The sequence below is a fragment of the Geotrypetes seraphini genome, chromosome 4, assembly GCF_902459505.1.
Source record: "Geotrypetes seraphini chromosome 4, aGeoSer1.1, whole genome shotgun sequence".
NCBI classification, from domain to species: Eukaryota; Metazoa; Chordata; class Amphibia; order Gymnophiona; family Dermophiidae; genus Geotrypetes; species Geotrypetes seraphini.
The window spans coordinates 283,355,158-283,499,336 of record NC_047087.1 but is presented as its reverse complement, the minus strand read 5'-3'; the positions used below and the strand labels follow the sequence as shown (position 1 = coordinate 283,499,336).

At 44.0% G+C, this 144,179-nt stretch overlaps 3 protein-coding genes and 1 long non-coding RNA gene across 5 annotated transcripts in view; 2 read left to right on the top strand and 2 right to left on the bottom strand.

The window, feature by feature from the left end:
- PI4K2A (phosphatidylinositol 4-kinase type 2 alpha) overlaps window positions 1–46,469 on the top strand; it is a 79,057-nt gene extending 32,588 nt beyond the window's left edge. The window contains exons 2-9 of the mRNA XM_033943424.1: window positions 9,301–9,501; window positions 12,334–12,465; window positions 17,761–17,914; window positions 18,148–18,209; window positions 20,512–20,611; window positions 30,623–30,756; window positions 42,166–42,225; window positions 44,373–46,469. Coding sequence (XP_033799315.1) covers window positions 9,301–9,501; window positions 12,334–12,465; window positions 17,761–17,914; window positions 18,148–18,209; window positions 20,512–20,611; window positions 30,623–30,756; window positions 42,166–42,225; window positions 44,373–44,534 — 1,005 coding nt within the window. The 3' untranslated portion in view covers window positions 44,535–46,469. The remainder of the gene's footprint in view (window positions 1–9,300; window positions 9,502–12,333; window positions 12,466–17,760; window positions 17,915–18,147; window positions 18,210–20,511; window positions 20,612–30,622; window positions 30,757–42,165; window positions 42,226–44,372) is intronic.
- Window positions 46,470–79,924: 33,455 nt separating this feature from the next.
- Window positions 79,925–96,788, bottom strand: AVPI1 (arginine vasopressin induced 1). The gene is made up of 3 exons (XM_033942099.1): window positions 96,646–96,788; window positions 83,857–84,227; window positions 79,925–80,880 (listed from the first exon to the last, which is right to left on the bottom strand). The coding sequence occupies exons 1-3, from the start codon at window positions 96,682–96,684 to the stop codon at window positions 80,715–80,717; spliced, it is 576 nt and encodes a 191-aa protein (XP_033797990.1). The 5' UTR covers window positions 96,685–96,788; the 3' UTR covers window positions 79,925–80,714.
- Window positions 96,789–99,431: 2,643 nt separating this feature from the next.
- Window positions 99,432–120,736, bottom strand: LOC117359658. 2 transcript variants are annotated; one of them, XR_004539290.1, is made up of 4 exons: window positions 120,678–120,736; window positions 113,099–113,300; window positions 112,852–112,976; window positions 99,432–100,074 (listed from the first exon to the last, which is right to left on the bottom strand). It is a non-coding gene; the product is annotated as an uncharacterized LOC117359658 (long non-coding RNA). The 2 variants fall into 2 exon arrangements; XR_004539289.1 differs by having other exon boundaries at window positions 120,638–120,698.
- Window positions 120,737–125,875: 5,139 nt separating this feature from the next.
- Window positions 125,876–138,669, top strand: MARVELD1 (MARVEL domain containing 1). The gene is made up of 2 exons (XM_033942858.1): window positions 125,876–126,932; window positions 137,615–138,669. The coding sequence occupies exon 1, from the start codon at window positions 126,217–126,219 to the stop codon at window positions 126,721–126,723; it is 507 nt and encodes a 168-aa protein (XP_033798749.1). The 5' UTR covers window positions 125,876–126,216; the 3' UTR covers window positions 126,724–126,932; window positions 137,615–138,669.
- The last annotated feature ends 5,510 nt before the right edge of the window (window positions 138,670–144,179 follow it).

Below are 144,179 nucleotides of genomic sequence, written 5' to 3'. Positions count from 1 at the left end.
AAACTGTTTTGGCATACAAAACTATATAATTGTAGCAGGCTCATACAAAAAAATAAACAATACTTAACATTATCCCCAAGATGATAAATTTACCCCTTTTACAAAACCATAGCGGTAACAGCGCCAATGCTCATAGAATTCCTATGAGTGTTAGAGCTGTTACCGCCACAGCTGCCACTAAAAACCATACTACGGTTTTGTAAAAGGGGCGGGGTGGAATCTACAAAGCATTTTCGAGCAACATAGGTTTTAAAGTTTAGAACCAGAACTTGAGAGACAGAATAGTTCAGAGCATTCCCAAACCCTATGAGAGTTCATCCTTCTCTTTTTAAAGTCTTTCAGCTTTTAGTATTTCTAAAATTTACCTCCACCGGTACCTTGAATCGCCTTCCATTTTCCCAAGAGACTTACCAAGGAAGTTATGAAAATAGGACTATTCATCTATTTCCTGGGTCTTTTCTTTGCAGAATTGTTGCATGAGTAGACATTTCCGCTGCTATGAAAATATGTACGAAGGTGAATAAAAAGTAAAGGCAATTGTTAAATTACATAAAAACCGGAACAGAGCTAGCGAAATGCAACATATGTCCACGTTTGTCCACTTACAGGGCAGCACTTAGCCTTTAGTCATGTGGCAGCCACAAGGTCAGAAACATGGACACTTCATTGCAAAGATTGCATCATTGAAGAACAATGGGCAGAGGGAGTAAAACCTGTGGACATGCACCATGAATCAACGAAAGATTTATGAGAGGGTAAAAAGGTTTAAAGCGAGAAGAAGAGGTGAAATCAACAAAGGTCGTTCTAGTCGCTCATCAATATCACGCACACAAGAGCACATTGACAGGGCGGATGCCTTGATTAGTGAAGACCGATGGATAACAGTGTCTCGGTTGGCTGCAAATTTAGATATGGCGCCTAGCAATTATCACTGTCCACTGAAGAAGACACTGCGAAGTCATAGATGCACCTCTGATGAAGTAAAGGAAGCAGTGCTCATTAGAGAATGACACGGGTAACCAGCCGGAATGGGGAAAAAATCAACTGCTTGCCATGGGTACAGGGACAAGACCATTCACCTTCCCGTGGAGTGGTGAATGGCTTTGTCCCCGCAGTAAAGGATCTGTCACAAGTTGCCTCCCTTCCCACCCCTCCAAGTCAGCAGCCATATCCATGCTAATAATGCAAGTCATATATCAATGAGATTTCCTGGAAGGTCATATTCACACTGTAGTTCCTGAAATGACTGGAGCCCTGTGATCTCCCCATGAATGAGCTATCAAAGACTTTGAAAGCTCATCAATATAGTCAGGAAGCTAATTCACAGCTTTACAGATTCCTAAAGTGGATGTCAGGGATATTGGCAAAGTTTTTCTGAACCTGGGTAAACAAAAGTATTAATTTCTTTTTTTTTTTTTTGAGCAGAGTGGTTTCGGGGATGACTGAATACTTTTCTTGTTTCAGGGTCTTTTTCAGCTTGCAAATGACTCGGTTTGTGCAGGGTGAAGTTTGGCAAGTTCCATCCTGAAGCACCATGATGTTATTTGGTCCTGCACCTCTTACCTGTAAACTATACTGCTGATGCCATAAAGCGAGAACTTAACCTACGTCTCCCTCAAGAAACTCAAGTCACCTGTGTCTTTTCAGAATAATTACAGAAAACTTTTCATCCTTGGCTAGGGAGAAGCATTTGCGCAAGCTAGAACTTTGATTGTTCAGTCCAGTAAGATACATTTTACAAGGCCTAAACTGATCATGCAAAATCAGAGCTGATTAGTCCCTCTGTTCCTAACATCCTAGCTTATATCTGAGCCTAAACGACATGTTATGTGGACAGTGCATCATTCACTTCCTGAGCATATACACACATGGGTTAAATTATAGCAGTTCTATGATTTCTGTAATGCTGCTTGGCATATGCAGAGTTGTACAGAGTTGCATAAAGAGACAGATCATGCTCCTTGGAGCTTATAGCCTAGTCAAGACAAAACAGATGCAAAACAAGAAACAAAGAGGCTTTGAGCTAAGGCAGCAAGGCCATGATGTACGAATGTAGCCATATGCCCGGAGCGTGCATTTTTCTGTGGGATGTTATTTTGCAACAGAGGCAGCCAGATGACTTAGATGGATATTTCTTCACGTTCCAGTAAATCAGTGTTTTTCAACCGCTGTTGTGCCGCGAGATGTTGCCTGGTGTGCCGTACGGTGCAGACACTGATTAGGCCTCAGGCCGGGTCCCGCACGCGCTCCCATGAGACTCCTCCGGTCCCCGCTGCAGTTCAGTTTCGATCTTCTGCTCTGACGCAACCGGAAACAGGAAGTTGCAGCAGAGCAAAAGATTGAACACTGAGCAGCCGCGCGTGCATGTCGCCGAAAAACAAAACCTACAAACTAAGGTGAGGCGAAGGGAGAGAGCTGGCTAAACAGTAGGATCGATTGGGCAGGCGAGTGGTGGCTGCGGGGACCGTGCGATCGCTCGTGTTCCCGGCTCAAATTGGAAGGAGGGAGTGAAAGGGAAAAGGATTCTGGGCCAAGGGGATGAAGACGGAAAGAAAAACCCACAGCAGGAAAGAAAGGGAAGGACAGGCAGGTGAGCCAGATGCTAGAAGCAGGGGGGGGGGAAGAAAGAGGGAAAAAAGCTAGATGGGGTTGAAAAGAAGAGACACACTGGTATGGAAGAGGAAGATAGGGAAATCTGGACACAGGAAGGTAACAGAAAGAGGGGAAATTATGTGCATGGGGCATAGGGACAGAGACATAAAGGGGACATGCCATGGGGATGGTATATGGACACAGGGGGGGGGGGCAATGACAGATACATAGGGGAGATATTAGAAATGGAGAAAATAGGAGCACAGAAGCGAGATGGTTTGTGGGGATGGGACAGGGACCGAGCTCGCAGGCTCCAGTGGCTTGCGCAAATTACATTGTAACGTGCCATGAAAATAAGAGGGAGGAAGGTAGATAGATAAGCCACGTGAGAGGAGCTGAAGGGTAGTAGAAAGGAACAGATGGTAAAGGAGGGAGGGAAGGGTGGTGGTGGAAAGGAATAGGACAGACATTGAAGGAGGGTGGAGAGGAACAGACCCCGAAGGGAAATGTGGAAGACAGAGTGGGAAGAAGACAGATGCCAGACTATGGGGGAGCGGAGGGAAGAAGATGGGTGCTAGACCAATTGGGGGGGGGGGGGGTGAAGGGAGAGGCACAGTAACAGCAAATGGAAGACGTAGAGAGAAGACACACAGTGGATGGAAGGAATTGAATGAGAAGATGTGGAAAGCAGAAACCAGACAACAAAGGTAGAAAAAAAAATTATATTTATTTATTTATTTTTTGCTTTAGGATAAAATAGTAAAAAAAAGTTTTTAGATTTGTAAACTGCTCAGACATCTGTGATGGGCGGTATATCAAGCTGTTAATAAATTTGGAAAAATTTGAAACTCGTGGAAGCTCCTTTGTGTACCTTTCTGACAGAGAGAAGAGCACCGACAGGTTTTGAAAAGGTGCTAAGTTGGATAAGCAGATGTCAAGGAGAAGTTTCATCAATGTTCTTCCCAATAATTCCAAAACATTTTTAAGTCCGTTTTCAGTGGCATGGCTATTGCTTTAAAGCTGTGCATATTTTCAGCAGCCATTATACTTACATTTAGACCTGCTATTTATCCATGGACATTTGCGCATAGAACATACGAGGGTAAAGGCAAAATACACTTAACGGCTTTAATAGAAGTAACTGAGCAATTGAGCATATCATTTTTCCACATAGTCACCACGCAAGACGACACATTTGTTTTATCGTTCAACTAGCTTTTTTGACTGCTCCTGAAATCAGGTGAGCACCGCTTCCTTTACCTCATCATCGGAGATGAATCTGCAACCTCACAGCGTCTCCTTCAGTGGACTGAAGATGTGATCATCGCTAGGCACCAGATCCAGGCTACAAGGAGGATGCGGAAGAAATTCAAACCCAAGCGGTTGCACTTTCTCTTCTTTCGCTGCAGCTGTATGAGGATGTGCATTGTCATGGACAACATTCCTTTACTTTTGCTGCAAATTGCAGGTTTAAGTTCATTTTGCAGCAATGCACAGTAATTTACACTGTTTGCTCATGCGCTTGGAATTGCACCAGAATAGGCCTATTCTGGTGCAATTCCAAGCGCATGAGCAAACAGTGTAAATTACTGTGCATTGCTGCAAAAAGAAGGTTAACGTGATTTTCGTGGAGGAGGCTAACGTTTGAGCTTCTTTTTTTGCTGGAGAATATGGATGTCCCCATTTGAGGGATTGAGGGGTACAGATAGGAGTAGAGGTAGGTTATAGGGATAGGATTAGAGGCAGTTACAAAATTAGTCAGGGACCACTGTTCAGGCAATAGGCCTGATGGGCCACCGCGGGAGCGGACCGCTGGGCAAGATGGACCTCTGGTGTGCCTCAGCGGAGGCAACTTCTTATGTTCTTCTTATTTCAAGCTTTGTCTTTTGCTCTCCGAGTCATAATGATGCACCCATGTTTCATTGCCAATGATAATTCTCTCCAGAATATTTGAATCTTCTTCATACCGTCTCAGAAACTGGTCGCAACCTCCACACGTTGTTGCTTGTGCAAGATCAGTAAGCTGTATGGGAACCCATCTTTCCTGTATCACAAGTCATCATGCATTATAGCAAATTAGGTGATATCCAAATTTGCAACCGATTGAGACATTATCTGTCTGTCTTCTCTAATCAAGGCATCCGCTCAGTCAATTGCTCTTGTGTTTGAGATGTTGATGGGCGACTAATAATAATAACAACTTTATTTTTGTATACCGCAATACCACAAACAGTTCAGAGCGGTTTACAATGCAAGAGACTGTACATACACAGCGAAGATACAATGCGAGGGAATGTACTATGCAGTTGAGAGCAGTTTACAAAGCAGGGGATTGTACATATTCAGCATGGGTGTTTTATATAGCGAAGATACAAAGCAGATTTACAATGCAAGAGTCTGTACATATACAGCGGAGATATTTATACAGTGAAAATACAGTGCGAGAGACTTATAGAACAGGATACGATGCAAGAGACTGTATAATGTGGTTGAAATGGATTACTATGCAAAGATAGTTACATTCTGGTTATTCTGGTAGAGTTTGGTTATTTGGGGGGGAGGGGTTCGAGAAATTTATCATAGAGGTAAGATTTGAGAGATTTCCTGAAGGGTGAGTAAGATGGGGCAGATGAGATGAGGGTGGTCAGGCAATCTGTCCATCTGCCAGCTTGGAATGAGAGAGTTCTATTAAAGAATCTGTTGTAGGTGCATCCCTTTGGGGATGGGTAAGCAAACAGATAGGCATTGCGCGTTCGATTGATGCCTGGGAACGCAAAGTGGTGAGACAGATATATCGGGGACAAGCCAGTTAGGGTTTTGAAGCAGAGGCAGGCGAATTTGAAGATGACTCTCGCTTCTATTGGCAACCAGTGAGGTTTTCTGTAGTAAGGGCTGATATGGTCTGACTTTTTGAGGCCATAGATTAGGCGGACGGCGGTGTTTTGAATGAGTCTCAGACGTTTGATGGTTTTCTTGTAGGAGCCCAAATATATGATATTATAGTAATCCAGGGTGCTTAAGATTAGGGATTGGACCAGCAGTCTGAAGGAGGGGAAGTCAAAGTAATGTTTGATGGTACGGAGTTTCCAGAGGGAGTTCCCGTCGTAGTCTCGAGAGACTACGGAAACTCCCAGCAGCCATTTCCTCATGGTGAACTGCACGGGGCAGGAGCGTAGGAAGTTCACTCCTGCCCCGAAAGCCCTCTAGACCACCAGGTAAGACCGGGAAGGCGGCAGGGAGGTAAAAAAATATGGGTTTTTAAAATTTTCCCCCTCCCCGTTATGTGAAATCGCGAGTGCAGAAACCGCGAATGGGGAGGGGGAAGTGTAAGTGAAGAACAATAAATAAAACATTTGCACTATAGACATCATTCTTAAACTCAATTTCCCATCAAACATTTAGAAAATCTTTGAAGACTTATCTATTTGATAAATTGGTCTAATGAAATTTTAGTCATGTATTGAATATGTTCATATATGTATTCACTTCGTTTGGCAGTTTCTCTTGATGTAAACCGTTCTGAACTGCAAGGTATTGTGGGTTATAAATAATTTTTTTAAAATTATTATTATTATCTGAATATCAACATCTTCAAATCAAAGTAGAAATGAGTATTGATTCTCAGCTGTTTTCTCTCTCGCAGCTTGAGCAGAGAAATAGGCACAAGGGATTTCTTGGTCTTCAAGTGCAGCTCCTTTAGCAAAGAGCTCTAACGTTGCCTTGAAGATTTTATACATTTTATATTGTGACAGAAAGAAAGAAGAGGCTGCGTTTGTCTGTCTTTGGGAATCCCGGCCGGACTGGCGTAACTCTTGGGGCTTGTGATGACTCCACAAATGGAACTTATTGCAACATTTAGGAAACAACCAGGGCTGTGGAGTCGGTAGATAAATCCTTCGACTCCTCAGTTTCTGGTACCCACGACTCCAACGCCAGATACCCAAAATTGTCTCCAACTCCTCGACTCCAACTCCACATCCCTGGCTGAGAGTTGGTGGATAAATCCTCCAACTCCTCGGTTTCTGGTACCCACGACTCTGACTCCAGGTACCCAAAATTGTCTCCGACTCCACAGCCCTGGAAGCAACTTTGTAGCATGTGTGCACTTCTTTAACTTTCATTTTCAGAGGTAAGGCATAGAGAGGAGGGAGGGAGGCCTGCCTAACACATCTGGAATAACAGGCTTGCATGTGATACATTGCACTTTTCTTTTTCCTGGTGTAGTATGTGGAAGACATGTACCATTCCTTCGCTGCGCCCTTCAGACTATCCTCCGTAAATGCATGACGTGAGAGAATCGGTCCTAAGGCTCCTCGAGTTCTCGTGTTCTTGCGAATTCTCCCCGAGAGGTTCAAGCCTGCCCATCAGCGTGTGATGGAAGTCACTTTGAAAATGGCATAACAGTGTTTCTGTTTGATAAGATCTCTCCCTGCAGACTCTGCCAGAACCTTCTTTTTTTTTTTTTAACCAGCTATTTCTTCCCATTCTTAAATCGGGACTGGGATCTGGCATAACAAGCCTTCATTCATACCTGTCCAGGGGCTTTCCCCCTCTCAGCTTTGCTTGGTCCAGTTAGAGCAGGGACAGTCCTGCAGCACGACTCCTAGAACCCCCCCTCCCCCCCTGCCACATGATACAGCTGTAGCCCAATGACATTAACTCATATTTCCACCTCGCGTGGCAGAACTGGGCCTATAGCAGGGCACAGTACCTGCCGCTGGACCAGCTCAAGAGCGACTCTGTCCGATTGTTACTCTTCACATTACACGGTGCTTAAACTGTACTTCTCATCTGTATTTAGGGGGCCTTTTCAGCTGAAGATCACAAGAGGTAGTTCCCACCAGCGTTTTGTTAAAAAAAGTAAATGAAGTCTTTGATTCTTTAACGACTGGACAGGTTTTGTGCATATTATTAATTTAGGAAACCGGTTCTTTCTCTTTTTTATATTTATTAAGTATTTGATATACAGTAAAACCTTGCTGTGCGAGTGTTTTACAAGTCGAGCAAAACATTTTATAAAATTTTAACTTGGTCGACATGCGTATACAAGTATGTATACGCGCGCCACATCTTCACAGCTGAGCGCAATACAAATATGCACAACGTACGCACATCGCATCACTGAGCGCAGCACAAGCATCACAACGGAGTGCAATTAAGCGTAATACAAGCATGCACATCATATGCGCAGTTTATCCACAGTACAATTGCGCACAATATACACACAGTACAGTATTTTGTATTAAAGTTTTTTAGGTTGTGGAACAAATCGTCTTGAGTTTCCGTTATTTCCTATGGGGAAATTCGCTATGATATATGAGTTCTTTGGATTACAAGCATGCTTCTGGAACAAATTATACTAGCAAACCAAGGTTTTACTGTATAGCCTTTCAGCAGGGACAATAAAAGTGGTTAACAATTAAGAGTAGGGCAGCAAGATAAGAAATTTTAATTGTGTTGTATGTTAGCGATTAATTGCAATTAATATGCAAGGTATTTTTAAAGAAAATATAGCAAACACAAAAAAATTCCTGAAATCAAGCATAAATTATTTGTTTATCTGTAGTTTTTCCTCTCTACAGTATATTTCATCTACTATCTAGTCCCCCATTTCTTTTCTTTATACTTAACCCTCTCAGCTCTGTTCTGGTCTCTCCTTTCTCTTTCCTCCATTCCAATGTGTCTCCTTTTTTTTTTCCCCACTCAGCCCTCATATCCAATATCTCCCTACCTCTGTGCATCCCGTTTCCCCTTTCTCATCCTCCATCTCCTCACCGGATCTCCCTTTCCTGAGTGCATCATCTCTGTCCCTTCTTGCTTGCCCTCTTTTTCCTCCTTCCCCTGATGCCCCCCTTGAGTTCAGTGCTGCTTTCCTCCTCTGTACCCTTCAAGCAGCACCTCACTCTCTCTTTGTCCTGAGTCCAGTGCTTCTTTCCCTCTCCTTGCCCCCCTCCCCATGTATCACCTCTTACCCTCCTCGCCCCAAGTCCAGCATTTTTATCTCTCTCTCATTGTGCTGCCCCCCCCCCAGCATCTCTCTCCCTCCTTGTTCCCACAGATTACCTTGTCTGTGTCAGGACCCGCTGCTCCTCTGGGTCTGAAAGAGGCTGAAGTGTCACCGTCAACGTGTCCATGGGGATTGGGACATATGCTGCCATTTTTTGTAGTTTTTATAACCACACTCAAAGCAGTTTACATACAGGTACTTTAAGCATTTTCCCTATCTTTCCCAGTGGTCTCACAATCTATCTAATGTACCTGAGAGAAGTTATATCAGAGCTTGATGTAACTTCCTGTTTCTGGGTCAGGCAAAGCCAGTAGCAGCACAGAAGCGCTGATACCGCAGCCTCTTTCAGACCCGGAGAAGTGGTGGATTCTGAAGCAAACAAGCATGTTAATCGCGATTAATTTTTTTAAATTGCCATTAAAAGATTTAGCCTGTTAATTGCATTGTTTATGTGCTAAATCTGCAGCCCTAATTAAGAGTAATCAGAAAGGGGAAAAGCTACAATGATAAATAGAAAAGAGACAAAGGGCAGCGAAGTGCGAGCAGGAAAGAACTGCCTTTTCTTTGGTTGTGATGTGAAAGTGGGAGAGTGGCCGAGAGCAGGAGCACAGGTAACACTTCATGAACTGTTTTACTTAGGATTTGGTCAATCACTGTAGCTAAATATTCCTTTTTTAATTTTTTTGTGTTTTTGACAACAGAAGATTATTGGTGTATTCAAACCCAAAAATGAGGAGCCCTATGGCCAGCTGAATCCCAAATGGACCAAGTGGCTACAGAAGCTGTGTTGTCCCTGCTGCTTTGGGAGGGATTGCCTAGTTCTGAATCAGGGCTACCTATCGGAGGCAGGAGCCAGCCTGGTGGACCAAAAATTGGAGCTCAATATTGTGCCTCGTACAAGGGTGAGTCTTGGAGAGAGAGAAATGGATGTGTGAAATAGTGTCGCTCAGAAATTTTACCTTGTGTTTTTTCCATTTCTGGCAGGCCCCTACCCTGTCTTCTGGCATAGCTACATGACTAAAGCTTATCATGAGCTAAATGCTAAGATTCCATTAACACACACTAAGCTTTATCAGCAGCATACCAAGCTTTTCAGATATTCAGGGCTAGATTCACTAACCTGCCTGATTGTGCCCGATCAATGGCAGGCCTACAAATTCACAAAGGGTCAGCATGTGGCGATCGGATGAACGCCCCACCACCGACCACACGGATCGCTAGTGAACGATCCTGAAGCATGCGCAGACCATCTTCTTTGTCTGTAGATGGTCTGTGCATGCTTACAGAGCTGCGAGCTACTCTTTTAAACTTTTTTTAATACTTCGCGAGCCCATGGTTTTAACCCGCGGGTTAAAACCACAGGCTCGCACTGCGGGGGAAGGGCAGGAGAGTTGGGGCGGCAAGATGAGATTCAGGGCGCAGGGCGGTGAGTCAGGGAGGAGAGTTGTGGCAGCAAGGCCGGAGAAGTTGGCAGAGAGCAGGAAAGGTCGTGAGAGACTGGTCCCTGCCAGTCGCTTTTTTTTTTTTTTGATCGGCTAGCACAGTCGTTGTTCCTGAAAAAGTTTAGTGAATCGCATCCTTCCTACTTTGCATGCCGTTTCCCCTCATTTGCATGCGTGGATCGGAATCGGATCAGCTACGAGGTTAGTGAATCAGGTCGGAATTGCAAACCGATCGGTAAGCTTATTGAATCTAGCCCTCAGGATGGAACACCCCTCCTTCTCCATGCTGTGGAAGGTGCATGGAGTAGTCACAGGGCTGTGTTCTGCATATGTGCAACCCATCAGCTCTGCCGGTCCCCTGTCCCAGAACAGGAAACAGATGTCCGAGAGGACGGGGACTGGTGGAGCCAATATCCGTGCGCATACAGACTGCACCACAACCGCTCCACGCGCTTCCCCACCACACTAGAGAACTTTAGTAAAAGGGCCTCTTAGTGAGCAAATGCGTTAGATGAGGTTCCCAACTCACTGTGCTAAAAAAAATACAATGGTACGCATGTAGATTCATGAAATGCATTTAAGGATGGTGTAGTTTGCATGAAAAATAGAAATCTTATCCATTTTATAAAAATAGTAAACATAACACCTAAGTTCTTATAATCCACAAATTTGTCTATGCAGCTCTGTGCGGGTAACAATTAAGAAGATTGGGACAATCCAGGAATTACAATTGAAAACAATGGCTAAAGATCATGATTTGTATAGTAGATGTTCCTGAAATAAGTTTAATACAGTCTGAACCAAGCCACTATGGGGATCCCTGTTTAAGTGGGTGCCCTGGTGCCATGTGTAAGAGCCTGTTCTATAATAGCATCAGGGCGCCCAGTTATACCGAATTGGAAAAGGCTCATAGAAGAGTGATCCAAATGAGAAAGGGGCTGGAACTCCTTTTGTATGGGAAAAGACTAAAGAGGTTGGGGCTCTTTGGCTTGGAAAATAGGTGGCTGATATGATTGAGGTAGTGGTATAGAACAGGTAAAAGTGAATTGATTGTTTTACACTTTCGAAAATTAGAAAGACTAGGGGACATTCAATGAAGTTACATGGAAATACTTTAAAACCAATAAGAGGAAATATTTCTTTCACTCAAAGAATAATTCAGCTCTGGAATTTGTTACCATAGGATGTGGCAGCTAGGTTTAGTTTCAAGCAGTTTTTATTGAAAACTGGCAGTAAGAGTAGCAGAAAACCATACAGCAAAGAGATAATATACCATAACAAGAGAACAATAGTTCTTGCCAAAGAACAAGCAGAATCAGCAAGCAAGTGATATGGAATCCCCCCTCTACTATTCCTCCCTTGTGATGCCCTACCATCCTCTCTCCTAGTAGTCTTACCCCTCAACTGCCGCTGCAAACCTTACCCCGAACTGGCAGACTTTTGCTGCTACGATCAGGGCATGCCCTAACCCCACTGGAACGTCAGTTAGTGCTCCTTCCCTGCCTCCCAAGCAAGAGTAGCAACTGCACCAGCACCCATGCCCCAACCCCCACTGGAATTTCAGCTAATGCTTCCTCCATTTCCAAGCAAGAGTAATGCCCACATTCCCGCCTGCGCCTCAACCCTCATCAAACCATCAGCTACTGCTCTCTCCCAGAGGAACACCCAGACCCGCACCCCCGTCTGCGTACCACTGGAACATCAGCTAGCGCTCCTTCCCTCCCTAGCAAGCGAGACTGACATCCTCCCTAGCCTACCATGATCTCCTGATGGTCTAGAAGCGTGTTGGGGCAGGACCATTCCCACTCCTGCCCATTCTTCCTCCGCAATAAAAATGGCCGCCGGGACTTCCAGCAACAGTCTCGCAAGGCTCCCAGCTTCTGAGCCTCCCATTTGTGGACCATTTTGAGTATATACGGTACCAATATAACCTGGTAACAGATGGGCCCTGAAAAGGTTAAGTGAAAATAGGTCTGGGTCTATGTCAGCATTAAAACAGTTAGGTTTTACTCAAATCTAAGTGATCTGGAAATGTGCTCCTGGAAATGAACCAGTTTGTTGTATGAAAAATACCAGTTTTTCTGTAAAAACTATGCAGTCTAACTGCAACAAGGTCACTCTGCCCAGATTCAAAGAGAATTTGGGGGAGTTTTCTGTGAGTGTGGGGATTACGTTGTTTAGACAGAACTTGTGCACTGTAAAATAATTCTGTTTAAGGCCCTAATAGTTTTTCATTGCGTGACTGCTATTGAATTTGGTACCAGAGATACATTAATGTTTGTTTCTTCCTAGGTAGTGTATCTTGCCAGTGAAACCTTTAACTACAGTGCCATTGACAGGGTGAAGGCCAGAGGGAAACGTTTGGCGATGGAGAAAGTGCCAAAAGTTGGCCAGAGATTTAACCGAATAGGACTGCCTCCTAAGGTATGGTATGATGAAATGGCAAGCAGACCACGATATTCATCATTCTAAAATCACCTCTGCACATCCCTCTTCTGAGGGACACGGTCACTGAGGGAAAATCTCAATAGCTTGCCTAAAGTTAAGCACCTGGATGTCGGCATGCTAAGCGTGGATTCTATAACAATGCACCTGCAACTGACATTTATCACTAATAATAAAACCTTAAGCGTGCATGCGCACTCCTATCTGCGTGATCCCTGCCTCCGTGGCCAGAAGAGAAAAGCGTGCGGCGCACGTGCATTCGGCAACATTCAGCGCGTGCACACGTTTGGCGTGCGGGCGTGGCAGTTTCCTCTATCCTGCGGCGATTACTGTGTGCTGGTTGCCCTTTACTGTATAAACGTGATTTTTAAAAAAAAATAGGTAGGTGGGAGAAGGGGCACGATAAACAGATGCCGGTGGGCCAAAAGAGACTAGGAAGCCCTGATGGAGAGAAGGTAGGAACGGCGGTTTAGGAGCAGGTATTAGGGAGCAGGGAAGAGGTGCTGCTGGACAGGGGGGGGAGATAAAGCGAAGGGAGAAGAGCTGCTGCTGGACAGGGGGAGCAGGGAAGGGGTGCTGCTGGACAGTGGGGAGGTAAAAGGAAGGGAGAAGGGCTACTGCTGGATAGGGGGAGCAGGCAAGGGGTGCCGGTGGACAGCTGAGGAAAGAGAGAGACAGAAAGAATGACAAGACAGACAGCGGCCAAGGAGATAAAGAGAGAGATAGAAAAAAAGAAAGAAAGACACACACATCTATTCTAGCACCCGTGAATATAATGGGCTTAAAGACTAGTAGAAGACTAACCTAAGTGCACAGTTGGGCGCATAAATTGTGAGTGTGAGCACTTATGCTACCTTAATGGCTGGGGTAAACGCTCATTCCTAATTGCACGCATAATGCTACTACAGTAAAACCTTGGATTGTGAGTAACTTGGTATGCAAGTGTTTTGCAAGAAGAGCAAAATGTTTTATTAAATTTTAACCTGATAAACGAGCGTTGTTTTGTGATACGAGTGTATACAGTATACGCGCATCACGTCACAACAGAGCCGATGGTTCCTCTCTCTGACGCTGCGGGAGTGTAGTGGCTGTTCTAAATGAGCGAGGTCTTGCAAGTGCAGGTTAATTTGTTTTACTCTCTCTCTATTTTTACTTTATACAGTACAGTATTTTGTCTTAAAGTTTTTGGGTTGTATAACGAATCGTCTGAGTTTCCATTATTTCTTTTGGGGAAATTTGCTTTGATATACGAGTGCTTTGGACTACAAGCATATTTCTGGAATGAATTATGCTCGCAAACCAAGGTTTTACTGTATTTAATAATTGCTTTCACTGATGCTGGGCACGCCTCTGACCTGCCTATACCTTTTCAAAATATGGAGTTTAATCTCAAAAATATGAGACAAAGGCAAATCAAATCCGTGAAATCACCAAATGTAAATAAATTTGCCAGAAGCAAGTCCACTTCTTGAGGGAAAGAGACCTAGAAATCTGAACTGTCGAACATTCAAAATGTTTTGAATCTCCAGTGAACACAGCAGTGAGAATGGAATAAAACTTTGGTGAAATTGGCCTCATTGGACGGTTGGACATTGGACACATTTTTCATGAAGATAAGTGCAATTTTTGCCATGGTTTGCCCCTAAATACTTTTGGTATGAAGTTTTTGCACTATTTAACTAAATGTTATGCATCAGCATATTTTTGTATAAACTGAAGACGGTTTTCTGAAACCAGTGAGTGACAAGTGGACCTTTTAGCTGGTAGATCAGAAGTTTTGAATGTTCTACAGCTTGGGTTTTTGAGGTCTCTGTGCTTCAAGAGGTGGACTTGCTTCTGCCACATCTCTACATTTGGGGACTCCCTATACCCTTCCCAGGTCCATACTCCCTTTGCAGTTGCGCACAATTTCCAGAATACCTATTAATGCTAGTTACAGGCATGGCTGATTATTGCCTCTTACTGCCAATCAATGCCAATTATATTCAATAATTGGTAGGTAACACTAGTGAACATCTAAACCTATTGTGTTACATACTCAACTGACATTGTTTGATAACTTGTGCACAGCTTTGCATGCTAAACATAAATTTGGGCATGCAGATTTAACCTTTTCCTATCGGGTGTCCCGGATGACGGGACATTCCAAAAAATGTCGTTGCCATCGTGGATAAACAGTCTGTATGGACTAATAAAGAGCCAGGAACACAAAATATTTGAATTTACAGACTTAAGACTTATTTACATTATGTTTACAATAGCCGTAAATGATAATCTATATATATAAAATCGGAGGTATGTATGTGTGTATGTATGTGTGTGTGTATGTGCCGCGATCACGCAAAAACAGCTTGACCGATTTGAACGAAACTTGGTATGCAGATCCCTCACTACCTGGGGTGATATGTTCTGGGGGTCTCGCAGCCCACCTGCACACGTGGGCGGAGCTACAAACAGAAAATCAGATTTCACCCATTCAAGTCAATGGAAAAAATGTAAAAAGCTGTGGGACCGATTTGAACGAAACTTGGTATGCAGATCCCTCACTACCTGGGGTGATATGTTCTGGGGGTCTCGCGGCCCACCTGCACATGTGGGCGGAGCTACAAACAGAAAATCAGATTTCACCCATTCAAGTCAATGGAAAAAATGTAAAAAGCTGTGGGACCGATTTGAACGAAACTTGGTATGCAGATCCCTCACTACCTGGGGTGATATGTTCTGGGGGTCTCGCGGCCCACCTGCACACGTGGGCGGAGCTACAAACAGAAAATCATATTTCACCCATTCATGTCAATGGAAAAAATGTAAAAAGCTGTGGGATCTCCAGTTATTTTACTTAGCAACCTTGACCCACCAAAACTTTGCAATGGCACAAGGCTTTGTGTAAAGAGGTTACTGGCCAATGTAATTGAAGCGACTATCTTAACCGGAAAGGGACAAGGTGAAACCGTATTTATCCCGCGGATACCACTTATTCCAACAGATCTTCCTTTTCAGTTTAAGAGATTGCAAATTCCAGTGAGACTTGCATTCTCTATCACAATCAACAAATCACAAGGACAGACTATTACATACTGTGGAGTGGATTTAAGATCCCCCTGTTTTTCCCATGGACAACTCTATGTTGCTTGCTCAAGGGTGGGTTCACCCAAGAATGTATATGTTCTTGCTCCTGGAGGTGAAACTAAAAATATTGTTTATAATCAAGTTTTGTGTTAGTTGTATTGTATTCATTTTGTCAAATATTTCACATTATAATTTGAATATTGTACTTTTTATAAAGCTGTAAAAAAATAATTTCATTCACCACTATAAAGTATCTTTATTTGAATCCATTTACAGTGTTATTGCTATAATTAAATACCCGTGCAACGCCGGGGCATCAGCCAGTGGTGAATAATACAAAACTTTGCTAAAATAATTACGATTGGAACCAGCGTAATGTAAAATTTATTACGATAGGAAAAGGTTAAAGAATTGGAGGATTGTGTCTAGGAAATACCACTGGGGAGAGAGGGGGAATTTCTGTACATACAAATTGCATTAGATTGATTAACCATTATTGACATGAGTATTAAGCAGTGTACGATGCAGAAAATGCAGCATTTACAAATATGTCTTCATATTAACAACAAATAACGAATATTTTAAATAATTTATATTCTGCATATCCAACAATTCTATATGGATTACAAATTATTCAGGTCCTCAAGCATTTTCCTTGTCTGTCCTGGTGGGCTCCTACTCTATCTAATGTACCTGGGGCAATGGAGATTAAGTGACTTGCCCAGGGTCACAAAGAGTAGTGCGGGATTCGAACCCACAACCTCAGGGTGCGGAGGCTGTAGCGCTAACCACTGCACCACAAACTCCCATCATCACTCCCATATCCAATATCATCACATTACAGCAAATAAACTACAGAATAATTCATAGGAACCAAGACCCTTTCGATGATCAGTAGAGCCATGATATTGCTGAAACAAGACCATCTTCAGTGACTTTCTAAAAATGGAATAAGACAGACCAGCACAAAACTTATCAAATAAAGAATTCAAAATGACAAATCCAATATAAGAAAAGGCTTGACTTCTAGTTGAGACAAGCTTGACATGACCAAGACCAGGTAGTAGGAATGCAAAGATTTCCATGAACAATATCTGAACACACTGGAGACTTTAAATGCCATTCTTTGAACACCATACATACCAGTTTGAACTTAATGTGTTGAACAACAGACAACCAATGCAATTTATACATAACGGGGTAATATGGTTTATCTTTTTATATCGCGATCAAAGGTCTGGCAGCTGTATTTTGAGGAGAAGGAAGGTCTCGTAGATGTTGCCCAATTCTACGAAGCTTTTAACACATCTAGAAATTGTTCATCATTCACTAAGTGCCTGGTCATCTGACCAAAGGGCTTGGCTGGCAGATCTGCCAAAAGAGAATCATTCCCGAGCAGGAGATTTTCATTATCTGCTCTATCTTTCATTTATCTCTTGTTTGTTAGCATTTTTTTATACATAGAAACACGATGGCAGGTAAAGGCCAAATTACTCATCCAGTCTCCCCATCCACAGTAGCCATTATCTCTTCCTCTCTCTAAGAGATCCCACGTACCTATGCCAGGCTTTCTTGAAATAAGACATAGTCTTTGACTCTACCACCTCTACTGGGAGACTGTTCCATGCATCTACCACCCTTTCTATAAAAAGAGAGAAGAAGCATCAGAGATATATATTAAGTGGGCGGGAAGGGCTCAGGGTCAAGAGGGGCCAGAGGCTTTAGGATGGAGAACAGGTAAGATACTGTTCGAGTTTTGCTGTTGGCACTTCTGCTGCTAATCTCATACTTTTGCGAGATCAGCCACAGGACGTACCGAGTATAAGGTTTGAACCTGCTCACTGGTGAGCAGCACAGGCAGGACAATGCATTAGGTAGGAGTTTCTTGCTCTTATGCAGGCAAGTGGGAAATGCACCCCTGAAGTGGGAGATTTGGTAAACTCTCCACTTTAAAATTCATATTGCCAGTCAGGACTAAGATGCCTTAGAAAATTAGCAAGCCAGATCAACAGAAATGGGTCTTGAAAGGTTTAAGATTAGCGATGTTCTGCTTTGTTCGCTTAAAAAAATGTTTCATTAGTTGTCCCTGGCAAGGATTTCTACTGTGCTGCTCAGGGTTGGGGAAAATCCACTGCCCAGAAGATACAGGTATGAATTTCTCAGCAATTTATTGGTTGTGATCTTTGTGGGGCTTCCTGATTCCAGGTTGGCTCCTTTCAGCTGTTTGTGGAAGGTTACAAAGATGCAGACTATTGGTTGAGACGGTTTGAGGCGGAGCCACTTCCAGAGAACACCAATCGGCAGCTGCAGTTACAGTTCGAGAGACTCGTGGTGCTAGATTATATCATAAGGAATACAGGTGAGTGGCTGGATGTGGCATCCTCTCCCTCTCTTATCTCATGACAAAGGATGATTATTGATTGCTTCACAGTACTGGTATCACTTTGCTAGAATGCATATGAGATCCATGGTAGAGCCAAGAGCAGTTTGTATCTCACTAGGGCTCAGTGTGTGCACCAGTTGGGCTCTACCTCTATCATGGGAAACAAATGTGAAAGGGGTCCTGCTTTTTTTTTTGTTCCCCCTTTGCAGATCGGGGAAATGATAACTGGCTCATCAAGTATGATTACCCAATGGACAGCACGAGTGCCCAAGTAAGTGAGCCAGAATTGATTGCTGTATTCTTTTCTAGATTATTCCTTTCTTCTTAATAACAAATGTATTGTTCCAAATCTTTTTTTTTTTTTTAAACCATGCTATTTTATAAGGTTGATGAGGAGCAGAATGTTTAAGAAACATAGAAACATAGAAAGATTACGGCAGAAAAGGGCTATGTTTCTTAAGAACATAAGAAGCGCCATCTCCTGATCAGACCTTCGGTCCATCAAGTCCGGAGGCACTGCCAGGTGTACACCTGGCGTAATTTTAGTCACCCATATCCCTCTATGCCTCTCGTAAGGAGATGTGCATCTAGTTTGCTTTTGAATCCTAGGACCTCCTCTGGGAGAGCATTCCAGGTGTCAACCACTCTCTGCGTGAAGCAGAATTTCCTGATATTTGTCCTGAACTTGTCCCCCCTTAGCTTCATTCCGTGTCCTCTTGTCCGTGTCAAATTGAACAATGTAAATAATTTTTTCTGCTCTATTTTGTTGATTCCTTTCAGTATTTTGAAGGTCTCAATCATATCCCCTCGCAGTCTCCATTTCTCAAGGGAGAACAATCCCAATCTCTTCAGTCGATCCTCGTATTCCAGTTTCTTCATACCCTTTCTAGCTTCGTTGCTCGTCTCTGCACCCTCTCCAGCAGTTTTATATCCTTCTTTAGGTTGGGAGACCAATGTTGGACGCAGTATTCCAAGTGGGGTCTGACCATTGCTCTATAAAGCGGCATTATAACTTTCTCCAATCTACTCGTGATTCCTTTCTTTATCATGCCTAACATTCTATTTGCTTTCTTTGCCGCTGCTGCGCATTGTGCTGACGGTTTCAGGGTCCTATCTATCAGTACACCCAGGTCCTTTTCTTGTTCGCTTTTACCCAGTGTTGCACCTGACATTCTATACTCGTGTTCCTTATTCTTACTGCCTAAATGCATTACTTTGCATTTCTCCACATTGAACTTCATCTGCCATTTCTCCGCCCATTTCTCTAACTGACACAAGTTGCTCTGGAGTTCCTCGCTATCCTCCTGCAATCTGATTGCCTGGCTTAGCTTTGTGTCATCTGCAAACTTGATGATGTCGCTGGATGTTCCTTCTTCCAGGTTATTGATATAAATATTAAATAGGATCGGCCCAAGTACCGATCGGCGCTAGTCACTTTCTCCCAGTTGGAGAACTTCCCATTTATGCCCACTCTCTGCTTTCTGTTCTCCAGCCATTTTCCTATCCATCTTAGTATATCTCCCTCTATTCCATGGCTTTGTAGTTTAACCTTGCTCTTTGAAACCCTGAAGTACCGTAAATAAAAAAAACTAAAACAAAACGCACTTGGAAAAAAATCCTTTCCTCTGTGCCCATTCAAAACTGTAGCTCTCTCCCCGAGCATCTTGTTGACAGACTGCATTCCAGCCCTTCCCTAAATGTTCAATAATAATAACAGTTTATATACCGCAGGACCGTGAAGTTCTATGCAGTTTACAATGATTAAAAATGCTATAAATTGAGTAGAAGTAACAAAGTTGAAAACTAGTGACTAACAGCTCTAGAGATCAGTTATTGTGGAATAAGATTGTACAAATCAGCTACCTAAGTACTTCAGGAACAGATGTGTTTTTAGGTGTTTCCTAAATTCCCCATAAGTAATAAGCATTAGCAATTGTTCCAGATCTTTACCCCGTAATGCTGCCTGATATGAGAAAAGATATTGATGATGTCTTTTAAATTTACATCCTCTAACCGGTGGAGAAACAAAATTCAAGTGAGAGCTTCTCTTATGTCTATAGGTTGAGAACGAGAAAAGGTCAGTTATGTATTTAGGGGCTAAACCGAATAGTACTTTAAAGCAAAAACATCCAAACTTAAACTTCACACGTGCCTCCATCGGCAACCAATGCAGGAGTCGGTAGGAAGGTGTTACATGATCGAACTTCTTCAACCCAAAAATCAGCCTGACCGCCGCATTTTGCACCAGTTGTAATCGCTGCATATTCTTCTGGGAAATTGCCAGATAGGCGATATTACAGTAATCAAGTTGGCTTAATATAAGGGATTGTACCAAAATTCTACATGATGAAGCATCAAAATATGCTCTAATGGACCGAAGCTTCCAGAGGGTAAAAAATCCCTTTCTAACCAAAGAGTCCACCTGGTCCTTCATGGTTAGGCCCTGGTCCAGTATTACACCCAAAACCTTCATAGTAGATTGAATAGGGTAGTTAAGTTTATTGATGCACATTTGCCTGAAAGTGTGTTGAGCTCCCATCCCTGTATGACGGTGGATATTCTTTCTTCTTTAGGATACTGGCTGGATAGTGGTAAAGGAACCAATAATCAAAATTGCGGCTATTGATAATGGATTAGCATTCCCCTTGAAGCACCCTGACTCCTGGAGAGCATGTAAGTTCATTCTGTATCTGTTCCTTTTGTGAGCCTTAATATGTTTTGTGATTTTTATGCTTTGCTGTCTCAAAGACCTCGGATATTTTTCTACAAGGTTGATGAGTCAGTAGTGTAATTTACAATTGTCATTTTTGTGTGAAACTTTTTTTGGTGGGGGAGGTTTATTGAGGGAATAGCAAAGATAAAATAACGTACAATTCAAAAAGGCAAACGACACATTATAACAATCTCCAGAAAACGAGCAGACAAATAGCCTTATGAAGATTATATTGCAAGCCAATTCCTCCAGTTTTTGATGTTTTTCAAGGTTAATCCCTCCCTCCCCCTGGAAACTGCTTTTCTGTCTGAAAAATCATAGTTTAGAGTAGATTCAAGCTTTAATGATAGGTATGTGGGAGATGAATGATGTGTGAAGACGGGTGGCTAGCTTGCTGAGGGGAAGATTCTCAAATGTTCGTGGTCCTGTAATGATTTAAAAAAGGTGGGTCATTCTTAAAAAAAAAAAGTGCATAAAAATGAGGTTCACAGAGGGTTGTTAAATTTGCATATGCTGATTGCTGGTGATGGCGATCAGCAAAAAAAGACTCCCAAAACGAAGATTGGCAGGAGGGATGCCCATTCCCTCCCTCCTACCGACGTCAAGCAAACCTCTCCCTGACACCCCCCAAGCAGAGAGAGGTATACCCACTCCCACCGCCAAGCAAAACCCCCCCCCCCAACACTCCCCCTGGCAGCGGGAGAGATTCCCATTCCCTCCTGCCACCAAGCAATCCCCCCGGCAGTGGGAGGGATGCTCATTCCCTCCCACCGCTGCAGTATCCCCGACAACCCCTCACCCACCCTTTACCTTGTTTATGAAGGCTGGCCAGAGGAATGCCTCCTACCTCTGGCCAGCAGGCCCGCCTCTTCAAAATGGCAGGCCATCCCCTCCCCGGTGTATCCTGGGATGCGCCGGGGAGGGGCCTAAAGCTCTTATTGGCCCAGTTCTTAGCTGTCAAGCCTTACTTTCCTGTCAATGCCTGAGCCAATGAACACTCGGGCACTGACCAAAAAGTAAGGCTAGGATAGCTCAGACCTGCCGGAAAATTTTGCTCGCAAGTGTAGAACTGCAAAGTTAGGAAATCACTTGGCGATAATAGAGAATTGCCTGGAGTGCTTCTTTTAAATATTAATGGCCTCGTTGTAATACATTTGCATGACAGTGTCAGAGATTGCTAGTAACCTTGGAAAAGACCAAGGTAAGCCGTTTTGATAATCCACAGCTATAATACATGAACGCTAAAGCATCTGGAACCAGTTTAGCAACCACACTAAAGTTTTGAGAATCTTCCCCCGAGTATTATAGGTTGAATTGAAAGATTGCTGTTTTTATGGTGACATCTAGTGGCCAGCTGAAGACTAGCTTTGGACATAGCAGAAGAAACACTTCATGCTGTACTCATGATTGTCAGATCTTTGCCAGTATAAAGGCATATTATGTTTAAATATATTTATTAAAGTTTTAAAAAAGTGCAAGTAAAATCACATAGCAGTGTAATCCAGACTCTTACCTGTGCACAAATCATACCCCCACCACTCCTCCGCCCACACACCCCCTCCCACAAACATCAATAGTATCAACGTCCAACAATCTGACATGTGGTGTGTGACTCCCTTCACAAATTCAGTAGTCGTCCACGAGCCTGGGATGTTAGGTCCATCCAAAGTGTTCCCAAATCTGACAGAAGCGGCGACCTGGTCCCAGGTCAAGGTCACCAGCCTGTCTCCGCTCCAAAGAAGCATGCACTGTCATCAAAGATCTCCATTGACTGTAAGTTGGTGGATCCCGGGATAACCAATTGGTCAAAATGGCTTTCTTTCCCAGGAGCACAGTTCTCGCTACAAAAGCTGTCATCCCTTTCAATTTTGGTGTAGCAATAGTGTAACCAAATAAGACTCTGGGCGTAGGAGACCAACGTCTACCCCAGAGAAATGTAATATAGTTGCCCAGACAGCGCCAGAAATGGAGAATCAGAGGACAAGTCCAAAGCTTGATAAAGGCATATTAATGTGGAAGGCAATGGAAAGTGCTGGAAGTCAAGTATTGTGTAATAAGTCGGGGGACAGGGAGTGAGGAGGGAGTTTGCAAGGTAGATTAAGAATGATCTCTTCTGGATATATATGCTTAGAATTTACATTAGGAATACAGTGTTTCCCTGCGGGTTTGCGAATCGCGGACTCATTTGCAGTCTGCTCCGACCGCCTCTTCCTGTAGTAAAGTCGGGCTACATCAATCAGGAGCTGCATGTCTTTACTACGAAGGGAAAAGAGGGAAGATAAATGTCAGACCATAGGAGAAGGAAAGAGAGGGAGGAGATGGTACATGGATGGAAGGGAAGGGGAGAGAGAGGGAGGACATGGTGCACAAGGATAAGAGGGGTGGGGAAATGAAGAGAGATGGAAGAAATGCTGTTTATGGATAGATAGGAATAGGGGAAAAGAAAGAGGGAGGAGATGGTGCACATGGATTGTGGGGAAGAGCAGAGAGAGGGAGGAGATAGTGGACATGGAGAAGTAGATAGATCTGAGAAGGAAGCAGAAAAATGTAAGAAAGATGAATGTTAAGTTAATGCCAATGATGGATATAGGGCAGAAAGTGAAGGAGAGAAAAACAGCAAAGAAGGCCCTGGAAACAGAGTTAAAAGCATAGACAGAAAGAAGTGCAACCCCCAGAGACTGGGAAAAGATGAGTAGAAAAATAAAATTGAGAAGGGGGGGCGGGCCAAGATGGTGGCATCGACCAGATGCTGAGATCGGGCTCTCTGCTTCGGGAGTATTAATCGCTAAAAAAATGCCCCATAAGAGGAAAAGGAGCATTAAAGCGCCAGCTTCCTCGATGCCGATGCCCCCAGTTCGTCAGCAGACGATTAAGCAGTTGTTACCTGGTATCTGCATCCAGCGAGGCGATGTAATTCCGGCAGTGGGAGAGAGTAGAGAAGGCTTTACCCTACACGGAAATGAGATCTCACTTTTGCCTCCTTTCACTGAACTGAACTAAACTAAACTAAATCTTGGGTTTGTATACCGCACCATCTCCATATTTGTGGAGCTCGGCACGGTTTACAGAAATTGTAATGAGAAAGGAACTCCAAGGAAGTGTTGGGTGAAGATCGGAGAGAGAAGAATGTTAGAGGGCTAGGATGTCAGAAGAGGAGGGAGAGTTAGGTTTTTGAGAAAAGCCAGGCTCCCTGTCTGGCTGACTCTTCTGCTTTGGCAGTAGGAACGGAAAGTGTTGCCGAAGTTGCACATGGAGCTCTTATGGGGGAAGCGCCCAGAGCAGATGTGCTTCTGCCGATGGTGACCAACATTGGGGAGCTTATCCCCTCCGGTGAGGTAATGCTAGCTAGAGAATGACACGGTGGCGGTTTACCCGCGGCTACTGCGTTTAGCCGCGGGTAACCCACCAAAAACGGGGAATGAAAATTAGCAGCCTCTGCGGGGACGGGGACAAGGCCATCACCGCCCCGTGGAGCGGTGAATGGTCTTGTCACCGCAGTGAGGCTTAAAGGATCGTGCGGTCCCCGCACCCCCATCCGCCCACCCGCACGCCGACTCGATCGTTTAACCAGCTTCCTCTCTCCACCTCACCTTAGTTTGCCGGCTTTCTTTTTCGGCGACCGGAACGCTTTCAAAAGAGCCGCGCACGCGCAGCTGCTCAGTATTCAATCTTCTGCTCTGACCCAACCGGAAACAGGAAGTTGCTGAAGATTGAACTTTGAGCTGCCGCGCGTGCCGGTCACCGAAAAAGAAAACCGGCAAACTAAGGAGAGTTGGAGAGCAGTAGCATACCAAGGGGGGGCGGGAGGGGCGAAAAAGGTAATGGCGCCAGGCCTTGGAGCACCGAGGCAGACCGCTTCTCCCCCCTCCCAGCCGAACCCCCGCTGACCCTCCTATCTCCCTCCCCCAAGTGAACCTTTCCGACCCTCCCAGCGAAAGCAGCAAACCTCCCTCCAGTAGCGTCGACTTTCTCCTCCCTCTGCCGCATCACTGATGATGTCATCAGTGACGCGGCAGAGGGAGGAGAAAGCCGCGAAGGAGGTTTGCTGCTCTCGCTGGGAGGGTCGGAAAGGTTCACTTGGGGGAGGGAGATAGGAGGGTCAACGGGGATTTGGCTGGGAGGGGGGAGAAGCGGTCTGCCTCGGTGCTCCATTACCTTCTTCGGGCAGCAGCAGCGTTTACAATTCGCTGCTGTTGCCGGCTTCAGGCCTTGTTCTCTGCCGGGTCCTGCCTACTTCCTGTTTTCATGAAGACAGGACCCGACAGAGAGGAAGGCCTGAAGCGGGCAACATAAGTGAATTGTGAATGCTGCTGCTGCCCGATGAAGATCAGGACATCGAGGAAGGAGCAGGGTGAAATCGGCTGCTGGCTTGGGGGTGAGGGTAGGGAAAGAATCGTGGAAGTGGAGAAATTGGCACAATGGCTTTGTGGGGGCTAGGGGGAGAGAGAAAGAAAGGCAGAAAGAAAGAGGGGGACCAAGGGGAGAGAGAAAGAAAGGCAGAAATAAAGAGGGGTTCAAGAGGGAGAGAAAGAAAGGCAGAAAGAAAGAGGGGAGCCAGGAGGAGAGAGAAAGAAAGAGGGGGGGGGCAGGAGAAGAAAGAAGAAGGATCAGAAGAAGGACCAGAGACTCATGAAATCACCAGACAAAAAGGTAGGAAAAATGATTTTATTTTCAACTTAGTGATCAAAATGTGTCCGTTTTGAGAATTTATATCTGCTGTCTATATTTTGCACTATGGCCCCCTTTTACTAAAACGCAATAACGGTTTTTAGCGCAGGGAGCCTATGAGCGTCGAGAGCAGCGTGGGGCATTCAGCGCAGCTCCCTGCGCTAAAAACCGCTATCGCAGTTTAGTAAAAAGGGAGGGGGAATATTTGTCTATTTTTGTATAGTTGTTACTGAGGTGACATTGCATAAAGTCATCTGCCTTGACCTCTTTGAAAACCCGCGGAATATTAATGATAATTAACATTTTCTCTGCGTACAGCGTGCTTTGTGTTTTTAAAATTTTATTGTTGGTAGATCATTTTGACTTGGCCACAAAGGTAAGGGGGAGGGAGGGAGGGGAGCTGCTGAAAGACATCTAATAATCCTTGCAGGCTTGACTGTGCAGGGAATTATTTTTGTAAAATCATGTTTTGTTATGTGACTGGCATTATCTAGACTTTAATTTCTATGAATGAATAGAATGAAAATGATATAAAATTACTTGCTTGCGGGGACCGCGTGTTCCGGCTCACACAAGGAAGGAGGGGGTGAAAGGGAAAAAGTTTCTCTTCCTTGGAAATAGATTCTGAAGTGACCTCATCAAAGAAGACCAGCACTAAATGTACAAGAAATCCCTTAAACAATGTCAAAAGAGCCCAAAATAGAAAACTGCTACTGCCTTGAGACTCCATTATTGAAGGAATCAACTTGAAATCACAGAAGAGACAGGAAAAGGTTAAATGCCTCATGGAATCCTCAGGTACAAAACACAAACCAAATTGTGAATGAAATCAGAGCAGACAGTAAGAATTATAAAATTGATGTCATTATCCATCTGGAATAAAAGGCGTACTAGAAATAATGCCTCAGCAATACAATTTTCAGAAGTTCTATTTGCTCATGGTAAGGGAGAAGAGAGACTGCTAGTGATGGTGGGGGGACTGATAGAAGATATGAAAGAAGGGTGGTAGAAAGGAACAGATGGTAAAGGAGGGAGGGAAGGGTGGTGGTGGAAAGGAATAGAACAGACATTGAAAGAGGGTAGAGAGGAACAGACCCTGAAAGGAAATGTGGAAGGCAGAGTGGGGAGAAGACGCTGGAAGGGAAGAAGACAGATGCCAGACTATGGGGGAGCGGAGGGAAGAAAATGGGTGCTAGACGGGGACGGTGACGGGGCGGTGAATGGGATGGCAGTGGCGGTGACGGGAACGGCGGTGACGGGGCGGTGCAGAGGATGGTGGGCCGGGGACGGTACAGTGACGGGGACATATTTTTTCCCCGTGTCATTCTCTAATGCTAGCAGCGATTTGGGGACTGCTACAGAAGATGGACTCTGAGGCAACGAAGACTTCCACAGTGGTACAAATGTTGGCTAGTAAGATGGATGATTTAACCAAGGCCTTGGAACATTCAAACACTGAGGCAAAAAATATTTTCACGGAAGTAAAAATAGAAGTGAAATCCCTTGTGGACTTTAAAAATGCTGCAATTAAAGACTCAGTGCTTTACATTGTAAACTTGATAATATAGAAAACTTTAATCGAAGGCTGAATGTTAGGATTCTGAATTTCCCCAAAGTACCCGGGATATTAGCCTATGATATGTTTAAGAAATATTTAGTGGAAATCTTAAAAAGTATTCACCGGATAATATTCCTCCTTTGAATAAAGTTTACTATTTGCCTTTCTCACCTAAAAACCAGGATACAAGGGGGGGCTGGAGAACAGACTCCACAATTGGATTTAAATAATATCTCAGCCATCTTAGAGGAATCCATTACAGATACGACACCAAGAATGACACTTTTGGCTTCTTTTATTTTCCAACAGGACATTGATTCCTTTATGAAACTTTACTTTTGTGTTTCTAAAGAACTGTTCTATAGAAAAAAGATATGGGTGTTCCTGGATGTAACTAAGGTTACCCAGGAAAGGAGGAAACTTTTACTAGCAATGCAACAGGATACTAGGGCTTTAGGGGCGTCCTTTTTGCTCGCATATCCGTGTAAATGTATTGTCAAATATGTTCAAGTCAAGTATGTCTTCTTTCAACCAGAGCAGTTAAGATCTTTTCTGGAGCTGAAGAAAATGGCGGCTGCTGCTGAATAGGTGATAATTGAATTAGAATGCAGAATGTTATGTTATGGCCTTTCATGGTATCTTTTTGCAACATGATTGATTAGTTTCTTACTTATCTGCTTAACTCCCCTTCAACAGCTTTTTGTGGTCTAAGAAAGCATATCTTTATTGCCTCTTTATTTTTATTATTGTAAAATGGGTGACGGGACTAAATTGCGCGAGACAACGGTGCGCCGACAACTGAGCGCAAGGTTGATGGCGCGCCGAAGAAAAGCACTATTTTAAAGGGCTCCGACGGGGGGTGTGGGGGGGAACCCCCCCACTTTACTTAACAGACATTGCGCTGGCGTTCTGGGGGGTTTGGGGGGTTGTAACCCCCCACATTATACTTAAAACTGAACTTTTTCCCTAAAAAACATGCAAAAAGTTTGGTTTCAAGTATAACGAGGGGGGTTACAACCCCCCAAACCCCCCACAACGCCAGCGCGATGTCTGTTAAGTAAAATAGGGGGGTTCCCCACCAACACCCCCCGTCGGAACCCTTTAAAATAGTGCTTTTCTTCGGCGCGCCGTCAACCTTGCGCTCAGTTGTCGGCGCGCCGTTGTCTCGCGCAATTTTGTCTATGAACCGTAAAATGTAATGTTGTACATTTGAACATTTATTCCTGCTGTATTCTCCTAAGCAAGATGTATTTTCTTGTAAAGGTATAAAACTATTAAATAAATTAAAAAAAAAGCAAATTGAAATGTCATCTATTTCTCTGGTGTTGTGGTGCATGTAGAGTCTGGCATCTTAAGAGTTTCATTTGGCTGTATTAAAACTTTTAGTTTATGGTCCTGTATTTGAATAGGGTTTATCTGTGTTCTGCACATGTGATCAATGCCAGGTATTCTGGTAGGAATTAGAGAATGACATGTCCCCGCAGGAACTGAATTTCCCTGTCCCGTCCCCGTGTGTTTTGTCCTTGCCCCATTCCTGTAAGCTCTGCCTTAACTGCACAAGCCTTGAGCACTCTATCCTCTATCCTGGAACTCCCCAACCCCTACTTCTCCAGATCCTCCCAAATTTTTAAACTATCCTTCCCTTCCATAAAAGGTATTTCCCATGTAGGCAAACTTGGGTCATCCTTCCCCTTTAGAATCACTGAGATCTGGAATAACCTCACCTCCCCTCTCCGAACCTCAAGCTCCCTCCAACTCTTCCGCAAACACCTAAAAACCTGGCTATTCTCAAAACTGTAACACTTCCCCCCTCTTAGGCCTCTCACCTTCCCCCTTTACACCTAACTCTTTAATCTCTCCACTGTAGTTCCTCTCTCATCTTTCTTCCTGCAAACCGTGCCAAGCTCCGCATTCGTGGAGATGGTGCGGTATATAAACCCAAGGTTTAGTTTAGTTTAGTTTTAGTTTATGATTTAAAAGTGTTTTGAGGCTTATGCAGGTAAGGATGGAGCTTACAGGGTCAGGAAAAGAACTCGTGGGTACGGGGAAAAATTGTCCCCGTGTGATTTTCTTGTTGGAATGACTGTTGTGAAGTGTTATTGGTGTCATGGCCCCAAGAAAGAAATTTGTCAGCTATCCTTCAGCTCTTTTGGACCCTAAAGGGCCCTCACTTAAAAATTATTGAAGACCACTTCAGTAGGTGGACTAAGTGTCCACATAGGGTGGCAGAATTTAGTGCATGGTGGTAGTGCAGATCCAACTTGTGTGAGATAATTAACCCCCCCCCACACACACACACACACATGGTCAGGCCTCGAGTGGAGGAGTGGCCTAGTGGTTAAAGTTGCTGCTTTAGCACCCTGAGGTTGCGGGTTTGATCCCAGTGCTGCTCGTTATGACCTTGGGCAAGTCACTCAATCCCCCATTACCTCAGGTACCATGATTAGTTTGTGAGTCTGCCGGGTCACAGAGAGAAAATACTTAGCGTACCTGATTACTATTCAATGTAAACCACTTAGGATATAAGCAGTATAAGAAAAATATAAATAAATAGTGCTGCTTTCCTACCTCCTCCTGCGTTAAGAACATAAGAATTGCCGCTGCTGGGTCAGACCAGTGATCCATCGTGCCCAGCAGTTCGTTCACGCGGCGGCCCTTAATCAAAAACCAGTGCCCTAACTGAGACTAGCCTTACCTGCGTACGTTCTGGTTCAGCAGGAACTTGTCTTACTTTGTCTTGAATCCCTGGAGGGTGTTTTCCCCTAAAATAGCCTCTGAAAGAACGTTCCACATGCCACACATCCACATGCACTTATTTCTACTGTCCTAGGTACTCCCTACACACCCCACATGTATATTTCTGCCCTACATACAAACCCCCAGCCTCGCACACATTCCTAACCTGATAGTCACCCACACCAGATACCGCTCTCCCTGCTCCTTGACTAAAGAATTGTAGGAAACCTACTTCTGGCCCCATTACCTTGGGGAAATACGGTGTTATAGGGGGCCCATCCAGTCTGGCTATACCAGTGCGCGTGCTTCATACATGGCTATGCTCAAACACACCTTAGCACATGGATTGCTACCTTCTGGCTTTCAGGGGCTCCTGATTATTTTTTTACACTCATTCTCTTTATTTAGTTTTTAATTAGTTCTGGTAGAAGAGCAGGGGCAGCTGGTTCCTTTTAGATCTTTCATAAGAGGAATATGGAGGTAATTTGCTCTTTGGCAGGTTCTGACTGTCTCTCTTCACGCTCAGCTTGTTTCCAAAGGGCAGGCACTTTCACTGCTCGTCATGGGCACCAGTGGACTGTTAAGAGCAACAGACCATTTTTGGTTAAGAAAGAAAATGACATTATGTTAAAGTCAATTTTGGTTCTTAAAATAGTGGCATAAAATTATACTGCAGACTGGGGAGAGATCTTTTCGAAACAGCAAACTTATGAGATGACTTGAAATACCTTAATATGTAAAAGGTCATATTGGAACTGATTTTCTCAGTGAAGTACATATGAATACTTTTAAAGTTTTGTCTGCCCACATGTCTTCATCTTCATTTATTTTTCAATGATTTAGGCCAAATATGCTGCTTAAACTGCTTTTCTGTTTACCTCATACACTTTTTGCTCCCTGATCTGAGGATTTCTGTAGGAGGGCTCCTATATCTATCCTCCTTTGCTGTGAACGCATAGCTATGCTATAGAAATTTTCATCTCTGACGACAATGGTTTCTCGTCCTCAGATCCATTTTACTGGGCCTGGTTACCACAAGCCAAAGTTCCCTTCTCGCAAGAAATCAAAGATCTTATCCTGCCAAAGATTTCTGACCCAAATTTTGTGAAGGATCTGGAAGAGGACCTGTATGAACTGTTTGAGGTCAGTGTCTTCACTGCTATATTTAGGTTTTCCATAAGTATATTCTTTTCAAATTAAGGGAAGTTGGAAAAAATTATGCAAAATGAGTTGAACTTCTATCCATCTGTCTTGTCTGGGGCCAAAATAACTCTCCAAAAATTTAACAGAATGGCATATGAAGCATAACATGAGGGAAAAAAAACGATAAAAAGTCACAAGTTGGAAAATGGGCCAAAGCAAAGTATGACAAAAAATGAAAAAACAATCAAATAGAATGCTCCTTAAGTCCTCTACAATATCATGAATTCAGGTACCATATAACAATGGGAAAGGAGTACCACAGCTTTAATTTTTAAGAAAGTGGAGAAAAGACCTCAGTGTCACAGTGGATTTAGTAAAAGATTCAATCCTCCAGACAGAACAGCTTCAAAAAGGATTTTGAAGATGCAGACACATCCTCGGTCTAGAAAACTCCACTCTATGCAATTGTTCCTCACTTGAGTAAAAATATTGATCATATGAATAGCATAATAACTCTAATGGCTATATAACATAAGTCCTTTCAAAACTCAAAGCAAAGAAAGAAACAGAAACTTAGCTGCAGCAGGAATTTCTTCCACAAGTTATGTGGGCAGGGTGCAGTCACAAGTTGGAAAATGGGCCAAATCAAATTTGGAGTTCCAGAGAAATAAGCCCCCTAATGCATTTCCTTCTTTTTTTAATCAATTAAGATATTTTATTAGCAAAAATAGAGCAATACAAAGAAGAGCAATAAATCCAAAACAACCCCCCCCACAGGCATGTCTACAAGTATAAAGTCCCAGCAAACCATAATACAAATGACATGCTCCACTCAAGCAAAATATGGAAAAAGAAAAACAACCTCACCTTTTCAAGGTTTTCTCCCAAAGACAAACAATTCCCTTTATTTCTCTACCACCTCCCACAATCCTCCCAATGCATTTATATGGTAAAGGGAATTCATTGAAGAGGATGAAATGTGGTAGTTGGAGAATAGAGCCAAGCAAAGTTTCCCAGTCTTCTAATCTAAACCATAGAAGTACCCATACTGCAACCTGCCCTATCTCCAAAAACCAACCTCCCATACCTGCCACATCATCCCATGTGAGTGAGCTGCTTGTTCTGTTTCCATTGTAACTAGCAGTAGAGATTGTATTTTGTTTTATAATCTTTATTCATTTTCTTTTGTTACAACAAGTGTTTCATATAAACTTATTAGATACTTAAAAATATACACTTGATATACATACTTATCATCTTCAAGTTTAACATTTTTTAGAAAATTAATTTTTTTTTACAAATTTTATAATATTATGCAGTAAATCTAGATTTATATAATTTCTTTTGAATGTAGTATTCCCCCTCCCTCCCTCCCTCCCATTCAATCAATAATATTTAAAAACAACTTTATTGTAAATTCATTCAACATTGATATAGTGTGTAAATCAGAAATAAAATCCCATCTCATTTCCCTCTAATCAATTTTTATCTTGGGAAAAGTTAATCATTCATTACAAAATTCTGTTAATGGTCTCCATATCTTTTGAAATTTATTAATATATCCTTTTTGTGTTGCTATGGTAAGTTCCATTTTATATATATGACAAACAGAATTCCACCAGAAAGTGTAATTTAATCTGTCATGATTTTTCCAATTCAATGTGATTTGTTGTATTGCTATTCCAGTTAAAATGTATAATAATTTGTTATTATTTGATGTTATTTGACTTTTTGTTCTCATTGTTGTTCCAAATAATATAGTATCATATGTCAAAGCTATTGGGTTTTCCAACATCCTATTAATTTGAGGCCAAATTGATTTCCAGAATGTTAAGATGAATGGACAAAAGAATAGAAGATGGTCTAATGTCCCAATTTCAATATGACAGTGCCAGCATCTATTAGATTTAGAGCTATCAATTCTATGTAAACGTGTAGGGGTCCATAAAGCTCTATGTAAAAGAAAAAACCAAGTTTGTCTCATAGATGCTGACATCGTACATTTTAACCTCCAAGACCAAAGTCGTGGCCATTGAGATGCACTAATTTGGTGCTTTATCTCAATGCTCCAAATATCTCTAAGACCATTTTTTGGTTTTTTATTTATATATCCGGATATTAATTTATACCACTGTGCAGCTTCATGTCCTATTGAATTTATCTGGAAACACAAGAATTCCAAGCTGTGATAATTAGTAAGATTTTTCCATTCAGGGAACCCTTCTTGAATGGATTGCTTCAATTGCAACCATCTAAAATATTGTGTTTTATTAAGATCAAATTTATGTTGCAATTGTGAAAACTCCAGCATTTTACCATTTTTTATTATGTCGTCTAGAATACGAATACCTGCTGTCATCCAGTTTTTTCCAGATTATTTTGAAACCGCCTATTTTGATCTTGGGGTTTAACCAAATTGTTTGAGTTGTTGATTTACTAATTGGAATAGGAGTTAGATTACTTATATATCTTAAAGTTTTCCATGTATCCATGAATATTTTATGTTCTTTGTATAGCCTTGGCATTTTGATACTAACTACATGACTAAGACGTAATGGAAACATAAGTCTCCATTCTAGCCAAAACCATTCTGGGATATTTATAGTGGGCTCTGGGAGGATCCAATACATACCTTGACGTAAAATATAGGCTTGATGATACCTATAGAAGTTGGGAAAATTTACCCCTCCCTCCGCAATTGGTCTTTGTAATGACACTAAAGCAATTCTGGGATTTTTCCCAAGCCAAATAAATTTTGTCAATATTTTATTTAATTTTTTATAAAAAGAATTTTGGAAGAAAATTGGTATCATTCCCATTTGGTAACAGACTACAGGTAATATCATCATTTTTACAGTTTGTATTCTTCCCCACCAAGATAAGTGTAAAGGGTTCCATTGCTCACACATCTCTGTTATTTTTTGTAATAAATTTTTTTCATTAATTTTCATTGTGTCATCTATATTCTTTGTAATCGAAATTCCAAGATATTTAATAGCATCCTCCTTCCAAACAAAAGAGAATGATTTAAATAAACCTTTTGTACAATGTATATTTAATGGAAGTACTTCTGATTTGTTCCAGTTTATCTTATATCCTGAAAATTTTCCAAATTTTTCAATCAGTTCAAGTAAATGTGGAATGGTAGATTCTGGGTTCCTCAAATATAATAATAAATCATCAGCATAAGCTGATATTTTATATTCTTTATCTGAATGAGGTATACCTTGTATCTCCTTTATTTGTTGGATTGCTAATATTAAGGGTTCTAAAACTATATCAAACAGTAAAGGAGACAAAGGACAACCTTGTCTAACTCCTCTTTGTAGATTGAATTTTTCTGAAAACATATTATTAATGTATAATCTAGCAGAAGGGGAGCTATATAGTGTTTGTATCATTTGTGTGAATCCAGGACCTATACCAAACCATTCCATTGCTTGATACATAAATGTCCATTCTATTCTATCAAAAGCCTTTTCTGCATCTAAAGATACAGCAAAAGTGGGCTCGTTCATTTTCTTTGTTAAGTATAACATATGGAATGCTAGTCTAGTGTTATGAGATGAATGTCTTTGAGCAACAAATCCTGTTTGAGACATACTTATAATATGTGGGAGAGCTTTAGCCAATCTTAACGCAAGGATTTTTGCTAATAATTTTCCATCTACATTTATTAAAGAGATTGGTCTATAGTTCGATACCAAAGTGGGATCTTTATTTGGCTTTGGCAAAACTATTGTTAATGATTCTGCCATAGTGCCATTTGTACAACCTTTATTAAGTTGATATTGAATAAGATTTAATAAATAGGGTAATAAAAAGTTTTGAAATGTTTTATAAAATTCAACTGTATAACCATCACCACCTGGAGCGGATCCAACTCTAAGGGATTTCAAAGCTGTTTCTAATTCTTTTAGTGATATTGGTTCTTCCATACTTCGTTTTATATGTTCAGGAACTTTTGGACCCTCTAATAAATTTAAGAATTCTAAACCTTCCTTTTCTTTATTTAAATAAGTCTCGGAAGAATAAAGAGATTTATAGAATTTTAGAAATTGTTTTAAGATTGGATCAATTTGTGTAAGTGTTTCGCCATTTTCATCTTTTATAGCAATTATTTTTGTTTTCTTTTTTTTTCACTTTTAGATAATTTGCCAGTATTCTTCCCGACTTATTTGAGTTTCCATAATACAGTGCCTGCTGTGCAAATAAATCTTTTCTTATCATTTTTGATGATATTTCATTGTATTTACATTTGAGTTTTAACAGTTCTTGTTGTATAGAATATTCCCATTTTTCTATTAGTTTTAATTCTAAATTTTTAATTTCTTTTTCTAAATTAGAGTATTGTTTTTTATTTTGTTTGTTAAGATAAACCGAATAAGAAATAATTTGTCCTCTTATTGATGCTTTAAATGCATCCCATAATATTTCTCTAGAGATCTCATCTTTATCATTTATTTGAAAAAAATCTTTCATTTTTATTTGAAAATTTTCACAAAATATTGGATCAGCAAGCAATGTATTATCAAACTTCCATATTGGTCTATTTGTATTTTGATCTGTGGTCTTAATTTCAATCCATACCCCACCATGATCAGATAAAATAATTGGATCAATGGCAGCTTTTGTTACTTGATGTGCTAGGTGTTTTGATATAAAAATATAATCTATTCTTGAAAAGGAATTGTGAACATGAGAACAGAATGAAAATTCCCGTCCATTAAAATGAAGTATTCGCCAAATATCTATTAAATCACAAGTTTGTATTAAATTATCTAATCCCATTGATTTCATATATCTACTTGGGTTTTTGTCCAATAGAGGATCCATAACAGCATTAAAATCCCCAGCTACTATTAGATTTGAAGTAGCCAGTGGCAATATCAGTTGTTGAAGAGTTTTAAAAAATTCATTTTGGTTCGAATTAGGGGCGTATATATTAATCAACGTCATGGTAGTATTTCCCATATTCATTTCTACAATTATCCATCTTCCATTAATATCTGTTTCCTTTAATTTGAATGTAGCAGTACATTTTTTATTTACCAGAATAGCAACACCTGCTTTTTTCCTTGTAGCTGGTGAGAAAAAACAATGTTTGACCCAACCTCCTTGTAATTTACTAGATTCAATATTTGAGAGGTGGGTCTCTTGTATAAAGCATAAATCCGCATTTTGCCTTTTTAAAAATAATAGAGCTTTTTTCCTTTTTATCATATGATTTAGACCATTAACATTTAAGGATATTATTTTAAGATCCATTTATGTATTTTTGATATATTTTCCTTAAAATTATATGAATTGTTTTTCTTAATTTTTCCCCCCAGTATTTAAAATATTTTAGAATATACACTTTTTCTTTTTTTCCCCATTTTCCATTATATTTTCCCCTTCCCTTCCCTCCCTTCCCTCCCTTCCCTCCCCATTTTAATATGACCACTTGGATACGCATTTTGAGGTTAGGTGTATATAACTCCTACAAGCTATTAAAATATATAACTTTATTTACTACCATTATTATTTGTTTTATTTTTTTTTTTTTTTTTTTTTTTATTTATATTTCTCCCTTTAGAGATGTTTTTATTTATTTTATTCTATTATAAATTCCCAATGTATAATTTTTTTTTTGAGTTTTTTATTATTATATTTTGGTTTGTATTGTATAATAAAGTAATTGTTTTCTAACAGCAAATTCTAAGTGGTGTCAAGAAATGTTTTCATTTTTAAATAATAAGTTTAAATTATATTCTTTCTCTTTTCTTTAAGGAAATTATTACATATGACAACACTGTATACCATAAATTCAGTTATATATGAATTAATTCAAAATGATAAATAATTGTAATTGAAATATTATAACTTATATTTTTAAAGCTTAGGTATATGTTTGAAGGCAGTCACAAAGGATGAACAGATTTCTCCTCAGTCTAACCTTCAGGAGATTATCTTTATCCTTTTCCCTTCAAAATAGTTATTAGTTACATTTTAGAATATCAAATCAAAGAGTAGGAAACTATTTTGTCCAGAAGAGCATTCCTTTTCTTTTCTTTTCAGAGCAAGTTGCGGTAATAACATCTCTGAGTGTCTGTTACTGTCTTGTTCGTCGTCACAAATCGTATCTTGGTTTTGTAAAAAGGGCTTAACAAACAAATGACATTCCGGTAATATCAGGAAGTTATTCTCAATTTTCACAAACCTCCTGTTTTATTTTGCGTCTCTAGTTTTTCATGTCCATTGCTATCTCAATCAATTTTCAATCTATATTCATTTCATTTCTTTGTCTTTGATCCAATCCTTCGTTTGTCTCAGGTTTGTTCTTATCTTATCTCTAATCCGCATGGCAAGACTGCATGTTGGATCCTTTTGACATGGAATCAATCTCATTGTTTAGAATATTCCTGTAGTTTAAATCACAGTTCTATGTTCTTCTATTTCCTTTCAGTTGGATTTGAAAGATCTGTTTCTGTATCGAACTTTACATTTGTATTCCATATTTAATCTTTATGTATATATAAACACAAATATATTATTCGATAATAAGTTCTTGTTTAAGAGGACATTGGTTGTTCACATTGATCGAGGAAATCTTGAAGTTTTGTAGGATCTGAAAAATTTTGAGTCTTGTTAGCAATGGTAATTTTCATTACTGCTGGATATAGAAGGCCATATCTAGCCCCTAGAGCTCGCAGTTGGGGTCTCATGTCCAGGAATTGTTTTCTTCGTAGTGCAGTCTCTTTTGCAAAGTCAGGAACAATGTGGATTCTTGCATCCTGACATTTAAGGTTTTTGTTTTCCTTTGCTAGCTGGCAGATTTCTACTGCTTGTTGGTGTCTCAAAAGCTTAAATATTAAAGTTCTTGGTCTTGATTGAAGGTTTTTATTCTGTGTTGGTATTCTGTGCGCTCTTTCTATTTCTAATGCAGATTTGAATTTTAAAGGTAGTATTTTAGGTAGAAATTGTTCCAGGAATGTTATAGGGTCATTTTTTTCTATCCCTTCCGGAATCCCGATGATCCTTAAATTATTCCTTCTTTCTCGATTTCTGCTGTCTTCCAAGTCTCTTTTAATTTCTTCAATTTCTTTCCATATTATTTTAGATTTTCTCATGTCTGTATTTAGTTGTTCTGTATTGTTTTCTAGATCATTTATTTTATTTTCAACTATATCAACTCTTTTGGTGAGAATTGCAGCATCTTCAATTGCTTTTTTTAGTTTTTTATTGCTGTCTAATACTATTTCTTTAATTTGTCTCAATTCTTCCATGACGTCGGGGCTTTCATCTGATGGCAACGGAACTTTTGAGGGTGTGTTATTTGGCTCTGGTTTTGCTCTTTTATTGCTGCTACCAATACCAGAACCACTTGCTTCTGAATCATTTTTGTTTTGTTTTTTAGATGTCATCTTCTGTTATTCTTCTTTTCTCTTTATTACAGCTTATCTTCACTGTCTCTTGGTATCAGTTTCAATATTTTGTTTCTTATCTTTTTTTTGTTTTGAATATTCAATTTATGATGAGTGGTTTTCTTTCAGGATTTGTTTCTATATTTTTTTTTTAAATTTTTCTTTTCCCAGTCCTTTTTTTTTTTTTTTTTTTTTTTTCTTTCTCCTTTCTTGATTATCTGTCCCAATCTTTTATTAGAACAGGCTCAAAACTTTTATTTCAATATTCTTAGAGCAACTGTCAGTTATTTGTCTCAAGTTCTATTGCTGTGAGTAAAAAAAAAAATGTCAGTATTCCTTCTCTCTGTTTCTCTTCCTTCAATCCCTATCTCATCCTTTATGAAGGCAATAACATTCAAATTAGCAACCTTTCTTTTCCTTAAATTTTTAGATATTGCTGTTTAATCTTTTACAGATTTATTTGTTAAATCTGTTAGTCACTTTTTATTGTTGACTCTTTGCATCAGCGCTGAAAAAATTCAGTAATCCTTTTTTTCTTGCTTTCCTCTTATGAGCCCAATCGCAGCCCTTACTGAGGAGAGCAGTGTTCTTTCCAGTATTTTTGAAATATATGTATAGTTATATGTTATCAGTTTCCAGCGCCTCTCAATTACTTTGATATTTTTTTTTCAGGTTAAAAACCGTTGGTCTTTTATTCTGTCATCTTTCTCACAGCCCAAGAAAAAACAAACAATCTTTTATATCGGACTCTTTTCAATTTCAGAAGAGGAGAGGAGATTGATATTATATTATATTATATTGCTGTTTATATTAATCATTCACAATTTTTTGGCAGCAAGGAAATAGTTTTTTTTTTTTTTTTAAAAAAAAAAACCGTTGTCAAGTAGGTTTTATAGCAAACCTTACTTCGTTTCCAGCAGAGGAGAGCTATTTTAAAACAGCTTCTCTCCACAGCACGACAGGCACAACTTCCTCATTTATTATTTATAAAGAAGAAATTTGTTGTTAGGTAGCTCACCAGCAGTTTCTCACGGTCAATCTCCTGCTTTTATTAGACTTTAAAAACGGCACTTTCACTTTTGACTTCGTCTTCAAAAAGTCTCTCCGTCTCTGTTGAGGATGTAGATTTCAATTTATATCACTATTAAGATGATGGGAAATAATTTTTTTGTAGTAAATTTCTTAAAATAAGCTTGTTTGTACGGAGCTTCGCCTTCACCCGACCGTCAACATTCGCGTCCAAGCCACGCCCCCAGTAGAGATTGTAGATAGGATCTGGCCTGTGGGAAGACAAAGGACTTGAAGGTAGCTCTAATCACAGGAAGGGACATGGTGATCTGGAAGGAGGTTGCACTGTAGAAGTGAAGTTCCTGCATGTGGTAGGGGGTGGGAGTGGAATAAACCCTCTCCCAAAAAACTGTTCTAATAGCTGCATTATACATACTCTAATTCAGTGTTTCTCAACCTGCGACATGCATACCCCAGGGGGTATGTGGGGCCACCTGTTGGGGGTATTCAGGCTGGCTGCCGCCTGGGATCTCTCCCTGCCTGCCCCCCCTGCTGAAGCCACCGCTGCCGCGATTCCTCCCTGCCCCACCCCCTAAGCCACCCCTGCCACCCGACACACTCCATTACCCCCCCCAACCCCACCACCATAGCAGCAACAATAGGGATGGGATGGGCCAGGTGCGTGCAGCAACTGCACGCGGCCAGCCCACAAGCCTCCCCCCGATGTCAATTCTGACGTTGGAGAGAAGGTTCTGGGCCAGCCAATCGCTGCCTGGCTGGCCCGGAACCTTCTCTCCAATGTCAAAATTGACATCGGGGGAAAGGCTTGTGGGCTTGGCTGCGTGAAGTTGCTGCACGTGCCTGGCCCGTCCCGTCCCTGTTGTTGCTGGGGTGGGAATGGAGCATATTGGGTGGCAGGGTCGACATCGGGGGTGGGCGAGGCGGCAGAGAGGAATCGGCGGAGGTGGCTTCAGTAGGGGGGGGGACAGGCAGGGAGAGAGGAAGAAAAAGTTGAATTCATGGAGGGACAGAGATGTTGGTTGGGGAATGGAATGAGGTCTGGAGGAGAGGAAGCATGCAGGAGGAAGAAAGAAAGAAATATTGGATGCACAGTCAGAAGGAAGTGCAACCAGAGACTCATGAAATCACCAGACAACAAAGGTAGGAAAAATGATTTTATTTTCAATTTAGTGATCAAAATGTGTCAGTTTTGAGAATTTATATATGCTGTCTATATTTTGCTCTATATTTGTCTAATTTTTTCTATAGTTGTTACTGATTACATATTTTAAAGTCATCTGCCTTGACATCTTTGAAAAAAAGAATAAAATGATAATTAACATTTTCTGTGCGTACAGTGTGCTTTGTGGTTTGTTTGTTTTTAATTTTGTGGTTACCATTATGTATTAATAGGATTATATTGTGTGTGTATATGAAAAATGGATGGAAGAAATTACATTACAATGAGTACTAGTATTATGGGGGTGGAGTCAGGGGCGCAGTTTGGATGGGCGGGGGTACTCAGTTGGTATTTGTTAGGCTTAGGGGGTACTTGGCTTGAAAAGGTTGAGAAACACTGCTCTAATTCACTGTAGTACAGTGATTAAGGAATTGCAGGCAGACTATGCAGAGGGGGATGGAAAGAATTCAATAAACAATTCTCTGCTTGCTTTCTCCACTTGTTCTAAAAGAGAGAGAATGCCTTATGCCTAGGCCTTTAGCCCTCCATGAGAATTGCCATACTGGGACAGACCAAAGGTCCATCAAGCCCAGTATCCTGTTTCCAGCAGCAGCCAACTGAGGTCCCAGGCAATTCATGGCAATACACTGAACAATATCTGAAGGTGGCATATCATTGCATTCAGTATAACCCTAGCACAGGGCCACAACCAGTAAGGTTTTCAGGATTTCCTCAATGAATATGCATGAAATCTATTTGCACCGCTTCCATTGTATGTAAATATATCGCATGCATATTCATTGTGGAAATCTTAAAACCTGACTGGGCAAGAGCTGAGGTTGGACATCTTTGCACTTGCAATTCAGAAGAATGAGACAGTGATCTGAATGCGTAAATGTGAAACCAGCTAATGGGTTGTCAAGCCGGGTTCAGGAGAATTGTTAGAGAAGGACAGGGAGGTTGAGCATGGGTAGGGTTACCCTTTTGAGGACATGTCCGGGCGGCTTTTCAAAATCCGGCACTTTGTCTGGGAAGGATGCAAAATGCTCTGGTCTGCTCATTCACAGAGCACATCATTTTGCACATAAATAAATTTCTGTTTCCAGATTCAGTGACCCATGCTGTCCAGCAGACACAGGCTGCCAATAGGAAGGGACAGCAGAATAGAAGAAAATTTATCAGCTACACAGCTATGTGTACCTGCCCACAGTCCGTGAATCTTATATTTTTAATAAAAATATATAATTGAGTGGAATGTGAAATACAAGTGCATTCAAAGTTGATCTAGAGCCAAGAAACCCTTACAGGGCCAGGTCCAGAACATTTCACCTTCTTTTCATACCTGCAGGCAATGACCTAGTGTTAAACATGGAAGACTGCAAGGGAAGAACATCCTGGCAAGATGTCTGTCCTACCAAGAGACCCCAGCACTTCTTCCAATAGAATTGTTCATCTTATCTGTTGCTGCAAAGAAATTATTTTCTTCCCTGCAGGTGGCTAGCAGCTCCCCATGCCTAGGGTTGCCAGATTTTCTCGGCTCATCCAGTTCTACCCATCCCCGCCCTGTAACGTCTCCCCCTGCTGCCTGCTCTTGTCGGATAGGAAGGGAATTCCCTGCCTGATGCAATTTGAGGAGGCTTTTCAAAATCCGGCACTTTGTCTGGGTTTTGAAAATGATGTGCTCTGTGAATAAGCAGACCAGAGCATTTTGCATCCTTCCCAAGTTAGTACATGTTTTGGGATTCCTTACTTTCCAGCGATTGTCTTCTGCAACCTTTTCCTGATTCACAGTTTAATGTGATTTGTTTCTTTCAGAAAGATCCGGGTTTTGACAGGGGACAGTTTCACAAGCAGATCGCGGTTATGAGAGGGCAGGTACGTTGTCAAGTTGTCTAAACATTTAACTTGTTGCCATAGTGCTGGCTAAGCCTGTGGTTTGATGGCAAGCAACTGATGTTATCCATGAACTAGTCTGGCAGGTGGGTGGGACCCTGCTAGATTCTCAGCTATTGCTTTTCAAGGCACTATCTGTGTTACAGAATGTCATTGTCAATGCCCCTAGTCTCTTGTCATGCTGCAGCAAGGGTCATAAAATCTAGCCCTTACAAGAAAATTGCTAGATCAGCTGCAGAATAACGAGCACAGGAAGCGGGTTGGGTCAGTGCTCTGCTCCGCTTTGCTGAGGCCCTTTCCACTCCATTCCATTGACTGGGCCTGCAAGCGAGGGAGCAGAGCAGAGCTACATTAGCATTCAGCATTTTTTCCACCCTTGCTTTTGGTTTGACTTGGGTGTTTTGAACCATGCTGGCATATGAAGTACCTGTTTCCAAATTCCAGTGCAGCTCTTCTCTGTCGCATGCAGGCCTGATGCGCGGAAGGGGCAGAGCTGCACTTCAGGACTGCAGCGGCCTTTTTCTACTGTCGAACCTTGGAGGGGATGGGAGGACAGTTGTCCTCTCTAGCCTGATGAGGACTTGGCTTTGATTTTGTTTTCTCTGCCACCCAATCTGGTGTCTGCTACACTCCAGTTCTGCTGAATGGCTGCTGTGGTTTTTTTGTCTTATGTGGGTAGGCAGGTCAAGTCAGGTCCTTGCCTAGTTCATCTCCCAGGCTAGACTCTTCTTGCTGTCCCACTAGGGCCTTGGAGGATCACAGCATGGACATCGGCTAGTGCTGCTATGTAATTCCTGCTGCTTGATCATTACCAGCAGCATAAAAACCAGCTTGTCTGTTGACAGATTTTTAATCCCTCCCAGGAGCTGGCCTGGCAATAGGAAAAATTGACCTGACAGTATAATGTGGAAAAGATTTGGGACTTTTTTGACTTTTTGATAGTAGTTCAAGTTAACTTACATTCAGATACATTAGGGGGAGATACAGAGAAGATCAAGAGAAGCAGATAACTGAACAATTAATAAATGGGAGGGAGGAGAGGACTGGATTCATAGAAGGGAAATCATCCTCTGAATCCAGGTTCTCCAACTTCTATCCTGGATTCTCTCCTACATCATCCCGCTCGATACCTCCTGTTTCTTCCCTTGGATTATATCCTTACTCTTTCTGTTTCCTTCTCAGAACCTTCCTTCTTCTTATTTCTCCTTCTATCATCGGTCCCAGACCCTTCCATCAGTACTTCTGCACTTTTCTTATCCCTTGTTCCCATTCCCGATTCTTTCTCCTCACTTATCTTTCCTATGGCTGCAAACTGTCCTAGATTAACTCCACTGGAGGAGGAAGTAACTGTTGGGTATCAGGGATGGAGGGAAGAAGATTTGGGAAGAGCAAGTGAGTGAGGGGATCATGAAGAGGAGGAAAGATAGAGTAAGATAATTTTAGTTGTGGTGGCTTGAAGGAAGGAGGAGAGAAAGCAACTGAGGGATTGTGGGGCATGGAGAGTGTGAGGGGTGAAAGTGTCCAATTTGATAGGGGAGGTTACGATGCGGACATGAAGGATCTGAAAGGGCTTGAGGGAGGGAGGGGCTGAGTGAGAGAAGGGTTCCATCTCAGAAAATGTGTAATGGTCAATTCTCCCTTCTGATTCTAGATTGTCTACTTCCTGTTCCATGATAATCCCTCATTCGTCTCGCCTCTCTATGTGAGCCTTCCTACTTCCTACTCTCTGATATCTCCCTTTCATCCCTTCCATCTATTCCTCAACCCTTTCCTTCTTTCTTCATCCTGAGATTCCCTTTTCCCTCCCTATAGACTCCATTCCCTAATCTAATTTTCTGACCCCTTTCTCTCTCCTTTCTTCCCAAAAGAGCTATTAAATAAATAATAATAATAATAATAATTTTTTATTTTGTATACCGCCATACTCAGGGAGTTCTAGGCGGTTCACAACAGATAGGTTCAACCAGACAGAGAAAATGTCAGGAAACAAACTATGTATGTGAGTTTAGAAATCTTTGGCAATCTGAAATTGCTTAGATTGTTCCGGACTTGGAGGGAAGGTTGTCATTAATGATGTACTCATGGGTCTTTGATATTCTGTTGCTTTGGTTCTCATTGTTTATGTCTAGATCCTGAACTTAACACAGGTTCTGAAGGATGGAAAGAGCCCTTTGCAGCTGGTCCAGACACCTCCGGTCATAGTAGAGACAGCACGGTCGCACCAGAGAAACTCTAGCGAGTCATACACGCAGAGCTTCCAGAGCCGTAAACCCTTCTTCTCATGGTGGTAGCAGCGTGAATTAGGAGGACGGGAGAAGCATAAGGATAGTGAAGCTTCTGATCACAGAGATCTGCAAGGATGAAAAAAATGACCTCCCAGCATCCTTAAGACTGGAGATCATTCCAGGACCATGTGTGTTCACTGATACTTCTGGTGTGTGCTTTACGGCATCCTGGCAGGAGCCTGAGAATCTGTAGCTGTGTGCTCGTGGCAATCCTTTACATTCCACTTGCTGATTATACAAATGACAGGCTCTAGGAAGAGGAATGAAAAGGAAAGGGTTGGTCAAAGCTCTAAGAAACCAGCTGTGAGCATTACATCCTTGTCTGGTTTAACAGTGCCGCTGTCTACTAAATTCAGGTGATGAAGCCCTGAAGGACATTGGAAGTTCCCAGAACTCCTGGTTTGGAATGGGCAGCTTGAGGTATGTGATGGGAAGCTTCTGTACTTGTGCACACCCTCGTTGGGGAGCAGATGAATGTTTACATAGATCTATCCATCTCTGTAGATAATGTATATGTAAAAATAACAAGCAGACATGCACCCTGATATTGCTGTGTATATGTGTGTGTATATACAGCTTCTATAAATTGTATATACGTAGGCATACTTGTGCATTTCGCTGGGCTGTGGACATACGTGTCCTGCATGCACATGTGTATGCATTGTAAATATACTGCTGTATAGAATGACAAAGAAAGCACCTGACTCACAGCCTTGGTGGAAGAGTCACTTGCCCTCAATGAGTAAGAATATAGAAACCAGGAGCATCGGTCCTATCCCACACGCTATTGGAAATATGGCGCATTAGCTGATCGTGCAGAGCACTGGTCCTTTATTTCCTGTTCCTTTATCTTTTACACTTTTTGTGAAAGAAGATTCAGGATTGAAGAATGTCTGAGGTTGAGGACATTCCAGTCGGGGTAGATTAGGAAATGCTTCCAACTGTGGCGGGCTTGGGAGTCATCTTCCGTATCTGCAGACTGGATGCTGCACTTCCCTTGTGCTTGCTGAGTAAGGAATAACTAACGCCATGGAAAAGATGGCGCTGAGGACTTCCCCCGACCTTGCAGTCTTCACGCTTACCTCATTTGGCCCTCTTATTAAATTTAATGTGTTAACTTATACCTGCCCCCATTCACAACCACATCCACCTGTCTAACCACATCGTGGTGCTTGCACAGAATCATACTGCCAGCCCAATGGAAAAAGCTGACTGTATAGTCTCAGATATCACTCCTCAGTTCACATTTAAGCTTCCTATTGGCTTTGGATAGTGATCGCTGTCACTAATTTTAGTCGTATTGTTGCATACTATTGAATGACTGACCTGTATGAATCCTGATGTTTATTTCTTGCACGATCATATTCCTAGTCCTTTCAGCTTAACGCAGTTGTTTGTAGTCTCAGTGGGGGAAGAATCCTTGCATGCAAATTTTTGGGGGCTTCCTATGTGCTGAGTGAGCGGAACTTTTACCAAACTAGTGGAGACTGTGGAAGTGACTCTGCACCAAGACCACCTTGGGCAGAGAAGCAGAAAACACCCTGCTAGCTTTAGTGGAATTTGGGATCAACTGCTGGTTCATGGAGTCTACACAGTGCCTTTGTATCTTTCAACAAGGCAGGGAAGAAAGATGCTTTAGGAATATATAAAATTAAACAGGCATAACTTGGTTATATTCTCTTGTCTAGAATCTTGAATTCTCCAGCATTTAGGTTCTTCTTAAGCAGCGTCTCGCAATCTTTCTTGAGCCGTGGCACACTAAGCCTAGTGTCCGCGGCTCGAGACACCCGGAAGTGTGCAACATTGCTGTGCGCATGACGTCATCACTTCAATGTCTTTGCACACGCAAAGGCCCTTCAAACGGGCCCTGCACCGGCAGTGGGGAGATGCCATCAAGGAAAAGGGCCAGAGAGGCACTGGCACCAGCCGGCTGACTGCCTACAGGACGTGCCTCTCACTGTGAGAGGCATGTTCTGTAGGCAGTCTGCCGGCGTCTCTCCTCCTTCCCAGTGTGTCATGGCACACAGTTTGTGATACACTGTTCTTAAGTCATCTACTTAGCACACAGCTGAGGGAGCTGAAAATTGAAAATAGGGGTGGGGTGGCTCCTCCCCCCATTGCTATTGCTTCTGAATTAGTCCCCATTCCCTTCCCCCACTGTTAATATGACCTTGTATTCTGTGTCCTTCCATACTTGGCAGGCAAGCTTTGCCCACGGACTGGGGAAATGTTCGTGGGCACCTTCACCTTGTGTTGCCTTCCTGTAGTTGAAGGGTTAGTGTGACGGTGGTGTGTGAGCTCATCCTGTGTTGGGACAGAAAGTGGTCGGTGCTCTCCTTTGTGAGAATTTTCCTCAGAATAAACTTAGCAGTTAAATGTATTTATGGAATTTGATACACTGCCATTTGTATATTCCATATATCAGTTTATAGTTAAAAGCATATAAAAACATTTAAAAGATATAAAGAACACAAAATGAGGAACGAGGGAAGGGTAATTTTACATTTCTGAAAAGTAACAGACAAAGCTCTACAAACTATTCAACAGATCAACACCAAAAGTAGAGCAAAAAAATCCCAATCTTAAATCAACACACATGTGGTATTTAAAATGTCATTAGACCTTATGTACTGGCTGTAGATTTGAACACCTGAAAAGGGAGAAAGACCTCAGCAGCGAGACATCTCTGTAATCATCGGTCTTAAAAAAAATAAAAAAACACCTCTTCATATTATATAAATATAAAAAATCAGTATAATTTCAAAATGTAAAAAACATAATTTATTTTAGAAAAATCAATGTAATCTCAAAAATAGAAAGGCCTAAGCTTGTTTAGAGGAATCCTAAGCCCAACAGGACATATTTCACCCTAGGCTTCTTCAGGGGAACAGTAAAAATAATTACATTTGAAGACTGATAGCAAAACCAGTTCTTCTTCCATCACCAACCAAATTGAAGCTTTATCTATTCTAATGGAATGGCACGGCTCAAATCTTAACATAAACGCTTAAACACCAATGTGAAAGCTCCTCAGTATAACGCCACTCATTATGGCGCCCGTCATTAGGATTTTTTGCTCTGCTTCTGGGGCTTCAGTTTACATTTCTACCGTCCTTTATTAGAGACGCTCCTATCAACAGCTGCTGTGGCTGACAGGTAAGGCCACATTTAAAACCCTGGCGAGAGCGCTTAAAGATCAAAGTGAAAAGCCACATTTTAACCCTTTAATTGTCAGATGGTGAAAACGGCTGCTTTACGTAACTTGATGTTTTAAATCTCGCTAGCAATACTTCATAGACTAAACCCTGAGGCAACGAGTTTCCAGAAGTGAAGTGCTAACACTGAGAGTGCACTGTGATGTGTCTTCCAGTCTAATCTGAATAAAAGAGGGATTTGACAGCAGTAGACATATGGTAGAATATGGAAGCAAAAGAGAAATCTGACATAAAACACTTGGTGAATGATCATAAAAATCTGTGTGTGAATTGGCAACCAGTACCGTATTTTCACGCATATAACGCGCGCATTGTACACGGTTTTTACAAACCGTGCATAACCTTGCACGTTATACGCGTGAGCGCGTTTTACAAATTTTTTTTTACATAGTTCCCCCCCCCCGACGTCCAATTCACACCCCCACAGCCTCCCGACCCCCCCCCCCCCGCTCATCATGTAGAAGCTCCTACCGGTGTCCTGCTGCTTCCTCTTGGCGGTCCCGGCCCTTCTGTGAGCCCTGCGTCTGCGCTGCTTCGTCTTCCGGCGGTCCCACCCTTTCTCTGACGTCAGAGAAATTTTTTTTTACATATATGTCGGTTTCCCACGCGCTATACCTGTGTGCGCGTTTTACACGGGTGCGCGTTATCTACGTGAAAATACGGTAGTTCTCTGTAGCATTGTCAGATCATGCACCTTGAAGTTTTACCACTCTTCTGATCAATCTAAAGATATTAGGGACAGTTCTGTAAATGGATGCTAACGTCTTGCACATAAGTGTTTAGCATTCTAGTCTATACACCTGAATATGTGCCATATTTGCAAAGGGGAGGGTGTATACACATGGGTGGGGTACAGACTTGCGTGCGTACCTTATAGACTACTATAAAGTACATGGGTATCTCTGGTATTTAGGTGCCCACGGCCTGGCCCTGGCCTATCGCTGGTATAAATGCCTAAACCTACATTGTAGGCACCTATATATTCAGTTATGCTAGTATTGTATAAAGGAAAGTAGGCTTTTATCAGGCATCCTGTTATAGTCTTTCCCTTCTAAATGCTGATCTTTCCCAGGGTGCATGGATATTTTAAATCGGATTCATAAACTGGTGCTAACAGTTTGCTTCGAACACTCGTATTTCCGACAATGTCTCGTGTCCATTGAGCTCCTTCACTTTGGAGGCCTGTAAAGTACGGGTTGTATACTGTTCGGGGTTTTGACTGCCACCAAACACTCAAGCAGAGCGGGGATAAAATAGAAAGCACTAAACCGGTATGGAAGATGAAAAGGTGAAGCCTCAATGGAAACAGCCACAGAAACCAATATCCTCACTCTTCGGATTCAACCATAGGATGGCAATAGAGATTTCAAGATTATCAAAGTCCATACACCCAACCGAAAAAAAAGTCAGGAAAAGGCTCTTCTCATTACCCCTTAATGTGAAGTAACTAGTCAAAATACTTCTGTATCATTTCATCCAGAAATAAAAACTAGTAGACTCTGCATTAAAATGATAAGTAAAATATAACATTTTTTGTCTACTAGTTTTTATTTCTGGATGAAATGATACAGAAGTATTTTGAATAGTTACTTCACTTTAAGGGGGCAATGAGAAGAGCCTTTTCCTGACTTTTTTTCAGTTGGGTGTATGGACTTTGATAATCTTGAAATCTCCATTGCCATCCTATGGTTGAATCCGAAGAGTGAGGATATTGGTTTCTGTGGATAAAATAGGAAGGACAAGCCTGTAAGAATGTGGAATGACTTTAGGGGACATAAGCTCAGCCAAAATGTCTCCGTTTCTAAGGTCCATGCTTGGTTAGGCTGTAGTGGGCCACAGAAGAAATGGAGCTTGGTTTCTCACTAGGATCTTTGAAAAGTGTATGAGGGGAGCACTGGCAACATCAGCACCACATAAGTGGTAGGAGTTCAACTGTCTGGTATATGTGTGCTTTAAGGAACCTCTCTGTCTCTTCTGCCAAACTTTCAGCTGTTTCTGCATTCAAGGTTGCCCTATCGAGTCTCACAGCTGTGTAGCATGGCCCGCTCAATCTTCACTGCACAACATGACAGCGTGTGGTAGTACTTAACCTGTGCTGCTGCTACTTTCGTTTGGCTGTGAGAGGAGATCAGCCAGGCCTGCAGTTTTTGCCCCAAGAAAGGTGCAGGCTGAGAAATGGAGGTGGTCGACCATATGATAAAACAAAGCATTCTGGGTCTTTCTGACTTTGGTTGACATCTTAATTTTAAATGGGCATCGTTTTAAAATTAGAGGAGCATTGCATTATTAGCCAAAGATGTTTGAGTTTTGCTGCTACAAGTGTATAGCTGTACTAGCTCTCTCTAAAACAGTGTCTCAGACTTTCTCGAGCCGGGGCACACTAAAGGTAATGACCACGGCTTGAGGCACCCAGAAGTGCGCGGATGTTGCGCATATGCAGAGGCCTTCCAGATGGGCCCTGAGACGCCAGTAGGGGGTGCCAACAGGGAAGAGGGCTGGAGAGAAGGAGAGGCACTGGTGCCAGCTGATTGCCTAGAGCAGTGTTTCTCAACTACTCCAAGCTAAGTTACCTCCTAAGTCTAACAAATATCAACTGAATACCCCAACCACAGACCTCCTTAGGCCCACCCTCAGATCCCATCCCCTTTACTAATTGTAATGCCATTTTTTCCATTCATTTTTCATATACACATAATATACACAGCAGATATAAATTCTCATAACTGACACATTGCAATCACTATATTGAAAATCAAATCATTTTACCTACTGGCGATCCTCTGCAGGCTGCTGTAATTAGCTTTAAAGGTGAGACTGGGAGGCCAGGGGGAGAAGCTGGAGGACGCTAGAGAGAAGGGGGAAACATGCAGGCCTTTGGCGAATCGGGCAGTGCTGGTGTTGTACTGCATAGGGAAGTCAGCTGGCAGGTGCCTCTTTTCCTTTTCGGTGTGCCATGGCACACTTGGAATCTCAGGTGGCACACTAGTTTGCCCCGGCACACAGTTTGAGATACACTGCTCTAAAGAAATGATTTAAGACAGTGGTTCCCAAGCTTTATCTGGGAGGCAAACCTAGCCAGTCTAGTTTTTGAGATATCCTTAAATAATATCTAAAGAGAAATTTGTTAGGTTTGCATAAACTGGACACCCTCTACTGTCTCATGCGTATCCATTGTGGCTTTCTTCACCAGACCAGCTAGGAAAGACTAATATAAAGAAGCAAATCACTTAAGCACGATGCTGCACTCGCACATTCTGTCTTCTGTTCCCTTTCCAAGCAACCAGTGGAAGGGCAGGCCACACAGTGAAGGCTTCCCGATTGGTCAGTGTATCAGTTTACATTAGGCTGTTCTTTTTCTTGCTTTTGTCTCCACCTTGAGGGCTGAATGTTATTATTTAAAGGAATTATACCGCACCACAGGCTGACATTTCAAATGCTGGTTTTGTTGAACTGTGGCTTTAATTCTTATTTTTACAGGGGATAATTAAAGGACAGATCTTTAAAAGTTAGAATTGCAGCTTTTTAATATAACTACTGCAGTAATTTTAAATGATTTGTGGAAGGAGGTTGAAGAAGTTTGCCCCATTTTCTTAAATGTGCGAGGGGAGAGGAGGATCTGGATTTTGTTTATTTATTTTTTTTTTTTAACGTATTTTTATTAGCAGTGAAAGATACACCACCCAACAGGGCGCAACATCAAACTACATCGTGGCAATAAGTGTCCATAATTAGCATAAGAACAATAACAGAGGCATAGCCCCCCAAACAGATCTCCCCGCACAATACAGTGTGCAACAAGTACAAAAGGCAGTCAGGGCCTCTGAAGTATAAGCGGTATAGGACAGCAGAAATAGATAAAGTCGCCCAGTGGGGACGGCAATCTCACACCCGTTTATCTTTTTTTCCGATCACACACTACACCATCCACACCTCTCAAACTAAGCACACATTCTCTCACTCCCCTCCCTCTCTTCCCCCCTCCCACCCTCCCGTCTCTGGGACATTGAAGCATAGAAGCGAGAAGAATCATCAGAGCATATCATGGACTGTACAAGGAGAACAGAGATTGTAACATCTAGATGGGCGCCAGTCCCCCTTCCTGTTCATGTGATGGCACCAAGTCCCTCAGTCTCTCCCACAGACCTACATAATGCTGTTTAAGCACACTCGGAGACCGGGCATACAATCGAATTTCGAACTGAGTGACTTCCCGAAGTCTATTCCTCCAGTGCGGGATCAGAGGCGGCTCCGCCGACATCCAATAAGTCAAAATCAGTTTTTTCACTACAAGAATTACATTATAAAAGAACCTGCATTGGGGGACAGTGAAACCCTGATCCTGGAGGGATGTCTGCAGACCCAGGAGGAGAAACCCATAGTCCCATTCAACAGTATGTTGCACAGCACGCTCCAGTAGGGTGAGGGCCTCCCGCCATACATCCAATTTGGGGCATTCCAGAAAAGAGTGAAGGTGCGTGCCTACACTGGTCTTGCATTTAACACACGAATCACTGTCCCAGAGCCCTAGGCGCGCACCTCGCTGAGCAGTGAAGTAGGCCTGGTGGAGAATCTTATACTGGAGTTCCTGAAAGTCAGCAGATTTAGTGTAAGAATATAGAGTGCTGAAACAAGCTAGAAATTGTGGTTCAGATATTTCCTGTCCTAGGTCCCTTTCCCAGGCGGAACGCACAGGAGTGAGCACCGACAAGGGAAGAGATGTTTTGAGTACTCTGTACCAGTGAGCAAGGGAATTGGCTATGGGCGGGGTGGCCGAGAACAGAGTATCCAGAGGGCCCTTAACCCAAATTTCGTCACCCCCTCTACGCTCAACATCCCAGTAGTGGTGCACTTGGAAGTAAGAAAATAGGTAACAAGAAGGAAGGCCCCACGCATCCCGCGTTTGTTGGAAGGATGGGAATCCATCAGGAGATAACTCAAGGAGGTGTTCCAGTGCTTCGCAGCCTCGAGTCGCCCATTGCTGAAATACTGATCTACCCCAGCCCGGTTGAAACCTGGAGTTCCCCACCAGACACAGAAAAGAAGACACCTCCGTCGACAACCGCTGTCTGCGCCGCCACCATCGCCATGCCATTCGGAACGGTTGTAGAAAACGGAGGCAAACAAGGTATCGCCTCCCCGGATCGTCCTGGCGGTGCAATGTATTCAGAAAGTGAAAAGGGGAGCTCCAGTCGACTAGCCAGCCCCGAGGTGAATAACGTTAGCACCCAGTGTAGCCCTCATGGATCCATCGCATAAGAGACGCTACATTATAAAGCCGAATATCCGGGACATTGAGTCCCCCCAGGCCTTTATCCAAAGTGAGTTTGGACATCGCTATCCGAGGTGTCCGGGACCTAGTCCATATGAAACGAGAAATAGCAGATTTGAAAGCATATTCATCCCGCCTGCTAAGCCAAAGAGGCATAGTCTGCAGGGGATACAGAAGTTTCGGGACCAAAACCATTTTTACCAAAGCTACCCGTCCCAGGATACCCAATGGCAGCTCCTGCCAAGCCTGACACAATTTTCCAATGGCGTCCAGTTGTCGCCTAACATTGGCATTATAAAGAGTGGGCAGATCGGTACTGAGGTAAATACCCAAATAGCGCATTGGTTTAGTCGCTGGGGTAATGGGCAACACCGCATGCCAAGGCTGCGGCGGGCCCCCTGACAGCAGGAGGAGTTCCGACTTGCTACAATTAACTTGTAAACCAGACAAGGCTCCGAAGGCTCGGATCACCGCCAGTGCTCTAGGCAGATGCACAGAAACCTGGTCCACATAGAGTAAGATGTCATCGGCAAATAAGCTGATTTTGCATTCTTGCCCTCTGACCACTATACCCTTGATGTCCTCATCCTGTCGGATCTTGGCTGCTAGGGGCTCCATAGCCAACAGGAAAAGAAGAGGGGATAGAGGGCAACCCTGTCTCGTACCTCTCTGCAGGCCAAAGTCCCCAGTTAAGCCCCCGTTAATCATTAAGCGCGCCCTGGGGTCATGATATAAAGCAGTCACCCATGCCAGAAACCCGCCCCGAAAACCTCCCCTGCGTAAAACCCAAAAGAGGTAATCCCATGAGATGCTGTTGAACGCTTTTTCCATATCTAGTCCTGCCACCGCCTCCTGGCCTCCCCGACCCACCCTGTCGTAAATCGCGCCCAAGACTTTCAGCAAGTTCATAGAAGCGTATCGGCCTGGTACGAACCCAACCTGATCCGGATGAACAAGATCAGGGAGGAAACGGTTCAAGTGTTACGGCCAGAAGTTTAATATCTTGATCTAGAAGGGAGATGGGATGAAATGACCCCACCAAGTCCGGATCCTTACCGGGCTTTGGGAGCAGAACTATGTGGGCCATATTGTCCGGAAAGGGGCCTCCCGTCTCTGCCACTGCGTTATACATGGCACTCAGGGGTTGTGCTACCAGGTCCTCAAGAATCCGATAATATTCAGGTCCGAACCCATCCGGACCCGGAGCTTTTGCCAATTTGAGGGATCGGATGGAGACTCGGAGTTCAGTCTCAGATATAGGGAGACTCAGCGATGCAGACTGCTCCTCCTCCAGGTGTGGTAGAGATAGGCCCCGGAAAAATTCCGCAAGAGCGGTCTCATCTAGCGGCCGTTTACCATACAGGGACTCGTAATACTTGACAAACTGTTCAGCAATTTGGCTTTCCCCCTCATGCCTGGTTCCCCTGGCGTCGCGAATCGCCGTGATGAGTTGGCGTTTTTTATATGGTCGCACAAGGTTCGCTAGGAGTTTCACCGTTTTTCCCCCCACCTGTGCATGTTGTACCGCTGAAACGCAAGTGTTTGTTCCGCTCGCTGATGAAGTAAGATCTCAATGCGGTCTTAGATTCTCTTATATTCCGTTCTATCAGAATCCGACAAAGAGGAAATATGGGCCCTGCGGAATTGATGCAGTTGTCGCGTAAGCGATAAAAGTTCCGCCCCCCTAGCCCGGCGCTTGGCAGCCGTATATGCAATCACGTGTCCCCTCAGGACTGCCTTAGATGCGTACCAGTAAGATACCGGTCCTATTTCAGGAGTATTGTTCGTGGCCTGGTAATCTACCCATCTCGCCCGCAGGTATGTTCGAAATTCCTGATCATGATACAAATACAATGCCATTTTCCAAGAAGAGGCCCTGCTACCAGCTGCGAGGGTCAGGGTAAGATCCACGGTAGCGTGGTCGGAAACCGTAGTTTCCACTATGTCCGATCTAGTGACTCTGGGGAACAACCTTTGGTCCAGTAATATATAATCTAGGCGTGCGTACACTTTGTGGACATGTGAATAAAAGGTAAAATCCGAATCATACGGGTGCATTGCCCGCCAGACATCCACCAGGCCTAGATGCTGTGCCAAAAATCCCACCCCCTTATTATCATGGTCCCTTAAACTACTCCTTGGAGGCTTGCAATCCACCCCTGGGTCTGCAGTGATGTTCATGTCTCCCCCCAGGATCACCTGGTAATCCGGGTGGGCCGATACCATAGAAAGAACTGTGGAGAAAAATTTATGACAGTAAGAGTTCGGTGCATATAAATTACAGAGCAACAGCTTTAGACCCCAGACCTCCCCCATGACAATAACATATCTCCCCTCCCGATCCGCATTTGTTTATGCAAGACAAAAGGTAGCCGCTTATGAAATAAAATATCCACCCCCCTCTGTCGGCGCCCAGAAGTAGAGGAGAAGACTTCCCCGACCCAATTCCTCCTCAATTTGGAATGTTCAATCTGAGTTAGGTGGGTCTCCTGTTAAAAGGCCACATCCGCTTTCAGGTTACGCAAGTGGGTGAGTATGCGGGATCTTTTAACCGGGGACCTGATGCCATCAACATTGAAAGTGGCATTCTTTAGGTCAGCCATAGCAGAGAGAGGGACAGGTTACATAGTGCACAACCCCGGGGAACAGCAACTTCCCAGGAGCCCAAGGAATCGTCCATTTTTCACCAGCCATTCAAGAACTGAGCCTTGGCAGAAATAACAGATAGGTGCAGACGAGGCCTCCCAGCTAAGCCTCGCCGCCCTCAGTTGCCAAATGCCCCATGTCCCATCAACTTGAGCCCCCACGTAACCCCCCCCCCACACACAACCACACCGCATTCACACACCCCCACACATACTCTTCCCCGCAGCCCCCCAGCAACCCCCCCCCTCTCCCCAGCCCCCCATGCTGCACCCTTCCCGTCAGCATACATACCCATATGTACCCCCCAGCCTGCCCGGTGACCTCCCCCCCCCTCATGTCTCTCCCCCTCTGCATCCCAGAAGGTCCTATTGTCCCTGCAAAAATAAACATAACGCTGAATTCAGTAAGGTGTCTCTAATCAAGTCCATGCCAGGTGTCGTGTAAATGCCACAGTATACCGGATCAGATGTCAAGTTGGCCGCTACATCCCCTGCCAGGCAGATCCCAGAGGGCCCAGCTGATGGAGAGGGGCCAGGAATGGAGTCGGGCCCCTTGTCAGCACAAAGATCACCAAGGTATGCGGTCCGCCAGGGTAGTCCCCCCGCATCCAGCTCAGTGGCTGGCTCTCGACCTGGGGAATTGTACACTCCACAGTAGCCAGAGTCTCACATCCATAGGACATGTTAGAAGAAAACACTGAAGCAGCCGCCATCTCCGCACTCTTAGCCCTCAGTGCAGCAGAGAAGGAAAAATTAGATGACATGCATACCCTCTGTAGCTATATCGGACAGCAGAAGTTCAGCAAGCAGGTAATTTAGCCAGAAACGCCTTGGCTTCATCTCCAGAGTGGAAAGTCAGGGTTTTACCATCATGCCTGACCTGAAGATTCGCCGGGTACACCAGCGCAAACTTGATTCCTCTGTTATGGAGGTCCGTGCAGGAGGGCGCCATGGTCTTGCGTTGGGCCGCCACCCGCACGGAATAATCATTGAACATGAGGACCCGAGATCCCTTGTAGTCCAGGGCCCCAGCCCTGCGATAGGCCCGGAGTAGTATTTCCTTTTCTCGCCAGTTAACATATCGGGCTATTGCAGTCCTCGCTCTCCCCCCCTCCGCCGGCTGAGCTCCAATGCAATGTGCCCGCTCACACGTGAAACTCTCAGCACCCCCGGCCAAGCCCAATTGCTCCGGCAGCCACTTACTAAAGGCATCGTAAAGGTCCTGCTCGCTTACCGTCTCCGGGAGCCCGATCAGCCGCAGATTATTTCGGCGGCTCCTGTTCTCCTGTTCGTCCAGGGCTGCCAGTAGCTCCCGGTTGGTTTTTTGCAGTTCCTCCACCTGGGTGGTTAGGCCCGAGCACGTGTCCTCCTGGTCGGACACTTGCTGCTCCACTTCCGCTAGCCGTCGGCTGTGAGAATCAAACTTCTCATTCATCTCATCCACAGCCGACTGTATTTTATTTAGCCTGTCCGCCAGCGCCGCCGAAACTGAACGCGTGATGTCTGTGATCCATTCACCAGCCGGAATTGTGAAAGTGGCCGGTTCCGCCGCCATTTTGGAGGGGGTGAGAGAGGGCTTGTCCCGGGTTCCCTTTACCGATTTTACTGGCATGCCCCGCTCCGGCGATTTTACATGGCATCCCCCACGCAGGCAAACTGGGAAGATCTCTCCTCTCCAAAATCACGGGCCTTTGGAACGATCTCACTATCCCACTGCGGAACCTGGGCTCCCTCCAACTGTTCCGAAAACAACTGAAAACCTGGCTTTTCTCTAATATATAACATCTCCTGCTTACTTCCCCCCTTTTTCATATGCTCTTGTAAACTCTCTCTCCCCTCTCTTCTTGTATTTTTAAGCTTTGTAAACCGTGTCGAGCTCCGCTTCCGTGGAGATGATGCGATATATAAACTTAAGGCTTAGTTTAGTTTAGTTTAGTTTAGTGTTCTCTCCTTCGGGCTATGGAGGAGCAGGTAATAGTATCCGATGCCAGGACCTTGCGGCTCCGTTAGGGATGCAGAGAAGCCGATTTTTCGCCGATATTTCATCTGTGGGGCGGGAGCTCTCCGACAGTGCATCCGCTCAGACAGGCTGCATCACGTGACCCCCCGTTAATTTATTTTCTAAAGTGATAACATCGTAATATTTAATTCTTCGCAAATGTGTCAGATGGTCTGCTTTTTTTGAAATTTCAACAACTAAACAGGGGCAACTTCTCTAAATTTTGTAAATCAAAAAATTGCTGATTTCATACTATTTTTATCTCCTATTTCCAGGCATGTGAGGGGAAGGAGACAGTACTAATTATAAAGATCAGTACTGCCTTGCAAGGGTACACTGCATTCATCAAGAATTGTTTTGTTTTGGGGGTAGAAGAGGGGGAAAGGAAGAGAACAAGCATTTACATCTTCAGATAATGCAAAAGTCTTAGGCCCATATTCTATAAACAGTGCCTTAACTCAGGCGCCCCACCAGCGTCTAAGTTAAATCCAAAATGCCGTTTAAAAGCGGACATAAAACAAAATTCAAGGCGTCTACGGTGGCCCAATGCCACCGTAGGCGTGGCTAATGCCGGAAGAGGCATTAGGTACTGCAATGCGCCTACGTAAGCACGATTCATGGCAAAGGTAGACACCAGAAATATAGTCCTTGAAAATCCTGGCCTACATTTCTGGTGCTTACCTTTGCCAGAGGCGGAAATCCCTAAATGGCGCCGTCATGTAATCAATGCATGATCGGTGGCCACTTTTAGAGCAGTGGTTCCCAACCCTGTCCAGTGGGGTTTTTGGGATAACCCTAATGAATATGCATGAGAGAGATTTGCATATAATGGAGGTGACAGGCATGCAGATCTGCTCCATGCGTATTCTTTAGGGCTATCCTGAAAACCTGACTGGCTGGTGGTCCTCCAGGACAGGGTTGGGAGAATCCGGGCCTTAGTGTCTCCTGGGAAATGTTAGGAACACCTTGCATAAAATAATTCATACAGAAACGTGGGAGATGTTGTATGGGACAATGGTATGTCCCCTTCAAGTCAGGGTGATTAACCTTGGCCAAAATTGCACAGTAGGCGAGATGGGTGGTGGGAGAATCAAGCCCTTCCTACCATCACCGTTACTCATCCCCCTTGTGTGTGTGGCCAGTTTATTACTTTCAAAGAGGCTGTACTGACGTAAGTGGCTTCATGTAACCAACTTCTGGCCTTCTCTCTCTTCCTTGTTCCTTTTAATCCTGTGTTTTACTGGATTCATTCAGTTAAGTGTCTTATCAAAAGAATACGAGTGATGCTCTGGGAATGAAGAAAATGGGCATAAGCAAACATGGCCAGTTCTATTCTAGTCTGCGGCATTGTTCTGCGTAGGGCATTAGAAAGAGCAACACTGAATGCTGACTGGATATTTCCAGCAAGTACCTCACAATATTGTAAGGCTTGTTTTCCTATTGTGTATTGAAAAGCACTATAACAACTCCCATAATGGTTTGTACTGGGATGATAACACATAATCACATTTGTTCAAGCTGTTCTTTTATCTCAACTGGATACTCTGCTCTTTTCTGTTTTAGCAAACGCAAGCCTGGATAAACCTGCGTAGATCTCCTTTAGGAGTTTCTGAATACCCCCCCCCCCCCCATATGTTGCAATGCAGACCACAAACCTTGCTTTTTCCAACTAAGGATTAATTTTTTAACGTTTTCAAGCAGATGAAATTTCATTGTGATTTCTCTCAGTCCTTGTTTAAATGTTGCTGAGAGTAAGGTGTGTATGTCCTAATGAGTTTCAAAAGCATTTCAGGTGAACTTGTGTCCACAGTGCCTTTGAAATTCAAGAAGCCATCTATTTTAACCATGTTGGTGGGAAAGTTTAATTGAAGGCTATACTCTATTTAGTAGGACAATGCACTTAAAACGTGTGCGTGTGTGTGTGTGGTAGAGTTAGAATGGGTGATTGTGTGCTGTTGGGAATGATGGCCTTAAATAAAATGTGTATCCTTAAAAATTGTGTTAGAAGGTCTGATGTTGCAGGGAAATGAGCCTTCAGACTTTATGCAAAATGAGTTGTGAGTGTGCCAAGGTTGTTGAGATTAGAGAATGACACGGTGGATGTTACCTGCGGATAGCCGCAGGTAACCTGCCAAAACGGTGGAAGGAGGAAAGGTGCTCACCGCAGATACAGGGACAAGGCCGTCCACCAACCCATGGAGTGGTGAATGGCCATGTTCCCGCAGTTAAGGGAGAGAATGTACACGGCCCCCTCCCTCCTTCCTACCTACTTACCCAAATCTATCTGTCTCCCTCCCTCCCCTTACCTTCGCGGCGTGTTTTAAGGTTTCAGACTTGTTGAAAGCCTCCGGAGCGTAAGTGCAGTCGCATGCAACTTCTGGTTGCATCAGAGGAGAAGCTTCCACCCCCACACACACGTGACGGCACGAACACTCTGGCGGCTTTTAACAAGTCTGAAACCTTAAAACGCGCTGAAAAGGTAAGGGGGAGGGAGGTGCATGGACTGCACGAGGGGTGCCGAAGGGCAGTGAGGTGGCGAGAAGGAAGGGTGGCTAGGACAGGGCGGTGAAGGGGACGGTAATCCAGTGACGGGGACAGATTTTTTCCCCATGTCATTCTCTAGTTGAGATGTGTTGTGCACATAGGGTGTGGGTGTGGAGGGGAGTACTCCTCGAAAAAGAGAAGTGAGAATGTCTCAGGTTCTGGGCTGCTTAGAGTTTGGTACCTGTTCTAAATCCAGTCCCCCTCTCTGGGTATTTGCATAATGAATGATATAACCTTTTCAGCTACTACCCGCAAAGCCCTTTCTAGGCCCTGAGGCAGAGGGCAATTCAGAGTACAGGGGACCAAGGATAATTTCTCTATCTCGCGGAGGGAGGGGGATGCCAGCTTTTCACTAGCCTGCCTTACCTTGGCAATAGCTGCTGCTGAGCTTTTGACTGTCTGCTGAATAGTCCTCTGGGTCATGAATCAGCCTGAGTGGTTGACTCTGCAGAGCACTTACCAGAAAACAAGATTTTATTGTATGTTAATTCCTGCTATACTTACAAAACTGATCCCAGATGTATTGTTTTTACAGTACACTTGCAGAACTTGTATGTAATGTATTTAAAAGAAATGAAACTATGAATAAAATAAGATGGACAACTCCAGAATTGTGTCTTTGTTGAGGTCATTTTGATGTTTTACAGAAACAGACCTTAAGGATAATGACTGGTTCAGGTATCACTGGTGCAATATGTTAGAATGGATTGACCTCGAGTCTGTATGAACCTGGACCGAACACAGAATGGACGCTTTTAAAAACAAACTATAATAGGAGAGGATACAAGGCCCTGGGAGGAGAGGAGTTGCCCTGCAGTGTGGTTCTTCCCTGCTTGTGTGTAAGCCACCAGAAGCTGGCTAAGGTACGCCAAAGCCTCAGCTTAACAAGAATCCTATTCGATATGCTATATAATTTTGCATGTACTATGGGTCTGAGGCCGGTCAGGTTACCTCTGAACTTAAAAAGACTTAATTTACTGTGCTTGTGAGGTAAAAGTCTTCAGCATTTGGTTAATAAATGGGATTTGTTTCTTTTTTTTTTTTTTTTAAATCCTTGTCTGTTTTATGAAAGCCCCACTCCACCACCAGGAGTCTTTGAAAGTTGCGAGACCTTTTAGAGGCCAGCAAAGAAGACGGTGTACAGTGTGAGCTGTTGGAACCTCATAAGTCCCTTGGTCAAATGCCAGTTCCTGTCCTCCATCTTTTCTGTGCTGGTCCTTTTGCAGTTTTCACAGCTTACAAACTCCAGTTTTTCCATAAGATAAATAATAGCATGTTTCCAGATGTAATAGAAATTAAGGGATAGATGTGATTTTTGAATAGCTGGGGATCACTGAGCAATGGGATAAAGAGTAGACCATTTCCATGCTAGTCCCAGATTTGATTTACTGCAGGTGGAATTAGAAGAGTTTCACATTTACTATAAAACTGCAGTTTACTTCTTATTTCACGTTATTGGTATAAGAAAGATGTCAGTTTTTATTTTGATTTTGAGAGAGAGAGAGAGAGGGGCCTTGAACACTTTTTTAGGTAAGGTACAGCTGCTAAGAAGGTTATAAATGCATCCCAAAGCATACAGTACTTTGAAATCTCTGTGTACAAATGTTAGAAAATTGCACTATAAGACTAAATTTGATAAATTTTGTACTCGTAGAACTAAATCGATACTTGTAGTGCAAGGTATAAATAAACACAAAAAAACCTATAAAAAGTACATGAATATAGTGGTGGTATGCTCAGTGCTCCAGCAAACAGGTCATAGAGGTGATAGACCAGTTTATGAGAGGAACCATCATAGCATCGCCAAGTTCCTCAATAATGCTGAGATAACAAGCTGTTAAACAGACCAGGCAAGATAATATTACAAAATAATAATAGGTTATAGAATCGCATCTGTCCTCACAGACAGCTGCCTAAGCCCACCTAACACCACAATTCTCTAACCCAGGGGTAGGGAACTCCAGATTTCCCCAATGAATATGCATTGAAAGTAGTGCATGCAAATAGATCTCATGCATATTCATTGGAGAAATCCTGAAAACCCAACTGGAATACGGCTCTCGAGGACCGGAGTTCCCTACCCCTGCACTAACTCTGATTAGAAAATTGGGTTTCCGCTGATCTGATCACGGCAAGGGAATCTCCCTGCTGCAATCAGTTTAGCCAATACACACAAATGGGGCATTGTAACTCAAGCTAAAAAAACTCAACTCGCGTGATTAGAAGTAATAATGCAAGAAAAAAATAATAATCACTCAATAAATCTCACTGTGCAATTTCAGTTTTTGGTGAATTTTTGTGCTCAGAATAAGGAGACAAGAGTAGGGGCGAACCCCAAAGCTGATATCTCACCACCCAATCATCGCATCTCAAAGCATCATTTGTAACCAATATAGATGTAAAAAATAATTCAAAATGCCGCTAAGGCTACACTGCTTTGATTATTTATACACGTTTGGACAAAAAAACTTATCTTGTGGTCACGGGGATCCCGTGGGGACGCCCCCTAGGGTCATGGGGATCCCGTGAGGATGCCCCCTAGGGTCATGGGGGATCCTGTGGGGTTCGATACAACTTGAACCGCGAGGCTCGTCTTCTTTTTCCTATCTGCCCTGCCGCAGCACACATAGTCTTCCCTGATGTTAGCGCTGACATCGGAGGGCTTAAGCAAAACCATCCCTCTGACGTCAGTGATGACATCGAGGAAGACTTCCGGTTGGCTATGTGTGCTGCAGCAGGGCAGGCAGGAAATAGAAGACAAGCCCCGCGGCTCGAGCTCCATTTGGCTGAGAAAGTTTCTAAGGTAATTTGCTTGCAGATGAGGGCTGGGAGACAAACACGGAACACAAAAGGAGGGAGGGAGTGCGTTTTTGGATACAAGGCATGAACTTGGGAAAGAGATGCTGAGGTGGGGGAGGGAATGCGTTTTTGGACACAGAAGGCATGAACTTGGGAGAGAGGAAGGGAGGGAAAGAGATACTGAAATGTAATGTAATAATGTAAGAGATACTGAAATGTAATGTAATTTTATTTGTACTCTAACTGTAATCTATTTGTTATATCACACAGTAACGTACAGTCAATTTAATATCCAATTTGCAAGTTCTTCCAGAATTAATCCAGCTACCTCTCCTCCCTTGTAACCAAAAAAAAAAACAACCAATACTGTTGTAACTTCACTGGAAATGTCCAGTTAGTTCTTTTGTAATCCGCCTTGAACTGCAAGGTATAGGCGGAATAGAAGTCCCTAATGTAATGTAATGTAAAACTGAGGTGGGGGAGGGAATGCATTTTTGGACACAGAAGGCATGAACTTGGGAGAGAGGAAGGGAGGAAAAGAGATGGTTGTGTACATGGGGAATGGAAGAAAGGAGAATTTTTGGTCATAGGGAGGGAGTGAGGTACAGATGAGAGGGAGAAATTGTGGTGGAAAGGGAACAGTGGGACAGATTGAAATGGATGCAAGAGGGAGGAATGTTGGACATAGTGGTGAAGGGAATGGAGGGAGAGATGTGGCATGGTGCTGGAGAGAGGTGATAGAAGGAGAAATGTTGGGCAGGGGCGAAAGATGAGAAAGGGATAAATGCTGGACCATGGTAGGAGGAACCAATGGACAGCAACAGAAGAATTTACAGAAGATAGGAAAGCGGAAAAAAGAAACTGGGACCAACTTTATGGAAAAATAAGTCTCCAGACAACAAAGGTAAAAAACAGAATTTATTGACTAAAATATGCTAGCTTTGGGAAATGTATATAGCAGATGTCTTTGCATTGTGTTCAAAAGTAAAGGAAATGCATTTCTGTTTTTATTGCTACAGCGTTGAAGTACTTGCTGACCCTTGCTGTGACTGGTGGGGACCCCCAAGCACCGCCAGCAGAGGAACTCCTCTAGAGACGGCCAGAACTCCCCTCCACCAAGCACAGCAGTCGCTGGCAACATCCATGAGCCACTGAGGTGCCAGCATCTGTGACTCAGGGACGCTACTGCTGCCTGCCAAGCTTGGCAAAAGGGACCCCCGGCCAACTGCAAAGGAAGTCCTCAGCTGACAGCTTGTGGGTTCTCATCAGCTGAGTATTTATATTTTATATTTACATTAGAGGCTCTGGTAGAAACCTGTATACAAAGTATGTATTCTTCCCAATTAATATTTCCAAATTAATAAAGTGTCTTTGCTTATTTGTAAATGGGTCTCTACCAGAGCCTTTAATTTAGTAGCATAATTAAATGATATAACTATTTCTGAAGTTTATAGGGGACGGAGGGGATTCCTCATGGGGATGGGTGGGATTTTGGCGGGGACAGGTGGGATTTCTGTCCCCGCGCAACTCTCTAGGCCAAACTGACCAGATGACCACTGGAGGAATGAAGACATAGCTCCTCTTTACTCTTCCAGGGATAAATTAATCTCTCCCATCCCCCAAAGATGTGAATGAAACAGTACATACCAACCTGTATGACAGCTTCAAATGTTATAGCCTGTCCTATTAGAGCGAAAAATCCAACACAATCACAGAGATTTTGGATCAGTGTTTACCTTCAATACAGGCTATTGTTCTTTTTCTGTTTGTGGTTTGATTAGATACCATGCCAACCTAGGACCCCTGATGGAGGCGTGTTAACCGAAACATGGACCATGTCGGGTCCCTAGGTTTGTGTAAAGGTGGTAACATTAACCACAATCATTAATTGATATAATAAACATAGCCTGTATCTTGTACATTTGTCTGCAGTTCTTTGTTTTTCCAGTCCTATTAGAGCAGCAAGCAAGTCCCTGAAGCAGCCTAGTGGGCAGTGCAGTGGACTACAGAGATGGGGACCTAGGTACAGATTCCACTCTAACTAGTACACTTGAGGTGGAAAGTGTGAGCCCACCTAAAACATATTATACTGACATATAGATGATATCTGCAAGCTTAAGGGCTATTGAAGTGGTATACAGTTGCGTACAGTTGGTTTTTGGGCAAGTTTGGAGGGCTTATCATACAATGTAAGGGGATTACGGTGAGATGTATACCTGGGACCTTTTATGTGAAGTTCACTGTAGTGTCCCCTAGGGCAGGGGTAGGAAATTCTGGTCCTAGAGAGCCGGAGCCAGGTCAGGTTTTCAGGATATCCACAATGAATATGTATGAGATGGATTTGCATGCACTTCCTCCTTGAGATGCAAATCTCTCTCATGCATATTTATTGTGGATATCTTGAAAACCTGACCTGGCTATGGCTCTCGAGGACCGGAATTGCCTACCCCTGCCCTAGGGTGCCCCAAAGTGCTGCTGGGATGTCTGTGTGATCTGCTGGTCCTTTCTATGTACCAATAGCTTTTGTTTTTTTTGAGAATTTTTCATTTGGATTTTTTTTTTCTAGAAATGGTTCAAAAAGATAGATGCACTGAGGACAATAAGCCATTAAGGAAATAGCCATTTTTTTGGAAAAAGAAACACGACCAATTAGTACATATCCCTATTGTACTCCACTATTCACTTTTCTCCATTTGCGAAAACAGATTGTTTAACGGTAACCCTACTCTGTTTTGTATGTTTTTACCAGTTCCAAGTCCACAAGACTCATGGCTTTTTTTACAATTCTTCAGACCTCTGTCATGAGGGACTCTGTTGAAAACTTTCTGAAAATCTAAACACACTATATCAACAGGAACACCTTATCTAAAATGGATGCATGTCCTGTGCGTGGAGAAACTAAAGTATAAACAGCTGCACATTCTAGTATAAAAAAAAAAAAAGTGAAATGCCAGTTGTCTGTGCTCATCTCCCAGAAAACCTCAAGAATCAGGCTTAAGCTGGATGCATGATGAACCACAAGAATCTGTCAAGAGTCGAAGGGAACAAGTTCTATAAATTGGGGCCTGAATGTAGGTAGGTCAATGCGGTGTGCTTAGCACCAGTTCTATAATGGCTTCTGGCAATGCCTAAGTTATTATAGACTACTTGCACAAAGCCACTTTGGCATGTTAGCATGCTTAACTGTGCCTTGCAGTGTGCACAATTGATGGTACAGTAGAAAGCCGATTATCCAGACTAACCTCGGAAGAAAGCAGTCCAGATAATCAAAAATTCAGATGATTGGATATTATTTTTTTTGTTTGTTTTTAATAATTGTTTAAAAAATACCATCAGTCCTCCCCCCCCCCCAAGACAAGAAAAGGCAGCGTTTCCTCTCCCTTCCCGAACAGACACCACCAATCCCCTCCTGGACCCAGTGGAAAGACCTTGGGTCTATCTTGTTTTCCTGTAGGTCTAGCGGTGTGCTGGAGAAGGAGCAATTCCCACTTTGCTCCTGCCTCAGTGCCGAGACTTCTCACCGCAAATCCTTCTAAGCCATGTCTGCCAAAAATGTCTTTCAATAATTTTGTCATTCTATACTGTGAATGTACCTTTGTAACCCGTTCTGGGCTCCTTTGGGAGGACGGGCTAAATCCATGAATAAATAAATTTGTCGTGCAGCTTTGGTGTTTTCAGTGCGTCATTCACCAGCTGGTAAGTTGGGCCCTGACACAGCCATTGTGGTGAAACACTACCACGGGGACTGAGTTCGCGGGGGCGGAGATGGGCACAAATTTTTTTCCCCGTGTCATTCTCTAGATCAGTGTTTTTCAACCTTTTTACACCTATGGACCGGCAGAAATAAAAGAATTATTCTATGGACCGGCATTGGTCCATGGACCGGCGGTTGAAGAACACTGTGCTAAGTCGTGGGCCAGACCCCGCCCCCATAATAATACTAATTGCACCTTGCACGTCCTGTGCCTCATCTAGAAGCCTTCCCTCTGATGTTGCAATGTCAGAGAGAAGGCTTCCGGTTCAGGCGCAGGATGCCCTTAGGAGCCACTGCCCGTGGCTTTGTGCACTGAATCAGTTAGGAAGAGGGAGCTGGCTCAAAGATAACGCCGCATCGATCGCACCGTGGACTGGCGGTTGAAGAACACTGTTTTGGGCCTGATGCACGTGCTGGCCCTGTGGATCAGCAGGAAATTTCTGTGGACTGGCACTGGTCCATGGACCGGTGGTTGAAGAACACTGCTCTAGATTCATGTCTAATGTCAAGGGGCAGAGCATTCCAAAGTGCGGGGGCCATAACGGAGAAGATTGCCTTACGGGTAGTGTCATAGACTATTTCACGGATGGATGGGATTACTAGTAGATTCTGATTGTTGGATCTCAGCATTGGAACTTGTAAACGATCAGAAAATAGCAGTAGCAGGAACAGCTACAGCAAAGAGGAAATCCTTTTTCCAAGTTGTGTCCCCGAAGTCTCTTTTCCCCTTTGAAGTGGCAGGTAAGGGTGCTGCAAGAGTTTGGGGTCTTCACACCCATGTTTTACTCTCTTTTGGTGCCATGGAGTCTTCAGGCCATTCTTGATGTCTTGGAGTGCTGATGTTTACCAGTAAATTTTAAGCATATTTCATTAAACAAGTGGAAATGGCCACTGGCAAAGTGCAAAATAGCTTCCCCCGTTCGCTTTACTGGAACTGAATGAAACACGTCTTCTGGATCTGAAAATATACGTGAGGGTGATTGATCCAAAACCTAATCTGAGCCAGTCCCCCCCCTCCCCATACACATATCTACTTAATAGTCATCCCAGACAGTTTACAATAATCAAATACTTGAGACGGAAGTCCCTGCAGCACACCCTGAAAAGTCAATCTAACCAAAGAATGGCATTTTAAAATTCATTTTGAATATCCTCAGAACCTGTTGGGAATTCTCAATGAATGGATATGATGAATTGCTCCAGGTACATGACATTCTCTTTCTTTATGGGTATATGTTTTCAGTGACGTACCTAGCATATGTGACACCCAGGGCCCATCATTTTTTGACCACCCCCATCTGTACGAAAAACATGATTTTTAGTAACAAGCCACACGTCACACATGAGTACCTAGGAAAAGGCAGCATCTTACATACTGCAGTGAGCAGTACAACATCAATACTCCCATTGTAAAAATAAATAAGCCAGACGTACAGATCAATCCTACACCATCAATCCTAACAGAAAACCATGCCTTTCGAAAACACAGAACACAGGAAACACCTTCGCCTAGTTATGGAATATGTCATCACAAACTAACCCCTCCCCCTTTTACAAAACTGTAGTGTGGATTTTAGCCACGGTGGTAACAGCTTTGACGCTCATAGAATTCTGAGCATCAAAGCTGCTACCACCATGGCTGGCGCTTAAAACGCTCCACAGTTTTGTAAAAGGGGGGATAAAAAAGAAATACATAGACAAAGGTTAAATTGAACCAGCAAGAAGCTGGACTCTGCATACAATGCTCCACAGAAACAGTGACACATGTCTCCTAAAGCAATAAATAAATAGAAAATTTTTGTTCTACCTTTGTCTTTTCTGGTTTCCTCATCTTCTCATTCAATTCCTTCCATCCACTGTCTCTCTTCTCTCTGCGTCTTCCATTTGCTCTGTTACTGTGCCTCTCCCTTTCTCCCCCCACTTCCAAATTGGTCTGGCACCTATCTTCTTCCCTCCGCTCCCCCCCTAGTCTGGCATCTCTGTCTTCTTCCCTGCCAGTGTCTTCTCCCCACTCTCTCTTCCCCATGTCCTTTCAGCTTCCTTCCCACTCTGTCTTCCCCATGTGTTTTCAGTGTCCTTCTCCCCCCCCCTCTGTCTTCCCCATGTGCTTTCAGCGTGCAAGGAGATGAACTTTGGATTCCTTAACCATGGGGAGGCACTGCAGGGACTTCAGGGACCAGACGGACTACACCTAACCAAAAGAGGAAAGAACGTCTTCAGACATCGACTAGCCTGCCTACTTCGTAGGGCTTTAAACTAGGTAAGTTGGGGGAGGGTACCCACTCAGATACCAGCGCAGTAAGGAACTACCCTGTGAAGGAGAGTCGCAACTCCACTTCCGAGTCCGAGGTAAGTGCATACACTGACAACAATACTCTAGGAGTCCCACTAACTCAGATGGGGAACCCCCCACAGGGACTTAGCAAACATAAGGTATGGAGGGCTATGTATATTAATGCACACAGCTTGGGCAATGAAATTCTGGAATTGGAGACGGAAATAATGAACGCCGATCTAGACGTGGTGGCGATATCCGAAACTTGGTTCACGGACTCACATGGGTGGGATATGGTTATACTGGGTTACAACTTACTTCGTCGGGACAGAGGGCAAGTTAGGACGAGGGGTAGCACTATACACTAAAGAAGACATCAAAACTACCAGAATCACAGATGTCAGATACACCGGGGAATCCCTCTGGGTGAACCTGGCCAGAGGAAATGAAAAATGCTTGTATCTTGGTGTGGTATACAGACTTCCAAGACAACAAGAAGACAAGGATATAGAATTAATCGAAGACATAGAGAACATCACGTTGCGTGGGGACACAGTTCTGTTAGAGGATTTCAATATGCCTGATGCAGATTGGAACACACTTTCCACGACAACCAGCGGCAGCAGAAGGCTATTAACCTCCATAAAGGGAGCACGTCTCAAACAATTGGTATTGGAGCCCACTAGGGACCAGGCTATACTTGACCTGGTACTCACAAATGGGGAAAGCATCTCGGAAGTTTCGGTAGGTAATACGCTAGCCTCCAGTGACCACAGGAAAGGTTTCACTAGATCGAACACGACAACAAAGGTCCTCAACTTTCGGGGCACTGACGTCAAGCGCATGGGTGAATTCGTCCATCGGGCGCTACAAGACCAAGTTGAAACCGATAATGTAGAAACTATGTGGTCAACCCTGAAATCTACCTTGCAAGAAGCAACAAACCGCTATTTAAAAATAGTAAGCAAACGACAGAGAAACAATAGACCCCAGTGGTTCACTGCGGAGATCTCGGACCTCGTTAAGGAAAAGAAAAAGGCATTTATTTCCTACAAACAATCAGGAATAGGGGAGGCAAGAAAAGACTATCTGGCCAAGTCTAAAGCTGTTAAAACGGCAGTGGGAGACGCCAAGCTTTGAATAAAAGAGAATCTAGCAAAGAACATTAAGAAGGGGGATAAATCCTTTTTCAGATATATTAGCGATAGAAGAAGAAACATGGATGGGATAGTATGCCTTAGGACACCAGACGGGAATTATGTAGAATCGGATTCCGATAAAGCTGAACTGCTAAATGAATACTTCTGCTCGGTCTTTACCTGCGAGGCGCCGGGGTCTGGTCCACAGTTGCAAGCAAGGCAATGCACGGAAGACCCTTTTGGAATTTCAAGTTTACACCCAGCAGCGTCTACTGTGAACTATCAAAATTCAAAGTGAACAAAGCTATGGGTCCGGACAATCTACACCCCAGGGTGCTTAGAGAGTTGTGTGATGTTCTGGCAGAACCATTATCAGCACTCTTCAATCTTTCCCTGAACACAGAAAGAGTCCCCTTGGACTGGAAAACAGCTAACGTCATCCCACTTCACAAAAAGGGCTGCAGGACGGAGGCTGCAAATTACAGACCGGTGAGTCTCGCATCCATAGTGAGTAAACTAATGGAAATACTAATTAAACGTAAACTAGATAAGGTCCCGGACAAGGAGAATCTGCGTGATCCCCACCAACATGGATTCACAAAGGGTAGGTCCTGCCAATCCAATCTAATTAGCTTCTTTGACTGGGTAACAAGGAAACTGGATGTGGGGGAGTCCCTAGACGTCGTGTACTTGGACTTCAGTAAAGCTTTTGATAGCGTCCCACACCGCAGGTTATTGAGCAAGATGAAATCAATGGGACTGGGAGAAACTTTAACTGCATGGGTCAATGATTGGCTAAGCAGTAGATTTCAGAGGGTGGTGGTAAACCGAAAAAATGTGCTGAGAGTAGAGTCGGTGCAACGGATGGCCACCAGGATGGTCTCAGAGCTCAAGGATCTATCGTACGAGGAAAGGCTGAAAAATTTGCGGCTGTACTCACTTGAGGAACATAGGGAGAGAGGAGACATGATCGAGACGTTTAAGTATATTTTCGGTCGTATCGAGATGGAAGAAGAGATTCTCTTTCTCAAAGGACCCTCAGCCAAAAGAGGCTATCCGCTCAAACTCAGGGGTGGGAAATTTCATGGCGATACCAGGAAATATTTCTTCACCAAAAGAGTGGTTGATCCTTGGAACGAGCTCCCGGCAGGTGATCGAGGCAAACAGCGTGCAAGAATTTAAGAGCAAATGGGATGCCCATGTGGGATCCCTTAAAGGGTTAAGCCAAGGGAACCTGTCACCAGGAGTGAGATCCCTAGGATAGTAGACTTAGGGGTGGGTCAGTAGAGTGGGCAGACCTGATGGGCTATTGCCCTTATCTGCCGTCATCTTCTATGTTTCTATGTTACCCTCTCCAAAACGTCGGAGGTGACCAGTGGAGTACCGCAGGGCTCGGTATTAGGTCCGATCCTATTCAACATATTTGTAAGTGACCTGACTCAGGGGCTTAAAAGTAAAATAACATTGTTTGCCGATGACACCAAACTCTGCAACATAGTAGGTAAAAGCACTTTGCCCGACAGTATGACGCAAGACCTACTTCTACTGGAACATTGTAATGTAATGTAATGTAATGTAATTTATTTCTTATATACCGCTACATCCGTTAGGTTCTAAGCGGTTTACAGAAAATATACATTAAGATTAGAAATAAGAAAGGTACTTGAAAAATTCCCTTACTGTCCCGAAGGCTCACAATCTAACTAAAGTACCTGGAGGGTAATAGAGAAGTGAAAAGTAGAGTTAGAGGAAAAATAAAAATAAAATAAACATTTTAACAAGACAGCATTGATCTAAATACTTTGGAAGGTAGAAGAGAGGAGAGAAAGGAATAGAAGCAGAAGGGGGAGCCGTTGAACAGTAGAATTCTGGAGAAATTTAAATGATAGAAATAGAACAAAACAAAGACAAAAGGCAAAACAATAGATAAGATTAAAGATAAATCATAAGCTGGAAAGAAAAATAAAATAAAACTTTGTCTTCAATCCACGGTTTCAGCGTCAGTGATGAAGTGGAGCAAGTAAGTTTAGGATGAGCGATTGACGTTTCCAGAAAGGGCTTCTTCAGGGAAGAGACTTGGCAGACAGTCCCAGGATGCCTATGTCTCCTCCCCTGCGATGTTCTCCCATCCATGCATTCCCTCCCAGACACACTGCCCGTGCCCCAGCCGCTCCAAGGAGGCTGCCCCAGATGAGGCCCACAGTGAATGCAGGATTCTCTCCTCTGCGGGAAAGCCGCCCGGAGCCGACAGTCGATCTTCTTAGCGGATTGCATGGGGGGAAGAGTTCACACTCTTGGTAGGATCGGGTCTGTGTGCTCTCGGTGGTTGTGGCTGGTCTCGTTGCTGCTTAGGTGTAAAAGCAGTTGATCTCCACTGCTGCTGATATTTAAAAGCAGGCAGATTGATCTCTCCAATGGACTGCAGGGGGAGGAGTTCACACTCCTGGCAGGATCGGGTCTGTGGGCTCTTGGTGGTTGCGGTAGGTCTCGCTGATGCTTGTATGTAAAAGCAGTTGTTTTTCTACTGCTGCTGATATTTAAAGCAGGTAGATTGATCTCTTAAACGGGATATAGGGGGAGGAGCTCACATGCCTGGTTGGATCGGGGCAAGGGCTCCTATTATAGGCAGCTGGTCTTGCTGCTACTTAGGTGTTAAAGCAGTTGATCTTCCTAGCGGACTGCAGGAGGTGTGGAGCTCACACTCCTGTCATGATCTGGTCTATGGGCTCTTGGTAGTTGCGGTTGGTCCCAATGCTGCTTAGGTGTAAAAGCAGTTGTTCTCCCACTGCTGCTGATATTTAAAAGCAGGTAGATTGATCTATCCAATGGAATGCTGGGGGAAGATCTTATATGTCTGGCTGGATCGTGGCAAAGGGTTCCCGGTAGTGGCGGCTGGTCCTATTGCTGCTTAGGTGTAAAAACAGTTGATCTTCTTATCGAATTGTAGGGGGGGCGGATCTCACATTCCTGGCAGGTTCGGGTCTGTGGGTTCTTGGTGGTTGCGGATGGACCCGCTGCTGCTTAGGTGTAAAAGCAGTTGTTTTCCCAATGCTGCTGATATTTAAAAGCAGGCAGATTGATCTTTCCACCAAATTGTATGGTGAAGAGCATACACGTCTGGCTGGATTGGGACAAAAGCTCTCGATAGTGGCGGCTGGTCTTGGTGCTGCTTAGGTGTAAAAGCAGTTGATCTCCTACTTCTGATAATATTTAAAAGCAAGCATATTGATTTTTCCAATGGAATGCTGGGGGAAGAGCTTACTTGTCTGGCTGGATCAGGGCAAAGGGCTCTCGGTAGTGGTGGCTGGTCCTGTTGCTGCTTAGGTGTAAAAAACAGTTGATCTTCCTAGTGGACTGCAGGGGGAGGTGGAGCTCACACTCTTGGTTGGATCGGGTCCTCGACTTGGCAGCTCGGTTTCAATGCAAAAAAATGTAAGGTCATGCATCTTGGCAGCAGAAATCCGTATAGAAATTACACACTAAATGGTGAGACCTTAGCCAAGATTGTAGCAGAACGGGATTTAGGAGTGATAATCAGTGAAGACATGAAAACTGCCAATCAGATGGAGAAGGCTTCATCCAAGGCTAGACAAATGAAGGGTTGTATCCGCAGAAGCTTTGTCAAACGGAAGCCCGAAGTCATCATGCCGTTGTACAGATCCATGGTGAGACCTCACCTGGAATATTGTGTACAATTCTGGAGGCCACATTACCAAAAAGATGTACTGAGAGTCGAGTCGGTTCAAAGAATGGCCACCAGGATGGTCTCAGGGCTTATGGATCTCCCGTATGAGGAAAGGCTGAATAAATTGCAGCTGTACTCACTCGAAGAACGTAGAGAGAGAGGAGACATGATTGAGCCATTTAAATATATCACAGGCCGTATCGAGGTGGAAGATGATATCTTCTTTCTTAAAGGACCCTCGACCACAAGAGGAGGGAAATTTCATGGCGACACCAGGAAGTATTTCTTCACCGAAAGGGTGGTTGATCATTGGAATGAACTTCCACTGCAGGTGATTGTGGCCAGCAGCGTGCCAGATTTTAAAAGTAAATGGGATACGCATGTGGGATCTCTAGAGGGGTAAAGTCGAGGGGGTGGGTCATTAGAGTGGGCAGACTTGATGGGCTATGGCCCTTTTCTGCCATCATTTTCTATATTTCTATGTTTCTCCCCACTCTGTCTTCCCCATGTGCTTTCAGCGTCCTCCCCCACTCTGTCTTCCCCAACTGCTTTCAGCGTCCTTCTCCCCACTCTGTCTTCCCCATGTGCTTTCAGCATCCTCCCCCACTCTGTCTTCCCCAACTGCTTTCAGCGTCCTTCTCCTCCCTGTCTTCCCCCCTCTGTCTTCCCCATGAACTTCTCCCCCTCTGTCTTCCCCATGTGCTTTCAGCATCCTTGTCCCCCCCTCTGTCATCCCCATGTGCTTTCAGCATCCTTCTGCCCCTCTGTCTTCCCCATGTCCTTTCAGCGTCCTTCTCCCCACTCTCTCTTCCCCATGTGCTTTCAGCGTCCTTCTCCCCCCCTCTGTCTTCCCCATGTGCTTTCAGCGTCCTTCTCCCCCCTCTGTTTTACCCATTTCTCTTCAGCGTCTTTTCCTCTCCACTTCACCTTTCCTCCCTTTCTCCCTCCCTGCCCCTTACTTTTGTAGCACTTTCACCCCACCCCCCCCAAACAGGCCCAGTCCGACAAACCTCCCTGCCCTGTGGCCAGTGACGTCTAAACTGCCTTCTTACAGCAGCCGGAGGTTGTAGTTGCATATGGCTGCCATAAAGGTCGTCTCTGATGCAACTTCCGGTTGCGTCAAGAGATGATCTTTACGGCAGCTACATGCAACTCCAGCTGCTGTAAGAAGGTAATTTAGACTCACGGCCATGAAGGTAAGGGGCAGGGAGGGAGAAAAGGAGCTGTTTCAAGACCATTCACCACTGAATTTTCCGGACCCGGCAGGCTGTGCACCCCCCTAAGCCTGCACCCGAGGCGGACCGCCCCCCTTGGTACGCCACTGTATGTTTTTCTCATGAGATATTTTAAGAAATTATTACACTGCCACATGTCAAAGGAGGATGGATGAAGATTATTTGCTTTTGTGGTGGAGCATTTGTCCTTGATTCTGCAAAATTCCTCACAGCTTGCCATCAAAGCACGAAAAGGCATGTGTGTTTGGAAAGCCTAAGTAAATGCCAAAGACAGAAATATGGGGAAGCCTGCAATGAAAATTCACAGTGGGCTTTTGAACGTGTGAGATGAAGTGATAACACAATTGTTTACCATCAAAGGAAAGCAGGACATCAATCACAAGAAGGGATGTGACTAGGCACGGGCACATAGGACTTGTGCTTTGATTCTATTTGATGGTGCCCTTAATTTGGAGTCTGAGCCCAGGCTGTAAAAGTGTAGTAAAAAAATCTGGAGCTGGTGCCAGTGGGATGTGGCTAGAGAATGACACGGGGACAAATATTTTCCTGTCCCTGCCTCATTCCTGCAAGCTCTGTCCTCATCTGCACAAGCCTCAAACAACTTTCAAATCATAAGTGTTTGAGGCTTGTGCGGTTAATGCAGAGCTTACAGAAATGGGGCAGGGACATGAACAGTGACAAAACGTGCGGGGACAGGGAAAAATTTGTCCTCGAGTCATTCTCCGTGAGCTAGATCAGTGGTCTCAAACTTGCAGCCTGGGGGCCACATGCGGCCCGCCAGGTACTATTTTGAGGCCCTTGGTATGTTTATCATAATCACAAAAGTAAAATAAAACAGTTTCTTGATCTTATGTCTATTTAGCTCTAAATTACAATATTATTATTAAGACTTAGCCAAAAGGAAAGATTTATAAACTATAAAGAGTTTTACCTCATGCAAAATTGTCATTTCTTTAATAAGCCATTAACTATTTTTTTTCTGAGGCCCTCCAAGCACCTACAAATCCAAAATGTGGCCCTGCAAAGGGTTTGAGTTTGAGACCACTGAGCTAGATGGGAATTCTTATGTGCTTAAGTGTAGGACAGTCAAGCCATTGTGACATCACTGATGAGGTTGGCTCTTAGGCACTGGTGGAATGAGGCACCTGAGCTCTGGAATGTTGCTACTATTTGGGTTTCTGCCAGGTACTTGTGACCTGGATTGGCCACTCTTGGAAACAGGAGAATGACATGGGGACAAATTTTTCCCTGTCCTCATGGGAACTATTTTTCTCGTCCCGTCCCGGAGAGTTCTTGCCCCATTCCTGCAAGCTCTGTCCTCATCTGCACAAGCCTCAAACATTTTAAAATCATATGTTCAAGGTTTCTGCGGTTAAGACTGAGCTTACAGGAATGGGGCAGGGACAGGAAAAGAACTCACCGGGATGGGAAAATGAGTACCCAAGGGGACGGGGAAAAATTCCCCCCCCCCCCCCCCGTGTCATTCTCTAGATGTGGCTAATTGACAATGTGCACCTCAGAGCCATTGGAAACAGCATGTGCCTACTTATTCATATAGTAGTGCTAGCTTCTGTGAGCAGAGAAGGAGGCAGTGGAGGTGGAATAGCCGTGAGGCACTATGTAACGCTTCAATGATCCGTAAGCAGGTCAGTTCAGGGATGCTTACATGACTCCTGTTTGCCAAAGGGAGATCAGTGCAGTAAGGAATAAAAACCATGTATTTCTAATTAGCACTCTGAATTATTATTACATTCCTCGAAGTTTAAGTTCTAGCCCCTCACCCACAATACCAACAAGCAATTAATCAGGCTGTGTATTAGGAAAATAAGATACTTTGTTCCTACACAAGTGGCAGCTAGAACAGTATAATTGAAATACGAGACTTACCGCACTGAACAAGCTAGGATGCCTCGTAAACTCACTATTGCATAAAACATTTAAGAGTAAACACATGATTACGGGCTTCAAATTATGCCTCCTGAAATTCCCCTTGGGTATAAGTAAGTTGTGGAATTGAACCAGTGAAGGAGAGGCGTCTCAGGTGAGAGCAGGCTGGCTAGTAGAAGATATCTGAAGTGATGGCAAGCACAGTCAGGCAGAGAGGGCCCGGTGGAGAGATAATGAGCTACCAAAGGCAAGAACACGGGAACTTTGGAACCCGGGTCAGACCTCTAGAGACTTCAGTGCTCTCGGGGGATGCTTCCTTTACACCCCTTGAGCTGCGGGTCTATTGCTAGAGCTCAGATGTACTCTCTACCGCCTGGCCTTGGTCACTCCATAAATAATCATATTGCCTGGAACTGCATCTCCTCATCTTTTGAGGAATTCAGAAGTGTCTGGTTCCTTAGGGCTAGTGCTCTGAGTCCATGCCTGGTCAAGAAGTGTGTGATGCAATGCTGGTCCAAAGTTACACCAGCTGAGAGGTCTTGAGCAGTCCTTACAAAGGAACAAGTTTCACTTCTACTTAAAGCATAGTCATTGAATTCTGTAGGATGTTGTGAAGCTCTGTATGATGACCCTTCCCATCTCCATTCTGTCAGTCAGGGCATATTGGAAGATGAACCCTGGGGAACAATCATTGAGTTTGGTGGGAAGGAGGGGGGTGGGTGTTGAAGGATGTAAATCACTTATTTAGTCTTTCTAAAAATATGAGGACTTGGGGGCCCATAATAAAGTTACCAAGAGGCACGTTTAGTACAACTTGAAGAAAATATTTCTTCATTGACAGTATAATTAAGTTGTAGAATTTGTTGCCAGAGATGGTAAACGTGGTTAGCTTAGCAGGCTTTAAAAAAAGGTTAGCGCACAGACTTGAAAAAATCTCTATAGAATGCTATTAAGGTGGAATTGGGGAAAGTATTCTGGGGATAAGCAGCTGGGTATCTTTTTGCTCTTTTGTCATTCTAGATTGGCCACTGTTGGAAACAGGATACTAGGTTTGATGAATTTTTAGGGCTTTCCCAGTACTGCAATACTTATTTACATATGAGTGAGTCTGGAAAACTGAAAAGAGATTAAAATGAGAAATAGAGCCAGTGGAAGTTGTAGAGAGGAATATAAGAGAGGGGATTATAAATGGTAGAAGACTTAAATGCAGCTGAGAGATGTGAAGAAAAAGCGATAAGGGGTCACAGACAGGGAGGTCAGAAATTGAGAGGCAAAGTGCAAACTTAAGGTGTTTTCCCTGTGAAGCTAGGTTGTATGTTCTCTCAGGGTTTCTGGAACTGGTATTGTGCTTGTTGCAGGTTTCTGGGTTTCGCTGCGTCTTGTCAGGTAGAAACCAGCTTTTCAGCCATCACGCTTTGGCTTTCTTCAGGGTATGCTGTGAGGTCTGTAGTTTGTCTTTGTAAATAGTGGATTTCACTGACCTGATTGGGAACAAGGCAGTCCGTTGGTCACCAATTTGAATTTTGGTGGAAAAGTCAGTTAGTCTCTTTTTTCTTTCCTCCCCCCACCCCTAGAATGGAAAAGTCTCTGTTGAGTTAAAAAATGTTCTCCCCATGAAGCTGACTTATATGTTCTCTCAGGGTTTCCGCAGTTGTCATCATGCTGGCTGCAGGTTTCCAGGTCTCGCTGCATCTTGTCCGGTAGAAACGGACATTTCAGCCATCATAATGTGGCTTTCTTCAGCGTATGCTGTGAAGTCTGCAGTTTATCTTTTTATATAGTGGGTCTCCTGACCTGATTGAGAACAGGGAGGTCTGTTTATGAATTTGAATTTTGGCGGGAAAATTTGTTGGTTTCCCATCGAACAACAAACTGATGGTGCACTTAAGTAAAAGACAGTTTGACACTGTGAGGACATCCTCAAGAAGTGTTTAAGGCTTTGGGGTTGTTCAGTTTAAAACAGCTAATGAAATGATCCTCTTGATATTTCTCAGCTGTTCCCCATTCATTTTCTGCTAGTGGGCTACAGCGGTAAGATATTCTTATTAGCTAGTAGGAAGAGATTTGTAGTAGAGAATGACACGGGGACAGATTTTTCCCTGTCCCCACGAGTTCTTCTCCTGTCCCTGCTTCATTCCTACACGCTCCGTCCTCATCTGCATAAACCTCAAACACTTCGGCATCGTAAGTGTTCGAGGCTTGTGCAGTTAAGGTACAGCTTCCAGGAATGGGGTAGGGACAGGGGCAAAACACGCGGGGACGGAACGGGGAAATTGAGTTCCTGCGGGGACGGAGAACCATTTCTCCCCGTGTCGTTCTCTAATTTGTAGATCTCACAAGAATCATTGTTACTCAGACTACAGACCTAATTACATTTGTCATAATATTTCTACATTTGGCTCTTATTTAAACTAGTACCATGCAGTGGCATAGCGGGGGGTGAGCGGCGACCAGGGTGGTGGTGCCCCTTCCCCGCCCCCCCCCACTGCGCATGTGCACACCCCTTCCCCTCGCCCCTTTTTATCTTTGGCGTTCGCTGACATCACTTCCTAGGCACAGTTCCTGGAAGTGACATCAGAGACGAAGCTGAAGATAAAAAAGTGCAGGGGAAGGGGTGCGCACGTGCCCCGAGGATGTCCACGCTCAGGGTGGACCGCCCCCCCTGCATCCCTGGTACTACACCACTAGTACCATGTCAATTTTCTCCTCTCTTGATTTGCCGCACCCCCCCCCCCTTCCCAAACTCTTCCATCTCTTGAACAGACCGAAACATCATCACAGAAAAGCCGTGAGGGTGAACAAGGTCCCATATGTGTAGCTTGTAGTTGAGTCAAACACCAGGGGGCAATATAAGAACAGCCGTGCTGGCCAACCAACACAACTCGAGGCTCCCTTGTCCCCCCCCCCCTCTGAAGAAGTTCTTAATCATGAAGTCAAAGCTAACACAATGTTATTATAGCACTGTTTATTCAAACAATACAGAGTACCATAAAAGGTATGAAATGTGTATTCTGTAGGAACAATTTTACAGTAAATGCCAGAGTTTATGATTTTTAACATAAAAGCTGAAACCATTTCTCCTTTGACCCTGCAAGAACAATATGGAGTTTCTCTGTTATCCTTTAAACATTCGCTGTGTTCCATTACAGTAAGTACAAGAGCCCCAGATCGGTGTAAAGTAGTTATTTGTCTAATGGAGGTATGCAAATATTGATTACACAGGAACTAAAATGCAACCCTTTTAGTGTTTAGATCTGGTGAGCATGCAAATGCTAGCTCGTGTCAGAGATTTCTTGTCCTTGTCCCTTTGAACTGACCCATCCTGCTTTTGCCTCTGCATTTTGCAGGGAGGGCGGAGAATTGAAGATGTCAATCACCATCTTTGTCCATAAAAGGCACACGGAAAGTCGATGTTTGCAGGCCCAGTCCTCTGTTTGTCCTTCAAACACTCTGTTCTTCCACTTACAAAGGAAACTGCTTCTACCTTAGGGCCCCCTGGCACAATAATGGAGGCAAGAGCTTAACGGCAGCTTAACGTCAAACAAGTATGAGCAGGGTTATCCTGCTGTACTAGCCCTGAGCTCAATGAGTAAGCGTATGATAATATCTTTCCATAATTTCCATCACACACACACACGCACACATTTTCCACAGCCAAGAGAGAGAGAGCGTGTGGGGGAAGCAGCCCAGTGCTCTGGGATGGAAAGGAGCTGTAGCCGATCGCCTGTTAATGTCCCGGCTCAGTGCCTGATCTGATGCAGGTAGGCTGAGGGATCTTGGAGGCCATTTCGCCGCTTGCTCCTTACCGCTCTGTCTGCAGTGGCTGCTCTCTGCACAGCGCCAGACTGTTTATCTCGACCATGTGTGCTGGTTGATGTCGCATGCTCTTCTGCGCCGTCTTCTATGCTACAGTGGGACAAAATATGTGGCAGAAAGTGAGTGAACTATTCACGTACTTAAATTAGTGAAAAAGTAAGAAGTGACGTAAAAGCTTAGATTTTTGGATAGGTAAAAAAAAAAAAACACCAAACAAACTCAAATCTACAGTTTACACCTGGTTTTAGGGAGCAAAAAACTTTCCAATCTGAAGCACGCTTATTTACCTACTTATTTAGGTGGCAATTAGGGTTATCAGATGTCCAGATTTCCCTGGACATGTCAGGGGGGCCGGACAGCTTTTCAAGACCCGTCACTTAGTCTGGGTTTTGGAAAAGCCTCCTCAAATTGTGTTGGGCAGGGAGAAGTCCACGTATATATCGTGTGACATCCGCGCACTTCCTCCCTGTCTGTCGTGATTTGCAGACATGAGCGGGCAGCGGGGAGCAGCGGACAAGAGCAGGCAGTGGGGGATGGGGCTTGTGCGGACTGGGGCGGGGATGGGCAGAACTGGGTGGGCCTGGGGGGCGAGTCTAGGGGGGGGGTCCCGGATTTTCCAATTGGAAAATCTGGCCACCCTAGTGGCAATGACCTGTGTACACAGGAAAATTTGTAAGGATAGTGGAGCCATCCCTGTCTGGTCCTCCTCAGCTAGAGGTCAACTGAATTTCAGGTTCGGTTACAGTGCTCAAACTGGTCCAGAATTCTTTTTATGCCCAGTTTTGGTTTTGGCCTTGGCCTCGAACAAAAGGCTATTGCCATTATTTCAGTCGAAACTGACCGTATGTTTTTTGATGGAAGCCGAAAACTTGTGCTTTGTCCTGCTTGTCTTCCTTCCCCCTCCCCTCCGAACAGGAGTTGTCTTTTCCCCCTGTTCACCTGTAGGTGCATCCCTTGTCTATTTTACAAATCCTAGCAGACTAGGGGTGTAGTCAGGGCAAGGCATAAGCAATCCCCAGTCGCTCCTGCCAATGCTGTGTCTGCTCTCAAAATGGCTGCCATGATCTCCAGTGGAAATCTTGCGAGACTGCTGCAAGAGGTCATAACAGCAATTTTGAAAGAAGAGCTGACGTGGACAGGAATGACTGGGGGGAGGGATAGCATTTTTTTTTTTTTTAGTAATGTGCTTGCAAGTAATGCAGTTATGATCTTGCATTGTAGTTTATATAGTGTCAAGAGTGCTTTTGCTACAAAAGTTTAGCGGGAATTTAAGTTTGTGAATCTGGGCTAATAAGCTTCTTAGGAATTAACCTGTGAAAATATGACATCAGCCATCACTCCAAATGTGGTACAAAGTTGGCCTCTGTCAAAGCACTGTGGTTGTTAGTTTCGGATAAAATATGATCTTTCATTATTTACATACAACCCCTCTCCCTTTTACAAAACCGCGATAGCCGTTTTTAATGCTGGCTGACGCGATGAATGCTTGACGCTGCTCCTGACACTCATGGAGTTCCTATGAGCGTCGGGAGCAGCACAGAGCATTCAGCGTGCCTGCCTGCGCTAAAAACCGCTATTGCAGTTTTGTAAAAAGAAGGAAAGTTATATAGATTCTGGCTTGGATACTATTGGGAACCAAAACGTGCCAGACTTGTTGGGAAGTCCTTTTGAAAATGACTAGCTTAGGACTAGAGGGTGGTAAGTTCTGACAATCTCCAGTGGGTCTTATTGGTTCATATTTACACAACAAAACTTTAGTTTTCAGTTTTGTCTGAAGCTGAAAAAAGCGATTTCAGTTGACCTCTGCCCCCTAGCCTCCCGTCACTGCTTTCACTGTAACCTTCTCGGTCATTGTTCATTCTGACCTGTGGAAAGGCAGCTGCTTCAGCTGTCATTCACTAGTTCGATGAGAGGACATAGGATGAAGGGGACACTGCCACAGGTTACCCTGGAGTTTATTTCTTCACAGAAAGGGCAGTGAATTTGTAGAATAGAGAATGACATGGGGGGAGAAAAATTAGTGGTCACTGCGGGGACGGGGACAAGGCCATTCACCGCCCCATGGAGCGGTGAATGGTCTTGTCTCTGCAGTGAAGCCAGAACGGATCATGCCGTCCAACATCCCCACCCGATCGCTGCATCCCACGTCCTGCCATCTCCCTCCACCTCACCTTAGGTGCCTGCCGAGTCTGACTTTAATTCTTCTCCCAGCCGCACGCGCGCGGCTGCTTGAATTGTTGAATCTCCTCCTCTGACGCAACTGGAAACAGGAAGTTGGGTCAGAGGAGAAGGTTCAACAGCTCAAGCAGCCATGCGCGTGGCTTATCAAAAGCATGCGGCTAGGAGAAGAATTAAAGTCAGACTCGGCAGGCACCTAAGGTGAGGTGGAGGGAGGGAGATGGCAGGACGCAGCGATCGGGCGGGAGGGGGCTTCTGGACCACACGATCCGTGATCACGCATGTTCCCTCACACTAGGAAGGAGGGAGTGGACAGTAATCGCGGGGACATGGCGGGAACAGTGGTTGCGGTGACAGGGCGGGGACAGGAATGGTGGTCGCAGGAACGTGGTGGTGACAAATTTTTTCCCTGTGTCATTCTCTAGTGTAGAACAGCCTCCTAGTAGAGGTGAAGACTAAAGAATTCAAGCAAGCTTGGGCCAAGTACATAGGATTAGAGAATGACACGGGGACAAATTTGTCCCTGTCTCCACAGAAACTCAATTTCCCCGTCCCCGTGAGTTTTGCGCTGTCCCTGGCCCTGCCCCTTTCCTGTAAGCTCTGCCTTAACCGCACAAGTCTCGAATACTTATGATTTAAAGTATTTGAGGCTTGTGCAGATGAGGACGGAGCTTGCAAGAAAAGAACTTACTGGGCCGGGATGGGGAAAAAAATTGTCCCCATGCCCTTCTCTATATAGGATCTCTAAGGGAGAGAAATGGATTGTAGTTTGCATGGATGGGCAGACTGGATTGACCAAATGGTATTTATCTGCTTTCACTGTTCTCCATTTCTATGTATATGGAAACCCGTCTTCCCAGGAGGTGCTGCTTTGCAGTGCAGACTTACCACAGCTGGCTGAAGTGATGAACGGAGAGGACCCCAATGCTGTTGCCCCCTGCTCTGACGGTGTGCTGATGAAGTATCCGCCGACTCCTCCTCCTCCTTGTCCTCTGTAACTGCATCAAGGCTTCCGCTAGGCAGTTGTCACCGGCACAGTCCCGGACGATCTGGGCTCGCTCCTTTGCCCTCTTGTCCCCGCTTGTCTTGAACAGGTCCTGCAGCTGCACTAGGTTAATGTCCTGGAATATGTTGGCAGAAGCCTTTTTCCTGGCTCGTGGCTCTGGTCCTTGCCATACTGGCGGAGACTCGCAAGCCACAGATGCTGGAGTTCCCATGGGCTTTAAAGAAGAGGACAATGACCACAGCTGGATAAAACCCTGTAGGAATGGGAAAACAGAGGGTTAGGAATTCATGTTCTAGAATCTAGACTGAACCCAATCTTGGAACCAAAGCAATCCTGGGCTCTAATACTTTTCTTATCAGTCAAACAAGGCTATTCAAGGGGGGGGGGGGGGGTCATAAACCTGGTAGATTTAAGAGGGCAATAAAGCTTTTCAGTGCTCCCCTTAAAAGGTTTTATTCTCATCGACAGTACCACATTGGGAGGTTGCTACAGAAGGCCTAACCATGTGCATTGAAGTTCAATTTATTTTTGATATACCACATTACACATAGCATCAATGCGGTTTACATAGTAATTAATAATAACATTAAGAGCTTTAAAGAGATAGGGAGAAACAAAAATATTAGAAAGATTGAATTACAATGATTGATAGGAAAGAGAAGAAGAGGTAGAATCATAGATTCTCTGTGCAGTTAATGTTAATGGCAGATCAATGCAGAGAGAGATTGAATATGGGTGTTAAATTAAATGGAAAACATGGTACGGAGGTATTATAGGCCAGGAGTAGGCAATTCCGATCCTTGAGAGCCACAGGCAGGTCAGGTTTTCAGGATCTTCACAATAAATATGCATGAGATAGATTTGCATCTCAAGGAGGGCAGTGCATGCAAATCCGTCTCGTACATATTCATTGTGGATATCCTGAAAACCTGACCTGCCTGTGGCTCTTGTGGACCGGAATTACCTACCCCTGTTCTAGGCAATGAACAGAAGGAAACAGTGGCTTCTGCCACATGTACATTGCGAGAAATTTTTCATCGGGTCCTGGACAGAAGAGAAAATGTAATGCCAAGTTTTGTCGTCCTCGGCAAAGAAAAGTGCCTTCAAGTTTAAAGACTGATGGAAGGGGTCAGAGTTTGTGCATGTGTTGGAATAAAAACAAAAGTGTCAGCACACATCAGGCCTGTTCTGCACATAAATATCAGCTTCTCAAAACTTTTCTGTGCAAGGCACAGAACGGGTGCTGATGTTGGAACAAAAATAGTGTCAGCAGACGTGCACGAGAAGGAATTTAGGGAATGGACTTGTATACCACCTTTTTGTACATATATACAGGTACTTATTTTGTACCTGGGGAAGTGGAGGATTAAGTGAAGCCCAGGTAGGGTTACCAGATGTCTGGATTTCCCCGGACATGGTCCTTCTTTTGAGGACATGTTTGGGAGTCCGGACGGCTTTTCAAAACCCAGCACTTTGTCTGGGTTTTGAAAAGCCTCCTCTCAATCGCGTTGGGCAGGAGGCAATCCGCACTTGCATGGATGGCACGTGAGAATGCGTGTGACATCGCATGGCATCTGTGCATGCACGGATTGCTTCCTGCCCAACCAAATCCGGAGCTAGGGCAGGACTGGGATGGAGACGGGTGGGTCTGGGGGCAGGTCTAGGGTGTCCGGATTTTACAATCGTAAAATCTGTCAACCCTACGCTCTGGGTCACAAGGAGCAGTGCTGGGATTTGATTCCACAACCTCAGGGTGCTGAGACAGCAGCTCCAGGACTAGGCCACTCCTTACCAGCTATGCCTACCGAAAAATCTTGGCGTTCTTGCATGCCACAGGCTCCCCCTGATTTTCACACACCTAACTTGCTGCAAGCCATGGGATCACGCTCATGGTACAAGCGGATATCCAGGCGTGGTTCTAGCTCTAGCTTTCTGCATCGGCCTCTGGAGCTTTAATGCTTGTTCTAATAGACTGGCCCTGTCTGTTCTTCTGTTTTCAGAAATTTTCTGAATTCAGATAAAACAAAATTATTTTTTGCTTTGCCCCGTAGGAATTTATTATGAGGATACTATCACAATCAAGACTGTGCAATATCCTGTTTGTTCTTCAGTCAAAATATTGGGAGTTACCTTGGATCAGAATTTGACTATGCAGAAACAAGTCGACATGGTAGTTTGCAAGGCTTTCCACACTTTATGGAAATTTCAGCCATTCGGAGTGCAGTGCGGGACCAGGCAGGCACGCAAAAAGCACGCGCCTGCCTCATGCACTGCTGTGATACTGCCGGAAGAGAGCAGGGGAACCGAGGCGGAAAGTGTGCTGGGATGCAAAAAAAAAAAAAAAAAAAGGTACAGGAGGGGGTTACCTTGGGGCTGACTAGCTGTCCGGGGGCTGGCTGGCTTGGGGTTGGCTAGCTGGCTGCCATTTGACTTGCCCACCACTAGACATGCCCTTTACCCTGCCCAGCCTACCATTAGACCACCAGAGGGGGGACAGGATACAGGTCACACCATTTGGTTCAGAATTTTTTTTTTCTTGTTTTTTTCTCCTCTACAGGTGGGGGTGTTTTATGGTCAGGTGCGTCTTATAGAGTGAAAAATATGGTAGACTTTTTTTTTTTTAAATTATGCCCCTCCACATGTTTTGAAGATTAATATGGTTTAATGTTATATCTATTCTATAGAAACATAGAGTATGACGACAGAAAAGGGCTGGCGGCCCAACAAGTCTGCCCACTCAAGAACCCTCCCTCATCAAGTTCAACCTCCCTCAACAAGTCTACCCACTCAAGAGTCCCCACTCCCATGAGAATCTATCTTACAAGCATAACTCTGTAGCGACCCCACTTGTTTGTCCCATCGTCTCTTGAAGTCGAGCACGCTACTGGCCTCGACCACCTGGCGTGGTAGATCATTCAATCGATCAATCACCCTTTCGGAGAAGTAGTATTTCCTGGTGTCTCCATGAAATCTTCCCCCTTTAAGTTTTAGCGGATGCCCTCTTGTCACTGTGGGACCCTTAAGAAAAATGATTTCTTCCTCCACTTTAATGCGGTCCGTGATGTATTTGAATGTTTCTATCATGTCCCCTCTTTTTCTGCGCTCTTCGAGAGAATATGAGCGCAGTCTAGTCAGACATTCTTCATATGGGAGATCCTTAAGTGCCGAGACCATCCTAGTGGTCATTCTCTGAATTGACTCCATCCTCTTCACATCCTTTTGATAATGCGGCCTCCAGAACTGGACACAGTACTCCAGATGCGGTCTCACCATGGATCTGTACAATGGCAGTATGACTTCAGGCTTTCGGCTGATAAAGCTCCTTCCCAGCATTTGTCTGGCCTTTGCTGAAGCTTTCTCCACCTGATTTGCAGCTTTCATGTCTTCTCGGATGAGTACTCCCAAGTCCCTTTCTGCAGTAGCTCTTGTTAAGTTTTCACCGTTCAAGGTGTATGTTCTGCATGGATTTCCGCTTCCTAGATGCATTACTTTACATTTCTTGGCATTAAAGTTTAGTTGCCAAGTACTGGACCATTGTTCCAGTAAAATTAGATCCTGCTCCTTAGTGTTGGGCCTGGTTGCGCTGTCAGGTTCTGTTGCCCTGGCCACAACGTTGCATAGTTTAGCATCATCGGCAAATAATGTAATTTTGCCTCGAAGTCCCTGAGTCAGATCTCTTATAAAGATGTTAAAAAGCATCAGGCCCGAGCCCTGTGGCACTCCGCTGGTCACTTTTGACGTTTTTGAGAGAATACCATCTACCATCACCCTTTGTATCCTGCCGCTAAGCCAGTCTTTTACCCATGCTGTCAGTGTTTCTCCTAGTCCTATGTATGTATGTATGTATGTATGTTGTAAACCGCTTAGATTTGTAGATTTGCTGAATATAAGACATTTTTAAATAAATAGACAATGTTTAGGAAAAGATGACTATACTCTCCAGAAACAAAAAAAATGGGGTTTTAAAGAATTCTGTTAGAGCAAACGATTTGTAATTACAACAGTCCAAACCCCATCTTTTTTTTTTTTTTAAATATGAAAACATAAAAGTGTTACAGAAGTTCAAACATGTAACCTTTTCAGACTGCTTATTGGAATCATCGCATGAAAAAAAGTCATTCTCAATATTTTGGATCACTTTAGTTTCTTTTTTCCCAGACATTCACTTTTTTTTTTTTTTTTTAATGATTCATCCAGTCAGTTTATGTTCACTAACTTCCTCTTAACAGAGCTTTGCTATGGAAACAGTCAGGGAGTATAGTTCCTTTAAATCAGGGCAACTGATTGGAACAAAGCCAGTGCCAGAAAATATTAAACTTTCCTCTGCCAGCCCCACCCCATCTTGAGTTTCCAGTGGAGCCAAGCTGACCACATTGTTCCATCCAGTCCCTAAGGGGCAAAACTTCTGTCAGCTCTCTTGAAGGAGCCATGGCTGCAGGTGGGAGGCCATATTGTGCTCTGCAAAAATTGCTTGGTAGGGTCTTATCTACGTCAAACCCAGATAAAGAGAACCCTCAGATTCAAGACTCAAAAACAACCATATGTTAAAAAAAAGGGCATCTCAGAGGTCTTGCCTGAGTCTGGAAAATTACAAAACACTCTTTTGCCTAGCTTTTAGATCAACTCTCACCCCAAAACATGTATTATCATCACTACCTAGAGTACAATATGTAGGACTCTCTATCCCTTTGTAGATAAGGGAAACACACTGAGCATGCTCCTACCCAAGGCGTATCGCAGTTGTGCCCTGTGTGACTTGTCCCTGGCGCCCCCTATCTTACCTGCTTTGCTACCGTCAATTGAGCCTTTTTGGTGCCCTCTCTATCTGAGCCCTGCATGGCACTACTTCTGCCAAGATGCTGCCACAAGGGAATGCAAGATGGACATGTTTTTGGGCCTCAGGGCCACAGTGGGGGCCCAAGTCTAAATAGTGGAGGCCACCAAGCGTCTCTTGTTAAGTGGGCCAGGAGCCATCTTGCCGCTGCGAGCTGGATGGAAACTTCTCGCAGGCCACAGTTTTCCCAGTTCTGAGGTGAGGGCAACAAGCTATAATTTGTTTGGTACCACCCTTGTTTGTCACTGCATTGGTCCAGTTACGTAAAGGAGGGAGAACCATACTCCAGGGGATTCAGCAGAGGGAAAAGAATAAAGGAGACTCTAATTTCTGGTGCACTTGATGTAGAACCAAAGGTCAAACAAGTTGTAACTCAATGCTTCAGTGACTAGCTTTCAAGAGCTACTGTATGCTTCCTTTATCAGGTCAGTGAAGAAACAGTGCAGTTACACTGGGTTTAAGCAGTATGTAGATGCAGCTGTGTGTGTAGGCCAGGAAGGTGCAAAGTTACATCACACTTAGATATCAGTAAAGGGAAGTGAGGAGTGGGCGGGGCTTGGCAGGAGTGACAGACAGTAGTTCCAAGAAGCTCATCTTTAATGGATGAGAAGAAAGTCAATGTCTCTCAAGTTCTTTTGTGTATTAGTTTGTGCCTATCTTCATTTCCAATGTAATATTGTACTGTTCTGATACACCCTTTAAACTACAGTTTAATTAAAAGGGATGACCCTTATTTCTAAATATTCCAAGTGGACTAATGCACCAAACAAAATACTGTGCTCATTTCTGGTACGAAGAGGTGACCCAGATTGTTAGGCGAGTTCAGGAAGTGGGATTTGAATTTATAATTTGCCCTTCCTGAATCTGATGCAGTCAGGAACAGCAGCTCTTTCTCTGGTCAGAGGATTTTCGATGCAAGTCTGTATCGGGAGGGGTGAAATGAATAGTGGAAAGTTGAGGGGAGTATCGGCGGCAGGAGCAAAATTTGAACCCTGTTTTCTCATTCCACTGCTATGTTGTCAAGAGTCGAAAGAATTTTGGGTGGAGTTGCAGTCGGTATTGGCAAACAGGAACCGACTCCAACGCCAGCTTCAAAATATAAAACAGGAGTGGAGGAGTGGCCTAGTGGTTAGGGCTGCAGTCTTGTGACCCTGGGCAAGTCACTTAACACTCCACTGCCCCCAGGTACGTTACTCAGATTGTGAGTCCACCAGGACAGATAGGGAGAAATATTTGAGTACCTGAATATAAACCACTTAGGTTATATGTGGTGTATAAATACTAAAAATAAAATCAATAATAAATGGTACACTTATTTCGTTTTCTATCCCGCCCTGCTCAAAGAGCTCAGAATAGGTTACAGGTAACATTCATAATATACAGTTTACAGGATGCAATTTCATTGTATACGTATATTTTTGGCTCAGATTCTTTGTTTACACTTCATATAAATAATTTGCACACTTCTCCCTCCGTATTCGTGGTTTCAGCAACCACGGTTTCGATTATTCGCGTGGGTTTTTTTTTAGCTTGCTGGCTCCTCCCGCCAAATGACGTCAGCTTGCATAGAGAAATCGCCGATTCCAAGCGTTTACTGAGAAAATCGCCAATTCCCAGCACTTTCTTCACCGTGTTTTGCCTCACCTTCAGGAATAGGCCAGGTCTCCCGCCGTGTTCTTCGCGGTTTCACCATATTCACGATGGTTTTTAATAGAAAACGGCGAATAACATGTGAAAAAGTAATTTGCAGGTCTGTTAATCTCCTATTACAGCAACTATGGAGGGAGAAGTGTAGTAGAAAAACAGAGGAGTCTGGGTTTGGTGCATCGACTCCATAGCAAAAAAAAGTCTCCTATATGCTGCACAGAATGCCTTGTTCTGTATCTCGCAGAATCACTTCCTTCACATATAGCATACTGCAGCTCCCTATGACACTGCCTGCCTATACCCCCTATACCCTGGATAACACAGAAAACCACGGTGCTGAGGAGCATAGAGACCGGATGTTAACATTGCCATCCTTAGATCTCCTCAAGGGCTAGCCTGTGTCACAGAAACCCATGGGCACACTTTCTTTCTCACGAACATCTATCTGCGTGTTACAGCGAATGCGAAGAGTCCACACAGCCATGCGAAGAGTGCAGAACAGAGGTACATAAGAACATAAGCAGTGCCTCTGCTGGGTCAGACCAGAGGTCTATCATGCCCAGCAGTCTGCTCACGCGACGGCACATCAGGTCCAGAACCCGTATAGTAATCCTCTATCTATACCCTTCTATCCCCTTTTCCTTCAGGAAATCATCTAATCCCTTCTTGAACCCCAATACCGTACTCTGTCCTATCATGCCCTCTGGAAGCGCATTCCAGGTGTCCACCATCCTTTGGGTGATGAAGAACTTCCTAGCATTGGTTCTGAATCTGTCCCCTCTTAATTTTTCCGAATGCCCTCTCTTTCTTTTAGTTTTCGAAAGTTTGAAGAATCTGTCCCTCTACACTTTCTCTATGCCCTTCATGATCTTATAAGTCTTTATCATGTCCCCTCTAAGTCTCCGCTTCTCCAGAGAAAAGAGCCCCAGTTTCTCCAATCTTTCAGCATATGAAAGGTTTTCCATACCTTTTATCAATCGTGTCGCTCTTTTCTGGACCCTCTCGAGTATCGCCATATCCTTCTTAAAGTACGGCGACCAACATTGGACGCAGTACTCCAGATGCGGGCGCACCATCGCCCGATACAACGGCAGGAAAACTTAATTCAACTGGTTGTAATACCTTTCTTGATAATACCTAGCATTCTATTCGCCTTCTTAGAGGCCGCTGCGCACTGTTCTGACGGCTTCATTGTCTTATCCACTATTACCCCCAAGTCCTTTTCTAGGGTACTTTCACCCATTACCAGCCCTCCCATCGTATAGCTGTGTCATCTCCCCTTTGGAAGGGAGCACTGCTTCAGACTTAACACTTGCCTAAGGCCAGATAAATTCACTCGGTCAACTGAAAATGAGGAGATTTACCAAAAGTCCAGCTTCAATATAAATCAAGAAACCACACTGCTGTGTTAGGGGATTTATTAATTGCCTTTAGGCAGAGAGATTTACGCAAGGTGACGCACAACAGATACGTTGTTGTTAAGTGCCTTGACTTAGCATCAACCCTATGGATAACTGTGCTCTGTCTCCAATCAGGTAGCCAATGGTTCACACAGGGGCATCCATAGCGGTTATTGCATTGATGCTTGGCAAGGTTGAAGGTTTTCTCTAAATTGGTATAGCTTGATGTAAACAACTTAGGGGAGAGTGTGAGGTTGTGGGTTCAAACTAGAGAATGACACAAGGACAAATTTGTCCCCATGTCTGCAGGAACTCAATTTCCCTGTCTCATCCATGCAAGTTTTGTCACTGTCCCTCCCATTCCTGTAAATTCTGCCTTAACTGCACAAGCCTTGGACACTTATGATTTTAAAGGGTTTGAGGCTTGTGCAGATGAGGACGGAGCTTAGGCATTGGTGGAATGAGGCATTATGACATCACAATCTGAGCTCTAGAATGTTGCTACTTATGATAAGTGTTTGAGGCTTGTGCAGATGAGGACGGAGCTTAGACATTGGTGGAATGAGGCATTATGACATCACAATCTGAGCTCTAGAATGTTGCTACTTATGATAAGTGTTTGAGGCTTGTGCAGATGAGGACGGAGCTTAGGCATTGGTGGAATGAGGCATTATGACATCACAATCTGAGGCTCTAGAATGTTGCTACCTATGATTTTAAAGTGTTTGAGGCTTGTGCAGATGAGGACGGAGCTTGCAGGAATGGGGCAGGGGCAGGGACAGGAAAAGACTCATCAGGATGGGACAGAATAATGACTTCCTGTGGGGACGGGGAAAAATTTGTCCCTGTCTCATTCTCTAGTTCAAACCCACACTGCTTCTTTTGACCCTGGGCAAGTCACTTAATCCCCCCCCCCCATTGCCACAGGTGCATTTGATAGATTGTGAGCCCACCAGGATAGACAGAGTAAAATGCTTGAGTACCTGAATAAATTCATGCAAACCATTCTAAGCTTCCTTGGGAGAAAATTGAATTAATAAATAGTGTGAAAAGTTTCAGCCTCTGATAACCAGAGCAGGTATTGTGGCATCATAATGCCTCATTCCACCAATGCCTAAGAGCCAACCTCATCAATGATGTCACAATGGCTTGATTGTCCTGTACTTGTCCTACTTTTGCTACATTTTGATTTCTAGAGTGGCGCAGTGGTTAAAGCTACAGCCGCAGCACCCTGTGGTTGTGGGTTCAAACCCACACTGCTCCTTGTGACTCTGGGCAAATCACTTAATCCCCCCCATTGCCCTGGGTACATTAGATAGATTGTGAGCCCACCAGGGAAAAATGCTTGAGTACCTGAATAAATTCATGTAAACCATTCTGAGCTCCCCTGAGAGAACAGCATAGAAAATTAAATAAAATTATACTGAATTAACAGCACACCAATAGTGACACACCCTACTGCAGGATACTTCCTCTTATTCCTGTACACAGTGATGACTATTTCACATTGTAACTACAACAAACGTTCAAATCACAATTTTGGAACTACTTCTAGATCTACATTTCTTTGCTCTCCCCTGTCCCCTTATTCCTGTTTTGGACTTCACTCTGAAGATTCGGGGGCTCTCAATCAATTGTACAATTTGCCACCATTACACATTTGAACTACTGGGACAAGACTGACTGGATAGAGAGAGACCGCTGCAGTCAATCAATCATGTTTAAAGGAAGTTTAACTGATTTTTTATTTTTTTTTTAATTCAAGCTCAACTTCTGGATCTGGCCTGAGCCTACAGGTCTTGCAGCAGTTAGTGAGAAAGAAAAATGAGATACTGACATGGAGCGAATATATGAATTCAACATGTTGGGTCAGGACAAAGGCCATCAAATCCAAAATCCTGTCTCTGACAGTAGCAGTTAATCCTAACCGCAGTCTCCGATCTAGCTCTTATAGGGGAAGGGGTAAAAAAAAAGGACCTTGCGGATCTAAAACCGCACGTCCTTAAAAATCTGAGGTCCGTGCATTGACAAGTCCGCCTTTTAGCTTATTCCACCGCTTTCCCTGCACGCTCAGCTCAGGCCCCCGGCTCAGCCTTCCCTAATGGCTAAGGAGGGAGGAGGCGCACCTTGGCTTTTGCTAATTAGCCCGATCATCCCTTCCTCCAGATCTCTCCCTCCGCGCTGATTCCAAGAGCCCCTGCGATATGACACTCGATGGCAAATAGCTGGGTTTGGGGGGGGGGGGGTTAAAATATATGTGCAAAGGTCTGCAGTGCATCTGACCTCGCGGACCTCACGGATCTGAACTGCACATCCTTAAAAATCCTTAGTCTCTGGCTCTGACAGACCTCTATGCCATTTCAGTCGCTGACGGATCCTAATGCTTTTCCCTGGGTAAAACGCGGACCTCACGGACCTCGTGGATGAAGAAACTCTTTAAGCGAACTTTTCCTGTCTACCTCAGGGGCCGGTGAGACTGATGCCTGTGTCTTGGCTAAATCACATTCAACCCACAGCCAATCGTGCACATACGTGTGACATTAAAAAACCCCCCAAAACATATGGATGTGGATTAATGTGTTGAAAGCGGTGCCCACGCTTCACAACATTGTTACAGTCGATCTTCATGAAGATTGCACACTATTGGAAAATAATGTCTGCACGTTCATGATTGAAAAAATAAGGCAAACTACTTTGCTTTCATTTCCAGAGCCTAGGTACACTGAACATTGGAAAAACAAGTTTTGGGGCTGCAAACCCTTTAAAATTTGATGCCTTACCTAACGTGTGTGGTCCAACTTCATGACCCTCTATATTTTATTTTCCACAGATTATAAACTACCCCCCCCCCGCCCCATTTACAAAACCACGCCGGAGGTTTTGAGCGCTGGCTGGCGCGCTGAATGCTTTATGACTGTCAGAGCAGTACCGACCATTCAGAGCGTTGGCCAGTGCTAAAAACATCTTGTGCGATTTTGTAAAAGGGGAGGGGGGTATATTTTTCTGCCCAATAAAAAAAAAAAAAACCAACAAAACTGTCTACCTCATCTGGCCAGACTTATAAGTGGAATCTTATCGAGGGGCTGCTGCAGTAAATTAGCATTGAAGCCCTGTGCCTATGGCTTAGCACACAGCTTCCTAATGCAAGTGTAATGCCAAATTTTTGCACACTGGTGCCGTTAATTTATGCAACTGGGACCTGCACATAACTTGTACTCTAACCTGGGAGAGCACACCGGACTGCTCAGGGTTTTGCACTAAAGGTCTCAGCAGGAAACCATGTACTGAGGCTGAAATGTTTAACCTGCACATAACATTTTTTTGTAATTACGATATTTATATACAGAATAGCACTTCTGCAGATGTGTGCTGCACTAACTGTCCTTAGAAAACCAAAAAAAACTCTGTGGAGTCACGATGTTCCTAAATGGACTTTATTTGAAAGTGTCAAAGTTCCAAAGATACACTGAAATCATCCACATATAATAATTTCATCCACATAAAAAGAAAATCATCCACATAAAAGCCTTAAAGGACCTAGTCCGCTAGGGATACAGGACCCAACACGGTCCGCGTTTCGACAAAAAGTCTTCTTCAGGGGTCCTTTAAGGCTTTTATGTGGATGATTTATTTTTATGTGGATGAATTTATTTTTATGTGGATGATTTCAGTGTACCTTTGGAACTTTGAAACTTTCAAATAAAGTCCATTTAGGAACATGGTCACTCCACAGAGTTTTGTTTTGGTTTTTTTTCTCTGGATTTTCTTCTTTGTGGATATTTTAGGGTCAATTCCTTTTGTTTTGTTTTTTTCAAACTGTCCTTAGTGCAGAATCATGGGTGCTCTCAACAGTCCAGCTCTTCTGGGGGGGAGGGGCAGGGGGGGTTAAACCCATGTTTTTCATGGAGGCCACAACAAAAAGGAACACTAAGGTGTCCTAACAGATTTAGCAAAAATGTTAAGAACCCAATTTTATACAGTACCTATAGCGCAGCTGATGTGGAAACCCCCCCCCCCCCCCCAGCTGTCCTTCTATGCCTCTCCTCAGTCTTGGAGCTAAAGCAACGCTGTAATGTTCAGCTTTTAAATCTTCTGTGCACTTCTCTGCATCAGTGCGTTATAGCTAATACCGGTAGTCTGATTTTAATATGCTGCCTGTTGGTGTCTAATGCAAAACTTTGTGCAAGATTTGACTTCCACGCAAACGCTTTTTTTTTTTTTTTTTTTTTTTTGCATGTGTGCTAAAGCTGCACTCGCCGTATACAAGGCCCAAACCTTGCGCATTTCACTGTATCAGTCCTCCCAGCTAGTGACAAGAAATGCTATGCAAACAGGTCAGGCAAAACAAGGGCAGGCTTTAGGTAACCCGGCAACACATACCAGCTAAGAAGGAGGGAATGGGACTTGTATACCACTTTTTTGTGTGGTTCCACACTTTCAAAGTGGTTTACATATGTACAAGTAAGATAAAGGGCACAATATGGCATAACTACTGTCAACAGTATTCAGGAAACTTTTTTTTCCTTATGATACGGGCACCGCATATTCCTCCCAAGAGCTCCTAAATCACCTTCTCTCCACCCTGTAGCTAAATGAATAGATCAGTATAAAATTATACGAATGAGATTAAAAAAAAAAAAAAAATTCTACTAGATCTCGCCCCACCCCATTTTTAGCGCTAACCGAGATAGGGAAACCCGAAGCAGAAAGGTCGATGCTACAGATGCAGATCTCCTATACAGGACCACAGAAAATGCAAAAAAAAAAAAAAAGCATGTTCTCCAGCCTACCTCACTGTGCAGCGAGCTTCGCCGTGGCTCCTCTTCCATCAGGACCCTCTTAGCCCAGCCAGCGCCAACCTGCCCGTCTGGATTTAATTTAACCCAGAGAAAACACCACCAATCCGTGGCCCCGCCCGCATTCCAAAACAGAAGGCTCCGAGCTCGGCGGGCCAATCGGAAGGCGACGGGGCGGTGCCTGCCGCTGTCAGCGCTCTCAAGGTACACGTGGCAGCTGAGGATCCGGCTCACTGACGTCAATGCCGAGTAGTTGGCACCGAGGTGCCTGTGTGTGCAGCTGAAGTGCTGGGGGTTGGGCGCATTCCTGCCCTTAGGGAGCAGCGCTTGCGTAGGTTGTACATCAAAGGCTGTCTGATTCTGTGCCAAGCCGTCGTCGGCGTTGAAAAACAAACTGTGAATAGGGAAGTGCATCGAGGGCCTTGACCATAGGAGCTCTGAATCAGGGCATGTTTGTATTTAGTTGCCTTCCTGTTTTGTGCAGATACCTAATGATGCTATTCGACTTCAACATCCCAGTTTCAGTGCCTGAATAATTACAAGGATGGTGGACGTTTCAATGAGCTTAAGCCCGACTTTCCAACATAGGTGCTTAGCAATATTGAGCAGATGCCTTCACTTTGTCCAAAAAGGAGTAATTTGAACATAAGATTGACTCATTTGAGGTTTGTTGCTGGAAAAGGATCACCAGAACTAACAAATTGATTCTGGAAGAGATCAAACCGGCTATCAGTGATGTACCAAGGAGGGGGGGGGAGGGGGGCTGCCCTGGGTGTAGACTAGAGAATGATAAAGGGAAAAAAATTTACCTCCATCTTCGCCCTGTCCCTGCAAACCATATGATCCCATCTGCACAAACCATCTCCCTCCTGTGTTGGACATTGCCCCCCCCTCCCCATATACCATCCCCATGTATATCCCCTTTATGTCTCTGTCCCTATGCCCCACCTGCACATAATTTCCCCTCTGTTTCTGTTACCTTCCTATGTCCAGATTTCCCCTATCCTCCTCTTCCATACCAATGTGTCTCTCTCCTCTCCAACCCCATCTAGCTCCTTTCCCTCTTTCTCCCCCCGCTTCCAGCATCTGGCTCACCTGCCTGTCCTTCTCCCCTTTCTCTGTGGGGTCAATATTTGTCTCCCTCTAACTTCATCCCCTTGGCCCAGCATGTCTTTCCCTTTCACGCCCTCCTTCCTACTGTGAGGGAACACGCGTGGTCAGCAGCCCCCTCCCTCCTGCATTCTCTGTTGGGCTTTTCTAAAATTGTGAGTAAATCGAGCCATTTTTCCCTCCAAAACAATCAGAATGTCTTCTTCCAAACCTGTATAACAATATATTAAATGAAAGTAAATAGAAAATATCATAGTAACATAGTAGATGATGGCAGATAAAGACCCGATTGGTCCACCAGTCTGCCCAACATGATTCAATTTAAATTTTTTAAATTTTTTCTTCTTAGCATGATTCACTATACAAAAATATTCAAAACCTCGTATAACAGGATTGCCCTTAAGTGGCTCTAAGGATTCCATACAACTACAGTGTACTATGGTCATTCTATGTAGTTATCCTACCTTTAAAATAAACTAAATTTCCAGTCACAGTGCGCTTTAAACATTGGGCCATAGAGAAATTCATGAATACACAATGTGTAGTACATGGTCTGCACATTTCAACAAATAAACACTTTAAAAAAAGGTTTTCCCACATCTCATTGAAATGATCTAAAAGTTACCGATCAAGATTTTTGCTTGACGAACATCAATCCACCTATACAGGCTGTCCTCTTGCTGCTGCCCAGCTTCACTTTGTGCTATGAGAAATGACAGCATGCTCCAGATCTTTAGAGCAAAGAGAGCTGTCTGTTGAACCATTGCTGATTCCCCCTGTGACGTGCTCCCGGCTCCTTCCTTGTGTGATCCCGATCTGGGCTGCGCTATCCCTGCCTTTTCGGTGTAGTGTGGCTTTTGCAATTAGATGGCAAAGTGAAGGCGGGACAGCGGTAGAACCAAGCCGAACCCACCCTGGGTGCACTCCAGTGCAGGGCCAGCCTGGATCGGAAGCAAGGATAGGGTAGTATGATCCGGTAGGTTCGGATTTTATTTCTTTGCCTTGGAGCTCCCTCCCTCCCCCTTACCTTATGTGGCAAATTTCATTTTTCTTCTCTCTCAGTGGCTTGCTTTCCACAAGTCGCGCGTGGCTGCTTGAGTTGAATCTTCTCTCCTTTCATTTGTTTTTCTTCTAGTCCCTTCCCCACCTGTGATCCATGTTTTCCTCTCTCTCTCATCCCCTGAGCTAACTTGAAATAGCTCTAGAGGAATCTGCAGTCCAGATATCTCTTCCCCTTGTTGGTCCAGCTCCCTCCCTTCCCCTTACCTTCATGATCACCTTTGAAGATCAAACTTTTCCTTTCAGAGGTGTGCAGGTGCGGCAGACACTCTCACAAGCAGCTGATGGCTACCCTGAAGCTCTCCCTCTGCTGTGAGAGTAAGGGAGGAAGCTGGATCAATGAGGGGAAGAGATGCCCGGACTGTGGGGCCCCCTGGAACTATAGGGCCCAGGGCAGCTGCCCTGTTTGCCCTCCCCGGCCAATGGTTCTGGTGGCTTTCTCTTTTACCACTGTGTCTGTTGCTGTGCAGATGTGATGAATCCAGTAGTTGCACAGGGGGCTTCTTAATTTATGCTGCCTTGCTAAAAAAAACACACAAAAAAACAACCTTTGCTGCTCTCTCTTTTTTTTCTCTATCACAATCAGAAATATATAGAAATGAAACAAAGCATAAATGAAATAAGGTGATACCTTTTTTATTGGACTCAATGCAGTTTTTGATTATCTTTCAAAAATAACTCTTTTTTTAGAATAACTCTTCTTCAGATTAGTAGTCTCTGGAGGGTTATTTAAAACATTGCTAGCTGGTTGCTAAGAAGATGATTTTGCATTTTTTTCTTCAAAACATTTTTTAAGCAAAGGAAGATTGTATGCGCTTTAGGAACACAGACCAATTCCTGTCATCAGTTTTCAGATCATATGCTACAGAGAGTGGACACAGAACTGTACAAGGTGAACCTAAAACTCATTGGCATTTTATTTCTTACTGTATTGTTTGCGATTATACCTGCAGTTCCCAGCTGCTTTAAAAATTATATCTATCCAGTTACAAACCTGTCAGCTTTAGATATTGAAATTTGCCAAGGATACTCCCAAGTTTGCAGTCTGAACTCTGCATAGCCATCTGCACAGCCCTGTGATCCAGCCATGAGTCAACAGGAGATACGCTCTAATTTTGTTCAGATGATTGAATTCGGAAAGCACATGCAAGATGTGTGAACAGAAAGTAGCCAGGACTAATATCCTGACAGTTGGAGCTACTGCTCAACGGTTTCAGACTTGCCCCATGTTTGTGTCTGTTATATTGTTGTGTTCTGCAATATATTTTTGTAAATTAAAAAAATAAAATAAAATAATAAAACATACAAATTCAGATATAACACACTAGAAACACATATATACAGAAAGCACCCAAGAATCAATTAAACATTATCAATTTCGTTTTCTACGGGATTTTATTACATTTCTAAAAGTTTAATCTAGGTATTAAAAGCCTGAATAAAAAGATGTGTCTTTAACATCTTTTTAAGATCACTGCACAATCGTAAAATATTGCATAAGCTTGGTATGGTTTATCCTGTTTACATTAAAGGAGGAATAGCCCCAATAAAATAGCTCGTATTTATTTTAAAATTTTCTTTTTCACCTAACAGCTGAACATACATAATTCATCAACAGACAAACATAAAAAAACCCAGTATCACACAGCATCCCTCTCTTCTATTATCAATAACTCAACAGTAGAACTCATGCACAAACAAATCAAAGCCTCTTAAACTTCTTTACTCTTAACTACGTCTCATCCGTTTGGGCACACTCTTTTCTGTTTGGTTAGTTTATCGCCATGGCTGGTTCAGCCTTCATAAACAGGACGTGAGCTGGGTTTGTGGTTTATTCCTTCAAATGTTAAGTGTTCTGCATCTGGAGTCTTATTTGTTTTAGTGGCAGAGTGTAACCGGACGGTGACAGCAAGTGGTAACCACTTTGGCGTATTGGTCCACCTCTGTGGCAGCAGCCCAAAGAAAGAAACGTCAATAAGATATCTGTGAGCAGAAGGAAATTTTGTTTTGGTGCATAATTGCTAACTGTGTTTTGGTGTCTTGGAGCTAATGTAGGGTTACCATATGGCTCCAGAAAAAGGAGGATGAACGTGCTGCCCGCATTATGTCAGCTATCCCTCTGACATCAATCCCTAGTTGCGGGTCCCGGAAGTGACATCAGAGAGAGGCGGCACCGACGTGGGCAGGAAGTTCGTAATGCTTCTCATGCAGGGAAAATTAAAGATACGAGGGGAGGGAAGGGGCAGGCAGCAGGGAAGGGATCTGGAAGGAGTGGAGGACGGATGTCTGCGCCCCTTATAAAGACTACACCCAGGGAAGATCGCCACTCTGCCCCCCCCCCCCGGTCTCTACGCCACTGAGTGCACAGTAATGTAGCCACACTAAGGGCCCCTTGTACAAAGCTATGATAGCGAGTCCCGTGCGACAGATGCGATGCAGCCCATTCAATTCCTAAGGGCTTCGTTGCAGTTGCCGCAATGGGAATCGCTACCATGGATTTGTGAAAGGGGCCCTAATTGATTGGCTGGAGGCAAAGTTAGAACAGAGCGTCAACAGAGCTAGTTATTAATTCATTCATTCAATTTTCTATACTGTTCTTCCAGACAGTGGTGTACCTAGCATATGTGACACCCGAGGCCCATTATTTTTTGACCCCCCCCATCTGTATGAAAAACATGATTTTTTAGTAACAATCCACACGTCACACAAGAGTGTACCTAGGAAAAGGCAGCATCTTACATACTGCAGTGAGCAGTACAACATCAATACACCCATTGTAAAACTAAACAAGCCAGACTAGTACAGATCAATCCTACACAGTCAATCTTAACAGAAAACCATGTCTTTTTGAACACACAGAACACAGAAAACACCTTCGCCTAGTCCTATATAATAAAACCCTAGCCGCGCATGCGCACTCCTACTTGCGTGTTCCATTTTCCCTGATCTGTGAGATGTAGGTCCATGGCCGCAGAAGTGCACATGTGCAAGTCTCCAGCCCCTACCTACACTCGCAGGACTGGCCGCCAGCGCTGGACTCCCTGCTCTCCACACAATCGGTAAGGCTCACTTACTCCCTTGCTGCCCCACCCTTCCCTTTCCGCGATCCAACCAGCTCACTTAGTCCTTTCCCGCCCCCCCTTCCCGCGATCCGACCGGCTCACTTAGTCCCTTCCCGTCCCCTCCCCTTCCTGCGATCCGACCGGCTCACTTAGTCCCTTCCTGCCCCCCCTTTCCTTCCCGTGGTCCCGACTCGAAACCTGTGACTCCAGCAGCGTCTGCAGCACTCTACACCCGCTGCTTCGGGGCCTTCTACTGCCCTGATTTACTCTGGCACGTTCCTGATGACATCGTCAGAGACGTGGCAGAGCAAATCAGGGCAGTAGAAGGCCCTGAAGCAGCGTGTGTAGAGTGCTACAGATGCTGCTGGAGTCGCAGGTTTGTTGGGACCGCGGGAAGGGAAGGGGGGGCGAAAATGGACTAAGGGAGCCGGACAGACCGCGGGAAGGAAAAAGGGGGGTAGGGGAAATGCTGCTGCTGCACAGGGAAATAGTGTGGGGGAGGGAAATGGAGGGGAAGGGAATGCTGCTGTGGCTGCTGCACAGGGAAGTGGGGGGGGGGGAGAAATGCTGCTGCATAGGAGGCAGGGAGAGAGACAGACAGATAGATAGAAAGAAAGACAGACAGTGGGAGGAAAGGAGACAGAAAGAAAAGAAGAAAGACACAGGGGCAGGGAGAGACAAAGAAAGACAGACAGACAAAGGGGGCTAGGGAGAGAGACAGACAGAAAGAAAGACAGCGGGAGGGAGAGAGAGACAGAAATAAGGAAAGATAGACAGACATATATTCTAGCGCCCTTTAATGTAACGGGCTAAAATACTAGTATGGAATATGTAATCACAAACTAACCCCTCCCCCTTTTACAAAACTGTAGTGTGGTTTTTAGCCATGGTAGTAACAGCTCAGACTCTCATAGAACTCTGAGCTGTTACCACCATGGCCAGCGCTAAAAAAATGCTCTACAGTTTTGTAAAAGGAGTGATAAAATAGAAATACATAGACAAAGGTTAAATTGAACCACCAAGAAGCTGGACTATGCATACAATGCAACACTACAGAAACAGTGATGCATCTCCCCTAAAGCAAAAAAATAAATAAATAGAATTTTTTTTCTACCTTGTCTTTTCTGGTTTCTGCTTTCCTCATCTTCTTGTTACTCTCTTCCTTCCATCCATTGTCTACCCTCTCTCTGCCCCTTCTATATGGCATCTTCTCTCCTTCTATTCCCCTTCCAGAAACTTTATGCCTCCCCCTTCCATCTCTCCCTTCACCCCCATTGGTCTGGCATCCATCTTCTTCCCTCCTTCAATGGTCTGGCATCTCTCTCCTCTCCTTCCCTTCCCTCTCCCACACCACCATGGTCTGGCATTTCACTCTCTCCTCTCCCTTCCCCCCCACTTCCATCAGCATCTGCCCCTTTCTTTCCCTCCAACCCAATTCCATCCAGTATCCTTTCCCTGCACACCAATTCTATCAGCATCTGCCCCCTTTCTTTCCCTTCAACCTAATTCCATCCAGTATCCTTCCCCCTTTCCCTGCATACCAATTCCATCAGCATCTGCCCCTTTTCTCTCCCTCCACCACCCTTCCATACCACCTTGACCCCCTTTCACTCTCTCTACCACCCTTCCATACCACCCTGACCCCCTTTCTCTCCCTCCACCACCCTTCTATGCTCCTCTCTTCCTCCAAACCAGCAAGGTCCCACGATGACTGCTTCTGCTGCTTCTGCCTCTGGAAGATGTGACGTCGGAGGGGGTGGGATGGCAGATGCAGGGAGTTGTGGCAAGGTCCCATGATGACTGCAGCTGCCAGTCCACCCCCTCTGACATCACTTACATCTTCTGGAGGCAGAGGTGGCAGACGCAATCATCGCAGGACCTTCCTGCACTTCAGCACGGCTGCTGACTCTGCTTCGGAATGAGAACGGCAGCCGTGCTTAGGTGCAGGTGCCATTTAGAGCAGCACGGGAGGTTCCGGACCCGATCGGCTGTGCACCCCCCTAGGCCTGGCACCCAGGGCGGTCTGCACCCCCCCCCCCCCGCCCTTGGTACGCCACTGTTCCCAGGGAAGCTCAGAATGGTTTACATGAATTTATTCAAGTACTCAAGCCTTTTTACCTGTCTGTCCCTGCGGGCTCACAGTCTATCTAATGTACCTGGGACTATGGCAAATTTAACTTGTACACTGTCTGGGGATTAATGCATTTGGGGATTAATAATCGGAAGGAACTGTATATGATGGGAAATGAGAAGCTGATATGCACAGACGGGGAGAGGGACCTTGGGGTGATAATGTCCGAAGATCTAAAGGCGAAAAAACAGTGTGACAAGGCGGTGGCTGCTGCCAGAGGGATGCTGGGCTGTATAGAGAGGCGTAGCTAATAGAAGGAAGAAGGTGTTGATGCCCCTGTACAGGTCATTGGTGAGGCCCCACTTGGAGTATTGTGTTCAGTTTTGGAGACTGTATCTGGCGAAGGACGTAAGAAGACTTGAAGCGGTCCAGAGGAGGACGACGAAATGATAGGAGGCTTGCACCAGAAGACGTATGAAGAGAGACTGGAAGCCCTAAATATGTATACCCTAGAGGAAAGAAGGGACAGGGGAGATATGATTCAGATGTTCAAATACTTGAAGGGTATTAACGTAGAACAAAATCTTTTCCAGAGAAAGGAAAATGGTAAAACCAGAGGACATAATTTGAGGTTGAGGGGTGGTAGATTTAAGAGCAATGTTAGGAAATTGTACTTTACGGAGAGGGTGGTGGATGCCTGGAATGCGCTCCCGAGAGAGGTGGTGGAGAGGAAAATGGTGACTGAGTTCAAAGAAGCGTGGGATGAATACAGAGGATCTACAATCAGAAAATAATATTAAATATCGAACTAGGGCCAGTACTGGGCAGACTTGCACAGTCTGTGTTTGTATATGGCCGTTTGGTGGAGGATGGGCTGGGGAGGGCTTCAGTGGCTGGGAGGGTGTAGATGGGTTGGAGTAGGTTTTGACAGAGATTTTGGCAGTGGGAACCCAAGCACAGTACCAGGTAGAGCTTTGGATTCTTGCCCAGAAATAGCTAAGAAGAAAAAATTTAAAAAAGTTAAATTGAATCCGGTTGGGCAGACTGGATGAACCATTCGGGTCTTTATCTGACGTCATCTTCTATGTTACTATGTTTATGTTACTATGTCTGTGTGTCAAATTAGGGTAAAACTTGCATTGGAAAAGTTACACTGTAAGGATAACTAAGGCAAATTGTAACCTGTAAACTGGATACAGTAAAACCTTGAATTGCAAGTAACTTGGTTTGCAAGTGTTTTGCAAGACATGCAAAACATTTTATTAAATTTAAACTTGATATACAAGCAATGTCTTGCAATACAAGCACATACAGTATACACACATCACAAATGAGCCAATGGTTCTTGTCTCTCTGACGCTGCGGGAGTGTAGTGACTGTTCTAAATGAACAAGATCTTACAATACAAATACGTATAATAATAACAACTTTATTTTTATATACTGCAATACCACAAACAGTTCAGAGCGGTTTACAGAGGAAGAGACTGTATACAGACAGCGATATTACAAAAAACTTTCAAAATTACATTAACATGGTAAGATTAATCAAAATTTTCCAGGAAGTGTTTTAGAAGTACATCATGGTAGAAATAGTCAGAGAAATTTGTCAAAGAGATAAGTTTGATTTACTTCCTAAAAGTTTGGTAAGAAAGAGCGTTTGAGATAAAGTTTGAGATACTGAGGAGCTGCGAAGTGAATACAGGTCAGAAAGAGAAATTTGAACTGTACGTGGAAACGGAAAAGGAGCCAATGAAATGACTTGAGGAGAGGGGTAATGTGGACTTAGTGAATAGTATTTTGTATTAAAGTTTTAGGGTTGTGGAACGAATCGTCTTCCATTATTTCCTATGGGGGAAATTCGCTTTGATATATGAATGCTTTGGATTACAAGCATGCTTCTGGAACGAATTATGCTCGCAAACCAAAGTTTAACTGTATTAGTATTAGACCCCTAGTATGTGTGAAGTTAAGATAAAAACTTGTATCTTAAACTTGTACTGAAATTATGGCAAATCCAGTGCAAATCGTAACCTGTTTAACCTGTAACCTGAGCTCTTTGGGGGAAAAGAGGATAGAAAATGAATTAAATAGACCTGAGAAACAAGATGGCAGCGACGTGATAGCAGTCAGTGCTAGAGCTTTGTCTTACCTTGAATTTTCATTAGCTTATTTTTCTGGGTTCTGACTGCGGAAGCGTGTTGGGACTATGCCTCCTACCAAGTGCAAGGGCGTTATTCGCCTGGAACTTTCCACAGCCGGACGAACACAGATGGACCGGTTTCTGACAAGCTCACCGGCCGTAATCAGAGGGGAAATCCCTGCTGCAGCCCTGGTGGAAGGAGACACTAGAGCCATGGGGCTTGAAACATCGCTTTCCCCCCCCCCCCACACAGCACAATCGCCACCGAATCCGGCAATGGAAGGCATGGCTGGTGCGAGTCCTGGAAGCCAATGAGCTTGACGTTCGCACATGGAGGAGGGCACCAGGCAAACCAGGACGCCAAGTTGACTACCTATCAAGGAGCAGAAGGAACCGACTCCTTGTCGTCGGCGACACTTCATAATATATGGAGAGTGCTCCAGAAGCTGGAAGCTGCTTCCACAAAATCCGCAGGAGACATGTTGAAAGAACATAAGAACATAAGAAGTTGCCTCCGCTGAGGCAGACCATAGGTCCATCCTGCTCAGCGGTCCGCTCCCGCTTGATGACTTGACAATCTCGGTTCAAAATATTAAGCTAGAAACTAATTCAAAATTTGAAAAAAATTGAAAAAGAGATTTCCTCACTTCAAAAGGTTTCTTCAAAAGGTAAAAGATAAGACTTTTTCTTCAACGGAAAATTGAACAACTGGAGAATTATAATAGGCGTCTTAATTTATGCCTATTGAATTTTCCTAAAGTGGCTTTTTGTACACCAATGGATATGTTCAAAAAATATCTGAGAGAGAATCTGAAATTCTCCTATGAAATTTTGCCACCAGTAAATAAAATTTACTATTTTCCTAGGAATTCAGAAAACTTGTCCCGCAACCACTCTTTCCCTGACGGGGAAAACCTCCGTTTCGCTGAGCTGCGTCAGGGGAATGATTCCAGCCTACTCCAGCAACTGTAGAGGCTCCAACTGCTCACATCCACACACATAGCTTCTCGAGCACTCGGAGAGGCAGGCTTGCACTTTTTGGATGCATGGAAGACAGCCTGGACACCGTCTGCAGCTAAGTGTTTGTTTTTTCCTGCTTACCATTGACTGTGTTTGAGACTCATATATGTGCTGCTTGCTTTACTCACATTTTTTGAAGTTTTGTAATTTGGCGTGCTAGAGTTTTTTTCAGGTGGTTCCTACGAGGGCTACTATAGTGTTTCTCACCGCTGAGTGAACTGATACATTTTGGACCTTGCGTAATGGTTGTTTATAAGTGGAGTTTTTTTTGCCATATGAAGGTGAACTGAGGCTTTTTCTCCACTTTTTTTTCCTTTTTTTCTTGTTTTTTGTGTGTTAAGTGAATGAGTGGGGCTTTGTATGAGTGCAGTGGGTAGACCTGGTAGTGTCTAGGTAGGTCCCTCCTATGGTTTCCAATAGGGCATAATTCATTAGTTTTAGGAATATTAGAAAGCTCCTAGGAAGAAATTGAATACCGCGGAACTTTGATAATCTCCTTAGAGTTTGAGCAGGACTTGAATGCAATAATGGAGGCTTTTTTCCAATCTGCACAAAGACTGTTTACGGGACAAAAAAATCTGAATATACCCTGACGTGACAAAGGTCACTCAAGACCGCAGAAAAATGTTTCTAGCTATGCAGGATGCAGTATTAAAAAAATGGGAACTACATTTCTACTTAGTTATCCTTATAAATGTCTCCTCAGATATGGTGGGACTAAGTATGTTTGTTTTTTTTGGGGTTTTTTTGCTCCGACACTTCTTGGACACTAAGGGCTCCTTTTACTAAGGTTAATGCAGCGCGCGCTAACCCTGGCGTTAGCGTCTAGCACGCAGGGCAATTTAGCACATGCTAAAACCTAATGCAGCTTAGTAAAAGGAGCCCCAAGAAAGTTTTAAATTACAAACATTAAGTGCTGCAGAAAATATAGGCCCTGTGTTATGTTAAGTCTTTTCTTTAGATTTGTTTCATGATTTGTTAAATCAAATAAGAGATCTCCTTGTCTCATGCATTTTTTTGTTTCTCAGGGCTTAATGGAGGTCTAAGGCGGAGCTTTAACAAATTATGTGTAAAAGAATAAGGGTTCTCCCTTTTTCTGTTTCTTTTGCTTTACTCAAGGATCTCCCGTATGAGGAATGGCTGGGTAAGTTGCAGCTATACTCCCTCGAGGAGCATAGAGAGAGGGGAGACATGATCGAGATGTTCAAATATGTCATGGGCCTTATCGAGGTGGAAGAAGATAACTTTTTTCTTAAAGGACCCACGGCCACATGACGGCATCCGTTGAAAATCAGGGGTGGGAAACTTCATGGCGATACGCGATACCAGGAAGTATTTCTTCACCGAAAGGGTGGTTGATCATTGGAATGATCTTCCACTGCAGGTAATCAATGCCAGCTGCGTGCCAGATTTTAAGAAAAAATGGGATAAGCATGTGGGATCTCTTCATGGAAGAAATTAGGGGGGTGGGTCATTAGAGTGGGCAGACTTGATGGGCCGTGGCCCTTTTCTGCCGTCATTTTCTATGTTTCTATGTTACCTTCTTGCTTAATTGATAGATTTTTCTTGGAAATGTTTACGTTGAATACTCCGTATTGCTGTAACAAGTGGATTCTTGTATGTTTGATTTGAAATGCATAAATAAATAAGAAAAATGAATAAGAAAATGAATTAAATAAATCGACTTGCCCAGGGTCTCAAGGAGCAGCATGGGTTTGAACACACAACCTCAGGGTGCTGCAACTGTAGCTTTAACCACTGCACCACATTCTCCTTCAACAAAAAAGGGGTATGAACATAGTAAGGGCTCCAGCAGCCTCATCCTGCCACAGCAGCAGGCCAGCGTGTGGAATGGGCCCCGAGACCAAATCTGACAGGAAGCCACTCGTTCTTTCATGCCCCTCGGCTAGGGAGGCACCAAGAGTGGCTGACTCATCCTGCTCGTCCAATGAGAAAGTGAAGTTATTTACCTGCAACGGGGGAATTGACTTAGTGTACTGGAATTATGCAAAAAAACTTGATGATGATGGTGAGACATAAAGAAACAACGTGCAGTGCTGGAAGATGATCCCCTAGGTCACAAGGCGCTCACCATGCTACTAGGGAAGTTTGGGGATGACACTGGACACAGGCGGCAGAACACTTTTTCGTTTGGGAGGGACCCAAAGGCTCCGCCCTAGCCCCAGTAGGATCCTGTGGCATGACCTCTCTCTCCAGCTCCTGACTCCCCCACCTACCTTTCCCAGTCGTTGTAATTTTAAATCTTCTGGCAGCCGCCATGCAGCGTCAACGAGCAGATCTGCTGAAGAAGTCTTAATTCTGCAGCAACCCTGTGCGGCAGCTGCTGGGAGATTTTAAATTACAGCAGCTGGGAGTAGAGCCGTAACTGACTCTGACCACCAATTTTTGGGGAGGCCATGGCCCCTGTGGAATATTCCGCGAGAGCCACCACGCTCACATTACCCCTCTCCTTAAGTCACTTCATTGGCTCCCCATCTGTTTCTGAACACAGTTGAAACTCTTCTTACTGACTTACAAGTGCAGCCCCTGAATATCTCTTCTCATTTATCTCCCCCTATGCCCTCCCCCATAAATTCCGTTCATTGAGTAAGTCCCTCTTATCTGTACCCTTCTCCTCCACCGCCAACTGACTCCATCACTTCTTTCTTGCCACACTGTATGCCTGGAACAGGCTGCCAGAGTCAATACATCATGCTCCGTCTAAGCCAGTGGTCTCAAACTCAAACCCTTTGCAGGGCCACATTTTGGATTTGTAGGTACTTGGAGGACCTCAGAAAAAAATAGTTAATGTCTTATTAAAGAAATGACAATTTTGCATGAGGTAAAACTCTTTATAGTTTATAAATCTTTCCTTTTGGCTAAGTCTTAATAATGATATTGTAATTTATAGCTAAAGAGACATATGATCAAGAAACTGTTTTATTTTACTTTTGTGATTATGATAAACATACCGAGGGCCTCAAAATAGTACCTGGTGCATGTGGCCCCCGGGCCGTGAGTTTGAGACCACTGGTCTAAGCTAAAAGCTCACTGTTACGAAGCTGTTTTCAACTCTTCACTCACCATCATATACCTTTACCCATCGTATCATTCCTTCTGCTAGAAATGCCCCAACCCTGAGATGTCCTGTCTGTCTGTCTACCAAATTAGATTGTAAAGTCTTCTGAGCAGGGACAGTCTATCGAATGTTAAATGTACAGTGCTGCGTACGCCTTTCAGCACAATAGAAATAATAAGACTTTTGCATTTCCAGCAGGTATGCAGCAGTCCTGGTTGGGCAAATGCATTGGTGGAGCTATGTTGTTTTATGGTGCATTTCGAAAAGGAATTAAGTCAGGGCTGTTTGACAAATTTATTTCCTAAATGTGGGCACTATTGTTAGCAAAATTTTACACTATGTATATTTAAGAAACTTGTATTTTTAACCATTTGTATTTCGCTGATTGTCCAGCCCTCTTCTGTGTAAACCGCCTAGAAATCGTTTGGTTATGGCGGTATAGAAGAATAAAGTTATGTTATGAATAGTAGTAATAAACCTGTAGTCCAAAAAGGAAATGTGGAAGAAAAGAGATAGCATATATATTCTATTAAATAGCACAAAAAGTTAAGCTTTAAGAGGAGAAAAGCAGAAAAATGCTGTTTTTTCACAAGCAAATTTAAGTGAGGTTCTTAACAGTGAAGGCAGAAAACAGATGAAGTAGTGTCTGAGCACAGTTTGGTTGCAGCTCTGCTCCCTCTAGTGGTAAAGAGCCAATCATGCAACTATAGGGCTTCCTTTGTTTATGTTTGTTTGTTTATTTATTTAAGAACATAAATAGCCTTACTGAATCAGACCAATGGTCCATCAAGCCCAGTAGCCCGTTCTCACGGTGGCCAATCCAGGTCACTAGTACCTGGCCAAAACCCAAAGAGAAGCAACATTACATGATACCAATCTAGACTATGGACTTTTCCTCCAGGAATTTGTCCAAACCCTTCTTAAAACCAGCTACGCTACCCACTCTTACCACAACCTCTGGCAATGCGTTCCAGAGCTTAATTATTCTCCAAATTAAAAAATATTTCTTCTTATTGGTTTTAAAAATATTTCCCTGTAACTTCGAGTGTCCCCTAGTCTTTGTAATTTTTGAGGGAGTAAAAAATTGATCCAGTTGTACCCGTTCTACTCCAGTCAGGATTTTGTAGACTGCAATCATATCTCCCCTCAGCCGTCTCTTTTCCAAACTGAAGAGCCCTAAACTTTTTAGGCCTAGATTCACTAAGCTCACCGTTGTTGCTCAATCTGTGGGAGATCCGTGGCTGAGTCTTGCCGAGCGACCAATTCACTAAACAGTTCTCATGCAAATTATTTGATCGGAGGCACACCCCACATCGACCCCACGGATTGCTGCAGAATGATCCAGACGCATGCGCAGACCATCCACTTTGCCTGTAGGTGTGATCAGCGTATGCGCTTGCTCTCCGTACAAGTGAGGTCAAAACAAAGGGGGAGGGGAGGCATAGCTACAGACAGGTCCCGAAAGGAAATTGTGCAGGCAGCATAGAACAGAACATGCTTTCCAGTCATACTATGGAACAGAACATGCTTTAAAACCGCGGGTTAACACCATGGCCTCACAGAGAGGCAGGGCAGCAGAGAGCAGGGTGCTTTTTGCACAAATGGAGATGTTTTATTTTGATGGTTTTATTTTTGATACTGGGATTTTAGGGCTGTAGGGCGGCAAAGAGCAGGACGTCAGAAAGGAAGTGAGCAACTGGTCCTCGGCAGTCGCTTCTTTTTGGATCGGCCTGCTCAATCGATGTTCTATCTTCTATTTAGTGAATCACTGCCTTCCAACTTATGCATGCCATTTCCCCTCATTTGCATGTACGGCTTGGATCGGGCAGAAGGTTAGTGAATCGGGTCGGGGTTGGAGAAGGCTTGCAAACTGATCAGGACACGATCAGTGAGCTTAGTGAATCTAGCCCATAGTCTTTCCTCATACAAGAGGCGTTCCATCCCCTTTATCATCTTGGTTGCTCTTCTTTGAACTTTTTCTAGTGCCGCTATATCTTTATTGAGACAAGGAGACCAGAACTGAACACAGTACTCCAGGTGAGGTCGCACCATGGAATGATACAGAGGCATTATAACATTCTTAGTCTTGTTAGCCATCCCTTTTTTAATAATTCCTAGCATCGTGTTGCTTTTTTTGGCTGCTGCCGCACATTGGGCAGAAGGTTTCATCGTATTGTCTACAATGATACCCAGATCCTTTTCTTGGGTGGTAACCCCCAAGATGGATCCTAGCATCCAATAACTGTTATTTGAGTTATTCTTCCCAAAGTGCATCACTTTGCATTTGTCCACATTAAATTTCATCTGCCACTTGGACGCCCAGTCTTCCAATTTCCTAAGGTCTTCCTGCAATTTTTCACAATCTGCATGCGTTTTAACAACTTTGAACAGTTTAGTGTCATCTGCAAATTTAATCACCTCACTTGTTGTTCCAATTTCCAGATCATTTATAAATAAGTTAAATAGCACCGGTCCCCGTACAGACCCCTGTGGCACTCCACCATTGAGAAAAATGACCATTTAACCCTACCCTCTGTTTTCTATCCGATAACCAATTCCTAAACCACAACTGAACTTTAATTTTCTCAGAAGACTCTCGTGAGGAGCTTTGCCAAAAGCTTTCTGAAAATCTAGGTACACTAGATCAACCAGCTCACCTTTATCCACATGTTTATTCACGCCTTCAAAGAAGTCAAGCCAATTGGTGAGGCAAGTTCTCCCTCGGCTCTGTCTCATTAAATCATGCTCACTTTGTCTCATTAGATCATGTGGTTTACAGATTCTAAAATTGGAAAATTAAAAGTGGGACATGGATTCCATAAATTATACAGGCCAGAATATGCATTCATATAAGATTCAAACTATAGATAATATAGCAGATAGAAATCAACTTTTCAACCTCACCTCATATATGTAAGCAGGTATCAGGTGCATAGCCCATTGATTCTCAAGACTAGCTGGTTTGTTCTAAGATAGAAAGACTGATTGGGCAATGTTGTTCCCTTCCTCCCAGACCTGTGTTTGATTTGAATATCCATTGAGCCTTTTCTTTGTGGTGATTTCAATTACTCCACTATTGACTGGATAAGTGCTCCATCAGGGAGTGCTAAGGAGGTAAAATTCCTAGATTACTATTATTTATCACATATATAGCACTAAAAGGCATATACAGTGCTGTACATTTTGACATTTAATGGATGGTCCTGGCTTGCTCAGAAGATCTTACAATCTAATCTGGACAGACAGACATGACATATAGGGTTGGGGATGCGGAACCCAAGGTGAGAGGAGTTAGGAGTTGAAAGCCCTCTCAAGGAGATGGGCTTTTGGCTGGGCCTTGAACACTGCCAGAGACGGAGCCCATCATAGGAATGTGGGCAGTTTGTTCCAAGCATATAGCGCAGCAAGATAGAAGGAAAGGAATCTAGAGTTGGCAGAGGAGGAGAAGGGCACAGATAGGAGGGACTTATCAGTTGAGAGGAGCTCGTGAGGGGAACATAGGCAGGGTTATGTGAAAAGAGGCAGCTGAGTTAATGCATTTGTAGGTCACTAAGAGGAATTTGAATTGTATTCAGAAATGGATAGGGAGCCAACAAAGTGACTTTAGGAGAGGGGTAAGTTTCAAGTTTATTAAGAATTTGATATACCACCTTTTCATGGATTTCAAGGTGGTTGTACAATGAGTATAGCAGCTCTCATTGAATATGAGTTTTGCAGCCCAATTCTGGATGGATTGAAGGGGAGAGAAATGGTTGAGTAGAAGACCTGAGAGTAGCGAATTGCAGTAATCTAAGTGCGAGGTGATGAGGATGTGGATAAGGGTTTTGGTAGTGTGCTTGGAAAGGAAGGGTTGGATTTTGGTAATTTTAGAGATGAGGAAGCGATAGGCTTTAGCAATATGTTGTATCTGGGCGGAGAAGGAGAGAGCGGAGTCAAAAATGACCCCGAGATTGTGAGTAGACAAAACAGGGAGGATGAGAGTTCTGTCCACAGATTCAGAGAATAGGGGAAGTGAGGAGGTAGGTTTAAGGCAGGAAGATGAGCAGCTCCGTTTTAGCCATATTCAGTTTTAGATGGCGGTGAGACATCCAGGTGGCAATGCCGGATAGACAGGCTGAGACTCGGCTCTGGGTTTGAGTAGAGATATCTGGTGTGGCAGGTAGATCTGGGAGTCATCAGCATAAAGATAATACTTAAAGCTATGGGAGGAGATCAGCACTCCAAGTGAGCAAGTGTAGATTGAGAAAAGGAGTGGTCCCAGGTCAGAGCCTTGAGGTACACCAATTGATAGCCAGATGGCTGGGAAAGAGGAACCATCATTGCATACACTGAAGGTGTGATGGGATAGATAGGAAGAAAACCAGGAGAGAGCAGAACCGTTCTCACTGGGATACCAGGGTTCTGCTCTCTCCTGGTTTGGCTAGCGAGAGAGCAGACTGGAGTGATGCCAGTATGAATTTGAAGTGTTTGAAGTCATCACATGCATGGGATTTAAGCCAGAGATGTTTAGCAGAACAAGCACAGGAGCGCAGGTAAGGTAGATGTGGAAGGGTGGAAAGGGGGGGGGGTCAGCCAGGGTTGGGGTTTGGCATGCTTAACAGGGTGTGGAATTGGAGGAGCAAGGGTGTCTAGAGCAAAGGAGAGAATGTATTGGTGAGGATTGTCTGGGTGGAGTGGGGTGATGAATTTTGAATGTTAACAGATGATGGTCAGAGAGGGAAAAGATGGTATTGCAGAATCTGGTGGTTGAGCAGTTGGAGGAAAGGATTAGGTCCATGCAGCGTCCTTTCTGGTGCGCAGGGGTGGTGGAGCACGGCTGGAGATTGAATGAGGATGTTAGGGCAAGACATCTGGAGGAGAAGGAGTCGGAGGGGTCATCCACATGAATGCCGAAGTCAACGAGGAAGAGGGAAGGGGATGTGGGCTCGAGGAAGAAGGGTTCTTGGCGCAACTGGTCCAGGGACTGACACGAGGAGGAGATATTTTAGATTTAGTTCTTATTGGAATGCAGAGCACAGTATGAGAGGTAATGGTATTGGGTTTGCTTAGAACAGTTATCATAACATGATCACATTTGAGCTGATATCTAGAGTGAAGTTGCTAAACAAATCTACTGTAGCAGCATTTAATTTTCAAAAGGGCAACTACAATAAAATGAGGAAAATGGTTAAAAAGAAGTTAAAAGGGTTGATGGCAAAGGTTAGAACTTATCATTGGGTAGAGAGTACTATTGGGTGTGAAGGGGTGGGTATGGAGAGGGAAGGTAAAGGTTCAAACTCATAAAGATAAGTGGGGGTTTATTGATATTGGAATTTGTCTTTTATTATGTTTATTAATAATTGATGCATATTGATGTTTTTTGATGCTGTATTATTGTATTTGATGATATTTGCATCAATAAAAACTGTTTGAATCTAAATCAGGATTGGACATTATTTAGAAATACCATCATGGAAGCCCAGCCCAGATGTATTCCATTAATTAACAAAGATGCAAAGAAGAAGAAACAGCCAGCATGATTAAAAGGTGAAGTGAAAGAGGATATTACAGCCAAAAGAAGATCCTTTAAAGAATGGAAAAAGGATCCAAATAAAGAAATTAAGCAGCAACATAAGCACTAGCAAGTTAGATGCAAAGCATTGATAAAGAAAGCTAAAAGAGATTATGAAGAGAAACTTGCCAAAGAGGCAAAAGCTCATAATAACAACTTTTTCAGGTACCTCAGAAGCAGAAAACCTGTGAGGGAATCTGTGGGACCACTGGATCATCAAGGAACAAAAAGTAGCACTAAAGGAGGGTAAGGCCTCAGTAGAGAGGGTGAAAATGTGGAAGAACTGAAATAAATCTTGGTGAATCTGGAAGATGTACTGAGCTAAATTAACAAGTTAAAGAATGATAAATCACCTGGACTAGATGGTATGCATTCCATGGTATTGAAAGGACTTAAACATGAAATTGCTGATCTGCTAAATCTATCCATAGTAACTGAAGATCAGAGGGTGGTCAATGTTATGCCAATTTTTTAAAAGGGTTCCAGGGGTGATCCAGGAAATTACAGACCGATGAGCCTGACTTCAGTGCAAGGCAAAATAGTGAAAACTATTATAAAAAATAAATTCACGGAACACATACAGAAACATGGTTTCATGGGACAGAGTCAACATGGGTTCAGCTAAGGGAGATCTTGTCTCACCAATTTAATTCTTATTGAAATTTATTATCATTATTTCTTGTATGAGGAGAATATTTAACTTTTCTGTACAAGTGTTTATGGATTAGTCAATATTGAAAATTCAATAAATAAAAAGTTTAAAAAAGGGGCACTTGCTATGGAAAAGAGAGCTGACCTCTTCACTTCACCAGTCATCACCAGAACACTTCAGAGCATCAGATCTCCAGCAACAGCTAAAGGACAAGCATGAGAACTGCTTGTAAACAAGGTAAATATTTGCTATTCCAGTCATCCTTGAGAAGGAAGAGACTTATATAACCTGCTCATGTTGTATAAATCAAGATTTGCAATCACTGTCCTATGGGGAGGGGGGCATGCAGGAGGCATTTTGCTATAGGGAGTATATCAGACATCCAATTGATATCTGACTATATTTGTCGGTAACAAAAATCTCATGCACAAATATAGGATGTCTGGGGCAGTACTTGGAGAGACCTCCCAGGAAAGAGACTTGGGAGTTCTGATTGACAAGTCGATGAAGCTGTCTGCACAATGTGCTGCGGCGGCAAAAAGGGCGAACAGAATGCTAGGAATGATAAAGGGGATCACGAACAGATCGGAGAGGGTTATCATGCTGCTGTACTGGGCTATGGCGCGCCCTCACCTGGAGTACTGCGTGCAGCACTGGTCGCCGTACATGAAGAAAGACACGGTACTACTCAAAAGGGTCCAGAGAAGAGCAACTAAAATGGTTAAGGGACTGGTGGAGTTGCCGTACAGTGAGAGATTAGACAAACTGGGCCTCTTCTCCCTTGAAAAGAGGAAACTGAGAGGAGACATGATCGAAACATTCAAAATACTGAAGGGAATAGACTTAGTAGATAAAGACAGACTGTTCACACTCTCCAAGGTAGGGAGAACGAGAAGGCACTCTCTAATGTTGAAAGGGGATAGATTCCGTACAAACGTAAGGAAGTTCTTCTTCACCCAGAGAGTGGTGGAGAGCTGGAACGCTCTTCTGAAGTCTATTGTAGGGGAAAATACCTTCCAGGGTTTCAAGACTAAGCTGGACAAGTTCCTGCTAAACTGGGACGTACATAGGTGAGGCTGGACTCATTTTAGAGCACTGGTCTTTGACCTGGGGGCCGCCGCATGAGCGGACTGCTGGGCACAATGGACCACTGGTCTGACCCAGCAGCGGCAATTTTTATGTACTATTCATTCTAGCATTTACCCCCCCCCCCCCTTTTTACAAAACCGTAGCACGGATTTTAGCGCCGGTTGTGGTGATAACAGCTCCGATGCTCATATGTATTCTATGAGTGTTGGAGCTGTTACCGCCCACCGGTGCTAAAAAATGTACTACAGATTTGTAAAAGAGGGGGGGGGGGGGGGAAATGTTTAAAAAACATTTAATATTTTTCTATTATATTCTTGTCTATATTCTCTTTGTAAATAAATCCTTGTTATTTTTATTAGTTATGTGTGCTTTGTAGTTTATCTGTGTTATTTATTTATAAAAAATTATTAATCCACACAATCTTTAAAAATTATTGGCAGCTTGGAGGAAACAGTGGGATAGATTTATATTGCAAAACTGTCTGGGGACTCCATGTTTATTGCTGTTGGGGAATCTTTGATTGTTTCATTGTGTAATGTACCCTGTTGTTAGTGGCTACTGATTGTCCTCAATAAAAACTGATTGAAAGTAAAAATTATTGGCAGCTTGCATTAAAGACATACATAATACAATCTTAAAAACTAAAACCAAAACTACCTTAAAAGCCATAAGAAACTTAAAACAGAAGTAAAATGACCAAATTACAGAAAGAAAGAAAAGATAAACTCTTCAATTAGTCCACTCTCCAATTAATCCTCACTTCAGCTGATCTTTTCTTTTCGGTATCATATACGTTTATCTTAAATTGCAGCATTCTATCCTTCCCCATATGCCTGTTCAAATAACAGTGGCGGGTTTTTGAGCAGTGCATTCTAAATGCTGAGCTTGGTAGCACAGCTTTGCAAAAAGACTCGAGTGTCTTCAGCTTTTTAAAAACTCTCCAATTTTTTTTTTTTTTTTTGTAAATATCTTTTATTGGCAAGCAAAAGAACTGCACATAATACAAAATTTGAACAATGCTTGCTACCGGCAACATTGTGCATCATTTTGTGGAGTGCTTCAGGCTCCAAACTTTCTGGTTGGGAATTTTCTCCACCTTGGAAGATGTACAGGGGACATCCCTCAAATGGTCCTACAGGGTGCTGTTGGGTTTGGGGGGGAATCTAAGAAGCCAAGGGCTAGGTGACTGTCACATTCACTTTATTCTTTTGGCACTCTTGATGGCTAAAAAATCCATTTTGCAGCATTGGCTGGGGGAGCATATTTCTTCTCTCCGACATTGGCAGAACTTAATGTTGCAAATCGTTCAATGGGAACAATCCCGTTTCTCCCAGTCATAGAGATGACCACAAAGCTTATTGTTATTTATGGAAGAACTATTCCTTGCAACACGCTGGAGCGTCAGGGTCCCAAGAGGGTTGGGGGGTGGCTTTCTTTCTTTTTCTCAGGGTTAGTTAGTCGGGGGTAAAATGTAAAATTATCGGTATGCAGACTGCTTTCCTCGAGTCCTGTTTGTGTTTTCTGCATAACAGCTGTACAGTTTGCGGGTTGCTGAAGCATCTTAAATCAGCTTTGGGGTGCGCTGTTGCCTCTCCATCTCTGTATTTCTGTCTCCAATTTCTGAGTCAGTCTCAGATTCAGTGGTTAAAACATTCTGTAAAACTGGACCAATGATCTTAAAAATTGATTTGCTGTACTCATCTAATACAACGAGCAGATAGATTTTCTAATTGAGCCTTATTTGCAGATATCAAAGTTTATGAGAGCTGACAGATTTGCAAGGTAGCTGCAATGAATGGCGAAACAGTTTCATCCAATATTTTGAAATCCAGCAACATAATCTTAAATTTGATTCTTTGATCAATGGTTAATCAGCGGAGTGGCTTCAACACTGGAGAAAAATGGGAGTAGTATGAATAGCCAGAGGGATAGAACTTAGGTTAGCTAAATAAAGATGCAGTTTTTCTAGAGTGCTAAATAATTATTTTAAGCACATCTTTCTTCTTCCACTCACACCTAGTGGCCATTACCAGTACTCTCACATACCCTATTAATATCTTAGTATCATCCACAAAGAGGCAAACCTTTGGCAATATCACTTACAAAAAGAACTGGCCCAAGAACCAAAACTGGTAACATCTCTTTCCTCAGATTGAGCTCCATTTACCGCTACTTTCTGTCGCCTCACACTCAACCAGTTCTTATCCCAGCCGCGTATTTATACGTGTAAGTTGGGCAAATGGAACCATGTCAAAAGCTTTGCTAAAATATCTAGCTTTCTCACTTGATCCAACTCTCTGGTCGCTCCAAAAAATAAATTGATCCCCTAGGGAAGGGCCTTATTCTGGCTCTCTCTGATTTTATGGAATGTTCTTCCAATCGAACTTTGGGTGGAGCGCTCTTTCAAAAGAGTTCAAAATAAAACTGAAATCTCACTTGTTTCAGAGAGCATCTGGGAGGGGGGAAAGAGTTGGTCCAGTGGGAGACTTTCACTCAGAATAACCTTACTTCAAATTATTTTATATGTAAACGAGATAATTATTTTTTATTTGTGAGGTATGGCTGTTGGTGTGTGTGATTTTCATGGAAGGAGCATTGATCTTTCCTGTTTTTATGATGTTCAATAGTTAATTTGTGTTATTAAATTTTTTATAAATTGTACACCACTCAGAACTGTTTGAAGGGTGGCATTTTAAGTATGTTAAACTATTTGTCTGACAAGACCTGCCTCTGGTGAAACCATGCTGTTTCCGTTAATTTACTTACCAGAGAAGTCGACATGACCGGTCTGTAGTTCCCAACCTCTCCTCTACTTTTGTGGAGAGGGACCACATATACACTTCTCCAGTCTTTTGGGAGACCACTCCTGACTCTAGAGAAGCACTGAAAAGGTCATAGAGCCATCAGGACTTCCCTAAGTTTGTTCCACACCCTTGGATGTATGTCATCTAGCCCAGGGGTCTCAAAGTCCCTCCTTGAGGGCTGCAATCCAGTCGGGTTTTCAGGATTTCCCCAATGAATATGCATGAGATCTATGTGCATGCACTGCTTTCAATGCATATTCATTGGGGAAATCCTGAAAACCCGATTGGATTGCGGCCCTCAAGGAGGGACTTTGAGATCCCTGATCTAGCCCCATTGCTTTGTCTACCTTTAGTTTAGCTCAGTGTTCTTCAACCACCGGTCCGTACCGATGTGGTGTTATCTTCGAGCCAGCTCCCTCCTCCTCACTGATTCAGTTCACAAAGCCATGGGCAGTGGCTCCTACGCACGTCCTGCGCCTGAACCGGAAACCTTCTCTCTGATGTTGTGTATCTGTGAAAAATGAATGGAAAAAATAGTGTTACAATTAGTACTATTATGGGGGCAGGATCTGAGGTGGAGATTGGGTAGAGATTGGCGGGGTCTGGTCCATGACTTAGCCCATTGTTCTTCAACCGCTGGTCCACGGACCGATGCCGGCCCACAAAATAATTCTTTTATTTCTGCCGGTCCATAGGCGTAAAAAGGTTGAAGAACACTGGTTTAGCTACCTTCTTGCAAACACTCTTCTGATAATCGTTCAGTCTACCTACTCCCATTCCTCTTAGTGTTTGTCCTCTGTGGCCTTTCATTTGATAAACAATTCCATCTTATCCCGATCAGCTTCTACATATTCCTCCCTTTCCCTTTCAGTCTCACAGTGCCACTTTTGCACCGATCAGTAACATATCTAAAAAAAATGTCTTGTCGTCCCCTCCCCTCCCCATTTTAGTGTATTGGCTATTCTTGTCTTCTATTTGCATCTTTGCTTTCTTGACTACCAGCTTCTCTTTGCTTTTCCAGATGTTGTTGCCTGCCTGCCCAGTCCTGCCAGCGGGGACGCTATTTCGCTACCACATTTTTTTAAAAGGGAGGGACAGGCAAATTTTACAGGCCTCCAGTAAATCTGCCTGTCCCTAGCAATTGAAAACATAGCACCCCCTACTGGTAGCAATGCGGTTGGACGCCTGCTCAGCTTAGAGCGGTGTATTGCAAATTGTGCGCCGCAGCACACTAGTGTGCCACAGCAGATTCCAGGTGTGCCCCGATGAGACGCCGGTAAGGAGGAGAGGTGCCAGCGCCAGCTGACTGCTTACAGGATGTGCCTCTGGTGGCAAGAGGCACATCCTGTAGACCAGTGGTTCTTAACCTTGTTGGAGGTACTGAACCCCACCAGTTTCATATGCGTGTTCACCGAACCCTTCTTTATTGGAAAAATAAAATATGATTTTTACAAATTCAAAACATAGGTATACAGTGAGGGAAAAAATAATATCAATTTTGAAAACAAAAAAGGTTCTCCTATATTTCGAATAATAATAACATAATAATGAAATTTACTGCAAATCAGTGTGACTTCTGCTGTTGATTGATAGATCAAGAAACCGAGTACACGATCAGCCTTGATCAAAATCACTGAATAACTGATAGATGATTGAACGTGACCGAAGCGCTATATGAGTCGGAGGTGTGTTTTGACCTCCGCCGAACCCGCGAGACTGACTCACCGAACCCAGGTTAAGAACCACTGCTGTAGACAGTCTACCAGCGCCGATGACTCGCCTCCTTGCCAGCGTCTCCGAAGGGACAGGTTCAGGGTCGCAGCCGTACGGCCTCCATGCATACACGTGACATCATTGTGTCAACGTATGCACACTTCTGGGTGCCTTGTGGCTGGGGCACCGGATTTAGTGTGCTGCCAGCCAAAACGTTTGTGGGACACTGGCTTAGAGGGAACACTGCAACCTGCTTCTCAAGTCTAGGATCACCTGTTGTTTCTCTAGCTGCTCTCTCCTCCATGGCGTAGTAAAGAGGGGTAGGGGCGGATCACCCCAGGTGCTGTCTTGGTGGTGGCGCCGTCACTTCTTCACCCCTCATGCCACGCTCACACCCTCCCTTCCCGTACCTCTATAAATGTTCACCAGTTCGAGCAACTTCTACAGCCTGCTGCTTGCGCTGGCCTGGCTCCTCTTGGAAATCACTTTTGGGTCATGGAGCCAGGAAGTGATGTGAGAGGGAAAGCCAGCGATGGTGTGAGCAGCAGGCTGGAGAAGCTGCTCGCGGTGGCGAAGATTTAAAGAGGTATGGAGAAGGGAAGGTAATGAGTGTGGGGAGTGGGGAATGAGTGGGATGGGATGGGGTGGGGGCGGAAAGGAGGGCATGAGCCCCGGGTACCTCCTAACCTTGTTACGCCACTGTCTCTCCTTTCTCCTTCTCTTTGAAACGGTGCTTCGCCAATGTCTTTTCCAATGTGACTCCACGTTAGTCATGTGATCCTAGATCAGTGGTCTCAAAATCCAACCCTTTGCAGAGCCACATTTTGGATTTGTAGGTACTTGGAGGGCCTCAGAAAAAAATAGTTAATGTCTTATTAAAGAAATGACAATTTTGCATGAGGTAAAACTCTTTATAGTTTATAAATCTTTCCTTTTGGCTAAGTCTTAATAATAATATTGTAGTTTATAGCTAAAGAAACTGTTTTATTTTACTTTTGTGATTATGATAAACATGCCGAGGGCCTCAAAATAATATCTGGCGGGCCGCGAGTTTGAGACCACTGTCCTAGATGGTAAACAAAGCCTCATTCGAAAGGGAGCTATGGAACAGGTGGTCTAGTATGAAGGAAAAAGGGGAGAGACCTAGGACTAAGGTGGGAAAAGGGATGGGCTTGTATATTGCTTTTTTTGGGTTACACATTCAAAGCGGTTTACGTATATAGAGGTACTTATTTTGTACCCGAGGCAACGGAGAATTAAGTGACATGCCCAGGGTCACAAGAGTCAGTGCTGGGATTGATCCCACAATCTCACGATGCTACTACTAGGCCACTTCTCGCCTCCTAAGACAGTGCCTTGCAAGCTTTGAGAGCCGGCGGCACACTAAATTGGGGACCGCAGCTAGGGGGCATCTGGAAATGCATGCATGTCAATGCGATGATGTCATGCACATGCATGACATCATCACATTGACATCCATGCATACACGGAGGCCCTCCTGAGACGCTAGGGGTGGTAGTGCTGAAATAGAAAAGGCAAGGAGGAGAGGCGCTGGTCGATTGCCTACAGGATGTGCCTCACTGCGAGACACATATCCTGTAGGCCAGGGGTGTCAAAGTCCCTCCTCGAGGGCCGCAATCCAGTCGGGTTTTTAGGATTTCCCCAATGAATATGCATGAGATCTATTTGCATGCACTGCTTTCATTGTATGCTAATAGATCTCATGCATATTTATTGGGGAAATCCTGAAAACCCAACTGGATTGCGGTCCTTAAGGAGGGACTTTGTTGTAGGCAGTCGGCAGACGCCGGCGCCTCTCCTCTTCCCTGGCGTCTGGCATCACACCTGGAATTCCATGGGGCACACAGTTTGCGATACACTGTCCTAAGGAAATACTTCATCCTAGAAAGGGTGATGGATTCATTGAAGAACATCCTGGTGGAGGCAATAGAGAAAAAGACTATCTGAATCCAAGAAAGCTTGGGACAAGTACATAGGATCCCTAAGGGAAAAGGAGTATGGATAGGCAGACTGGACAGGCCATATGGTCTTTTTCTGCCTTCATTTTTTTCTCTCTGATCCGGAAAGAGGTTACTCTCATAGGAGCCAACTTTGTGGGTTTATTGAGTGCTAAACCCTGCTAGCACTTAGCAAGTTCCTGATAAAGGACTGCATCATTGAGCGCCTTGACGGACATGATTTGATGAGGACCAGCCAGCACGGCTTCAGCTGAGGAAGATCCTGCTTGACGAACTTGCTACACTTCTTCGAGGGAGTAAACAGGCAAATGGACAAGGGTGACCCAGTCGACATTATATTTCTGGATTTTCAGAAGGCGTTCGACAAGGTTCAGCATGAACGACTACTTCGAAAAATTGCGAGACAAGGAATCGAGAGTGTAATACTCACGTGGATTAAAAATTGGTTGACGGATAGGAAACAGAGAGTGGGAGAAAATGGACAATACTCGGACTGGAAAAGCGTCACCAGTGGAGTGCTACAGGGTTCAGTGCTTGGACCCGTGCTCTACAACATATTTATAAACGATCTGGAAATTGGTAAGACGAGTGAGGGATTGAATTTGCAGTTATTCAGAGTAGTGATGACGCGGGAGGATTGTGAACATCTGCAACGTGACATAAACACGCTCAAGAAATGGGCCGCAACATGGCAGATGAGGTTCAACGTGGATAAGTGTAAGGTGATTCATGTCGGTAACAAAAATCTTATACATGAATACAGGATGTCCAGTGCAGTACTTGGAGACCCCCCAGGAAAGAGACTTGGGAGTTTTGGTCAACAAATTAATGAAGCCGCCCACGCAATGCGTGGCGGTGGCAAAAAGGGCGAACAGAATGCTAGGAATGATTAAGAAGGGGATCATAAACAGATCAGAGAAGGTTACCATGCCACTGTACTGGGCCATGGTGCACCCTCACCTGGAGTACTGCGTCCAGCACTGCTTGCCGTACCTGAAGAAAGACATGGTACTACTTGAAAGGGTCCAGAGAAGAGCGACTAAAATGGTTAAGGGGCTGGAGGAGTTGCCGTACAGTGAGAGATTAGAGATACTGGGCCTCTTCTCCCTTGAAAAGAGGAGACTGAGAGGACATGATCGAAACATTCAAGATAATGAAGGGAATAGACTTAGTAGATAAAGACAGGTTGTTCACCCTTTCCAAGACAGGGAGAACGAGAGGGCACTCTCTAAAGTTAAAAGGGGATAGATTCCGTACAAACGTAAGGAAGTTCTTCTTCACCCAGAGTGGTGGAAAACTGGAACGCTCTTCCGGAGGCTCTTAAAGGGGAAAACACCCTCCAGGGTTTCAAGACAAGTTCCTGCTGAATCAGAACATACGCAGGTAAGGCTAGACTCAGGGCACTGGTGTTTGACCTAAGGGCTGCCGTGTGAGCGGACTGCTGGGCACAGTGGACCACTGGTCTGACCCAGCAGCGGCAGCTTCTTATGTGTGTTCAGGGAGGAGTATTCTGTGCTGTCTTTGGCATTCCTAATCAGTTTGAAATGCCGGCACCGGGTGTACATACTCATTTATTGCAAAACGTCTATGCAGTCAACAGTGCTGTCTAGTAATTTTAATTCTTGCACGACATGACCAGGTCCTATACTATAATAAGGGACCCTGTCTTCACCACTTACTAATTTGCAGCCCGCACTAACACATGTGTCAGTTAATCTGAAACCAGTGAACCCCCTTGGCGCCTCATCATTTGCCCAATGGCACTTTCTGACCTTGTTTTCCTTCGGGTTTAAGTGCTTAAAAGAGGGAGAGAGAGGGGTGGAGGTGGACAGCTGCCAGGGATTTCTCATCCCCTCAATAAAACTGAGAATGTGGCAGGAAGAAGGAAGGAAGGGAGGAGAGAGAGAAAGTGAGTTGAGAAACAGAGCAAGCCCGGGGCCCCGTTAGCAGCCAGATGTTCTCCAGGCAAGCAGAGGAAGCACGAAATGTTGCTGATGACGGAGCAGCCGAGGCATTGAATTACAGGCCCAGGGCGGCACCCACTTGCCCCACCCCAAGCAGCAGTCTAAGAAGGGGGGGGGGGGAGGAGAAGACCCAGCAACTCCCCCCAAACTACAGTCTGAGGAGAAGGAGGAGACCCCTTCTGTCTCCTCCCAGTAGAGCAACAGCTGGACCAGGAAAAAGCAGTCCCTGCAGCCGGCGGGGAGGACATCTTTTGCTCGGCTCCAGGGGTCATGAACCGCCCCCAGCCCCAGCAGGTGGCCAGCCGCTCCCTGAGCGTCAACAGGGCCTTCCTGAGGAGCTTACCCGGGGTGCTGAGGCTCCTGCAGCTCCTCGCCGGCACCGGCCTCTGGATCACCATCGCCTCGCACAAGTACGACGGCAACGTGCACTTCGTCCTCTTCGTGGCCGTCTTCTTCTGGCTCCTGACGCTGGCCCTCTACTTCCTGACGCTGCTGGACAAGCAGGACCTGGTGCCCGTGGCGGGCGGGGAGCGCTGGCTCCTCACCAACGCCGTCCACGACCTGCTGGCCAGCTGCCTGTACGCGGTGGCCGCGGGCCTCCTGGTGGCCAAGACGCAGCAGTACAGCTATTGCAACCTGGAGACCTACCGGCTGCCGTGCGCCTACAACGTGTACCTGGCCGCGTGCGCGCTCGCGGCGCTGGGCTGCGCGCTCTACCTCGCCTCGGCGCTCTATCTGGGCTACCGGAAGTGCCGGCAGCGCGAGGGCATCGTCTGAACAGCGGGGCCTGAGGTGGCGGGGAAAAGAAAGGGACATTTCGCGCGCGCGCCCCCTCCCCCCCCCCCCCCAAGAAACTTTTTTCTCCCTTCCAGAGCGAGCAAAATTTGCCAACAAAAGTTCAAACAAGATTTCCTTAAGGTGGAAACTTCAAGACGACCCTCTTCCCCCCCCCCCCCATCTGCAATTGTTTACCGCTAAGAATCAAGGTTTGTAGTGCTTTTTCGCTGTTTTTGCATCCACCATACATTTAGCTAATAGTTGCTTGTGCGCTTTTCAGGCCCAGAAAGGAAATGTGTCTGTGTGTGTTTTTTGGCCTCTTGAGGTTTTGCACATCTTTTCTTAGCTGTAATCCGGTTCCAAGACTTGTTGAGCGCTGCTTCTGCCTTGCATATAGCCCTGCCCCCACCACCAAAGCGCTCCATCCCTGCTCTGGGTTATTGTGAGCACTTAAAAAAGCTAATAATTATTGTTACATTGACAGGGACGCATCCAGAATATGAAAAGCAAAGCTAGGAAGTGTGGAAAGAAGACACATACATAGAGCTTCCGTTTTTGAGTGTTTACACATTTGCAAGGTGTTTATTGCCCAGATAATTAGGGTTTTTTGGTGTCATAAGTACGATCACTGGGAACATTTTCTGATGGAATCAAATAAGACTCTGTATAGGAAAGGCTCCGAAACTGCAGGGTACAAGGGGAAGGGAGGCGAGGATTAGGGGGTGGGTGGATTATTTTCTGCAATAAAACACTGATTTCTATTTATTTAAACTTTTTTTTTTAATTTGCAATAGGGATGTTTTTATTGGTTTACCAGTTAAAACCTGAAATCAGAAGACTTAAAGATAAGTTAACACTCATCTGTCAAAAAAGCCAAAATATAAGAAGCCACTAGTAGGGGAATATGAAAAGCTGTTATAGAGTTCATAGACTAACACTTGAAAGTTTTCGTTCCAGGCATGCCTGGCTTTGTTAAGTGTTGATACATAGCTCCGTGGGTTCCAGTGAGCACTGAGCACCCCCAGTACTGAAAAAGCTCCTTCACTGTGTCTGAGGGGTGATTTGTATTAAGTAATGTGTTTCCCCAAAATAAGGCAGTGTCTTATATTAATTTTGGGTCCAAAAAACACATTAGGGCTTATTTTCGGGGATGTCTTATTTTTTTTCATGTACAACAATCATCTCTCCCTTTCTTTCCTCCATCCCAATTCTTCCTCTTGCCCCCTCCCCCGTGTGCAGCGTCTTTTCTCCCCTCTCACCCATCCCCATGTGCAGCGTCTTTCTATCCCTCCCATCCCCCTGTACTGCAGAACTTCACCGACCCACTGTGAGAGCTCCGCTCCGAGGCCTCCAAAAACAGCAGCGGCGGCAGCGCTGTGAATGAGCTGCTTCGGGGCCTTCCCTCTGCTGCATCACTGATGATATCATCATTGACGTGGCAGAGGGAAGGCCACGAAGCAGCCCGTTCAGAGCGCTGCCGCTGCTTTAGGAGGCCTCGGAGGGGAGGTATGTCAGGTCGACGAGTCCAAATTATTATTTTTTGGACGAATCAGGCAGGGATGGAGTCAAGGAGTAGCGGGGGCTTCAAGGGTTGATCTTAACTAGGGCTTATTTGGGGGGTAGGGATTATATTAGGAGCATCTTTAAAAATCATGCTAGGGCTTATTTTGGGGGTAGGCCTTATTTTCAGGGAAACAGGGTAGTAGTAGTAGTATTAGCACCTCGTAATTTCACTCATTAAGACCAGATCTTGGATCTGTAAGGCTGTATAAATTGTAAGTGCTCCAAATGAATCTGAAGATGGAGTAGCGCTGCTGGAGGGAGATGAACAGATCTCTGGGGAGGTGGAGGCGGTGGCTAAATGGAACCGAGGCAAGACTGTGCATGCTTGATGCTGTGCCCATGCTCTCTCTTTCCAGTCCCCTTTCTCCTGGCCGCCTCGCATTCATTATCTGTGATAGCAACAGCAGCTTTAGCCTCTTACTGACAGTTATTGATTCCAGCCTTGGGATGTCTGAATTTTGGGATAGGACGACTTGTGCCTATTCTTCCCACTCTGCAACAGCTATGAGAGTAGACCGGAGTCTGCTTGAATTAACCAGTAACAGACACCAGACCAGGGCTGCCAAACTCCAGTGCTTAAGGCCAGGGCTGCTGCTAGACATCATGAGGCCCAGGGAAGGCGCTGGGTCTGGTTCTTACAGCGTTAGACTTCCTTAGTCTATGTTCTCTTAACTTTCCTCTTAATCATAGTTCAGCCCATAAAAACACATTAAGCATTACTTGCTAGGGTTTTTGCTTCCAGCAGGACAAATATACTTCCCCAGTCATCGAAGCAACAGCTAACAGAAGGGAGCCTCTTAAAACCCACTAATCCACCTTCTATCTGTAACACCCCACCAACCCCTAGTCGCTTGGAAGGGATGCCTCACGACTTGGGTTGAGGCAGGAAGGGGTGGAGTACAGTAGATAGAGTTTGAGCCCGCCAGGACAGATAGGGGAAAATGATAAAGCACCTGAATATAAACCACTTAGGATATAAGTGGTATATAAATAATAATAAAATAAATATACCATATTTTTCATTCCATAAGACGCACCTGCCCATAAGATGCACCCACCTGTAGAGGAGGAAAACCCAAGAAAAAATTCCCACCACCCTGCCCTGTACCCCTTCTGGTGGTCTAGTAGTAGGCCGGGACAGGGTCTTATAGAGCGAAAAACACGTAGGCAGCAGAGGCACCCTCCTCCCCCCTAGACAGCAGAGGCAGGAACCCCCCCCCCCCTAGGCAGCAGAGGTGAGCACCCCCCCTGTAGGCAGAGACATCCCCTATTACCTTTTTTAAAAGTCTGTTGGAGCTTTCCCTGCTCCTCTTCTTCTGTTCGGGCAGAGTGGCGCAGAAGGCAGGCGTGTGCTGTTTGCATTCCTGCCTGGTCCGGCGCCGCTCTTCGATTGGCTGTAGTCAGTTCTCGCAAGTTGCCTGCCTTCTGGGCTGCTCTGCTCAAACTGATGAAGAGCCGTCTGGCGAGGGAGACAGGCAGGAGCAGGAAAAGCTGTAACGGACTTCAAAAAAAGGTACCTGGGAGGGGGGGGCTGACTACGGGGGATATTCGCTCCATAAGACGCACCCTTATTTCCATCCCCTTTTTGGGGGGGGTGGAAAAAGTGCGTCTTATAGAGCGAAAAATATGGTAGTTTTAAGAAACTTGAAAACCAAGTTGTTTGTGGATGTTTATTTGTAGAGCCACTCCAGCACAGGTTAAGTTAGTTCCTTATGGAAAATAGTTTCTGTATTGGTTTTTGGAGCCCACAAGCAGACAGTCTTGTTCATCTATATTGTGGATAAACTGTTTGTAGGAATTTCTAGTTTGTGAATTGGTTGTTAGTTGAGAGTGAGTGAAGTTATAATTCCAGCATGGAGTGAATGGAAGTTTGCTAATTTTAAATTTTGTGTTTATTTTATGGAAACCACTTAGATCTTAGGTGGTATATAAATTTTTAAATAAATTATAGAATAGGCTATACATTTTGGAAAAAGCTAGGGGTTAAGAGAACACAATTATGGGGTTAAGAGAACACAAACATTCGAAAGGAGAACAGTCCCGTGGGAGACAGCTGGGCTAAGGTGTTGGGAGATGGAAAGTCCGTGGTAAGAACTCACTAGGGGGGTCCTTTTACTAAGGCGTGCTAGCTGTTTTAGTGCACGCTAAACGCTAACTTGTCCATAGACTATAATGGACGCGTTAGCATTTAGCGCGCCTTAGTAAAAGGACCCCCCTAGTGAGTTCTTACCTAGAGAGCTGCACGGGAACGGGGACGACGGGAATCCCGCGGGACCCGCGGGCATCCCGCGGGTTCCCCCTTTGGGTCACGGGGATCCCGTGGGGACGCCCCTAGGGTCGCAGGGATCCCGTGGGGACGCCCCCTAGGGTCGCGGGGATCCCGTGGGGACGCCTCCGAGGGTCGCGGGGTTCCTGCGGGGCTGGATGTACTCAGTCGCGCGGCTCTTCTCCCTACCTTCTCTGCTTGCAGCACAGAGCCGAACGGAAGTCTTCCCGACGTCAGCGCTGACGTCGGAGGGGAGGGAGGGCTTAAACAAAGCCCTCCCTCCCTCCGTCAGCGCTGACGTCGGGAAGACTTCCGTTTGGCTCTGTGCTGCAGGCAGTGCAGGTAAGGAGGAGAGTAGCCTCGCGGTTCGAGTGGCTACCAAGGGAGGGGGCGGTCCGCCCCGCCACACCCCGCCCCGGTTGCAGCACAGCCGGCCAGGTCCCCTTACTTTTGTGGCACTTCCCCGACCGACCGACAACAGCCCCAGTCCGACAATCCTCCCTGCTCTGTAGCCGCGAATCTAAATTATCTTCTTACAGCAGCTGTAATAAGGTAATTTAGATTCGCAGTTAAGGGCAGGGAGGTTTGTCGGACCAGGGCTGTTGTCAGTCGGTCGGGGAAGTGCCACAAAAGTAAGGGGACCTGGCCGGCTGTGCTGCACCCTGGGGCGGTAGAGAAGGAGTGAGGAGAAGGACGCTGAAAGGCCATGGGGAAGACGGGAGGAGGGGGGGAAGGACTCTGAAAGCACTTGAAGACAGAGGAGGGAGAAGGACGCTGAAAGCACATGGGGAATACAAAGGGGTGGAGAAGGACGCTGAAAGGCCATGGGAAGGGCGGGGGGGGGGAAGGACTCTGAAAGCACTTGTGGAAGACAGAGGGGGGAGAAGGATGCTGAAAGCACATGGGGAAGACAAAGGGGTGGAGAAGGACGCTGAAAGGACATGGGGAAGACGGGGGGTGGGTGGAGAAGGACGCTGAAAGGCCATGGGGAAGACAGAGAGGGAGAAGGACACTGAAAGGACATGGGGAAGCAGAGGGGGGAGAAGGACACTGAAAGCACATGTGGAAGACAGAGGGGGGAGAAGGACGCTGACAGGACATGGGGAAGATGGGGGGAGAAGGACGCTGAAAGGAAATGGGGAAGAGAGAGTAGGGAGAAGACGCTGGCAGGGAAGAAGACAGATGCCAGACTATGGGGGGAGCGGAGAGAAGAAAATGGGTGCCAGACCAATTTGGAAGGGGGAAGAAAGGGAGAGGCACAGTAACAGAGCAAATGGAAGATGCAGAAGGAAGAGAGACAGTGGATGGAAGGAATTGAATGAGAACATGAGGAAAGCAGAAACCAGGCAACAAAGGTAGGAAAATAATTATATTTCTTTTTTTTTATTTTGCTTCAGGATAAAGTAGTATATTAGTTGTGTTGATAAAAATTTATAAACATTAGAGGCTCTGGTAGAAACCCATTTGCAAAGTATGTATTCTTCCCAATTAATATTTTCAAATTAATAAAGTCTTTTTGCTTATTTGTAAATGGGTTTCTACCAGAGCCTTTAATTCAGTAGCATAATTAAATGAAATAACTATTTCTGAAGTTTATATGGACGGGCGGGGACGGAGGGGATTCCTCGTGGGGACGGGTGGGGACGGAGGGGATTCCTCGCGGGGACGGGTGGGGACGGAGGGATTCCTCACGGGGACGGGTGGGGACGGGTGGGATTCCTCACGGGGACGGGTGGGACTTTGGCGGGGACGGGTGGGATTTCTGTCCCCGCGCAACTCTCTATTCTTACCACGGACTTTCCATCTCCCAACACCTTAGCCCAGCTGTCTCCCACGGGACTGTTCTCCTTTCGAATGTTTGTGTTCTCTTAACCCCATAATTGTGTTCTCTTAACCCCTAGCTTTTTCCAAAATGTATAGCCCTCTTTAGATGGTTGCCAATACTGTATCATGTATTGAGCTAATCCAATGAAAAGGTCTTGCCTAGGAGGGGCCGCTGAAAAGTTCTCAGCCCAGCCAAGAAGAGAATGATGTGGAGCCATGAAACTTGCAAGTTATTCCACATTTTTCATTTCAGTGAGGCAAATGCATCTAGTAAATGGGCACAAGTACAGGGAAACCAAGCCATTGTGACATCACCGCAGAGGTTGGTGGAATGAGGCATTATGACATCACAATACGAGGGGCCACTGAAAAGTTCTCAGCCCAACCAGGAAGAGAATGATGTGGAGCCAAGAAACTTACAAGTTATTCCATACTTTTCTTGATACTTTTTGTTTAAATGATATTTATTTTAAAATTTTCTATTCCGTTTAAAACCTAAGCGGATTACAATATTAACATACATAAATCCAGTCAGCAAGGCATCAACACATCACAAAATTTACAAACCTTCTCAGATCAGCCATACAGATCTACTTAAAAAAAAAAAAAAAGAATCCTCCAGTCTAATGGAATACCTTAACAAATAGGTAAATTTTCAGTAATGCTTTAAAAGATTTCAGATTTTGGCATAACCTTAACATGTCTTCTACGGCTCTTATTGGAGATATTCTGCATTTCCAAATACCTGTTACTTGCCACTGTTGCTCTCGTTCAACATTAAGTTACATAAAGCAGCTGTTTCACCATCTGCCAATTAAAGGGTTAAAGAACTTGTTAGAGCATTCCATAGCTGTGGACCAGCCACCCCTATTTTCATATAATGTATTTCATGTACTTGTTCCAGAGATAACATCATTGCTGATTGTGATCGCAGAGAACAAGATGGTAAATATTTCTTCAAGACTCGCGTCAGATACCAAGGTGCCTCTCCGTATATTTGCTTGATGTATAATTGTCAGAATTGTATACTCAGTTTGAAATGTGACTGGCAACCAGTGTGGGTGTTTTAACACTGCGGAAATAGGCTGATATCAAGATACCCCAGTAATCGTTCTCGCCGCCGTGTTCTGCGCTACTTGCGGAGCCCGTATTTTAGATTGAGCGGTGCTTAAAAACAATGCGTTGAAAAAAAATCTAATTTTGTGCTAACAAGGCTGTGAATCACTATCTGAAAATCTGCTACTGATAGCGTCGGTTTTACCTTAGAGAGCACCCGCATCTGCACGAACGCTCCCTTCACAACCCGCAACATGTGTTCTGCATTGTAAGCCGGATGTCAAAACAGATGCCCAAGAACCTCATACATGGAAGAACTGATAATTTCATATCTTGCACTTGATATGAAATGAATAGTGTCAAGAACAGTGTGGAATAACTTGTAAATAGCTCTACTTCATTCTCTGGTGTCAGGTCAAAAGCGCGCCGGGACAAAGGTGCACCCAGACAATTGAGCGCAGCGCGGAGGTGCGCGCCGCTCAAAATTAATGTTTTTAGGGCTCCGACGGGGGTGTGTGGGGGGGAACCCCCCCACTTTACTTTAATAGACATCGCGCCGCGTTGTAGGGGCGTTGTGGGGGCTGTGGGGGGTTGTAACCCCCCACATTTTACTGAAAACTTCACTTTTTCCCTGTTTTTAGGGAAAAAGTTAAGTTTACAGTAAAATGTGGAGGGTTACAACCCCCCATAACGCCGGCGCGATGTCTATTAAGTAAAGTGGGGGGGGTTCCCCAACAAAACCCCCCGTCAGAGCCCCTAAAAACAGTAATTTTGAGCGGCGCATGCCTCCGCGCTGCGCTCAATTGTCTGGGCGCGCCTTTGTCTTTCGCGCCGTTGTCTATGAACCTCATTCTCTTCTTGGTTGGTCTGAAACAATCCTCATGCAACTTTTCAGCGGGCCCTTCGTACAGTTCTTTATTTCTACATATCCCAATGGACTAACATGACAACCGCAATAGTTTATTCCAAGAACAGGGGGGAATGATATACCCAATTCATAGCCTTACAGGAATCTACAACAGAAAGACATGAAATGCATGCATATCTAATTCAAGTGACTGAGAACGCAACGTTATATTTCAGCTTATTGCACCCATTGGAATCTAGGTTGTTACTTTTATGTTGAGAGAGCCAAGCACATCATTATAACACATGAGAAAATTCTAAAAAAAAAATTAAAAAATCAGATTCTAAAAATAGTATTTCAGCTTGGCTATTTTGGTGTGCCTCAAGGGTTTAAACAGATTTCCACTTGAGGCCATTTTCTCACTGTTGTCTTCTGGAGAAAGAACACTAACCTATGAATTAAAGTTGTCCTAATACCAGAGCAGGCATATTCGATAGGTAGACTAGGCCGTCAACCAAAGCAGCAGTTTCTGGGAGTGGGAAGCATTAAAAGCAGCTGCAGTAAAAAAATAAAAAATAAATGATAAGCTCTGAGATCCACAGAAATTCACAGAAGCAGCAATGCTTGTTTTCAATCACAGGAAAGAAGGGCAATTTTGGAATAGCCCATTTATAAATTTACCTAAGGCAATTCCAGCCAGTCATGTTTTCAGCACATCCGCAATGAATATTCATGAAAGAGATTTGCATGTAGTGGAGGCAGTGCATGCAAATGTCCCACATCTTCCTAGGTGAAGACCAAAGAAAAGACTTAATTTAATCTCTCCGCTATGGCCTTGTCTTCCCGGAGAGCCTCTTTTATCCCTCGGTTATCTAGCGGTCCAACTGATTCTTTGCCTGGCTTCTTGCTTTTAATATACCTAAAAAAGTTTTTACTATGTGTTTTTGCTTATAGCACAATCTTCTTTTCAAGGTCTCTCTTTGCCTTCCTTATTAACACCTTGCATTTGCCTTGACATTCCTTGTGCTGTTTATAATTATTTTCAGTTGGATCCTTCTTCCACTTTCTGAAGGATTCTATTTTAGCTCTAATAGCTTCCTTCACCTTGCTCATTAACCACACTGGCTGCTGTTTGGTTTTCCTTCCTCCTTTTTTAATATATGGAATATATGTAGTCTGGGCCTCCAGAATTGTATTTTTGAATAACATCCATAACTGATATAAATTTTTGACCTTTGTAACTGCTCCTCATAAGTTGTTTTTTTTATCATTCTCATGTTATCATAGTCTCCTTTTTTTTTTTTTTTAAGTTAAATGCTGTTGTATTGGATTTCTTATGTTAACTTATTCCAGGGTTTATATCAAATCTGATCATGTTATGATCAGTGTAATCAAGCAACCCCAGCACCAATACTTCCCGAACCAATTCATACGCTCCACTAAGAACTAGGGCAGAATACAGTACTGGGATTTAAGAGAGGATTGGACATTTTCCTGCTGGAAAAGGGAATAGAAGGGTATAAATAGAGGATTACTGCTCAGGTCCTGGACCTGTTGGGCCGCCGCGTGAGCGGACTGCTGGGCAAGATGGACCTCAGGTCTGACCCAGCAGAGGCATTTCTTATGTTCTTATGTCTGTGATTGCTTTGCCTCTTGTTGGTTCCTGAACCAGCTGCTCCATAAAGCAGTCCTTGATTTCATCAAGGAATTTTATCTCCCTAGCGTGCCCTGATGTTACATTTACCCAGTCAATATTGGGGTAGTTGAAATCACACATTATTATTGTGTTATCCAGTTTATTAGCCTCCCTAATTTCTGATGACATTTCAGCCTCTGTCTGTTCATCCTGATCAGCACACTCCTATCACAATCCTTTTGTTTAATTACTGTTTATTTACTGATAGGCTAAACAACCATTCCCTGTTTTAACTGTTCTGCCTCTGCATAAAATGAATTGAAAACTTATGATAGGAATTGATATGTGGTCTCAAAATATGTATGTACAATTTTAGTTTAGCTTAGAAAATGTTTTGAGGGAAAAAATGTTAAATCAATGTCTTAAATAACTCTCCAGAGACAAACAAATTTTGAATGTGAGAGGGAAAGAAAGAGAGAACAGCAAAGGTCAGGATCTATTTTTATTTTGGGCAAAGCAACGTAAAGTAAGAAGCCCCCCTGACAACCCAACCACTGCATCCATAACATCTGTATAGCAATGGACACATTGGTAAAAGAGAAAAATTAACAGAATGACTTTGACCATAGAATTGGCAGTCCTAAGCAATTATATATTTATTTATTTTTTAAATTTCTATACTGGCTAATTCCTAGGTGGTTTACAATATATCCACTTACATAATACTAAAAAACAGTACAAAAGAGAGACAAAACACCAGAATTTAAATTTACAGTTAATCTTCGATCAGGTCAAGCATTAACAAAGTGTATTTTGAAGAGTTTTCTGAAAGTTCCTCTGTCAGCACATTTCCTTAACTGCCCTACCAGCGAATTCCATAATTTTACCCCAGTGCAACAAAAGGTCATTGCACTAGTTTTTACATATTTCGGAGTAACATTGGCCTTTAACAGAGCAAAATTTTTCCGAGCGCAATGCTCTTTTGGGCTGATAATTGGTCATCTTGCTCTTGAAATACTCTGGAATCGTACCATACAAAAATTGATGACAGATCATCACAATGGCCATTTGGGAACCACTGGTCTAACATATCCTACCAGGAACACATTACTTGGTGAGGATCTACAGCCACTTCATTCCACACCTCTGGAACCAACTCCCCCCCCAACTTAGACAACAGAACACATTATTAACATTCCGTAAATCGGTAAAGACCCTCCTCTTCAATTAAAGATCTCCTCTGTCTCTCCCCCCCCTTAGGCCCCACCCTCCACTCTCCTATCACCTTCCCGAAATTCCAGTACGACCCTCTCTTACTCTATCCACTAACAAATTGCACCTATACGCTTATAACTTTCCTTAAACTAAACTACTGTATTTCCCCCTTCTCTCTCTCTGCTTAATCTCCCTGTATTTAATTCTCTCCAAAAACTATAAATCCAATCACTAAACCTGTTGTACCACTTATATGTCTAGCTACTCCGCACTGTGTATGTTCATTTGTAAACCGTTCTGAGCTATTGGGAGGACGGGATAAAAATCTAAATAAATAAATAAATAAAATAAATCTGATGAAATCATCGTTCTTTAGGAGCTTATGTCTTGGTAATTACCCGCTTTCTTATATGACATTTCCACTTGCTTCATATCAACAGCTTCTATTTTTTAAATTTCTAACTAAATTAATTGTTTCTTCCAGTGTGAAACAGCAATGTGGAACCACGGCTTGTCTGACGCACCTCAGACTGATCCTTAGAGCATCGATTCTGAACTCCAGTGAAATGGACTGGATTGGTAGAGGGCAATGGCTGATGAAGCAGAGCATGGGAAGCCGAGTGCGCTGTGGATTTGTGCACAAAAAGTACCCTCTGTGTTGCAGTTCCTGGTTGGGATTACTCAACATTGCCCCAAGACTCTGTGAGTGCTTTAGCCACAAAGAGTGCAGATAGGATGGGGTGCAAAGGCTGATCCCCGCCCACCGTCTTCTCTCATTGGCAGTGACGAAGTGGGTGGGACCGAGTCGCACAGGGTGCAAGTATAGCATGGTATGGTCCTGTCCCAAAATGAATTCTGTACTGTGTCATATGCCCTCCCATGCCCCGTGAAAGCTACAACATCGATTTTGGAGCATCCTGTTTAAATGCTTCGGAAACGCTGATCATTTGGCAGTTTGGGTTGACTGAAGAAAGAGAAGTGATAGAACTGAGCAAAAGGTATTATTATCATATTCTCAAGAAGACTTTATATCAACAAGGTGACCCTAGGTACAAAAACAAAATGGGATAAATATTTTCATTACCGAAAACCTCAGGATCCAGAAACTTTTCTACAGAAAATAATATGAAGAGAGGTGAAGAGTGGTCTGTTTCCAGGTACTGACCAAGAACTTTTGGTGAAACTGAACAAAGGTTGGACTGTTTGTGGACATGGCAGAATTTCATTTTTACTGTGGGAGAACTCGGTCTGTGTGTATTGGTGGGAGGGACTGGAGTAGATCAAAAAAGCAGTTTGGAGAGATGAAACTAGATTAATTTACATAACATAAGGGCTGCCATGCCCAGGGCTGGGAGGGAACTGCATAAGAGCATCTTGTATCCAGGATATGCCTTACACTCTTATGGGGACTGGAGGGGATGCTCTCTTCCATGTTGCAGCTTCAGATGATCACATCCTCTATATCTGCATCTAGGGCAGGGGTGGGCAACTCTGGTCCTCGAGGGCTGGAATCCATTCGGGTTTTCAGGGTTTCCCCAATGAATATGCATGAGATCTATTTGCATGCACTGCTTTCAATGCATATTCATTGGGGAAATCCTGAAAACCCGAATGGATTCCGGCCCTCGAGGACCGGAGTTGCCCACCCCTGATCTAGGGTTTCACCAGTGGGGGGGGGGGGGGGGATCCAGCCATGGCCATGCTCTATCAAGCCCAATAGTCTGTCACCCTCTCTCATATTGGATGGTCTCTTGAGGGTATCAGAGTCCACTGGTAGTGTATTCAAGCTATACTAGTACCCAAACTGTGAATATGGATACTCTTACCTTGCCTTGCAGATGTATACAGATGATTATTTTTGTGTTGCTCCTTTTTATTTTATTTTGTAGCATTTTGACTTTACTCACCTTCTTCTACATCAGGGGTCCCAAAGTCCCTCCTTGAGGGCCGCAATCCAGTCGGGTTTTCAGGATTTCCCCAATGAATATGCATGAGATCTATGTGCACGCACTGCTTTCAATGCATATTCATTGGGGAAATCCTGAAAACCTGACTGGATTGCGGCCCTCAAGGAGGGACTTTGAAATCCCTGCTCTACATCCAAGCTGGGCCCTTCATATGGAAGGTGAATAAATTTTTGTACCCCTGCCTTTTCTAGTTACATTATCTATCTGTCCATCTCTCTCCCCCTTCAATATGTTCAGAACTCTGCTGCACGCCTCATATTCCATCAGCTTCTATCCATTTCCGCATAATAAGTGTATATGCTCTGCAGCTCCTCAGTATCTCGTCTCACCTCTGCCCACACTCATCGGGTAAGGCTCGCTTATCTGTACCCTTCTCCTCTACAGCCAATTCCAGACTCCATCCCTTCTACCTTGCTGCACCACGTGCTTGGAACAAACTGCCTGACTATATATCGGGCTCCGTCTCTGGTAGTATTCAAATCTGGAGACTTGAAGCCCACTTTTACAATGTGTCTATCAATTACATTTGTATTATGCATCCTTTGATCTTGTTGTACACTTCTTTGCTTTCTTATAAAACCCAATAAAATTTTTGAACTGAAAAAGAAAAGCCCACTTCTTTGAAGATGCTTTCAATTCCAACCCACCTTCTAGAACCAATATCTGTCTTATCAATCCCTCTGTAATTCCCCCCACTTGAGTACAGTGTATTAATGCACCTTCTTGTCTAGTTTGTATGTCTTAATAATAATAATTTTATTCTTATATACAGGAATACCGAAAAAGTTCTAGGCGGTTCACAACAAGGTGGGCTAATACATGGGATCCAGATAAAATACAAATTAGAATAATGAACTTAAAACAGATAAAGACAGAAAGCATTTACAATATAATGCAGAAAACTAGACCTCTAACATAATTTTTCCAAGCCATACAGTCTTGACTAGATTGTAAGCTCTTTTGAGCAGGGACTGTCTCTTCTGTGTTTTTGATATATAGCGCTGCGTATGTCTAGTAGTGCTGTAGATGAGTATTAGTAGTAGTATTTTCCTGTCCCCTAGAGCAGTGGTTCCCAACCCTGTCCTGGAGGACCACCAGGCCAATCGGGTTTTCAGGCTAGCCCTAATGAATATGCATGAGAGAGATTTGCATATAATGGAAGTGAGAGGCATGCAAATCTGCTCCATGCATATTCATTAGGGCTAGCCTGAAAATCCGATTGGCCTGGTGGTCCTCCAGGACAGGTTTGGGAACCACTGCCCTAGAGATTTCACGGTCTAAAGCAGGGATAGGGAACTCCGGTCCTCGAGAGCCATATTCCAGTCGGGTTTTCAGGATTTCCCCCAATGAATATGCATGCGATCTATTTGCATGCACTGCTTTCAATGCATATTCATTGGGGAAATCCTGAAAACCCGACTGGAATACGGCTTTCGAGGACCGGAGTTCCCTACCCCTGGTCTAAAGGCTCTTTTTTTCAAAAGAGCATTAGAATCTGGGCTTAATGTGCTTTAACATAGAACATTTCCACGCGTTAAGCCCAGATTTAATGTGGCAGTATTAAGTAGAGTTACCATATTTCCACATTAAAAAAAGAGGACATGTGTCTCTGCCCTGTTCTACCCAGTCACACCTCATTCTGCCCCCACATGAACCTCATTTCTTCTTCCCTGAGTTGTCATTTATGAGTGGGAAAATTCAGAAACTGCAGAAAAGAGGCACCATGAGCCTGATATTTTTTCCCCCATGATTAATTACATTACATTAGTGATTTCTATTCCGCCATTACGTTGCGGTTCAAGGCAGATTACAAAAGGAGTTATCTGGCCATTTCCAGAGGAATTGAGTAGAGCGGGTTGCTTCAGAGGATTGGGATGAGTCTTGCGGTGATAAGTTTCTCTTCAAGGATTTCTTGAGTAGCATGGTTATTTCTTTTCTGAACGATTTGTAGTCTGGGGTCGTTATCAGTAAATTGGAGAGGTGGTAGTCTAGTTTTGCTACTTGTGTGGCCATCTTCCTCTCTCTGTAATGTAGTTGCCACACATTAGTATGGGTAACTTAACACTGAAACAACACAGCACTCATTATCTCAGTGCACAGATGATTAATTTATTGTGACAGGGGTTGCCATGCAACTTATTTTGAGGAACTGGAAAAACTGCGATCGGTTAAATTATGCTTTTTGGTGGGAATCTCTGTCATACTTTTAAAATGGAGCGTATGATGGCCATACAACAGGGATATTATAGGAAATTTATGGAGGTTTGGGAGCCATTGACAAAATTCTGTAAGGAGTGATTGTTGATTATGTCCTTTGATCATACACGTCCAGGGTGGGTGGGGAGATACTTTTAATTTGAGTGCAATTGTTGAATATGTAGAAAGGAGGGGGGGATGATATATGTATTTGTCATAAAATATAATTTGATAGAATTTAAGTGCTGTTAAAGTATAAAACGTATGTTTAATATGTTGCACTTATTTTTGGTTTTAAATTGACTAAAGATATTTTTTAAAAAAAAAATGCAGCAGTATTCATGGATGGGCCTTGACGGCTGCAAACAGGTCACGTTTTCAGGATCCCCCTAATGAATGTGCTTGAAGTAGAAATGCGGGCATACTATCTTATATTCCGATATATTGTAACAGTTTGAAAATCTGATCTGTTTGTGGCCCTCGAAGACTGGAAGTGAATACTACTGAGGTAGTGAATCAGATTGGTTTTTTTAGAGCATCTCAAAAACAAAAAAAAATCCAAAAAAGATCTGCAGAAAAAAAATCAGCCAGAAGCAAACAAAACAAAACTGCAGACTGTGTACAAGATGCAGGCAAATTTTAATAGGACAAGAACACAATATATAAAACCCTTTTACCAATAAAGGGACCCGACACGGTCCGTGTTTCGGACAAACCTTCGTCAGGGGTCCATGGTAAAATAGGGGGTGCTAAAAAAAGCCACAAAAAATGAAGAATATCGATGGGATGCCTGTGTGTGTCAAATTCGCCAAAAAAGCCAACAGGTTTGTCCGAAACACGGACCGTGTCGGGTCCCTTTATTGGTAAAAGGGTTTTATATATTGTGTTCTTGTCATATTAAAATTTGCCTGCATCTTGTACACAGTCTGCAGTTTTGTTTTGTTTGCTTTTTAGAGCATCTGTCATTGGCCTTTAATGGTATGATACTCAATTATAGACTCGACGGAATATGGTTCATGTGGTCAGGTCTGGTGCATAGCAATACCAGATAATGGACAGTTTATCTATGAGGTTCCTAGTTACCTTGTTTCAAGGGATATCGTCAACCTAGTGTTGGAGGCATTGGCCTCATGCAATGTCTGGAGATAGGATGTAAGTGTTCATTGTTTTACCAAGCATTTGTATTAATCTGAAGTTTTAAAAATTAAATACATTTTAAAAAAGCTGGCCACCACTTGTGTATGGTTCGTAAAGACTCCAGGTTCATGAAGGTCATACTTGTAGTTCCTGGGTATTTTTGACCACTGTTTGTGTGTGATTCTCTTCTGGACATGGTTCACAAAAACATCAATTTATACTATATGACTGCACAATCACCATAAGCATTACAACTCCTGATGCTGAAACACGACCCCGTGTTGAGTCGTATTTTTTTGGTGGAAACTGAGAGCTCTTCGCATTTGCCACTCAATAAAATTGTTATAGGGACCTCCTCAGGTCTCCTTTTGTTTTTTTGGAAGGCCATTTATCTGGCCCTACTCCTTTTCACTGTTCTACGGTTTGGTGGTGGTGTGTTTCCCAAAAACACCAGACATTTTTTGCATGTTATTCTTAAGGACAAAAGACTCTTCACACATGTGGTTCAGTGTGACAATACATATTAAGACATATGGTTTACATGGATATCAGGCACTTCATGACTGAATTCATGGTAATATCGAGCATAGGATAGTGAAACACACTTTCACAAGAAAAAGAGAAAAGAGCAATGTCATATATAAATGTAGGCAGTGCTGCTTTAGTTCGAAGGAGTATGTTCCAAATGAACTGGAGGAAAAGCCTCAGACAAATGCCCTCCCACCACCACAATGGTGGATAAAGGTGGTAGGGCGGTAACCTCACTGGCAAAAACCTCCGTCACACTCCCAAAATAGAAAAACTATGAGCAGGGCTGTCTATGCATAGTTGATAGAAGAAAAAACTTTCAACTTATCTCTGTTGATCGGTACACCGACGGTGGCCAGCGTTTCACTAACTTGCTGCCTCAGGGTGTATCACAGTCCGATCAAAACTTTTATGCAGGACGCCGTAACGTCTCCTCTGATCAAAAAGGTTACCACCCTACCACCTTTATCCACCATTGTGGTGGTGGGAGGGCATTTGTCTGAGGCTTTTCCTCCAGTTCCTTTGGAACATACTCCTTCGAACTAAAGCAGCACTGCCTACATTTATATATGACATTGCTCTTTTCTCTTTTTCTTGTGAAAGTGTGTTTCACTATACTATTGATTTTTCACATATCCGAGTATTTTGTGCTATTAATATCGGGCATAGGAGCCATCTTCATGGGTGCTTGTCCAGGGAGGGGTAATTTACAATGAGTTTAGTTAGAATGCCCAACCATTCTGAACAGTTAGCTGTAGACACCATCAGGAAACAATTGCTAAGGTCTGTGGACCCTTCATTCATATCTTATGCAAGTGATTTGTAAGGGCACTAGACACCTGGAGCACGTGGCTCGTGGATCTATTAGATGCCTTAGCTCAGGGGTAGGGAACTCCGATCCTTGAGAGCCATATTCCAGTTGGGTTTTCAAGATTTCCCCAATGACTATGCATTGAAAGCCGTGCATGCAAATAGATCTCATGCATAGTCATTGGGGAAATCCTGAAAACCCAACTGGAATACGGCTCTCGAGGACCGGAGTTCCCTACCCCTGGCTTAGGTATTGAACGTGCAGCGCTGCATACGCCTTTCAGCGCTATAGAAATGATAAATAGCAGTTGTAGTCGATGGGTGTCCTAACCTCAGGAGCGCCCTGTTTATGCCGGGACTTTCTTGCCCTGAAATAAGTGCGCCTAAGTTAGGCGCCCACCAGTGCCTACG

Excerpts from the sequence above, each read along its gene's own strand:
- AVPI1 (XM_033942099.1), bottom strand. The coding sequence starts at position 96,684 with ATGGAAGAGGAGCCACGGCGAAGCTCGCTGCACAGTGAG. Across the intron at positions 84,228-96,645 it reads GAAGCTCGCTGCACAGTGAG|GGTTTTATCCAGCTGTGGTC; the intron begins GTAGGCTGGAGA and ends CCATTCCTACAG. Across the intron at positions 80,881-83,856 it reads CATCACTTCAGCCAGCTGTG|CATAGAAGACGGCGCAGAAG; the intron begins GTAAGTCTGCAC and ends GTCCCACTGTAG.
- MARVELD1 (XM_033942858.1), top strand. The coding sequence starts at position 126,217 with ATGAACCGCCCCCAGCCCCAGCAGGTGGCCAGCCGCTCCCTGAGCGTC.